The sequence below is a fragment of the Oncorhynchus keta genome, chromosome 35 (assembly GCF_023373465.1).
Source record: "Oncorhynchus keta strain PuntledgeMale-10-30-2019 chromosome 35, Oket_V2, whole genome shotgun sequence".
Taxonomy (NCBI): domain Eukaryota; kingdom Metazoa; phylum Chordata; class Actinopteri; order Salmoniformes; family Salmonidae; genus Oncorhynchus; species Oncorhynchus keta.
This window is the reverse complement of record NC_068455.1, coordinates 31,519,889-31,664,067: the sequence shown is the minus strand read 5'-3', so window position 1 is coordinate 31,664,067 and position 144,179 is coordinate 31,519,889. Positions and strand designations below refer to the sequence as shown.

Here is a 144,179-nt window from a genome sequence, read left to right as displayed (position 1 = left end):
GCGTAAAATAAATATATGTTTTGAGCAAAATTGTGTTTTTTTAGACACTGCTGCCAACTTCAAGGAGTAGGGTATTCAAGGAGTTGGTCTGATGGGAGTCCGTGATGTCATCGGCCTCCCCTCTTGCTTGAGGAGCAATAGAGAACAAAAAATTAAAAATTCTCTAAAATGATGTTGGAAGCGACTTAGGGTGGAGAAATGAAAATGCAATTCTCTGGCAACAGCTCTGGTGAACATTCCTTCAGTCATTATGCCAGCTGCATGCTCCTTCAAAACTTCAGATATCTGTGTCATTGCGTTGTGTGACAAAACTGCACACTCATGCTGTTTAATCAGCTTCTTGATATGCCACACCTGTCAGGTGTATGGATTACCTTGGCAAAGGAGAAATGCTCACTAACAGGGATGTAAACAAATTTGTGCACAACATTTGAGAGAAATAATCTTTTGTGCATATGAAACATTTCTTGGGATCTTTTATTTCAGGTCATGAAACATGGGACCAACATTTTACATGTTGCATACATTTTTTTGTTCAGTATATATAAAACAGAAAAATCACATTTTTGACTGCACTGGGCCTTTAAGTAAATCAGGTGTTAAATGAGGTGAAAAGGAGACTGGAGTGCCACTTTAACTACCCTCTGTGAAATGAAAAAGGCCAATGTGTTTTGGTTGCAGGAGGAAGGCCAAGGAAAACTGCTGACTTTTGGGAAGTGACAAGCGAGTGCCCGGGAGTGCCAGTGTTATGGGGCGGAATAGCCATCATACCCATCATTACATTATTTCATCCTCATATAGGTCTCAGCTGATCCCCTCTGATGAGGAAACCCACTTCTTATGTGACAGTCGTCTCCAGACTTCATTGAGTTTCCTCCGGAGAATCTCATTATAAGTCTTCCTCCTACAGCGTGCCAAGGACTTTTGCTCGATAAAATGGGGCGCAATTTTTTTTAAAGCCTCTTTAAGCCATGGAAAATCTCCTGTAAAATGGGAGAGTTATCAGACTTCTGTAGTTATCCTCCTCCCATCTACTACTGTTACCCGTAGAGCCTTTCTGACAGAGAGCAATGCATCTGGAACTTAATAACCAGGAGACACTATACAGTCTGGGTGTTCAGGGTTGTCCTGTCCCCCCTGACTAAAGAACACACTGTTCCTCCACTTAGAGAAAGACACTAAGTTTACACCTTTAGCATATATTTTCTATTATTTTTAATAAATCACAAGCAATCAAGTCCTAAAACATCATCTGAACACAATTACATTTTGTCATATAGACTTGTAAATTAGTTTCAATTCCCTAATATCATTAAAACCAACCAGATTAATTAGTCATTAACCATCTGCTTCAAATAAAGAATTGGTAAATGGGCTAGGCCTATTTCAGGCCTAACCTGAATCTCCATTCATGTTCCATTGTTGGCCAATGTCTGAGCTAAAACACATTTTCTGATGTCTCTTATTCACAGTGTCAAAGCTCAGGAGAATATATATGTATATAATAATATATAATATAATAATATATGCCATTTAGCAGACACTTTTATCCAAAGCGACTTACAGTCATGTGTGCATACATTCTACGTATGGGTGGTCCCGGGAATCGAACCCACTACCCTGGCGTTACAAGCGCCATGCTCTACCAACTGAGCTACAGAAGGGCCATAGAAGACCCAGATGCAGACCGTTACAAAGTAACAAACATTTATTACAAAAACAGGGGAGCAGGTAAACGACAGGTCAAGGGCAGGCAGAGGTCAGTAATCCAGAGCAGAGTCCGAAAGGTACAGAACAGCAGGCAGGCTCAGGGTCAGGGCAGGCAGAGGTCAGTAATCCAGGGAGGTGTGACAAGGCACAGAACAGCAGGCAGGCTCAGGGTCAGGGCAGGCAGAGGTCAGTAATCCAGGGAGGTGTGACAAGGCACAGAACGGCAGGCAGGGTCAGGGTCAGGGCAGGCAGAGGTCAGTAATCCAGGGAGGTGTGACAAGGCACAGAACAGCAGGCAGGATCAGGGTCAGGGCAGGCAGAGGTCAGTAATCCAGGGAGGTGTGACAAGGCACAGAACAGCAGGCAGGCTCAGGGTCAGGGCAGGCAGAGGTCAGTAATCCAGGGAGGTGTGACAAGGCACAGAACGGCAGGCAGGGTCAGGGTCAGGGCAGGCAGAGGTCAGTAATCCAGGGAGGTGTGACAAGGCACAGAACAGCAGGCAGGATCAGGGTCAGGGCAGGCAGAGGTCAGTAATCCAGGGAGGTGTGACAAGGCACAGAACAGCAGACAGGCTCAGGGTCAGGGCAGGCAGAGGTCGGTAATCCAGGGAGGTGTGACAAGGCACAGAACGGCAGGCAGGGTCAGGGCAGGCAGAACGGTCAAAACCGGGAAAACAGGAACTAGAGAAAAGACAGGCACAAGGGAAAACCGCTGGTAGGCTTGACGAAACGAAACAAACTGGCAACAGAAAAACTGAGAACACAGGTATAAATACACTGGGGATAATGGGGAAGATGGTTGACACCTGGAGGGGGGTGGAGACAAGCACAAGGATAGGTGAAACAGATCAGGGTGTGACACAGAGGTGTTCTTTAAGAAATATGTACAATATTAAGGTATTGTTCTTTTCACATTACCAACTTTAAAATGTCCATATTCATTCCGTATTTGATATTCCCCTATTCATTGCATAGTTGAACACCTCTCAACCAAACAGTGAACCAATCCAAATATGGTGTCCTTTGTCCAGGCTGTGTTTATATAGAAACCACAAGATGGAAAATAGAGAAGCCAGACAGACCTGGTCCGAGCAGGGTTGATTTCCAGAGGGCTCACAAACAGCTACTATGAAATAGGCTCACTGCCTCAGACATGACGTGTTGTATAGAGAACCCGGCCATAGAGAAGACTTCCAATCTCCTTTGACGAGCTGCCTTGGCGGACTAGAGGAATTTGATGGATGATCGTGAAATGACATAACGTTATATGATGTCTGTCAGGTCACAGGTTTATACTGTTTACACAGCACAGCCAGGAACTCAGTTTTGTGAGATCAAACAAAATACTGTAGAGGTTGTGGACAACTTCTGGGATTGATAGGGGAGCAGTTGTCACTAAGAGTTTGCTTTCGGTACATACAATGCCTTCGGAAGGTATTCAGACCCCTAGACTTTTTCCACATTTTGTTAGGTAACATCCTTATTCTAAAATGGATTAAATTGTTATTTTTTTCTCAACAGTCTACACACAATACCCCATAATGACAAGGCAAAAACAGGATTTTAGAAATGTTTGCAAAACTGAAATATCACATTTACATAAATATTCAGACCCTTTACTCAGTACTTTGTTGAAGCAACTTTGGCAGCGAGTACAGCCTCGAGTCTTCTTGGGTATGACGCTACAAGCTTGGCACACCTATATTTGGGGAGTATATCCCATTCTTCTCTGAAGATCCTCTCAAGCTCTGTCAGATTGGATGGGGAGCATTGCTCCACACCTATTTACAGGTCTCTCCAGAGATGCTTGATCGGGTTCAAGTCCGGGCTTCGGCTGGGCCACTCAAGGACATTTAGAGACTTGTCCCGAAGCTACTCCTGCGTTGTCTTGGCTGTGTGCTTAGGGTCGTTGTCCTATTGGAAGGTGAACATTCACCCAAGTCCGAAGTCCTGAGCGCTCTGGAGCAGGTTTTCATCAAGGATCTCTCTGTACTTTAACCTGTTCATCGTTCCCTCAATCCTGACTAGTCTCCCAGTTCCTGCCGCTGAACAACATCCCCACAGCATGATGCTGCCACCACCATGCTTCACCGTTGGGATGGTGCCAGGTTTCTTCCAGAAGTGATGCTTTGCATTCAGGCCAAAGACTTCAATCTTGGTTTCATCAGACCAGAGAATCTTGTTTCTCATGGACTGAGAGTTTTTAGGTGCCTTTTGGCAAACTCCAAGCGGGCTGTCATGTGCCTTTTACTAAGGAGTGGCTTCCGTCTTGCCAATTTACCATGAAGGCCTGATTGGCGGAGTACTGCGGAGATCGTTTTCCTTCTGGAAGGAACTCCCATTTCCACAGAGGAACTCTGGAGCTCTGTCAGAGCGACCATCGAGTTCTTGGTCACCTCCCTGACAAAGGCCCTTCTCCCTCGATTGCTCAGTTTGACCGGGCAGCCAGCTCTAGGAAGAGTCTGGGGTTCCAATCTTCTTCCATTTAAAGATGATTGAGCCCACTGTTTGCTTGGGCACTTTCAATGCTGCAAAAAAAGTTTTGGTACCCTTCCCCAGATCTGTACACAATCCTGTCTTGGAGCTTTATGGACAATTCCTTCGACCTCATGGCTTGGTTTTTGCTCTGACATGCACTGTCAACTGTGAGACCTTATATAGACAGGTGTGTTCCTTTCGAAATCATGTCCAATCAATTGAATTTACCACAGGTGGACTCCAAGTTGTAGAAACATCTCAAGGATGATAATGGAAACATGATGCACCTGAGCGCAATTTCGAGTCTCATAGCAAATGGTCTGAATACTTGTGTAAATACAGTATTTTTATTTTATATTTGTAATACATTTCCAAAAATGTCTAAAAACCTGTTTTCGCTTAGTCATTATTGCGTATTGTGTTTAGATTGATGAGGGGGGACAAATATGTCAATCCATTTTAGAATAAGGCTTTAATTAACGTAACAAAATGTGGGAAAATTAAAGGGGTCTGAATACTTTCTGAATGCACTGAATGCCTAAGGAACTTGTCCAAAGTGTTTGAAATACAACTCAGTGATCAGGCCAAGGACAAGTTATGGAGTTTATATGCACAGGACTTGTGGTTTACAACTATCGTTGTACTAAGTGATTTAGCAGAAGGAAGCTGGTTGTCTACAGTGCTAGTGGGAGAGAGATGTATGCCTCTAAAGTTTTCAATCACATGTTCAAATCAAAGTCTCCACAACTGTCCAACCAACTAAGTGGAATGGTTTTCTGCATTGCCATATTTTTTCTACATTTGACACTTTAGTCATTTAGCAGACACTTATAGTCGTGAGTAAATAGATTTTCATACTTTTTATTTTTCCCCCATGGGAATTGAACCCACAACCCTGGCGTTGCAAGCTCCATGCTCTACCGAGTGATTGCCATTCTGTGGTTTTCTCTGGGGGACTTAAGTGAAGAAATACCTGCAGTGATTTGTGACAAATGCTTGTACTCGTCTCGAGGGAGGATGTTCAGATTGGCCATGGTAGAAAAGTTGAAGAGTTCACTGGCTCCTATCATAACACGTAAGGCCCAGTACATCACTGGGGCCAAGCTTCCTTCCATCCAAGACCTATATACTAGGCGGTGTCAGAGGAAGGCCCAAAAAATTGTCAAAGACTCCAGTCATCTAAGTCATAGACTTCTCTCTCTGCTACTGCACGGCAAGTGGTACTGGAGCGCCAAGTCTAGGACCAAAAAGCTCCTTAACAGCTTCTACACCTAAGCTATAAGACTGCTGAACAATTAATCAAATGGCCATCCGGATGATTTACATTGCCCCCCTTCATTTTTACACTGCTGCTACTCGCTGTGTATTATCTATGCATAGTCACTTTACCCTTACCTACCTCGACTAGCCTGTACCCCTGTACATTGACTCGGTACCGGTACTGTCACGCCCTGACTTTAGAGAGCTTTTTATGTCTCTATTTTGGTTTGGTCAGGGTGTGATTTGGGTGGGCATTCTATGTTCTATTTTCTATGTTTTGTATTTCTTTGTTTTGGCCGGGTATGGTTCTCAATCAGGGACAGCTGTCATTTGTTGTCTCTGATTGGGAATCATACTTAGGTAGCCTTTTTCCCTTTGTTATTTGTGGGAAGTTAACTTTGTTTGTGGCACTTAGCCCTGTAAGCTTCACGGTTGTTTCTTTCATTTGTTGTTTTGTTGGCGACATTTTAAAATAAAATAAAAATATACACTCACCACGCTGCGTGGTGGACTACTTCCAACGACACCCGTGACAGGTACCCCCCTGTATATAGCCTCGTTATTGTTATTTTATTGTGTTACTCTTCATTTTATTATAAACTTTAGTTTATTTTGTAAACATTTTCTTAACTCTATTTCTTGAACTGCATTGTTGGTTAAGGGCTTGTAAAGTAAGCATCTACACCTGTTGTATTCGGCGCATGTGACAAATAACATTTCATTTGATTTGACATGATCTAGAAAAACCCATCTTCTTTGAAGAGCACTGTTAAAGTTTGCTAAACAGTGCTCAGATCTAAAGTGCCCACTGTCCACCCGCCTCAGTTGCTTACCCATCCAACTATGTGTTTGGAGCATCCTAAAGAGGACACGTGCTCTTCATATGTGCAGTCCTGTCCACACAGACGGTTAAAGATATGTGCACTGAAGCGAGCCAGGAGTACCGTACACAAGGTTTGTGTGTGAATGTATAGCCACTGCTGTGTTGTGCTTCTGATGGTGAAAAACAGATGACATTACCCCCAATAGAGAAAGAAAGGATGTCACGGGATTGTAAGTTAATGGAGCACATTCTTAGCGTTTGTGTAAATCAAGATGAATTGCCTGACACCAGGCAGGATACAACCCCATCCACTTTGCTAAAGCACAGCCCCCATACCACTAGATGGATAACAACAGTCCGTCAACTTATTACCTGAGACAAGGCTGAATATATCCCATGTACCCACCGCACAAGCCCGAGCGGCCGCAAGACCGGACAGGAAGATCAAGTCAGTGACTCAACCCATTCAAGTCGAGTATAGCGCAAAAAGCTTAGCACGACGTGCACACCCCTCCTGGGGGCGGCACGGAAGAGCACTAGTAGGCCAGTGACTCAGCCCCCGTAATAGGGTCTTTGTTTCTTGGGACCTAGAACTAGCATCTCTGTTTTGTCTGAGTTTAAAAGTAAAACATTTGTTGCCAGGCTTCCAGGGTAAGCAATTTTGGGGCTTCACCATGTTTCATCAAAATGTACATCTGTGTGTCGTCTGCATAGTAATGAAAGTTGATATTGTGTTTCCGAATGACATCCCCAAAAGGAATACTATATAATGAAAACAATAGAACAGGGCTCCGGGCAGCTGAGCGGAAATGGAGGAAAACTCGCCTCCCTGCGGACCTTGCATCCTTTCACTCCCTCCTCTCTACATTTTCCTCCTCTGTCTCTGCTGCTAAAGCCATTTTCTACCACTCTAAATTCCAAGCATCTGCCTCTAACCCTAGGAAGCTCTTTGCCACCTTCTCCTCCCTCCTGAATCCTCCTCCCCCTCCCCCCCCCTCCTCCCTCTCTGCAGATGACTTCGTCAACCATTTTGAAAAGAAGGTCGACGACATCCGATCCTCGTTTGCTAAGTCAAACGGCATGCCCAGTGAGATACCCCTTTCCCACTGATTCCCTCATGCATTCAACATCACTAGCTAAATTACTTAAATGTAAATGTAAATGTACTGCCTGGATCCTGTCCCAGGTCAAACTTAATCGAGGCCAGGGAACAAAGCGGTGGAATATTGATGTGATATTCTTTTAATCGCTCCTCAAGATAAACAAATGCCGGGAGTGGAGGGGGCAATCAGGACTTCATTCCCCCCATCACTCTGCTATCTCCTTTTGAGCGCACTCATTTCACCACTATCCCCCTTTAAGTGCACTCATTTTACCACTATTTCCCTTTAAAGGTCTTGCTCACATCGGCAACAGAGAGTGTGATCACACAGTCATATGGAACAGCTGGTGCTCTCATGCATGCTTTAGTGTTGCTTGCCTCGAAGTGAGCATAAATGGCATTTAGCTCGTCTGGTAGGCTCATGTCACTCGGGAGTTTGCGGCTGGGTTTGTCTTTGTAGTCAGTAATAGTTTGCCATGCCTGTAAGGGGTGCGTAACTGGTGGCAGGGAAGTCAGACGGAGGAGAGCAGAACTAGGTAATAGCCGGAGCAGTTTAATAGTAATATCAACGGCATAAGAAATACAAAATATGGGCACAATAACCCGATGCGCACCAGTCAAACAAATGTGAACAAGCACTTACAACAAACAATACCGCACAAAGACATGGGGGGAACAAGAGGGTTAAATACACTACACTTAATGAGGGAATGAAAAGCAGGTGTGTGGGAAAACAAGACAAAACAAATGGAAAATCAAATATGGATCGGCGATGGCTAGAAGACCAGCGACGTCGACCGCCGAACACCGCCCGAAGAAAGAAAGGCACCGACTTTGGCAACAATCAGGATCGTAGTGTTTCACTGCGATGGGGGAAGATCGGTCAGGAAATCGATCGACAGGTGCGACCATGACTCTGGGTAGGTGCCTAGGAGCCTAACACTGGGTGCACACCGAGCAGAAGGAAACAAACCCTCACGCCCTAAGCCAAAGTGGGCCACCAGTACTTCCCATTCAGACAGCGCACCGACCTACCGATGCCTGGATGACCAGAGGAGGGTGACGTGTGGGCCCGATAGATCAGCCGGTCACGGACAGCAGACGGAACGTACAGACGCCCAGCGGGACACTGGAGTGGAGCGGGCTCAGCACGCAACTCCTGCTCAATGTCCGCGTCCAGCTCCCACACTACAGGCGCCACCAGGCAGGAGGCCGGGAGTATGGGGGTGGGATCCATAGGCTGCTCCTCTGTGTCATAGCACTTACAACAAACAATACCGCGCAAAGACATGAGGGGAACAGAGGGTTAAATACACAACAAGACAAAACAAATGGAAAATTAATAGGCGATGGCTAGAAGACCGGTGACGTCGACCGCCGAACACCGTCCATTCTTTTAGTATTGTCTCCTAGGAAAACACATAAACACACTCTCACTCTCTCTCTCTCTCTCTCTCTCTCTCTCTCTCTCTCTCTCACTCTCTCTCTCTCACACACTCTCACTCACACACACACACACACACACACACACACACACACACACACACACACACACACACACACACACACACACACACACACACACACACACACACACACACACACACACGCACACGCACACAGGCACATGGCACAGGAAAGCAAACCAACAAAAGCCCTCTTAACAGTAACTATTCTCTAAGACAACACAGCTGGTGATGAAGCCACCTCTTTTCAGACAAAAACCCTCTTAACAGTAACTATTCTCTAAGACAACACAACTGGTGATGAAGCCACCTCTTTTCAGACAAACACCTTTTATTTCAGGATCAAGGATGTGTTTACTGATAGACTATAATGCTCTATGTTTACAGATGCACTCTGCAAGGTTATACTGTACTGTACACATGGTTATACCGTACATAAAATACACTGTCAAAAATATTTTCTGATTGCTTGACCAGCCTTTATAGATACATTCTTAACTTGACTAGCAATAATGGATAAATTCTTAAAGTTTTGATTTGACTAGCCATAATAGATACATTCTTAAAGTTTTGATTTGACTAGCCATGATAGATACATTCTTAAAGTTTTGATTTGACTAGCCATGATAGATACATTATTAAAGTTTTGATTTGACTAGCCATGATAGATACATTATTAAGGTTATCGTTTGACTAGCCATAATAGATACTGTACATTCCTAAGGTGAAAACTTGACTAGCCATAATAGATACATTATTAAGGTTATGACTTGGCTAGCCATTATAGATACTGTACATTCTTAAGGTTATGATTTGACTAGCCATAATAGATACATTCTTAAGGTCCTGTCTCAGCCTCCAGTATTTATGCTGCAGTAGTTTATGTGTCGGGGGGGGCTAGGGTCAGTCTGTTATATCTGGAGTATTTCTCCTGTCTTATCCGGTGTCCTGTGTGAATTTAATTACGCTCTCTCTTATTCTCTCTTTCTTTCTCTCTCTCAGAAGACCTGAGCCCTAGGACCATGCCTCAGGACTACCTGGCATGATGACTCCTTGCTGTCCCCAGTCCACCTGGCCGTGCTGCTGCTCCAGTTTCAACTGTTCTGCCTGCGGCTATGGAACCCTGACCTGTTCACCGGACGTGCTACCGGTCCCCAGACCTGCTGTTTTCAACTCTCTAGAGACAGCAGGAGTGGTAGAGATACTCTCAATGATCGGCTATGAAAAGCCAACTGACTCCTGAGGTGCTGACCTGAGGTGCTGACCTGTTGCACCCTCGACAACTACTGTGGTTATTATTATTTGACCATGCTGGTCATTTATGAACATTTGAACATCTTGGCCATGTTCTGTTATAATTTCCACCTGGCACAGACAGAAGAGGACTGGCCACCCCTCATAACCTGGTTCCTCTCTAGGTTTCTTCTTAGGTTTTGGCCTTTCTAGGGAGGTTTTCCTAGCCACCGTGCTTCTACACCTGCATTGCTTGCTGTTTGGGGTTTTCGGCTGGGTTTCTGTACAGCACTTTGAGATATCAGCTGATCAAAGAAGGGCTATATAAATACATTTGATTTGATTTGACTTGGCTAACCGTAATAGATACATTCTTAAGGTTATGTGCTAACATAAAGTATCCGGCAAAAACAAGCTGGTCTGAAAATGTTTCCCATAAAAGACTGTTCTTCTAACCTCAATTCCAGGTAACGTAAGTTATTTATAAACACATTTAATTTAGCTATTTACTTCCTGCTACAGCTGCTAGGGAAGGAGGCTTTGACATACCACTCGCTGACACAACTTGCCCTATCCATTTGTATTGTAATAAAGAACACATTGACTGTCTACATGTCTACATTCGTCAATAAGTGAAATGCTAGTTTTTTAATAATAGAAATAGACACAGTAAAATGTGCTATACAAAACTAATTTATGCTACATGAACACAGTGCATATTGACCATATACAAACACATTTCTCCTACTAATCGTGGATAAAATTCTCATGTTAATCATGTTCCTATTAAACAACCTGGAATTGAATCTACCCACTTCGCCAGACAGCAGGTCCCTTCAGTATAGAGGGATTTCCTAACGTGCTCCAAGTGGATTGAGAGAAAGGAAGAACAATTAAGTCCCAATTTAAGGCCTTATCTCTCTCTGTATCGATCTGTATGCAGTAATAAAGCCAGCACTAAATCAATGTCTACTCCATAGCACTATGCCACATGACTGTCTGTCTGTCTGTATAGGTGTAGTCTGTTGTACAGGCAGTCTGTTAGGCTACACAATAAGTATTCATTACCCAGTATTCATATCTCACAGTCTAGGCTGTACACATCTAGACTCCTCATATCCACAAGGAGACTTTTCCATGCTAGATCTGCTTACCTCAGTCAATAGAAAAATGCAGTGAGATGAGTATGCCAGAACATAATCACAAATCATTTGTAGACTGCAAATTGACCGCAAGAAGCCCAAATATATAGAATATTTGACTAAAACGTAACTATTTCAAACCTTGTTTGCATTTGTATACGATCACATACACTCAGTGTTAAAAACATTAGGAACACGTGCTCTTTCCATGACATAGACTTACCAGGTGAATCCAGGTCAAAGCTATGATCCCTTATATGTCACCTGCTAAATCCACTTCAATCAATCTAGATGAAGGGAAGGAGACAGGTTAAATAAGGATTTTGAAGCCTTGAGACAATTGAGACATGGATTGTGTATGTGTGACATTCAGAAGGGTGTATGGGTAAGACAAAATATTTTGGGGGTAGCCTAGTGGTTAGAGCGTTGGACTAGTAACCAGAAAGTTGCAAGTTCAAACCCCCGGGCTGACAAGGTACAAATCTGTCATTCTGCCCCTGAACAGGCAGTTAACCCACTGTTCCCAGGCCGTCATTGCAAATAAGAATGTGTTCTTAACTGACTTGCCTGGTTAAATAAAGGTTAAATAAAATAAATAAATAAAAAGTGCCTTTGAACGGGGTATGGTAGTAGGTGCCAGGCACACAGGTTTGAGTGTGCCAAAAATTGCAACGCTGCTGAGTTTTTCTCGCTCAATAGTTTCCCGTCTGTATCAAGAATGATCCACCACCCAAAGGACAACCATCCAGCCAGACACAACTGTGGAAAGCATTGGAGTCAACATGGGCCAGCATCTCTGTGGAATGCTTTCGACATTGTGTAATCCATGCCCCAACAAATTAATTCTGTTCTGAGGGCAAAATGGGGTGCAACTTAATATTAGGAAAGTGTTCTTAATGTTTTGTGCACAGTGTATATCCCAAATAAATATATATATATATAAAGATAAAATCAATGCAAGTTGGGAAAGCCTGGTATACAGCCTATTTACCAAGTCAGTTAGTTAGAGTTACAGGTTAGCATTTACCACATAATCTCAAACTGTACTGAGCATTGCAGTATAGTCTCTGTCAAGGTCATCTGTGAAAAGTATATAAAGCTACAGTATATAAAGCTGGTGTGATAGTATATGAAGCTTGTACTACAGTATATGAAGCTGGCACACCAGTATAAGAAGCTGGCAATACAGTATGTGAAGCTAGTACTAAAGTATATGAAGCTGGTTCAATAACATATTAAGCTGGCACTACAGTATATAAAGCTGGTTTGATAGTATATGAAGCTTGTACTACACTATATGAAGATGGCACACCAGTATAAGAAGCTGGCAATACAGTATATGCAGCTGGTACTACAGTATATGAAGGTGGCACTACAGTATGTGAAGCTGGTACTACATTATGTGAAGCTGGTACTACAATATATGATTCTGGCACTACAGTATGTCAAGCTGGTTCTACAGTATATGAAGCTGGTACTACAGTATGTGAAGCTGGTACTACAGTATATGATGCATGTACTACACTATATGAATCTGTCATTATATTATATGAAGCTGGCACTACGGTATGTGAGGCTTGTACTACAGTATATGACGTTCACACTAATGTATATCAAGCTGGCACTACAGTATGTGAAGGTTGTACTGCAGTATATCAAATCAAATCAAATGTTATTTGTCATACACATGGTTAGCAGATGTTAATGCAAGTGTAGCAAAATTCTTGTGCTTCTAGTTCCGGCAATGCAGTAATAACCAACGAGAAATCTAACATAACAATTTCACAACAGCTACCTTATACCCACAAGTGTAAAGGGATGAAGAATATGTACATAAAGATATATGAATGAGTGATGGTACAGAACGGCATAGGCAAGATGCAGTAGATGTTATTGAGTCTGGTATATACATATGAGATGTGAAATGTAGGGTATAAAAACATTATATTAATTAAGTGGCATTGTTTAAAGTGGCTAGTGATACATTTTTTATGTATGGCAGCAGCCACTCAATGTTAGTGGTGGCTGTTTAACAGTCTGATGGCCTTGAGATAGAAGCTGTTTTTCAGTCTCTCGGTCCCTGCTTTGATGCACCTGTACTGACCTCGCCTTCTGGATGATAGCGGGGTGAACAGGCAGTGGCTCGGGTGGTTGTTGTCCTTGATGATCTTTATGGTCTTCCTGTGACGGGTGGTGTAGGTGTCCTGGAGGGCAGGTAGTTTGCCCCGGTGATGCGTTGGAGAAGCGTCTGGAGAGCCTTACGGTTGTGGGCGGAGCAGCTGCCGTACCAGGCCGTGATACAGCCTGACAGGATGCTCTCGATTGTGCATCTGTAAAAGTTTGTGAGTGTTTTTGGTGACAAGTAGAATTTCTTCAGCCTCCTGAGGTTGAAGAGGCACTGCTGCGCCTTCTTCAACACGATGTCTGTGTGGGTGGACCAATTCAGTTTGTCCGTGATGTCTACGCCGAGGAACTTAAAACTTTCTACCCTCTCCACTACTGTCCTGTCGATGTGGATAGGGGGGTGCTCCCTCTGCTGTTTCCTGAAGTCCACGATCATCTCCTTTGTTTTGTTGACATTGAGTGTGAGGTTATTCTCCTGACACCACACTCCGAGGGCCCTCACCTCCTCCCTGTAGGCCATCTCATCGATGTTGGTAATCAAGCCTACCACTGTAGTGTCGTCTGCAAACTTGATGATTGAGTTGGAGGCGTGCATGGCCACGCAGTCGTGGGTGAACAGGGAGTACAGGAGAGGGCTCAGAACGCACCCTTGTGGGGCCTCAGTGTTGAGGATCAGCGGGGTGGAGATGTTGTTACCACCACCTGGGGGCAGCCCATCAGGAAGTCCGGGACCCAGTTGCACAGGGCGGGGTCGAGACCCAGGGTCTCGAGCTTGATGACGAGTTTGGAGGGTACTATGGTGTTAAATGCTGAGCTGTAGTCGATGAACAGCATTCTCACATAGGTATTCCTCTTGTCCAAATGGGTTAGGGCCGTATGCAGTGTGGTTGCGATTGCGTCGTCTGTAGACCTATTGGGGCGGTAAGCAAATTGGAGTGGGTCTAGGGTGTCAGGTAGGGTGGAGGTGATATGGTCCTTGACTAGTCTATAAAAAGCACTTCATGATGACGGAAGTGAGTCCTACACGGCGGTAGTCGTTTAGCTCAGTTACCTTAGCTTTCTTGGGAACAGGAACAATGGTGGCCCTCTTGAAGCATGTGGGGACAGCAGACTGGGATAACGATTGATTAAATATGTCCATAAACACACCGGCTGGGGATGCCGTCTGGGCCTGCAGCCTTGCGAGGGTTAACACGTTTAAATGTTTTACTCACATTGGCTGCAGTGAAGGAGAGTCTGCAGGATTTGGTAGCGGGCCATGTCAATGGCACGTCGTGTCCTCAAAGCGAGCAAAGAAGTTATTTAGTCTGTCTGGGAGCAAGACATTCTGGTCCGCGACGGGGCTGGTTTTCTTTTTGTAATCCGTGATTGACTGTAGACCCTGCCACATACCTCTTTTGTCTGAGCCGTTGAATTGCGACTATACTTTGTCTCTATACTGACGCTTAGCTTGTTTGATTGCCTTGCGGAGGGAATAGCTACACTGTTTGTATTTTGTTCATGTTTCCGGTCACCTTGGTTAAAAGCAATGGTTTGGGCTTTCAGTTTCGCGCGAATGCTGCCATCAATCCACGGTTTCTGGTTTGGGAATGTTTTAATCGTTGCTATGGGAACGACATCTTCAACGCAAGTTCTAAGGAACTCGCTCACCGAATCAGCGTATTCGTCAATGTTGTTGTCTGACGCAATACGAAACATATCCCAGTCCACGTGATGGAAGCAGTCTTGGAGTGTGGAATCAGATTGGTCGGACAAGCGTAGAACAGACCTCAGCGTGGGAGCTTCTTGTTTTAGTTTCTGTCTGTAGGCAGGGATCAGCAAAATGGAGTCGTGGTCAGCTTTTCCGAAAGGAGGGCGGGCAGGGCCTTATATGCGTTGCGGAAGTTAGAATAGCAGTGATCCAAGGTTTTGCCAGCCCTGGTTGCGCAATCGATATGCTGATACAATTTAGGGAGTCTTGTTTTCAGATTAGCCTTGTTAAAATCCCCAGCTACAATGAATGCAGCCTCAGGTGGCATATGAAGGTGGCACTACAGTATGTGAAGCTGGAACTATGGTATATCAAATCAAATCAAGCTTTATTTATACAGCAAATTTCAGACATGTACCACTGGAAAAATGTAATACTACAGTATGTGAAGCAGGCACTACAGTACTTGAATCTGGTACTCCAGTATATGACGCAATAGAGGCACTTTCTCCTTGCCTGAAGAGTATCGTTCCCTCCCTCTCTTGCTAGCGAGAGGAGATTACATTGGTTCTGCCGTGCTCCCCTGGTGATAGCTCCCCTGGTGACAGGGCCATTCACACGCTCTGCCGGAGCGCTCAACACTGGATCTGTGACGGTGCAGCCAGCCTACCATGAAGGACTTTGATCCTCTATTACTGACACAGCCTGGGATAGTTCCTCAAGTTACTGTTACTGTACTCTCCCAGTCCTCTCTATGGTGCTTTGCTCCCCTAGAATGACAGTACTCTTTAGAATGACAGTACAATGTAGAGTGACAATACTCTGTAGAATGGCAATACCCTATAGAATGACAGTACTCTGTAGAATGACAATACACTGTAGAATTACAGTACTCTGTAGAATGGCAATACCCTATAGAATGACAGAACACTGTAGAATGACAATACACTGTAGAATGACAATACACTGTAGAATGACAATACACTGTAGAATGACAATACACTGTAGAATGACAGTACTCTGTAGAATGACAATACACTGTGGAATGACAATACTCTGTAGAATGATAATACTCCGCAAGATGACTATTACTATTAAACCTAGTTGTAGAATTGTATCCCTTTTTCCCGTTACCGTTCTGTGACCCTAGGCAAGTGGTAAATAACACTCAACACAATCTCAAGTGAACTTTGTACTGTAGCAGCAGACTGTCCCTTTCTCTCTCTCTCTCTCTCCCGTTCTCTCTCTCTCTCTCTCTCTCTCTCTCTCTCTCGTTCTCTCTCTCTCTCTCTCCCTCTCCCTCCCCCTCTCCCTCTCTCTCTCTCTCTCTCTCTCTCTCTCTCTCTCTCTCTCTCTCTCTCTCTCTCCCTCTCTCTCCCTCTCTCTCTCTCTCTCTCTCTCTCTCTCTCTCTCTCTCTCTCTCTCTCTCTCCCCCCTCTCTCTTCACCTAGGTCAGTTTTAGATCATGCTGTATATCACTGGACACTCGTCCTACAGCGGCCTCACAGATGCCCACAGAACAGACTGGGCCAACCCTGAGTGGAGTCAAGCAGAGAGAAATTACATGGAAGCTTAAGCTCACTCATTTCACCACTATCTCCCTTTAAGTTCACTAATTTCACCACATTTCCTTCCCCTTTGGCTAATGCATCACTTTGTAAGATGTGCATAATTACCTTTATCTTTTCAAAGACTGTCACTGAAATATTTTCCCCCTCCAACCCCAAATAGACCTTGGCAGTCAACCTTGAGAGTTCATTTGGAGATAGGATCTGGACTTCACTGACCCTGCTCTCATCTGGACCATGGAACCGTGTCAAGCTGTCAAACCTCTGTCCATTTGACAAGGTATTGTTTATCAAATCTCTGACCTTTTCTTTTGTTAATCATCTGTGAACAAACGTGACTGTCTGTATCGATGAAATGAGGAAGTGAAACCTGCACTGCTGTTTGTTTGTTCTGTTTCTCTCTCTCCATCTCTGTAGCTTCCGGGTATTATCAAACATTTCAACCTCACTGTGGAATCCTGGGTGCTTATAATAATAATATATAATATATGCCATTTAGCAGACGCTTTTGTATCCAAAGCGACTTACAGTCATGTGTGCATACATTCTTTCACGTATGGGTGGTCCCGGGGATCGAACCCACTACCCTGGCGTTACAAGCGCCATGCTCTACCAACTGAGCTACAGAAGGACCGCTTATTCACAGTATCAGTCTCGCTCTGCAGGTATATATCCAACTAGCTTTAAGTCAACAGTGCCTTGATCTGCTTCCAGCACTACTTCCAAAGCTAAACTGTTTTACAGATGAGCAAGACAAAACTGCCTATTTTCTCAGTAGATATATTTTGTCCGTTGGAGCAGTGTCAGCATTTTCCACTGACAGCCAATCCTCAGAGGTCAAGTTCTTTTGTGTGTTTAGACGTCCCCCTCCAGCTGAATGGGTCAAGCCCCCTAAAGCCCATCAGGCCAACAGCATGATGCAGCTCTGGCAGATCAGTGTGCAGATGGTTAGTAGTCCAGCCATGGAATTTGCCTCGTCTCGCTCAACTGTCTTAATTTACGACATAATGCATGCACATTTAAAACTACTTAGAGCTTGATAATAAAAACTCTACGGATAAAGCAGCACCGGGTAGGTCTGCAAGGCACTACGAGCCAGACTGTCCTCTGTAAACCTGCCATAATACGTTCCCAGCACAATAAATAAATTGATAAAATGCCTCATTGTCACCAAGTAAAACAACTGCACTGCCAATACTTGAACACAACACAAGATCTTTTCACATTGTCTCTTGAAGAAGTACAACATGTATCTAACAATTGTAGAAACAACACAACAATGTATTGGTGGAAGATGAAAATAATATATTCCCTGCCATGCACTTCTCTTACAAAAAATAAAACATGTCAAATGTGTGGTTTCACATGTTAAAAACTTTCACACGTAAAAATTTGATTTGCAGTTTTACATGTGAAACTTTCTCATGTGAAAATCTTACGTTCACATGTGGAATTCAAAGTTCACATGTGAAAATCTCATTTGTAGTTTCATATGTAAGAAACATTCATATATGAAAATCTAACTTTCACATGTGGAATTGCAAGTTTAACATGTAGTGGTGAAATAGTGTTATTCTTCTCACATCTGAAAAGGTGGTGTTAACATGTGTACAGTTGTAGCAATGTTTCCACATATAGAATTGCAAATTCTGTAATGCCATTCTGTAACAAGGTCATTTAGCCTACCTGCGTATAATAATTAAAGTGTGTTAAAAATGATAATTTCTTATTTCCGATCTATCCATTCAGTGTTAAAAAATAAAACACAAGTCAAATTTACATTTTCACATGTGAAATAGCGGTTTTCACATGTTGAGTTTAAATTTCACATGTAAAACTATATTTCACATGCATTACATTTTGAGTTCTCATGTTAACACCACGTTGTCACATGTGAGGAGAATAATATGTTTTCACCTGATGTGAATTGCAGTTGAAAATCGAATATGCGGTTTCACATGTGAAGACCAAGTGAAAATCTCACTTTTATGAAAATCAATCACATGAATATCAATAACATGTGAAAATCAAATTAGCAGGCTCACGTGTAAGAAAACTCAAAATGTGAAAATCTCACTTTCACATGTGAAAGTGAAAAAGTTTCATATGTGAAAAACTTCCACATGTATTGTTCTTCACTTGTGAATTTGCAATTTGCAGTTTCACATGTAGGAAAATACCAACTTTGAAAATCTAACTTTCCATGTGAAACTTCTCATGTCTGTTTTTCCCACCTGAGATTTTTCATGTGAATTGTTCACATGTGAAACGTCACACTTACATGTATTTTTTATGTGAACTTTTCATGTGTTTTGTTCTGAGGTGTTAATTAACACGTGTCTGAAAAACACGTTTTTTCACGTTGTCACAAAAACTCTCTCTCCAGCGCTCAAGGTTGTCAGGCTGCTCATTATTACGCACACCTGTCACCATCGTTATGAGCCTCATGAGACTAACCTGGACTCAATCACCTGCCAGATTACCTTCCCTATATATATCACTCCCATTGGTTCTTTCCCAAGGCGTTATTGTTTCTGTTCCGTTGTTTCATGTCTGTACGCTACTCATGTTTCTTGTTTTGTTCTTTGTGTTATTTATTATTAAAGTCACTCCCTGAACTTGCTTCCAGACTCCCAACCTACACATTTTTTTTCACCTTTATTTAACCAGGTAGGCCAGTTGAGAACAAGTTCTCATTTACAACTGCGACCTGGCCAAGATAAAGCAAAGCAGTGCTACAAAAACACAGAGTTACAAATGGGAATAAACGTACAATCAATAACACAATAGAAACATCTATATACAGTGTGTGAAAATGTATTAAGATATGGAGGTAAGGCAATAAATAGGCCATAGTGGCGAAATAATTACAATTTAGCATTAGCACTGGAGTGATAGATGTGCAGATGATGATGTGCAAGTAGAGATACTGGGGTGCAAAAGAGCACAAAATAAATAACAATAGGAGGATGAGGTAGTTGGATGGGCTATTTACAGATGGGCTGTGTACAGGTGCAATGATCGGTAAGCTGCTCTGACAGCTGATGCTTAAAGTTAGTGAGGGAGATATAAGTCTCCAGCTTCAGTGATTTTTGCAATTCGTTCCAGTCGTTGGCAGTAGAGAACTGGAAGAAAAGGTGGCCAAAAGGGGAGTTGGCTTTTTTTATATGCCATTTAGCAGACGCTTTTATCCAAAGCGACTTACAGTCATGTGTGCATACATTCTACGTATGGGTGGTCCCGGGAAACGAATCCACTACCCTGGCGTTACAAGCGCCATGCTCTACCAACTGAGCTACAGAAGGACCACATCACCAGTGAAATGTACCTGCTGAAGCGCGTGCTATGGTGACCAGTGAGCTGAGATAAGGGGGGCTTTACCTATCAAAGACTTGGAGCCAGTGGGTTTGGCGACGAATATGAAGTGAGGGCCAGCCAACGAGAGCATACAGGTCGCAGTGGTGGGTAGTATTTAGGGCTTTGGTGACAAAACGGATGGCACTGTGATAGACTACATCCAATTTGCTGAGTAGAGTGTTGGAGTTTATTTTTAAAAGACATTGCCGAAGTCAAGGATCGGTAGGATAGTCAGTTTTACGAGGGTATTTTTAGTAGAATACGTGAAGGAGGCTTTGTTGCGAAATAGGAAGCCGATTCTAGATTTAATTTTGGATTGGAGATGCTTAATGTGAGTCTGGAAAGAGAGTTTGCAGTCTAACCAGACACCTAGGTATTTGTAGTTGTCCACATATTCCTAGTCAGAGCCATCCAGAGTAGTGATGCTAGTCGGGCAGGCGGGAGCGGGCAGCGATCGGTTGAAGAGCGTGCATTTAGTTTTACTAGCATTTACGAGCAGTTGGTGGCCACGGAAGGAGTGTTGTATGGCATTGAAGCTTATCTGCGGGTTTGTTAACACAGTGTCCAAAGAAGGCCAGATGTATACAGAATGGTGTTGTCTGCATAGAGGTGGATCAGAGAATCACCAGCAGCAAGCGCGACATCATTGATATTTACAAAGAAAAGAGTCAGCCATAGAATTGAACCCTGTGGCACCCCTATAGAGATTGCCAGACGTCCGGACAACAGGCCCTCCGATTTAACACACTGAACTCTGTCTGAGAAGTAGTTGTTGAACCAGGCGAGGCAATCATTTGAAAAATATGTGGTTGTTGAGTCTGCCGATAAGAATGTGGTGATTGTTGCAGCAGGGGGTGCGGAGCTGTTTGCCGGGGTAGAGGTAGCCAGATGGAAAGCATGGCTAGCCGTAGAAAAATGCTTATTAAAATGTTTATTATCGTAGATTTATCGATGGTGACAGTGTTTCCTAGCCTCAGTGCAGTGGGCAGCTGGGAGGAGGTGCTCTTATTCTCCATGGACTTCACAGTGTTCCAAAACCTTTTGGAATTATACATGATTTTTTTGGGTGTTTTTTTGTAAGGGTAATGTTGAGAAAATCCTCTCAGAGAGTGAGTCCATTTTCAATAACTATCCTTTCAACAGTGAGACCGTTGTGTCTGCATAGATTTAAAATGATGTACTGGAAGGGTTTCTTGAATGATTTATTGAGCCTAGCTGGTCTAAGACTCGACTCCCCACTGCATCTGCACTGCACAGCACAGCCATGAATACCTGCGCCAAATCACTTATGTGTAACAAAGCAGGAAATAGATAAGGATGAAAAGCCATTTATCTTGTGGACAGGGCAATTCATTTCCCTCAGTGTTTTGAAATTTCAGCAGACTTCTTCAAACTGCTTGTCTCTAGCCCTATGATGGACCGTAGTTCAGTTTTCTCTCTGTACCCCAATATCATTCATCGTTATGAGGATAAAACAACATTGAGAGAAACACAGGTAGGTAAGTATGTTATTTGGGTCCATAACAGGCAGTATCAGGTGTCCCTTATGCATACCTCAGATAAAAGCTTGCAGGTAATGAGAGTTAACTTAACTTTTGACCTGCAGCACTCACAAGTGGGTATACATGATCCTGAGTGATTTTACAGGGCAGATTATGATTTTTGTTACAGGTCACTGTTTATTCTTTTGACTCTGTTCCAGTGATTAACATTCAGGCAGGAGATGATTCTGCTGTCTTAGCTGTCATCCCAAAGTCCGGAATGTCCAGCACACAGGAAATTCCAGCTTGTAAAATTCAGCCCGTAGTATCTAAAAGCCAAAACCACCAGGACAAGGAGACAAAAAAAAATGGCTTAACCAAATTAAAAAAATATCCCCACATATAATATTCGAAAGTGTAATTTTATCATACAAAAATTTGACCACAAACCTAGAAAGATCTTTAAAAATATATTATGACATATGTCCATATTTTTAGAGTACATTTTACCCAAAAAGTATGTTTCTGATACTTGTGATTTTGCATTCCCTCCGTATATACTGGTTCTCACAACGGTTCTTGTTTATACTGTCTGCTTTTGGCACAGATAGCTCTGTTTATTTATCATGGCTTCTTAAAACCTGTTAGGGATGATGCAGAATGTAATCCCAGTGCAGGAACATCAATCAGCGGAAATTTCAGAGCGCCACCTATAGTTTTCGATAAAACTCAAACTTTCATTAAAACACACATGCAAGGTACTGAATTAAAGCTACACTCGTTGTGAATCTAGCCACCAAGTCAGATTTGTAAAATGCTTTTCGGCGAAAGCATGAGAAGCTATTATCTGATAGCATGCACCCCCCAAAATACCGGAACGTCACCTAGATTTTGCGGTAGCCGGCGCTACCCAAAACACAGAAATAAAATATAAAACATTCATTACCTTTGACAAGCTTCTTTGTTGGCAATCCTATATGTCCCATAAACATCACAATTGGGTCTTTTTCCCGATTAAATCCGTCATTGTATACCCAAAATGTCATTTCATGAAGGCCTGTCTGATCCAGGAAAATTCCGCTTTACAAGACGCAACGTCACTTTTTAAAATTACAAAAGTTGCCTATAAACTTTTATAAATCACTTCAAACTACTTTTCTAAACCAACTTTAGGTATAAATAAACGTTAATAATCTATCGAATTGATCACGGGGCGATCTGTATTCGATAGCAGCAAGTCTTGAAATCATACTCCATGTTTTCACTTTCATAACATCCTGCGGTGAGCCCCAAGAAAGGAAGTGCCTATACGTCATCTAACCAAGGATAAAGCAGCCAAAAAATGCCAGTACTGGCGACATCGTGTGGAAGCTGTAGGCATTGTAATGGGGGCCTCGTTTTTTGTCTGTCGCCTGCGACAATACATTGACTGGCGGATGAATATATTTTTTGTGTTTTTGGAGAACAGTTTTCCCTGGGATTTTTACTCCTAAACACGTTCTGTTATAGCCACAGACACAATTTAACCAGTTTTAGAGACTTCAGAGTGTTTTCTATACACACATACTTATCATATGCATATACTATATTCCTGGCATGAGTAGCAGGACGTTGAAATGTTGCGCGATTTTTTACAAAAAGCTGCGAAAATTCGCATCATCCCTAACAGGATTTATAGGCTTGTCTAGTTTGAACAAAATTCACAATTCAGATACATCCATCAACTACGATAGTGGTCAGTGAGAGGATAGACCAACATGTTAGAGTTAGGTGAAAGCAAGTATTGTGTGAGGGTTCATCCTAGCAGCTGAGCAGATTTTGAAGCGATTCATAACACAGATTAAGGATGTAAAGGACATTCATGAGTCTGCTGTGGCTGGTCTTGATGCTGCTGTACTACTGGCCTTCTGGATAGCTGAGATGCTGTCTGTCTGAAGTGGGATCAGTGGAGTGCTCTGTTTACCTCTTCATACACAGTTCAGTCTCTCTTAGGATCAATAAACTGTTTCTCATTGGTTACTCACTTCACACCTAGTTTTCTGTACAGCTACTGTAAACTTGTCAAAGGAAGGATCTCCTTCCCAGGATTGCCTTACTGTTCTACTGGAGTACCATCAGAGTGCCACCGTCCAGTTCAGAGGGATCTTCTTGAGAATGCTGTTTATTATGTTAACTACTCAATCATGTCAAAAGAGTTAACAAACCACATGTCCAATGTAAGCCATGTTTTGTTCAAATTGAGTGCAAATTTCACTGATATTCTGCTGCACATCGTCCTACTGTATATCCCCCCACACACACACACACACACACACACACACACACACACACACACACACACGCACGAATGTGCAGCTCTGTCTTTCCTTTGGTGTTGAAGTGTACAGTAGCAGCAAATATGATAGTGCCTGAGGAGAAGGGGGGGGGTTCTCATAAATCCTTCAGCTGGGGAGAGAGAGGGGAGTTAGAAAGGTCTATTAAATCAATCAAATTAATGTCTATAAAAACTCCTTTCCTTTAAAAACACACTGCTGTCACGACTCCTCTTTCTAGTTAGAAAAGTAGTTTCAAAGTCAGGTTTTTTAATATTATTGCACTTTTTAGACTAAAGGTGTATGGGTAATTAAAAGGCCATCTAAAATCACTGCTTTTTATATGTCGAATGAATGCATCGTTTTGGATGAAGGCGATGTCTGTAATTTCTTGATTGAAATAAACCAAGCAACCAAGCCAACCAATTCCTCTGACTGGAACATCAGGAGAAATCTGAGGATCCATGGCTAGACTTTTTTTTACACAAGTATGACAATTGGGTACTTTTTCCACCACTGATGAAAACAAGGTAAATGAACTGTGACATGCTATTTATCATGTTGGTTAATTTAGGAACTACAGAAATGTAACCACAAGGATACCATTTAGTTTAGACCCTTATTTACATAATTAAAGTAGCAATGCAAACCAGGCTGATTGAGACTATAGACAAAGCCTTTGGTGTTCCTGCAGACATCTCAAATAAACAGCCCTCTGATCTCTGGTGTAACTAGAACAACCAAAGCAGGATTGAGAGTTTTGGATTCTGTTTGGAGTTTTTCCAATATTTCAGATGCCAGCTCAATCTTTTGAAATGTTGAGCTCAGTTTACGTAGTCAGACCATCTAATCCACAAATGAGTGATATTATTTTCCCTTTCCAATGGCTCTTCCCCACTGTCATGACACAACAGTACTGTCTCTGTTTGTCCGCACTCCCCTTTACTGGATTACTAGGTCAAGGGTTTGCCTCTTGCCAATCATCGGGTCTCTCCCCATTGTCAGACTTGATTACATGTTCGTCTCGTTGATGAGGCATGCTTTTGGTTTGTATTTATCATTCTTAAGATGACAGAGGCAAGACTGTATGACACGGTTCTCGTAACACATTTACTCATCAGTTTGAAATCTTTAATGGTGCTGCCTGCTAATGGTAGGTTGATGGTAACATTTGGGGAATTGACCACAAGCACCATTAAAACAACAGAGCCTTTTAAAAATGTGGACCACATTTCTGTTATATGCACACCAATTTGAGTCTGTTAGCCATCTTGTTTGGATAAACGGGACATCCTTTGGCTATTCATCTTGTCTACTTGTCATCAGAGGGTGGTAGATTGTAAGCAGACCACCTCTTCCATCAATGGAGGTCACTAGGTTTGTATGTAAAATCCTTTAGTCTGGCTGGAGGACACCACATAACATTTTGAAATTCATAATGTACAATAATATATGACTTAAGTTATGAACAGTGACTGGTGTAATTAAGTATTTCAGTTAACATCTGGAAATGAGCTCGATATAATTTCTAGCAATCTATTCTAATGAGGGCTTGCTGAGCTATTCGGAACTCGATCTGAAAGATGTAAATTAATGTCACCTGAACTACTATACTATTTTGTGCTGTTAAAACAGAAAACAATGATTTAGGAACACACTGGATCCTGAAACCAACTCACGCAATAACGCATCTACCATTTTGTCTCCTTATATACAGATGCATTTCACAGACTGGAGCTCATCTGTTGGGATAGCAGATCAGTCAAAACTAAAACGTTACCAGTCATTTCTTCACCAGATTCAGCTTGTTTAGTCTTCAGTCCAGATTTCTTCAGGATTAGTAAAACATTAAAATGTTCTAAAATTAATAGGAATAGAAACTATTTCTTAGATGCTTTTATAGTTTTCATACCACTGTCAAGGAAACAGTGTCTGTTATTGTCATTAATGTTAACAATCCCCATACAAGAGGTCTGTACTTATGTCCAATTTCCTGCAGGCCCCCTTAGCCCCGTTCACAGCTTCTTTTTTGTCTCTCCATGTCTCTGGGCTCTGATGAGATCTGGATAACAGATATCCAAGCGAGGGGTTCGAGTAGATGCTGCTGTTCATTTCTGTGGCTCAGCAGGTTATGCACCCCTGTATTATGCCTCCCAATAGGAAAACCACCGGAAAGTGTCACAAGACTCAGCCATCAACAGAAATCTAGAAAACCAAAAACAGTCGGTGTGTTTCTCCACTTTCACTGACACAGCATATCTCAGAGGGCACATACCTGCTGCATGGGACCTCTAATGTAGATGCAGTACGCTGTGTGAGTGTGCAGCGAGCAGTAGCTAAACCTGTGGGACATGGAAATGAATAGGCGACCGACTCTCTCAATGGAACTGCTGTGGCATTCACCACTTCTGCTATCAGCAGATTACAAGATGTCCTTCCAGGGCCAAGACTCACAAGCCCAGCACAGAACCAGCTATCTATAAACAAACCAAGTGCAAAATATATGGCAAATAGAAATCAAAATTGGATGGGGTTCGGAGAAAGATGGGACAGGTTGAGTGGAGCTGAAAGGTGGGACTAAAAACAACAAAATAACTCATTTAAAATATGCTGTGTCCATAAAATGTATATAGGTTCAGAACTTTTGTGAAACAGCACAGTTAAAATATATGGCAAATAGAAATCAAACTGGATGGTCTTCAGAGATAGATGGGAGGGGTTGAAGGTAGCTGGTTGGGATTAAAGACAAACAAAAGATAACTATTGTAATCCGTGAAATGTATATAAACTCAGCAAAAAAAAGAAACGTCCTCTCACTGTCAACTGCGTTAACTTTCAGCAAACTTAACATGTGTAAATATTTGTATGAACTTAACAAGATTCAACAACTGAAACATAAACTGAACAAGTTCTATAGATATGTGACAGAAATTGAATAATGTGTCTCTGAACAAAGGGGGGGTCAAAATCAAAAGTAACAGTCAGTGTCTGGTGTGGCCATCATGGACTGCACCAGATTTGTCAGTTCTTGCTGTGAGATGTTACCCCACCCACCCTTCCACTAAGGCACCTGCAAGTTGCCGTACATTTCTGGAGGAAATGGCCCTAGCCCTAGCCCTCACCCTCCGATCCAACAGGTCCCAGACGTGCTCAATGGGATTGAGATCCGGGCTCTTCGCTGGCCATGGCAGAACACTGACATTTTTGTCTTTCAGGAAATCACGAACGAGCAGAACGAGCAGTATAGGTGGTGGCATTGTCATACTGGAGGGTCATGTGCCTGTAGGAAGGGTACCACATGAGGGAGGAGGATGTCTTCCCTTTAACGCACAGCGTTTAACGCATTGCCTGCAATAACAACAAGCTCAGTCAGATGATGCTGTAACACACCGCCGCAGACCATGACGGACCCTCCACCTCCAAATCGATCCCGCTCCAGAGTACAAACCTCGGTGTAACGCTCATTCCTTCGACAATAAATGTGAATCCAACCATCAGGCTAAACCGCAACTCGTCAGTGAAGAGCACTTTTTGCCAGTCCTGTCTGGTCCAGCGAAGGTGGGTTGGTGCCCATAGGCAATGTTATTGCCGGTGATGTCTGGTGAGGATCTGCCTTACAACAGGCCTACAAGCCCTCAGTCCAGCCTCTCTCAGCCTATTGCAGACAGTCTGAGCACTGATGGAGGGATTGTGTGTTCCTGGTGTAACTTGCTGTTGCCATCCTGTACCTGTCCCGCACATGTGATGTTCAGATGTACCGATCCTGTGCAGGTGTTGTTACATGTGGTCTGCCACTGCGAGGACGATCAGCTCTCTGTCCTGTCTCCCTGTAGCACTGTCTTAGGCTGGCCACATCTGCAGTCCTCATGCCTCCTTGCAGCATGCCTAAGGCACGTTCACGCAGATGAGCTTCCGGCACCGACAGAGATGGCGTTCCTAGGAAACTATGCACTATTTTGGCTTTTTATGTGTTATTTCTTACATTGTTACCCCAGGTAATCTTAGGTTTTATTACATACAGTCAGGAGGAACTATTGGATATAAGAGCAACGTCAACTCACCAACATTACGACCAGGAATACAACTTTCCCGAAGCGGATCCTCTGATTGGCCTACCACCCAGGACAATGGATCGGATCCCAGCCGGCAACCCAAAACAACGATGCCGTAGAAGAAGGGGCAGACGGAGCGGTCTTCTGGTCAGGCTCCGTAGACGGGCACATCGCGCATCGCTCCCGAGCATACTACTCGCCAATGTCCAGTCTCTTGACAACAAGGTAGACGAAATCCGAGAAAGGGTAGGATTCCAGAGAGACAGCCGAGACTGTAACGTTCTTTTTCTCACGGAAACATGGCTCACTCAAGACACGCTATCTGAGTCGGTACAGCCACCTGGTTTCTTCACGCATCGCGCTGACAGAAACAAGCATCTATCTGGTAAGAAGAAGGGCGGGGGTGTATGCCTTGTGATTAACGAGACGTGGTGTGATCATAACAACATACAGGAACTCAAGTCCTTTTGTTCACCTGACTTAGAATTCCTCACAATCAAATGCCGACCGCATTATCTACCAAGAGAATTCTCTTCGATCATAATCACAGTTGTGTATATTCCCGCCAAAGCAGACACATCCTGAAATAACTTCATTGGACTCTGGAAACCACATATCCTGAGGCTGCATTTACTGTAACAAGGCTAATCTGAAAACAAGGCTCCCCAAATTCTATCAGCATATCGATTGTGCTACCAGGGCTGGCAAAACCCTAGACCACTGTTATTCTAACTTCCGCGACGCATATAAGGCCCTCCCCCGCCCTCCCTTCGGAAAAGCTGACCACGGCGCCATTTTGTTGCTCCAAGCCTATAGACAGAAACTAAAACAGGAAGCTCCCACGCTCAGGTCTGTTCAACGCTGGTCCGACCAATCGGATTCCACGCTTCAAGATTGCTTCGATCACGTGGACTGGGATATGTTCCGCATTGCGGTGAACAACAACATTGACGAATATGCTGATTCGGTGTGCGAGTTTATTAACAAGTGCATTGGTGATGTCGTACCCACAGCATCTATTAAAACATTCCCCAACCAGAAACCGTGGATTGATGACAGCATTCAGGCAAAACTGGGCAAGGTGACCGGAAACATGACCGAATACAAACAGTGTAGCTATTCCCCCCGCAAGGGAATCAAACAAGCTAAGCGTCAGTACAGAGACAAAGTGGAGTCAAAATTCAACGGCTCAGACATGAGAGGTATGTGGCAGGGTCTACAGTCAATCATGGACTACAAAAGAAAAACCTGCCCCGTTGCGGATCACGATGCCTTGCTCCCAGACAGACTAAACAACTTTTTTGCTCGCTTTGAGGACAATACAGTGCCACTGACACGGCCCGCTACCAAAACCTGCAGGCTCTCCTTCACTATAGCCAACATGAGTAAAACATTTAAATGTGTTAGCCCTCGCAAGGCTGCAGGCCCAGACGGCATCCCCGGCTGCGTCCTCAGAGCATGCGCAGATGCTGCTGGCTGGTGTGTTTACAGACATATTCAATCAATCCTTATCCCAGTCTGCTCTCCCCACATGCTTCAAGAGGGCCACCATTGTTCCTGTTCCCAAGAAAGCTAAGGTAACTGAGCAAAACGACTACCGCGCTGTAGCACTCACTTCCATCATCATGAAGTGCTTTGAGAGAATAGTCAAGGACCATATTACCTCCACCCTACCTGACACCCTAGACCCACTCCAATTTGCTTACTGCCCCAATAGGTCCACAGAAGACGCAATCGACATCACACTGCACACTGCCCTAACCCATCTGGACAAGAGGAATACCTATGTAAGAATTCTGTTCATCGATTACAGCTCAGCATTTAACACCATAGTACCCTTCAAACTCGTCATTACGCTCGAGACCCCGGGTCTCGACCCCGCCCTGTGCAACTGGGTCCTGGACTTCCTGATGGGCTGCCCCCAGGTGGTGAGGGTAGGTAACAACATCTCCACCCCGCTGATCCTCAACACTGGGTCCCCACAAGGGTGCATTCTCAGCCCTCTCCTGTACTCTCTGTTCACCCACGACTGCGTGGCCATGCACGCCTCCAACTCAATCATCAAGTTTTCAGACGACACAACAGTGGTAGGCTTGATTAACAACAACAACGAGACGGTCTACAGGGAGGAGGTGAGGGCCCTTGGAGTGTGGTGTCAGGAAAATAACCTCACACTCAATGTCAACAAAACAAAGGAGATGATCGTGGACTTCAGGAAACCACAGAGGGAGCAGCCCCCTATCTACATTGACAGGACAGTTGTGGAGAGGGTGGAGAGTTTTAAGGCGTACACATCACGGACAAACTGAAATGGCCCACCCACACAGCAGCGCATTCTTCAACCTCAAGAGGCTGAAGAAATTTGGCTTGTCACCAAAAACACTCACAAACTTTTACAGGTGCACAATCGAGAGCATCCTGTCGGGCTGTATCACCGCCTGGAATGGCAGCTGCTCCGCCCATAAACGGAAGGCTCTATCACCCGAGCCACTGCCTGTTCACATCGCTTTCATCCAGAAGGCGAGGTCAGTACAGGTGCATCAAAGCGGGGACATAGAGATTGAACAAAAGCTTATATCTCAAGGCCATCAGACTGTTAAACAGCCATCACTAACATTGAGTGGCTGTTGGCAACATACTGACTCAACTCCAGCCACTTTAATAATGGAAAATTGATGTAATCAATTTATCACTAGCTACTTTATATTATATAATGTTTACTTACCCTACATTACTCATCTCATATGTATATACTGTACGCTATACCATCTACTGCATCTTGCTATCAAGATGTAATGTATCACTAGCCACTTTAAACTATGCCGCTTTATATGTTTTCATACCCTACATAACTCATCTCATATGTATATACTGTACTCTATACCATCTACTGCATCTTGCCTATGCCGTTCGGCCTTCACTTATCTATATATTTTTATGTACATGTTCGTATTCATTCCTTTACACGTGTGTGTATAAGGTAGTTGTTGTGAAATTGTTAGGTTATATTACTTGTTAGATATTACTGCATGGTCGGAACAAAAGCACAAGCATTTTGCTACACTTGCATTAACACCTGCTAACCATGTGTATGTGACAAATCAACTTGATTTGATTTGACCCTGGGCATCTTTCTTTTGGTGTTTTTCAGAGTCAGTAGAAAGGGCTCTATAGTGTCCTAAGTTTTCATAACTGTGACCTTAATTGCCTACCGTCTGTAAGCTTTTAGTGTCTTAACGACCGTTCCACAGGTGCATGTTCATTAATTGTTTATGGTTCATTGAACAAGCATGGGAAACAGTGTTTAAACCTTTTACAATGAAGATCTATGAAGTCATTTGGATTTTTATGAATTATCTTTGAAAGACACTGTCCTGAAAAAAGGGACGTTTCTTTCATGCTGAGTTTAGTATGTATAAGCTGGAAGTAAAACCCTATGTGATGTTGTCCATTAGTTTACTGCAATTAGGAGAGGGGTGGTAGGGTTAGGGGAAAACAATAAAGGAAAATGTACAGTACCAGTCAAATGTTTGGACACACCTCATTCAAGGGTTTGTAGATATTTACAAAAATAATATACTATGGGGGATAGGAAATTATACAGACCATTATATGCATGGAAACTTCAACCTATCTGCAATATTAAAGCTGATCTAGCCCCCTAATTTTTTATTTTTTTTTACAAATAAATACATGGGCACCAGTTACTGAACGGCACTGTCAGTTACTTTGCCCCCCTGATCACAGAGTTGGTTCAATCCCCACATTAGAGACTGATGGTGAACCTCACGTTACCTCCTGAGCAGTGTAATGGGGAATATCTCATGAATATGTGTCACGCCCTGACCTTGGAGATCCTTTAAATTCTCTATTTGGTTAGGTCAGGGTGTGACTAGTGTGGGCAATTTTCTATTTCTTTGTTGGCCTGGTATGGTTCCCATGCAGAGGCAGCTGTCTATCGTTGTCTCTGATTGGGGTTCATATTTAGGCAGCCTTTTCCCACCTGTTGTTTGTGGGATCTTGTTTTTGTGAAGCTGCCTGTGAGCAGCCCAGAACGTCACGTTTCGTTTTCTTCTGCATTGTTTTTGGTGAGTTGCATATTTATTAAACATGTGGAACTCTAAGTACGCTGCGCCTTGGTCCAGTCCAACGATTGTGACAGAAGATCCCACCACCCACGGACCAAGCAGCATGCCCAGGAGTGGAAGAAATCCTGGACATGGGACGAAATCATGGCAGGAGAGAGAAGCCTGCCATGGAAGCAGGCGGAGGCAGCGAAGGAGCAACAGCGACAACGCCGGGGTTCGCGGCCACAAAGACAGCCCAAAATATTTTTTGAGGGAGGCACACAGGGTGGTCGGCGGTGCCGAGGTGCGAACCAGAGACAACCTGGGAGGAGGTAGAGAGGTGGTCGGTCGACCCAGGGAGAGCGCCAGAGCCCGCCTGGGAGTCAATAGAACAGTGCGAGGATGGATACCGGAGAATGGAGTTGGCGAGGAGTATGCGGCAACACAGGCATTTGGAAGAGCGTGTCACCCATCCGGTGCAATCTGTGCCGGTCCCGTGCATCAGGCCTCCAGTGCGCCTCCCCAGTCCGGTACGTCCTGTGTCTCCTCCTCGTACACGGCCTGAAGTACGTGCCCCCAGTCCAGTATGTCCTGTGCCTGCTCCCCTGCACTCGCCCTGATGTACGCCTCCACAGCCCAGTACGTCCTGTGCTAGCTCCTCGCACTCACCCTGAAGTGCATGTCACCAGTTCGGTGCCACCTGTACCTGCCCCACGCATCAGGCCTCTAGTGCGCCTCACCAGTCCAGTACGTCCTGTGTCTGCTCCTCGCACTAGCCCTGAAGTGCGTGTCACCAGTCCGGTACCACCAGTTCCGGCCACACGCACCAGGCTTCCTGCGACGACCCCTAGTCCAGAGTCTCCTGCGAGGGTTCCCAGTCCAGAGCCTCCAATGAGGGTTCCCAGTCCAGAGCCTCCAGCGAGGGTTCGCAGTCCAGAGTCTCCAGCGAGGGTTCGCAGTCCAGAGCCTCCAGCGAGGGTTCGCAGTCCAGAGTCTCCGGCGAGTGTTCGCAGTCCAGGGCCTCCGGCAAGGGTTCGCAGTCCAGAGTCTCCTGCGAGGGTTCCCAGTCCAGAGCCTCCAGTGAGGGTTCCCAGTCCAGAGCCTCCAGCGAGGGTTCGCAGTCCAGAGTCTCCTGCGAGGGTTCCCAGTCCAGAGCCTCCAGTGAGGGTTCCCAGTCCAGAGCCTCCAGCGAGGGTTCGCAGTCCAGAGCCACCAGCAAGTGTTCGCAGTCCAGAGCCTCCAGCGAGGGTTCGCAGTCCAGGGCCTCCGGCGAGGGTTCGCAGTCCAGAGCCTTCGGCGACGGTTCCCAGAACCTCCGGCGACGGTCTGCAGTCCCGAGCCTCCGCTGACGGTCTGAAGCCCGGAAACACCAGCGATGGTTCGCCTCCAGTGATGATGATCCATGGCCCGGAGCCTCCAGTGATGATCCATGGCCTGGAGCCTCTAGAGACAATCTACGGTCCGGAGTCCCCGGCGACGATCTACGGTCCGGAGTCCCCGGCGACGATCTACGGTCCGGAGTGCCCAGCGATGATCTACAGTCCGGAGCTTCCGGCGACGATCTCTGCACCAGAGGCGCCACCGAAGTTGGCGGAACCACGAGTGGAGCGGGGACTGCATCCCGCACCGGAGCCGCCACCGAGGGTAGATGCCCACTCGGACCCTCCCCTATTGGTTCAGGTTTGCGTCCGGAGTCCGTACCTTCGGGGCGGGGTACTGTCACGCCCTGAACTTAGAGATCCTTTTAATTCTCTACTTGGTTAGGTCAGGGTGTGACTAGGGTGGGCAATCTATGTTTTCTATTTCTTTGTTGACCTGGTATGGTTCCCAATCAGAGGCAGCTGTCTATCGTTGTCTCTGATTGGGGATCATATTTAGGTAGCCTTTTCCCACCTGTTGTTTGTGGGATCTTGTTTTTGTGTAGCTGCCTGTGAGCAGCCCAGAACGTCACGTTTCATTTTCTTCTACATTGTTTTTGTTGAGTTGCATATTTATTAAACATGTGGAGTACACTGCGCCTTGGTCCATTCATTCCAATGATCGTGACAATAAGTGCTATAGCTGTTCAGGTATTCTATGGCACATTCTGTGTGCAATCAGTGTAGAGGAAAAAATCTAGAGAAAAAAGAGAAGGATAATGACCGTACAGTATTATTGATTGATTTACCAGCTTGTCTTCATCAGGGATGTTTGTGAAACTTGATGAAAGAGGTTTTGACCTTTGAAGACAACTGATTTGGAACATTAGTCATTTGTTGACATTCGATGGACTCCTTGTTTTTCTACTGCCCCGTATCATCTGCTAAAGAAATCCCACAGCAGATATATTGGTCCAAGAGGATGTACCACTGACCTGATTTCAGGAATAAAGCTTCCTGAACAAATTACTCCCCATCGACAGACAGTTACGGGCCCCATCACTGAGTAGGAAAATGTAATGTTGGCCCATATGATGATTTAATGATCTCATGATCTAGGTCAAGTAACTAAAAGAAACTGGATGGAAGTTAACAGAAATATTCTTTAGGTAGTTCTTTCTTCAACATTGGCTTGAAATACTTTTATGTAAAGGAGCAAGAGCTGTGTACTTTAGTATTATGAGCAAGTTGGGCTATAAGAGCACGTTGAGTTGTAGGAAAACTACAGTTGAGGATTACAACATTATGCCCAACATGAAAAGATAAGGCACATGCAACTGATCTAAAAACTATAGCAGATGTTTGTGTTTCTCTGCACTGTGACATTTTACTTTCTGTTTTTGGATTTAAGAAAAGAGACGAGGTACAAATGAATGAATTACCACCACATGGTCCAGGTTGACGTCAAGAAACTTCAAAGCAGATTCGACATAAACAAGACTCAAATCTCTAACGAGTGATAGTGTTTGACTACACATGATTTATGTCCATATTCGACACATCAGCCCCAGCTACCAACTGGAAAATGTTGCAAGAATGTGTCTGGTGACTGACTGTGTTGTAAATACGCCAGAGAAGTCGCAGACTTTGCTTTGACTGCTAGCATTTTGCTCTTGGCTCATTATAAAGCAACAAAATGAAGCATTGATTCATTTCTTTATTGGATATATTGCTGCTCTACTTTGGCAAACATGTACAACTTTAGTACAATCTCACACGTACCCCCAAACAGCAGTGTGAAGATACAGGAAACCTCCTTTGGAAAAGTACTGTACTGTACTGTGGGTGTTTCTCAAAATGCATACTACCACTCTCCGAGCACGCAAATTGGAGCACAGGAGGGTTGGAGTATGAGTCCAAATCAAAGTATGTGAAGAATGCATCAACACAAGCGTCAATGGAAAGGATGCACAGAAATATGGCACAATCAAGTAAAAAAGGATGCAAAATGTTTTGAAATCAATGGTGTCCAATATTTGAGCTGAAGCAAGAAAAAATGTTACCCATTCAATCTCATAAGTCACCTGACTACAATATTATATCTTGATACATTGATAAATACATACTGTGTTAATTTTGGCATGTTTTGGCTGTAATGTGCACACATCCCATAGTATGTCAATAGGGCTAACTAGCTAGCTACACACAAATAATTGACATCTACCTTGCATAACATCATTTTACGTCATTTTTGCCTGGTAAACTATCTCATTATCTTCAGTAGATTATTCCAATTTACATATAGCTAGCTGATTTAGTTATGAAGTAAAACATTTGATTTGTGAATATTTTGTTTAGTCTCTTTTGCCATTGTCCTGGCTGGAAGAAGGTTCTGTGAACGGGTAAGTCCATAGTAAGTCAATAGATCTAACTGGCTAGCTAGCCACAAATAATTAACATCTACCTTGATTTACATTAGTTTTAGGCATTTTTTCCCTGTTACCATAGCAGCTTAGATAGATTATTATGATTGACATATAGCTAGCTGATAATTATGAAGTAAGCATTTGCTTTGTGCATATCTTGTTTTGCCTCTATTGTTGCCTTTGTCCTGGCTGGAAGAAGGTTCAGTGAATGGGGAGGTGCAGATTGAGGTAATACACTAGGGGGAGTGCAAGTGCTTCTCAAATGTAATGTTTTCTGCATACTCCACACTCTCATCCTCACAAGAACGTACTCAAGAGAGCATCATCGGAGAATGCACTTGGAGCATGAGAGTGTGGAGCACGGTAGTATGCATATTGAGAAACACCCTGTGTGTGTGTGAGGGCACTGCAGTGGCACTATGGAGAGATCCCCCAGTTCTCCTCCCCTCATCTGAGAAAGCCTCTTAAGCCTTGGTCACACTGCCTTGGTCACACTCCGCCATTTCCTGGTTACTAAAATTCTAATAGTTAACCTAATTTCAGTTTATGTGACAAAATAAGCAAGCATAGTGTAGAGAATCATTGTACAATCTAAACCGCTGTGAAATATATTTTCCATAACACAAAAATATAGTATTTACAACTGTTTAAAGCTTGTGTACAAAAGCAAAAGTAAAAAATGCAAAAACCAAACTTAAGACTGGGAAGCATAGAAATAGCGAATAGTTTTTAATACGGACTGTCCAAACATCAAATTAGAAGTGACCAAATCAGATTTATTTGTGTGTTCAGACCGCAGTCCTTTGCTGACATGGCTACACTAGCTGTCATAGTAATGATGGGTGTGCATGCTGTGGTGTACTGTAGGCTGATTGGTGGTAGTGCTCCTGCTTCCTATCGCTCAGAGGTTATGTAGCAAACTAAAGTGACAACAATGCCTGCCATGGATGTTTCCCATTTCCTTTGAATGTTCAGAATCATAGTGTAATAACACTTTTAAAGCCTCAGAAGATATGATGATCCAACTTTCAAAACGAGTCATTTTTGGCTAGCCACAGCTCAAGATGTTGAGCGTTCTAGCACTTTCACTCATTTGTTTGTAAACAATTAAAGAAGTTGTTCACCTTTTTATTACTTAAAACTAGATGGTTACTCACCCTGAACATAGTGTATGGGAGAGGAGGGGGAAAAAGGTATTTTCTTTTAAAAACAGCCACTACAAAGTTCAGCTAACTTTATCAATCACAAGCTAACAATCAATGGAAGTGATTTTTACTTTATTTTTTATTGCCAAATCACATTTTAGTAACATTAAACCAAACTTACCGTTGATTTGAATAGATTTCAGATTATTTGGACATTATTTTTTTAACATGCTCTAATGCCCAAATCACTTCCATTGATTGTTAGCTTGTTGTGGCTAAGGTTAGCTGAAGTTTGTTGTGGATGTTCAAAGAAATCTGAACCATGGATTACAGTTTATCTTGCTCCATGGACTACTTTCAGGGTGAAGAACCATCTTACATCAAGTTGTAAAATAGTGAACTACTCCTTTAACAAGATAGGTAGCTAACACATATTCTTGTCAAATTGTCAACAGAGTAGCTAGCAAGCAACAAAATATACCAAATAACAGTCTAAAAACCACTTGAGGGCAAATCAGTCAGATTTGACCATTCAGACGCATTGCCAGGAATCAGATTTCTATCTGACTTCAAACCACTTATGAAGGTGGTTTGAAATGTGGCTTAAAATATCTGATTCCATGTGCTTTTTGGTCGTTCAAATCTGCAGGAAAAAGAACAGATTCTAATCGGATATGCAGAAAAATTGGATTTTAGTCACTTCAAACTGCCAATGTGAACAAAGCTTTAGTTTGTCGAGCGGAGCCCAGACTGCCTTAAGGCCCCAGGGTTCCGGTCTAGAAGCACGCTTTCCACTGTACCAAGAGGACAGTTTCGGAATTGCAGTTTAACTGAAGTCCGGCTCAGAAAGACAATTCCCATTCGGCCCCGTAGAGAAGTATAATGAGAAAATTCATAATAAAACACTTCATTCATCACCTTTTTGCACAAACATCCATTTAATTATTTAAATAATTGTTTTTGAGGCAGAATGTTTTTCATCACTCTCAGCCGAAGATATAAAAATGTTATATTCATCCATTGTCTGTCATGCTTCTGGATGATGTGATGACGTACTCGATACTCGCAGAGGGTCCCTGTGCGCACTGAGTGCTAGTGTGCAGGTGTAGACGTCCCAGTAAAACCGGATCTAGAAACATGGCTGCAACCACGAAACGGGGTCTGCGAACATGGGTAGATCACGTTGAAAACAACGGTCAGCCATCTTGGACGCAGTCTCCAGTTCTTTTATAGCTCAATGGAAAGCCTCACTCAACCGCTTTCCTGCTTGTTCCAATAAATCTAGCGTATGCCCCAGTAAATCTAATGGATAGGTATAAGTGTTCGACTGCAGGTTTGAGTTTCAAGTGTTATCCTTGGGATCCTCCACAAGATGTGATTCTTACTCCAAATATGGGAAACTATATACAGTATGTGCAGAACACATGGTGTATGTCTTGTTTACAGCCCTTGCAGCTTAGGAGTCTTAAGATTCTAATCGCTGCTAAATATGACCAAATACAGACAGACTATGCAGACCAAATATTTATTTAATCTTCCACACACACACACACACACGTGAATAATAGTCGTCATTCTTTTTGAATGGTGACTAAGAGCACATACTGTAATCTAACGTCCAATGTGGGAGAGAACAGGGAGTTATTCATCTAGACATGAGCACAAAGCAGGCACGTGTCACTAGATCTTGCAGATAACCTTCACTGTTGTTGTGGCCAACTGTCTGCATACCTACCTCCCATGTTTTGAAATGGTAAATTAGAGAAAAAAACATCTTACCTCGAATTTCAATGTTGACAAGAAAAGGTAGTAAATCACATTCAAGGGCTTTGCATGAAGGGACTAGACACAGAAATCAAGCCTAGTTTCTACGTTGGTCAACACCCCTAGACTGTAGCTGAGGAGGGTTTTCTGCCCCTGACTATCATAAAACAATGACATTCATAGTCCGCAAATGTGTTCAAACATTCAGTATGAATAACCAGTGATAAATAGTCATGCTGCTTGTGCTGAGATCCTAGTTAGGACCCATCTAATGAATATCTGCTTCTACTGGCCAATTCCCTGTAACAAATAATTGTAAATTATGCACAGTTAGTCTTGGAGACTTCCATGTCGACCTCTTTGAGCTTTGGCAGGAATCACTAGGGAGAGTCTGCATGTCCTTCAGTCTAATGCCAGGTCTCACTGAACTCTTAACTGGTGTATAAAGTATGACTATATTTTACACTAGAAAGGGAATTATTCTAGTAGAAACTTGAGATCGGGACATTACTGAAGGTGAATCAACAACATGTTGTTGGTTATAGATAACTAGTACGGAGAAAAAAAGAAGCTGAAAAAAATCAATTTAGACAGAATCATTGTCGAAATTAAAAAGAAATTAAAAATATGTAATACATACATGATCCAACATCAAAAATCAAGTCAATGAATTTATCCCCTTCTTTGATGTGCAGGGTTTCAGTGAAAGCAAATGTGGCTGTGGAGCTAACATCTGTAAAATACCTTAAAGGTATAATTCAGTTGTGTAATTCCTTCGTCTTTCTTATGAAAACACAGCGATATTTCGGAATGTGTTCAATTCATGGCTATTCCAGACGTCAGTGCTTAGTATCATGTTATTCTGAATGTGCTTCAGGACAGGTATTGCTTCATTGATCATGAGGTTAAGGTACATTTACTGTGACGAGACCAAAAATAAATTATTCAAAGCTGAGCCTGTCTTTAGTGTCCACTTAGGTAATCAAATCAAATCAAAGTATATTTGTCGCGTGCGCTGAATACAACAGGTGTAGGTAGACCTTACAGTGAAATGCTTACTTACAAGCCCTAACCAACAGTGCAATTATTAAGTAAAAAAATAGGTATTAGGTAAACAATAGATAAGTAAAGAAATTTAAAAAACAGTAAAAAGACATTGAAAATAACAGTAGCGAGGCTATATACAGGTAGTACTGGTACAGAGTCTATGTGCGGGGGCACCGGTTAGTCGGGCTAATAGAGGTAATATGTACATGAATGTATAGTTAAAGTGACTATGCATAGATGACAAACAGAGAGTAGCAGCAGCGTAAAAGAGAGGGTTGGTGGGTGGGGGGTGGCGGGACACAATGCAAATAGTCCGGGTAGCCAATGTGCGGTGGCACCGGATACTCAGGCTAATTGAGGTAATATGTACATGAGTGTATAGTTAAAGTGACTATGCATAGATGATAAACAGAGAGCAGCAGCAGTGTAAAAGAGGGGTTGACAGGAGGGGATGGGGAGGGGGGCGGGAGGCGGGAGGCGGGAGGCGGGAGGCGGGAGGCGGGAGGCGGGACACAATGCAAATAGTCCGGGTAGCCATTTGATTACCTGTTCAGGAGTCTTATGGCTTGGAGATAAAAGCTGTTGAGAAGCCTTTTGGTCCAAGACTTGGCGCTCCGTTACCGCTTGCCATGCGGTAGTAGAGAGTATAGTCTATGGCTGGGGTCTTTGACAATTTTTAGGGCCTTCCTCTGACATTGCCTGGTGTAGAGGTCCTGGTTGGCAGGCAGCTTAGCCCCAGCAATGTACTGGGCCGTATGCACTACCCTTGGCCGGAGGCCGAGCAGTTGCCCTACCAGACAGTGATGCAACCAGTGTTGCAGCTGTGGAACCTTTTGAGGATCTGAGGACCCTTGCCAAATATTTTCAGGCTCCTGAGGGGGAATATGTTTTGTCGTGCCCTCTTCACGACTGTCTTGGCATGTTTGGACCATTCTAGTTTGATGGTGATGTGGACACCAAGGAAGTTGAAGCTCTCAACCTGCTCCACTACAGCCCCGTCGATGAGAATGGGGGCATGCTTGGTCCTCCTTTTCCTGTAGTCCACAATCACCTCTTTTGCCTTGATTACGTTGAGGGATAGGTTGTTATTCTGTCACCAGCCGGCCAGATCTCTGCCCTCCTCCCTACAGGCTGTCTCGTCATTGTCAGTGATCAGGCCTACCACTGTTGTGTCGTCTGCAAATTGAATGATGGTGTTGGAGTCGTGCCTGGCCATGCAGTTGTGGGTGAACAGGGAGTACATGAGGGGACTGAGCACGCAACCCTGGGGAGCTCCAGTGTTGAGGATCAGCGTGGCAGATGTGTTGCTATCTACCCTCACCAATTTTGGGTGGCTCGTCAGGAGGTGTTTAATCCCAGGATCTTTAGCTTAGTGATGAGCTTTGAAGGCACTAGGGTGTTGAACGCTGAGCTGTAGTCAATGAATAGCATTCTCACGTAGGTGTTCCTTTTGGCCAGGTGGGAAAGGGCAGTGTGGAGTGCGATGGAGATTGCATCATCTGTGGATCTCTTTGAGCGGTATGCAGATTTGAGTGTGTCTAGGGTTTCTGGGATAATGGTGTTAACATGAGCCTTTTCCAGACTTTCAAAGCACTTCATGGGTGCGGACGTGAGTGCTACGAGTCTGTAGTCATTTAGGCAGGTGTTCTTGGGCACAGGGACTATCAATGCTTGAAACATGTTGGTATTATAACCTCAATCAGGGACATGTTGAAAATGACAGTGAAGATACCTGCCAGTTGGTTGGCAAATGCCCGGAGCACATGTCCTGGTAATCCGTCTGGCCCAGCGGCCTTCTGAATGTTGACCTGTTTAAAAGGTCTTACTCACGTCGGCTACGGAGAGAGTTATCACCCAGTCGTCCGGAACAGCTGATACTCTCATGCATGCCTCAGTGTCACTTGCCTCGAAGCCAGCATAGAAGTAATTTAGCTCGTCTGGTAGGCTCGTTTCACTGGGCAGCTCGCGGCTGTGCTTCCCTTTGTAGTCTTTAATAGTTTGTAGGCCATGCTACATCCGACGAGCTTCGGAGCCTGTGCAGTACGATTCAATTTTAGTCCTGTACTGGTGCTTTGCCTGTGTGATGGTTCGTCGCAGGGCATAGCAGGATTTCTTATAAGCTTCCGAGTCCCGCACCTTGAAGCGGCAGCTCTACCCTTTAGCTCAGTGAGAATGTTGCCTGTAATCCATGGCTTCTGGTTGGGGTATGTACGTATGGTCACTGTGGGGATTACGTCCTCGATGCACTTATTGATAAAGCCAGTAACTGATGTGGTGTACTCCTCAATGCCATCGGAAGAATCCCAGAACATATTCCAGTCTGTGCTAGCAAAACAGTCCTGTAGTTTAGCATCTGCTTCATCTGACCACTTTTTTTTATAGACTGAGTCACTGGTACTTCTGCTTTAATTTTTGCCTGAAAGCAGGAATCAGGAGGATAGAATTATGGTCAGATTTGCCAAATGGAGGGCGAGGGAGAGCTTTGTATGCGTCTCTGTGTAAGGAGTAAAGGTGATCTAGATTTTTTTCCCCTCTGGTTGCGCATTTATCATGCTGATAGAAAATAGGTAAAACTGATTTAAGTTTCCCTGCTACGAGGAGAGCCTCTTTTGAGTGAGCGGTTTCCTGTTTGCTTATTTCCTTATACAGCTGAGTGCGGTCTTAGTGCCAGCATCCGTCTGTGGTGGTAAATAAACAGCTACGAAACAAATAGATTAAATGTCTCTTGGCAAATAGTGTGGTCTACAGCTTATCATGAGATACTCTAAAGCAAAATCTAGAAACTTCCTTAGATTTCATGCACCAGCTGTTGTTTACAAATATAGATCCTTACGAGGCACCCCGCCCTGTGTCCTCTATACCTGTGTCTCTTTCTCTTGCCAATGACGGGGATTTCGGCCTTGTCGGGTGTCTGAAGTACATCCTGTGAGTCCTGCTTGTTGAAGATGTTTTTTTTGTCTAATCCGAGGTGAGTGATCACTGTCCTGATATCCAGAATCTATTTTTTGCCGTAAGATAAGGTGGCAGAAACATTATGTACAAAATAAGTTACAAATAACACAAAGAAACCACAAAGTAGCACAATTGGTTAGGCGCCCATAAAACTGCTGCCATTTCTTTCGGGGCCATCTGTTCATTTGGGTTCCATGTAGGATCCTTTCTACAGAGGGTTCTACCTGGAACCAAAAAGGGCTCTCCTATGGGGAACAGCCGAAGAACCCTTTTGGAACCCTTTTTTTCTAAGAGTGTACTACCTACCTATCTGCATGGAAACCATATAAACAGTAGGAGATGGACCCAAGTGTAAGCCACAGACTGAAACCAAACAGAAGCCCTATTTCGACGGGCGGTTACTTGCTGTTTATGACACCCAGTCAACATAATCATGAATCAAGATGAAGATAATCAAACCTTCTTCCTACATTTCTCTATTTTTTGGGGCTGGAGCATTATCTAAAGAGGCCTTACAAACCATAGTACCTCATGGATGCAGGGCTCATCTGCGAAGAGACAGTGGTTAAATTGTTACAAATGCTCTTGTGGCTGAATGGAAGCAAGTCCCCACAGCAATGTTCCAACATCTAGTGGAAAGCCTTCCCAGAAGAGTGGAGACGGCAAAGGGGGGACCAACTCCATATTAATGCCCATGATTTTGGAATGAGATGGTCGACAAGCAGGTGTCCACATACTTTTGGTCATAATGATGTGTATAGACAGTATGGACAGTATATAAATTGAAAAGGTGTGTACAGCAGTAGTTATATAGGATGACTCTATGTACATTCGGCAGCAGTCTCTAAGGTGCAGGGTAGAGTACCGGGTGGTAGGCGGGTAATAATAGTGACTAAGGTTCAGGTCAGGGTATTGGGCGAAGGCTGGCTAGTGGTGACTATTTAACAGTCTGATGGCCTGGAGACAGAAGCTGTTTTTCAGTCTCTAGGTCCCTGCTTTGATGCACCTGTATTGTCCCCGTCTTCTAGATGGAAGCGGGATGAACATGCTGTGGCTCGGGTGGCTGAGGTCCTTGATGATCTTCTTGGCCTTCCTGTAGATGTCCTGGAGGGCAGTGTGCACCCGGAGATTCGTTGGGCTGACCACACCCCCCTCTGGAGAGCTCTGCGGTTGCAGATGGTGCAATTGCTGTACCAGGCGGTGATACAGCCTAACAGGATGCTCTCAATGGTGCATCTATAGAAGTGTGTGAGGGTCTTAGATGGCAAGCCTTCTTCACCACACTGTGAAGGGACGATTTCAGGTCGTCAGTGATGTGCACGCCGAGGACCTTGAAGTATTTGACCCTCTCCCCGTTGATGTGAATGGGGGCATGCGCTCTCTGCAGTCCACGATCAGTTCCTTCGTTTTGTTGACATTGAGGGAGAGGTGTACTGTGTAGCTCAGTTGGTAGAGCATGGCTGCTTGCAATGCCAGGATTGTGGGTTTGATTCCCATGGGGACCAGAATGAAATTGTATGTAATCACTATTGTAAGTTTCTCTGGATAAGAGCATCCGCTAAATGATGTAGGCTTTCTTGTCGTTGTTGGTAATCAGGCCAACAATCAGTTGTTGGTAATCTAGCACTGTTGTGTCATCAGTAAACTTGATTATTGAGTTGTAGATGTGCATGACCACGCAGTCATGGGTGTACAGCAGGGGTGTGCAACTCCAGTCCTTAGGGGCCTGATTGGTGTCACACTTTTTCTCCATCCCTTGCAAACACAGCTGATTAATCAAATTGCATTCTAACCTGAAGATTATGATTAGGTGATTATTGGCGTCTGGTGTGTTAGCTGGGGCTGGGGCAAAACTCGGACACCAATCAGGCCCCAGAGGGCTGGAATTGCCCACCCCTGGTGTACAGGAAGGGGCTGAGCACACACCCCCTGTGGGGACCCCATGTTGAGAGTCAGTGTGGTGGAGGTGTTGTTGCCTACCTTCACCACCTGGTGTTGGCCCATCAGGAAGTCCAGGACCCAGTAGCACATGAAAGGGTTCAGACCCTGAGCTTGGATGGCACTATGGAGATATGCGTCATAAAACTATTCCAATTAGTTACTTCTCTATACAAATAATAATATCTGACGTGACACACTGAGAGCTCCCCACAAATAGGAAGGGAGGACAGTACGGCATGCTTTCACAGATTTTCGTGGTCGTTTTCATAGTCCAAAATGACAATAAATACTTACACAGAAGAAGGGGGTAGTTTGTTACTAGCCTTTTAAAAATTGATCAGTCATGTGCCACAAATCACGATAGTAAAACATGGACAGCAGATCTCACTTCCCAGAGTACCTCAGCTATGCAAGAGGGGGAACTCCTAAAGCCCACAATGAGGGATCCCCTCTGATACTCTGACTTATATCGCAAAGAACATATACTTCCTGTAAATCAGCGATGATCTTGTTCTGTTGTTAATAATTTGCACATTCTTGAAACCTGGGATAAAAGGGATTCCTGAGCAATCAATGTCCGAGGAATTCCCCTTGGTTTTTTCCAGTTGTTTCTAATCAGAGATAGCTTACCCTACTGAACTATCTGTGACTTGTGTATGGATGATACAGTACATGGCAACAGAGACTGCCTTGGCTACGTGATATGTATGGATGATGCATCGTAATGCAATTGACCGTTGCTTTTATTTTCCAAATGATTAATGTTTCCATTGCGTGGCTTTCATTTTACACTTTTCTCCTATTATGTGCCAGCGCACGGTGTGATATGATCAAGTGATTTGCAACAAGAGCTTTTGATCCAACAATCGAAAGCAGATGTTTTTACAGTGTGAGTAAATCATACACGTGGATGGTGATAACCCTACATTGTTTCATAACCCTACATTGTTAACTACACGAAGATGGTGATAACCCTACATTGTTTCATAACCCTACATTGTTAACTACACGAAGATGGTGATAGGCCTACATTGTTTCATAACCCTACATTGTTAACTACACATGGAAGGTGATAACCCTACATTGTTAACTACACGTGGATGGTGATAACCCTACATTGTTAACTGCACGTGGATGGTGATAAGCCTACATTGTTTCATAACCCTACATTGTTAACTACACGTGGATGGTGATAACCCTACATTGTTAACTACACGTGGATGGTGAAAACCCTACATTATTAACTACATGTGGATGGTGATAACCCTACATTGTTAACTACACGTGGATGGTGAAAACCCTACATTATTAACTACATGTGGATGGTGATAACCCTACATTGTTAACTACACGTGGATGGTGAAAACCCTACATTATTAACTACACGTGGAAGGTGATAACCCTACATTGTTTCATAAACCTACATTGTTAACTACATGTGGAAGGTGATAACCCTACATTGTTTCATAAACCTACATTGTTAACTACACGTGGATGGTGATAACCCTACATTGTTTCATAAACCTACATTGTTAACTACACGTGGATGGTGATAACCCTACATTGTTTCATAAACCTACATTGTTAACTACACGTGGAAGGTGATAACCCTACATTGTTAACTACACATGGAAGGTGATAACCCTACATTGTTAACTACACGTGGATGGTGATAACCCTACATTGTTAACTACACGTGGATGGTGATAACCCTACATTGTTAACTACACGTGGATGGTGATAACCCTACATTGTTTCATAACCCTACATTGTTAACTACGCGTGTATGGTCATAATAACATTATATTGTTCAGCTACGGAGATCAGTCATCATATTTTATTTATCCAAAGCCTAGTTCATAAGGTTTTTGTGGGGTGCAAAAAGTGCAGATAAAAGCATGACTGTAGTAAGACTCTGTGTTGTGTGCAGTACCTTTGGTTTCCAAACCCACAGACAGAACTAGCCCAATGCCTAAAGCAGTTAAAAGATCAACCCGTGAGCTGTCTGTGCCCTTTTCTTTCCCATCAGAGCCCTCTAGCCCTGTAAAGGGTCCAATAAAAAGCACTGGAAGTGTTTACACTCATACTGTAGGAGCATTGAGAGCCAGAGCTCCCTATGGACTCATATCCAGATCTGTTATGTGACTTTGTCAGAACTAGAACCTCTACATCAGCAGATTACTATGATGTCAGGGGGATGATGTATGCTGGCGCACTGTGGAGAGCTGTGGCCGACTGGATGTTAATGGGTGCTCAGTGTCTGGGGGGTGGCACAAGGGAGAGGTTTGACTTCAATCCGTTGCCATTATTCAAAGCAGTTTCGATGCATGGGTCTCAACATCATCCAGCGCCTGAGCAGCTAAAAACGCCCATACTATCAGAATGGACAAAAGCAGAGTAACCACAGCAAATAAAACTGGAAGTATATGTGGGAGGATGAAATGCCATTGTTGACCTTCGAATCGTTCTGCAAACCCTTACTGAAGAATTCACTTTCATTCAAATCAGTGTTGGCTAGTGGGAAAGTCAGGCTATACTGGTGTTCTGTACAGTGACAGGGCTGTCTGTTTGTGTGTGCATATTTGTTCACTGTGTGCAACACTCTACTAATGCACTCTTATCAACCACTCAATTATTATTCATGAACAGCTATGACCAGTCCCTCAGATTACATTAATGCCATATTATTAAATTACGATAGTTTGGCAATACTCTAAGGTACGGTACCCTGTCAATAAGATTTTAAATTATATAATATTGGTGGTACAGATGTGTTCACATACCGAAAAAGCAAACAAATACAATAAGATAATCCCTAAAGATGCTTGGTCTTTCACTAATAGAACTGAATGAACTGATGAAACAGTAGTTTGTACAATATCCACTGGATAGCAATGGAACAGGACAAGTTCCCCCAAAAAACATGATGTATGATTATAGTGAAAATAATTTTGCTTTGTACAAGTAATGATTACATATTTATGTGCTTTGTTTTTTTTTTGGAACAACTTAATTCCATATTCTGTAGTAAATACGATCATGGTATGTTCTTGTGTTTTCGCTATTACCCAAAAATGCCATTTTCACTAAGTTTGAAAGGACAATATCAGAACAATATCATGAGGCATCATATGAGTTACCTTTCCAATCATTTTCCTTCTAAACCTCATCAGTGTCTGTATGGGATTCTCAGAATCATTCTGTTCCACAGGTGCCAGTCAGTCAACTGCAGCTTTTCAACCACTGGCGAGAGTCTGAAGTAGTGAAATACAGATGGCATGTCCATGGCACTCAGACAATGTCATCGTTATCTACACGTGTGGTCGCCAGGAGGACTTCTAATGTAATGATGTGATGATACATCCTGTTGCTCTGCACATCGTAATGCTTTACGGTTCATTTACAAACGGCACACTGTGTTTCAGGGTGACTTTCAAAATACTTTTTTACATTCCTGAATGTAATGGACTGAGAGTTGAGGGGCTTTATTCCTCCATACATGTAGTACAGCACATGGCAAAACAAAGTGGCCTGAAAGGCAGCTGATCGTCCATTATCACCAACTCTGAGCCAATTAGCTAGAATGTTCTGGGCTTGCATCTTTGGCGCACAGGGAGCACTGCGGATGACTTGGCATCTGTCTATAAACAATGAATGAAGACAAGGCCTTTGAGAGAAGTGCATCCAACATATTCACACTATGACCTCACTTACAGGAATCGGACAGAGTCACTGCAACCAATGAATCATCTTCTTCCAAGCATGGATCCAGGAGGACTCCAAAGTTAACAATGCAAACCATGCTAACACACTGCATTGGAAGTGCTTTCGCTAAGTTACCTCCAAACATGTTGCCTATACTTGTATACATACTTTATACAAGTACAGTGCACATGGATACGCAATGATAACCTATATCCAGATCCGAACATGCTGTTTGCCAGGCTCTAAGGTAGTTTTATGGTGAAAAGATTGAATAGGCCATCATGACGTTATTTCATAGTACTTCATTTAGTTCAAGTCATGCTAGGCAGTTCCAACGCCATGGTAAAAGCCATACTTCCCTTGTTAGCATTTAGGGATGAAGTGTGGATTACCATCAATGATTTACGATGGCCGGCAGTTCAAGTTCATTTCAGGACATTGGCATGTTCTAGAGAACAAACAGTAGAACAAGAAAAACCTTTCGGCAAAGTCTGGCAACAAACTCCTTCATGTTCACTCGTAAAATATGGTTTGGTTCTTAGACTTCCATAGAAGAATCTGGCTGTTTGATGGAAAGGGGGCTAGAGACTTTTTTGCGCAAAACCTTAACTTAATCTCTCCAGCTAGAGCCATGTCAGGTGTCCCCCTGTAATTCTTCATTGTGGTCATCTGATGATGGTAACGTGCCATTCAAGGTTGCTTGATCCTCCTGTACATGATCTGCTTTGTGCTCTCACAAATGTAAGCACTGGCACTGCTGTCTTTTATTGATTTTTCAGGAGATAGTTTACTGAAGCATTTACTCAGTAGATAACATTTGAGCACTCATGCGATAGGCTACGCCATCAGAGAGACCCCAAATGTGCCTTAAGCTGAAATGTTAGCCAAAACAAATACATGCACTCCTTCACGGCAGACCTCTTTCCGTAAGGACTTGCTGCAGGACTTGCTGTTGCTGCAGTAAAAACGCATGGCTGCAGGGCACAAAGTGGGAAAGTGTCCAGTCTGGTGGTGGTGGTGAGTGCTAATGTATGTTTACTGTCTCATCATGAGTGTTTGTAGATTCCAGACCTCAAGGAACAGGGATGAATCTGCTAGTGTGCTAACGCTAGCCTGCTGGATCACGCTAAGTCTAATAGACCAATGACAGTTTATGGGGTCAAAGAGGTGGGAGTCCTGCAGCTGCAATATCTTATCACTCATCTGTATGGGGTCAGTATATGGGTAGTTAAGAGTGAAACATGGAGTACCAGACAAAAGTTTGGACACATTCAAGGATTTTTATTTATTTTCACTATTTTCTACATTGTAGAATAATAGTGAAGACATCAGCACAATTAAATAACACATATAGAATCATGTAGTAAGCAAAAAAGTGTTAAACAAATTGAAATATATTTTATATTTGAGGTTCTTCAAAGTAGCCACCCTTTGCCTTGATGACAGCTTTGCACACTCTTGTCATTCTCTCAACCAGCTTTATGAGGAATGCTTTTCCAACAGAATTGAAGTAGGTCCCACATATGCTGAGCACTTGTTGGCTGCTTTTCCTTCACTCTGCGGTCCAACTCATCCCAAACCATCTCAATTGGGTTGAGGTTAGGTGATTTGTGGAGGCCAGGTCATCTGATGCAGCAGTCGCCTGCACTCTCGGCTGCAATATCGAACAATGTGATAACCCAGAACTCCCAAAAACATTTTTTTTCTGCATGTATATCATAGTGTGGCCATCATTAAATGCATCAACATTATTTTCTCAAACTCTTTAGGGACTATTGTGATGAGTCCAAAGTTTTGTGATGAGTCCAAATTTGGAGTGAATCTGACTTTTAGTCCATGAGAAGATTGTATATGATTATTTTAGCGCTACTTAGTCAAACAAAAAATGAATTGTTCATAGTTTCCTTATTTTTTAAGATATCAATGCCATATCAACTGAGCACGGTTCATCATGGTAATGTCTTTGATGACCCTAAAACGTTTCAAGTTGACATGCCATTGTGAAGTGGATTTACAAAGGATTGAAATGGACATGTAGATTTTCTGATGTATCATTAACTTAGCCACTTCTTAAAGGGGAATATAAAATAATTTTCCAATCTCCAGCACCAGCCCAACATCAACATATGTGAAAATGGCATTTCTATGTTTTGTAGAAAAGAATATAGAGGAAGAAAAGTGTTTCCAATGACATCATTAATCAATTAGTAGACAATTAGTAGAGAATTAGTAGGCAATTAGTAGGCAATGCCTAATCATATTTAGCAAAAATCACACAATGCACACCGATGAAGACATTGGAAACACGTATCTTCCATCTTTTTTATTACAAAACCTAGTGGGGTGCTGGAGATGATGAACATGAATTTGAACATTTTAGAAATGTCCCTTTAACCAATCCCTTAGTGAAGTTGGTGTTATTTGGATCATGAGATGGTTCATGAGAAGCTTTCAAAGGTTTTCCAAAATGTCCAAGAAGGAGGAAAATCTTATGGGTCATTGAGGTAAATTTGTTCAGCACGGGGAAAGACACATACATAAAAAGTTTGAAGTCTAGATCAAATGGGGCGGCAGATTTGAGGGTTTAAGTGAGACTACTTATAACAGCGCCCCCTATAGGCCAATTAGTGCCATTGTTTTTGACCAATTTACTCTTGGCCGCAAGTTTCTGTGTGCAATATGTTTTATTGTTGTTGTTACCAATCTATGCTTTAGTTATTTGACATGGTAACTGAAGCATAGATTGGTAACGTAAGAAAAAACATGTTCAAATAATAATAATAATGACAATAGGTTTCACATTAAACGCTAATTAATATGTAGATTAAAACGAATGAACAATTTTGTAGGGGTTGACGCCTTTTTAAACCTAAAAATACACTACAAGTTTTAAATGTCCTGCATCGCAGGAAGGTTATCCTGAAACAGGGTGATCAAATTAAGATCCTCCATCAATAAGTGATATTGCATAGGCGGTAAGGTGCTGTGAGTCCCCTGCTGTTTGTCCAGAGTGTTTCTATCACTGTCATTGTCTCCTCCTAATCTGTGCTCCTCATCCACATCTGGAGGGAAGTTACTATTCCAAGAATTAGCTAACATTGATTTGGGCTAAAATGCATAATCTCCTGCCAAAAGTGAAATGTGGAACAAGTCTCAATCAGGAAGGGAGGAAACTGTCATTACAAAGCAGGGGTCTAGCGTCTGAGTTGACACCAAAAGAGAGGAGACAGATGCAGTGAAAGGGGCTTTAGAGATTTTAGGAATGACTCAGAGGCTACTGCACGTGATCTGTGGTTTTTGTACATAATGTCACTGCCATGACCTAACTATGACCAAAAACAGCTTCTGGACATTATAACAGCCATTGGTAACTTCGATTTGGACCAACATTTGCAGGTCTGGATGTTTTGCTTACTCCGGACGAGGCCTTAACCCCGGGACTCGAAAGAGGAAGCGGCGGTGAAAAGGTGCAGGCGAGCCGGCATCCTGATGAAAATACCAAGGCGAGCAAATAGACTCCCATTACACTCTGCTCTATTGGAGAACGTACAATCACTTTAGAACAAACTGGATGAGTTCTGTTCGAGACTATCCTATCATTGGGGCCTGAAAAACATATCCTATGTTTCTCAGAGTCATGGGTGAACAAGGACATGGACATACATCTCGCTGTTTTTTTATGCATCGACCAGATGGCAGACTTGGGTAAGATGATGGGAGGAGAGGTGTGTCTCTTCATTAACAACAGCTGGTGCACAATCTCAAATTTTAAGGAAGTCGCTAGTATTTTCTCACCTGAGTTAGAATACCTTGATAAAAAAATGCAGACCATAGTATTTACCAAGAGTGTTTTCATTTATATTTTTCGTGGCTGTCTACTTACCACCACACACCGATGCTAGCACTAACACTGCACTCAATGAGCTGTATAGGGGCATAAGCAAACAAGAAAATGCACATTCAGAGGCTGCATTTCTCGAGGCTGGTGATTTTAATGCAGGAAAACTAAAATCTGTTTACCACATTTTTACCAGCTTGTCACCTGTGCATCTAGAGGTGACAAAACTCTAGGTCACCTTTATTCTACACCCATGAACACATACAAGGCCCTCCCTCTCCCTCCCTTTGGCAAATCAGACCATTACTCTATCCTCCTGCGTCCTGCTTACAAGCAAAAACTAAAAAAAGGAAGTACCAGTGACACGCTCAATAAGGAAGTGGTCTAATGAAGCGGATGCTAAACCACTACAAAGGGTGGTGAGTACATCCCAGTGCATCACTCTATACCAGGCGGTGTCAGAGGAAGGACTAAAAAATTGGCAAAGACCTCAGCCACCCAAGCCATAGACTGTTCGCTCTGCTACCACACGGAAAGTGCTACCAGTGCACCAAGTCTAGAACTAACATAACCCTGAACAGTTTCTATCCAAAAGCCATAAGACTGCTAAACAAGGCTGCTAAATAGCTAATCAAATGGCTACCCAGACTACGTGCACTGACCTTTTTTTTACTAACACTGACACCCCAACACACACATACACACACACTACATACACCCACACACACATAACATGCGCACACACGCACTCACATTTCCACACTCACCACATATGCTGCTGCTACTACTCCACATTCGATGCTGCCACAGCTCAGTCTATTATCTATCCTGTTGCCTAGTCACTTTACTCCTACCTACAATTCCCTCCATAATTATTGGGACAGTAATTTCTTCTTCTTTTGCCTCTATACTTCAAAAGTTTGGATTTCAAATTTTACAATGACTGTGAGGTTCAAGTGCAGACTGTCAGCTTTCATTTGAGAGTATTTTAATCCATATCAGGTAAACCATTTAGAAATTACAGCACTTGTTGGACATAGTCCCCCCATTTTAGGGCAGCAGAAGTAATGGGACAAAGTCACTTATAGGTGCATTTGAAGTAGTAAAAAGTGTATTCATAGCACTGTCACGACTTCTGCCAAAGTCGGTTCCTCTTCTTGTTCGGGCAGTGTTCGGTGGTCGACGTCACCGGTCTTCTAGCCATCGCCGATCCATTTTTCATTTTCCATTTGTTTTGTCTTGTTTTCACACACACCTGGTTTTCATTCACTCATTATGTGTTGTGTATTTAATCCTCTGTTCCCCCCATGTCTTTGTGTGGTATTGTTTGTTTGTAAGTGCTTGTGCGTATGTTGACTGGTGCGTGTCGGGTTTTGTACCCAAGTTGTTATTTTCTTGGTGCTGTTGGTTTTGGTATTAAACTGCTCCGGCTATTTACCATGTTCTGCTCTCCTGCGTCTGACTTCCCTGCCACCAGTTACGCACCCCTTACAAGCATGCAATGATTATATCAAACTTGTGACCCTATACATATTTGTTGGGTGCATTTCTGTTGGTTTTGGTTGTTTCCGAATATTTTGTGCCCAATAGAAATTCTTTGTAAATCATGTATTGTGTCATTTTTAAGTCACTTTTATTGTAAGTAAGAATATAATATGTTTCTAAACACTTCTACATGGATGTGGATGCTACCATGATTATGGATAATCCAGAATGAATTGTGAATAAGGATGAGTGAGAAAGTTACAAATGCACAAATATCATACCCACCCCAAAATGGTAAGCTCCCCTGTTATTGTAATTGTGAGAGGATAGCATGTCTTGTGGGTATGACATTTGTGTGTCTATACTTTCTAACTCGTCATTATTCAAGATAGGGTCACAAGCTTGATGTAGTCATTGCGTGCTATGAATATGGAACCAAATACTTTTGCTGCCCTAAAATAGGGGGGGCTATTACAAAAAGTCCAGTAATTTCTAAATGGTTCATCCGATGTGGTTGAAAATACCCTCAAATTAAAGCTGACAGTCTGCACTTTAACCTCATAGTCATTGTTTGATTTAAAGTCTTTTGGAGTATAGAGCCAAAAGGAGAAATAAGTCTTCACTGTCCCAATAATTACAGAGGGCACTGTATACTGTCATGGAAAGAGCAGGTGTTCTTAATGTTTTGATACTCTGTGTATGTGTTAGTGAAAAGTCTGACCAACACAAAGGTGTAGCCTAAACTCACAACGGCTCTCAGTGGATGAACTGTGAATGGCAAGACGAATAGGCCAGCAATACACATCCTCTCAAAAAGCAGACATAGGCCTATTCATATACATTGATATGATTTATTTTCCATTATAGCTTATTAAAGTAAATGTTCCTCCATTTCGATATAATTCCCGCCATAACATATGGCCAAACAACTTCACCCACGTTTTTTAAAGGGGATCTACATGGTTTATTATGATCCAGTTTATTTGAAATGTATTAAAAAGCGACAATGAAAATAAAGAGAGAAGCATATTTCACAAATAAGGTAGGCTCCTTTTTTTTTTACAGGAAATGACGGGTTACCCCACTTGGCCCCTGTCCATCTATAAAATATTTATCCGCTGATGGAAATCGGCTCTGAAAGTATGTCTCGGATATTACGCTCAGCTTCTTGGGGTAATAAGCTCGTCCCCTTTTCCTTCTGTGCTCTGATTGGAGGAAGTGTTGTCTCAGGAATGTCTCGAAACTATTTAAATAGCACCTATGTCCACAGTGTTAGTAGAATAGTCTGAGCATCGGAATAAAGACAGAACGAACTTGAGAGTTTTTAGCGAACATTAAGATTTCTAAGACTATTTAACACATGGAATAAATTGGAGAATTCAAGAAGAAATAACGGGACAACGAAGCTCTGACAATCAAGGAGTTTCTTCAACTTATCCATCTGTGACTTATTTATTTTATTTTATTCAGGTCGGTAAAGCTTTTTGTTACGTTTTTTATAATTGGACTGTAATCTTTAGAAGTGTGTAAATGACAATACCTATTTAACTGTGTTTCTACCTTCTGGTTTAAACAGATTTCTGAGGTTTCAAGATGAAGCTGACAGGAGTCTTTCTCCTTTTGGTGCTTTGGAATTGTGAGGGCAGCAGGGTGGCAGGTGAGACTTTGTAAATGTTTAATTAAATATAGAAATATTAAAATCAACAATGGAGTTATTCTGTTAAAAGGTCTGGCAATAGTTTATCTGTGAACTTAAAGTTGCCCATAGACTCACTACAGTTTCTCCCTTCACAGAGAGTAGAGATGATAACAGTGTATACGACCTATTCGAGCTTGTGAAAGTGAACAAACGGCACCAAGGTGTTACCTTGGTAAAAGGCGCAGATCCTTACAGCCCAGCCTATAAGATCCTGAACGCAGACCTGATCCCCCCGGTTCCCGAGATCTCCTTCAGGGACCTCATTGATTCGATACAAGCTGAGAGGGGATTCCTTCTCCTGGTCAACTTCAAGCAGTTCAAAAAAACCAGGGGCAGTCTTTTGACTGTGGAGAGGGATGACGGATCAGGACCGTTATTCGAAATCATTTCTAATGGCAAGGCGCAAACTCTGGATGTGGTATACTCCACCGGGAACAAGCAACAGGTAGTGTCCATAGAAGATGCGGATCTAGCGACTGGACACTGGAAGAATATCACGCTGTTCATTCAGGAGGATCGTGCCCAGCTGTTCGTCGGGTGTGAAGAGATCAATATATCAGAAATGGACGTACCCATTCAAAAGGTCCTGACGCATGAGGTTGCCGACATTGCCCGTCTGAGGATCGGAAAAGGAGCTGTGAAAGATAGATTTATGGTAAATATGAATTAATTTATGAGTTCATAAATACATTGCAAATAATGTTGTAATTGTATACAAATAAATGTTACAGTTATAGCCTAGTCTGAGTAAGTCCAACCTTGTCCTGAAGCTATTGCGAGCAGCGCAGCGTTTGGTGCTCGAGGATAGTCACACTCACAGACATGTAGCCTAATGTTCGACATAAAACTTAAAATACGCCATTATGATCCTTTAGGAAATGTATTGAAAAGATGTAAATGTGTGGATATGGAATAACTCCAAATGCAATGTGTACGTCTGCAGGGAGTGCTTCAGAACGTGCGCTTCGTTTTTGGAACCACTTTGGAGGCGATTTTACGCAATAAGGGATGCCAAAGCTGTAAGTGTAAATTACAAAATATAAACGTTCTTTTGCATTTAAATGTTGGAATTACTATGTATGGTATATGTTATCCAATGCTTGTTAATTGTACAAATCTAAATGCATTCCATTAACAAATATAATTCATACTAACTCTATTGCTATGGTCATTAAAGCCAATTCACAGTGGGTGTTATTATGCTGTTTGTGGAAATGAATATGTCTGTTCTTCTCCAGCTGCAACTTTGACTGATGTCATGACACTGGACAATCCAGTAAATGGGTCCAGCCCAGCAATAAGGACTGATTACACTGGCCACAAAACCAAAGGTGAGACCAGACTTCACACTCCATGGACAAAGTCATTTGCTTAATACTGGTCTGTGTACAACTGTTAATGTGAAAGAGGTAGGTAACTAACGGATTGCTTTTCTCCTCTCCAGATATTCAGCAGGTCTGTGGTTTTTCCTGTGAGGATATCACCAGCATGTTCAAGGAGCTCAAGGGGCTTGGTGTGATTGTCAAGCAGCTGTCAAACGAGCTCAACAGAGTGGTAAGCATAGGAAGCAGCTTGGTCTGCACACTGTCCTCCTTTCTCCCTCCCTCTCTAGTCTATCTGTTCCCAGTTAAAACCTCTCCACTGCACAGCCACTTGTCCCTGGAATGGCATTCCCTGCCAGATCCCTAATGACTCCCATATGAGGACACAAATATGTTTGGCTGTCATTTAATTTGTATTTACTTCAGTTCAATTAAGCTACGTCTTAATCACAATGTTGGTAGGTGATTAATTTCTACTGGAACCTTGGCTATGTAAAAGTTTCCATCCTCGTGTCTGAAACCATGCTCCTCTCTCTACCTCCCCTCTGTGTGCAGAATAAGGAGAGCACTCTGCTCATGAACCAGATGAACATCCACAGTGGGGTCTGTCTTCACAACGGCATTGTGCACAAGGACAAAGATGAGTGGACTGTGGACGACTGCACAGAGTGTACCTGCCAGGTAGGTGTCATCACACTTGTTGGAATGCAGTTATCCAGTAATCCGGCCAGTAGTAAGCTGTGTGAAAACCAGGCAGTAGCTCCTAAACCCCTTCTGTAATAAGGTGCTAATGGACTCTTATGTTTATAGACTTAAGCAAAGCCCCTGTGTCCGTCTGCTATCCATCACCTCACCTCTAATAAGGTGTTAGAGAGAATGGCAATACAGCACTGTGTGTGTGTGTGTGTGTGTGTGTGTGGGGGGGGGGGTCTGCCCTCTCTTTCCCACCTACTCTCTCACTAAGGGTTGTCTATTTGGATAGGTATCAAGAATGTGTCTTTAATGAGGACATTTGCTCAGACCCTCTGTTCTGCCTTTCCATTGTCACTATCCTTCCACCCAGCACCTTGCTTGCCTGAACCCAGTGCAGGTGCACAGAACTGGGGTGGTAGCATAGCGGTGAACCCCCTGCCCTAGCCAGAGACCATCCCAATGTTCCCAAACATAGCAATTAATCCTGGCAAAGCAGCAAGCGCTTTTGCGTAATGCAAAGTTAATGATCCAGATTATTTTCCTTTGCTGTTGCCAAACAGTCTGCTCTGGAGACAAACCCATTACTAATCCCAGCAATCCTCTCTACAGAACTCTGCCACTGTGTGTCGCAAAATCTCTTGCCCCCTGATGCCCTGTGCCAATGCCACCGTGCCTGATGGAGAGTGCTGCCCACGTTGTGGAAACCGTGAGTATTATTCTTTGTAGTACTTTTTTGTGAGCTGGACATTGAACTAGAAGTTTAACTTTAAAAAAAAAAATATATATATATATATATATATATATATATATATATATATATACAGTACCAGTCAAAAGTTTGGACACACCTACTCATTCAAGGGTTTTTCGTTATGTTTACTATTTTCTACATTGTAGAATAATAAGTGAAGACATCAAAACTATGAAATAACAAATATGGAATCATATAGTAACCAAAAAAGTGTTAAACAAATCCAAATATATTTTAGATTCTTCAAAGTAGCCACCCTTTGCCTTGATGACAGCTTTGCACACTCTTGGCATTCTCTCAAGCAGCTTCATGAGGAATGTTTTTCCAACAGTCTTGAAGGAGTTCCCACATATGCTGAGCCCTTGGCGGCTGCTTTTCCTTCACTCTGCGGTCCATCTCATACCAAACCATCTCAATTGTGTTGAGGTCGGGTGATTGTAGAGGCCAGATCTGATGCAGCACAATACAACTCTCGTTGGCCAAATAGCCCTTACACAGCCTGGAGGTGTGTTTTGGGTCATTGTCCTGTTGAAAAGCAAATGATAGTGGGACTAAGTGCAAACCAGATGGGATGGCGTATTGCTGCAGTATGTTGTGGTAGCCATGCTGGTTAAGTGTGCCTTGAATTATAAATAAATCATGACAGTGTCACCAGCAAATCACACCTCCTCCTCCATGCTTCACGGTGGGAACCACACATGCAGAGATCATCCATTCACCTACTCTATGTCTCACAAAGACACGTTGATTGGAACCAAAAATCTCAAATTTGGACTCATCAGACCAAAGGACAAATTTCTACTGGTCTAATGTCCATTGCTCGTGTTTCTTGGCCCAAGCAAGTCTCTTCTTATTATTGTTATCCTTAAGTTGTGGTTTCTTTGCAGCTATTCGACCATGAAGGCCTGATTTACACAGTCTCCTCTGAACAGTTGATGTTGAGATGTGTCTGTTACTTGAACTCTGTGAAGCATTTATTTGGGATGCAATTTCTGAGGCTGGTAACTCAAATGAACTTATCCTCTGCAGCAGAGGTAACTCTGGGTCTTCCTTACCTGTGGCGGTCCTCATGACAGCCAGTTTCATCATAGATCTTGATGGTTTTTGCGACTGCACTTGAAGAAACTTTCAAAGTTCTTGAAATTTTTCGGATTGACTGACCTTCATTTCTTATTAAAGTAATGATGGACTGTCTTTTCTCTTTGCTTATTTGAGTTGTTCTTGACAGAATATGGACTTCATCTTTTACCAAATAGGGCTATCTTCTGCGTTCCAGGTTACTACCTCATGAAGCTGGTTGAGAGAATGCCAAGAGTGGGAAAAGCTGTTATCAGTGCAAAGGGTGGCTACTTTGAAGAATCTCAAATATTATTTATATATACAGCTGAGGTCGGAAGTTTACAAACATTTAGGCTGGAATCATTAAAACTAATTTTTCAACCACTCCACAAATTTCAAAACTATAGTTTTGGCAAGTCGTTTAGGACATCTACTGTGTGCATGATACAAGTAATCGTTCCAACAATTGTTTACGGACGGATTATTTCACGTATTATTCACTGTATCACAATTCCAGTGGGTCAGACGTTTACATACATTAAGTTGACTGTGCCTTTAACAGCTTGGAAAATTCCAGAAAATTATGTCATGGCTTTAGAAGCTTCTGATAGGCTAATTGACATCATTTGAGTGAATTGGAGGTGTACCTGTGGATGTATTTCAAGGCCTACCTGCAAACTCAGTGCCTCTTTGCCTGATATCATGGGAAAATCAAAAGAAATCAGCTAAGACCTCAGAAAAAAAATTGTAGACCTCCACAAATCTGGTTCATCCTTGGGAGCAATTTCCAAACGCCTGAAGGTACCACCTTCATCTGTACAAACAATAGTACGCAAGTACAAACACCATGGGACCATGCAGCTGTCATACCGCTCAGGAAGGAGACAGGTTCTGTCTCCTGGAGATGAACACACTTTGGTGTGAAAAATGCAAATCAATCCCAGAACAACAGCAAAGGACCTTATGAAGATGCTGGAGGAAACAGGTACGAAAGTATCTATTTCCACAGTAAAACGAGTCCTATATTGACATAACCTGAAAGTTGGCTCAGGAAGGAAGAAGCCTCTGCTCCAAAACCGGCATAAAAAAGCCCGACTACGGTTTGCAACTGCACATGGGGACAAAGATCGTACTTTTTGAAGAAATGTCCTTTGGTCTGATGAGACAAAAATAGAACGGTTTGGCCATAATGACTATCGTTATGTTTGGAGGAAAAAGGGGGAGGCTTGCAAGCCGAAGAACACCATCCCAACCGTGAAGCATGCGGGTTGCAGCATCATGTTGAGGGGGTGCTTTGCTGCAGTAGGGACTGGTGCACTTCACAAAATAGATTGCGTCATGAGTCAGTAAAATTATGTGGATATATTGAAGCAACATCTCAAGACATCAGTCAGGAAGTTAAAGCTTGGTCGCAAATGGGTCTTCTAAATGGACAATGACTCCAAGCATACTTCCAAAGTTGTGGACAACAAAGTCAAGGTATTGGAGTGGCCATCACAAAGCCCTGACCTCAAACCTATAGAAAATGTTTGGGCAGAACTGAAAAAGCATGTGCAAGCAAGGAGGCCTACAAACCTGACTCAGTTACACCAGCTCTGTCAGCAGGAATGGGCCAAAATTCACCCAACTTATTGTGGGAAGCTTGTGGAAGGCAAACCGAAACGTTTAACCCAAGTCAAACAATTGAAAGGCAATGCTACCAAATACTAATTCAGTGTATGTAAACTTCTGACCCACTGGGAATGTGATGAAAGAAATAAAAGCTGAAATAAATCATTCTCTCTAATATTATTCTGACATTTCACATTCTTAAAATAAAGTGTTGATCCTAACTGACCTAAAACAGGGAAACTTTACTTGGATTAAATGTCAGGAATTGTGAAAAACTGAGTTTAAATGTATTTGGCTAAGGTGTGTGTAAACTTCAGACTTCAACTGCATATCCCCCCCAATTTCGTGATATTTAATTGCGATGCAATTACGATCTTGTCTCATCGCTGCAACTCCCCAACGGGCTCGGGACAGGCGAAGTTCGAATCATGCATCCCCCGTAACATGACCCGCCTAACTGCACTTCTTAACACCAGCCCCCTTAAATCGGAAGCCAGCTGCACCAATGTGTAGGAGGAAACACAGACGACTGGAGTCAGCAGGCGCCCGGCTCACTACAAGGAGTCACTAGAGTGTGATGAGCCAAGTAAAGCCCCCCGGCAAAACCCTCCCCTAACCCGGACGACGCTGTGCCAATTGTGTGCCACCCTATGGGACTCCCGGTCACGACACTACAGACCCTGGGATAAAACTTGGGTCTGTAGTGACGCCATGCAGTGCCTTAGACCGCTCCGCCACTTAGGAGGCCCTAGAAGTTTCACTTTTTTGACAACCTGCCTATGAGGTGTATTTTTTCTTGCCAAATGTCTTCCATTTTACTTTTCATTAACTTTTCTCAGTCCTTCACATTCCCTGACCTTGGAATACCAAGTCTCAAATCTCCTGGGTTAAACTGATTCTAAAAAGGCACTGTTCTTCACAAGTCCTTTGCCCCCCTGGCTGAGCTCTGCTGTGGTAATAGCTCTCCCATTATCTCTCTGCCCCCAGCGAGTGACTATGCTGAGGATGGCTGGTCCCCCTGGTCTGAATGGACCCATTGTTCTGTGTCTTGTGGACGGGGTATCCAGCAGCGAGGTCGCTCCTGCGACCGCATCAACAGCAACTGCGAAGGCACTTCTGTGCAGACCCGCGACTGCTACCCTCAGGAATGTGACAAGCGCTGTGAGTAAACCTACTATTTGTACTCTACAGACTCTCTCAGTAACATCCTTCTCATATGTACTCTAATAGCACATTAATTAATAATTACATGTCTGTCCTCTACAGTTAAGCAGGATGGTGGTTGGAGCCACTGGTCTCCCTGGTCTTCCTGCTCTGTGACCTGTGGTGAGGGAGTCATCACCCGCATCCGCCTCTGCAACTCCCCCACTCCCCAGATGGGAGGCAGAGACTGTCAAGGACAGGGCCGAGAGACAGAGGTTTGCCAGGAATCACCTTGTCCAAGTAAGCAGAAGAGCAGCATCTAAACACATGCACATATATATCCATCTGTCTGGAGATACAGGTGTAACTCATCTCTCTCTCTCTTTCCTTTAGTTAACGGAGGCTGGGGACCCTGGTCTCTGTGGGACACCTGTTCTGTCACCTGTGGAGGTGGACTCCAGACTCGCCAGCGTCTCTGTAACAACCCTGCCCCCAAGTACAATGGGAAGGAATGTCAGGGTGACACCAAAACATCCCAATTGTGTGGCAAAGAGGACTGCCCTATTAGTAAGCATTTTTATCAATAGATTATGGTATTTGTTATGTTTTACCTAACAGTGTACAAATCCAATATTGTTCAGTATTTAAAATCAATATGCTTCTGTTTACAGATGGCTGTCTGTCCAACCCATGCTTTGCTGGAGCTAAGTGTACCAGCTTTGATGATGGTTCCTGGAAGTGTGGCTCATGCCCAGTGGGCTACACCGGAAACGGCATCAACTGCAAGGACATCGACGAGTGCAAGGAGGTCCCTGATGCATGCTTCACACTCAACGCAGTCCACCGCTGTGAGAACACTGAGCCAGGCTACAACTGCCTTGCCTGCCCCCCTCGCTACTCAGGACCACAGCCCTTCGGGAGGGGAGTGGAGCAGGCCACAGCCAAGAAACAGGTGAGACAGCAAAATACAAGAATGAGAGGATTCATTTTTATTCTGATGCTAGGAGCTCAGAAGCACATCTTAACCCTACATATCTCTCCCTTCCCCCTAGGTGTGCACACCCCGTAACCCCTGCCAAGACGGCACCCATGATTGCAACAAGAATGCTAACTGTATCTACCTGGGTCAGTTCAGCGACACCATGTTCCGCTGTGAGTGCAAACCTGGTTACGCTGGCAATGGCCACATCTGTGGAGATGACACCGACCTGGATGGATGGCCCAACAAAGACCTCCTGTGTGTGGAGAACGCCACCTACCACTGCAAGAAAGTAGGAAGGATCCCACTACACACAGTCTATTCCTAGCTTCTCCACTGTGTTATTGTGGTTATGGCTCTCTAACCAACCCTTTTGTTTTGCAGGACAACTGTCCAAACCTTCCCAATTCTGGGCAGGAGGACCATGACAAAGATGGGCTTGGTGACGCTTGCGATCACGATGATGACAATGATGGGATCCCTGATGATAGGGTGAGACATCAAAACATCCTCTCTCTCAGGACTTTGGTATCCACAGAGAAACTAAACATAGCAATCAGTAGGCATTTCTCTTCTAGGCTAGAGAAAGTAGAGGAGTCATGGAGAAATATGAGAAATAATATCATTTTGGGCTTGTGGCCAAAAGTCAAAACAGCATGGCCTTATGCCCATAATTCATAGTGTGCATACTGTAAATAGGCTAGGGAGAAATTATGTGGTAAGAAAACACTAGCTTTCTCAGAGTGAAATATCAGATTCCAGCACAATCACTCACACACTAGCTAGCTGTAAAGTCAGAGTTTTACCATTTCAAATACAATAGCCTCTCTAATACTGTATTTCCAAGGTACTAATGGTATTCTTTAACAAACATTTTAATAATAGGACAACTGCCCAATGGTCTACAACCCCGCTCAGTATGATGTGGACACAGATGACGTTGGTGATCGCTGTGATAACTGTGTGCATGAGAGCAACCCTGACCAAGTCGACACAGACAACAACGGAGAGGGAGATGCCTGTGCTATTGACATTGACGGTGATGGTAAGACATCATCATTACTCCAGCACCAGAAAATGACATTTCTCAGTGCTGTCAGTCATTGTCAAAGTCCTTATTAAAAGGTATCATAGACCAATGTAAGTGTGTGTTCACTTCACAGGTATTCTAAATGAGAGGGACAACTGCCCCTATGTCTACAATGTGGACCAGAGAGACACTGACGGGGATGGAGTGGGAGACCACTGCGACAACTGCCCTCTTGAGCACAACCCAGACCAGGTAACTGCAGCTTTCATCTTCTAATACATAAGAACCCAATCCTATCAAATATCTTCCCTAGAGGGATGTAGAACTTTCATAGGCCCCCCTGCCTTTTAGAACAGTAGCCACATATTGCATCAGTGGTGAGTTTTAATGAAAGACAGGAATGAGAAAGCTATGAGAAGAATTTGTACAATGCTCCTCCTCCCCTTATTCATTCCCCCTTTTTGAAGCGATATGAATGTGTGTGTGTGTGTAGTCTTGCCAAGGTGAAAGGACACAGGATTCTTGTTTGAAGAGGCCTTGCTAGAATACCTGAAGACAAGGGGGTACATTTAAGATGAGGGAAATAATAGTGTTTCTCATGTTAAGGGAGATGAGTGGTGAAATACATTCATCATGTCTGCGTGCATTGAAGTAGAGAGAAGTTTCTCTTATACAAGTGTGTAAGAATGTGCTTTTGTCAAGACTAAATGAATTGTGTTGTCCTCCAGATTGACTCTGACTCAGATCGTGTGGGAGACAAGTGCGACAACAACCAGGACATTGATGAGGACGGTCATCAGAACAACATGGACAACTGTCCCTATATCCCCAACGCCAACCAGGCCGACCACGACAAAGATGGCAAGGGTGACGCCTGCGACCACGATGACGACAACGACGGTATCCCTGACGACAAGGACAACTGCAGGCTGGCCTTTAACCCTGACCAGCTGGACTCTGATGGTGAGTCACTCTCCAGTAGCTCTATTCAACTGACCTATAGAACGATTCATCTAGAAAGATACAGTACTCGCTACTGAAGTGCAGTGTCACAGAGATTAACATAGGGTCAGCCTGTTGTCTCCATGACGGAGTGTCTAAGTGTTTTCCTCTGCCTCCTCCTATCAGGTGATGGCCGTGGAGATGTTTGCAAAGATGACTTTGACCAAGATAACATACTTGATATCTACGATGTGTGCCCTGAGAACTTTGCCATCAGCGAGACGGACTTCCGCAGGTTCCAGATGGTACCACTGGACCCCAAGGGCACCTCCCAGATAGACCCCAACTGGGTGGTCCGCCACCAGGGCAAAGAGCTGGTGCAGACTGTCAACTGTGACCCTGGCATCGCTGTTGGTATGTACTGCACCAATAATATAACAACTTTGGAACTAAGGAAAACAACTACAAAAATAACTACCATTTGTAGATCATGGGTCCATTGAGAAAAGTCCTAACCATCGCTCTTTGTTGTCTATAGGGTTCGATGAGTTTAACGCAGTGGACTTCAGTGGAACGTTCTTCATCAACACAGACAGGGATGATGACTACGCTGGCTTTGTGTTTGGCTACCAGTCCAGCTCCAGGTTCTATGTGGTGATGTGGAAGCAGATCACACAGACCTACTGGTCCCACACCCCGACCAGAGCTCAGGGCTACTCTGGAGTGTCCATCAAAGTAGTCAACTCCACCACAGGACCTGGGGAGCATCTGAGGAACGCCCTTTGGCACACCGGTGACACTGCTGGACAGGTACACTTAGCATGCCCTCCACATTGAGAGCACTGGCCATATCTAAAAGCAGTGAGAGAGAAAACCACTGGGTAAGAAACATTTTTCATGTATTTTTGTTATTCATCCTCTTAGGTACGTACTCTGTGGCATGACCCCAAGAACATTGGCTGGAAAGACTACACTGCCTACAGATGGCACCTGGTCCACAGGCCCAAGTCTGGACTCATTAGGTGAGCTCAGATTACTTTTAGCTCTGAATGTCCTCCGCCTTTACCAAGGCCACACAAACTCCTGCTTTCATGAGCTACTGATCTCATGTCATCTTCCCTCCTTTTAGAGTTGTGATGTATGAAGGCAAGAGAATCATGGCGGATTCTGGAAATATCTACGACAAGACTTATGCTGGTGGAAGACTAGGCATGTATGTCTTCTCTCAGGAGATGACATACTTCTCAGACCTCAAATACGAATGCAGAGGTAAGATGCTTTTTTATTCATGTTTTGGCAAACAAAAAACATACTTTGAGTCTGAATTTTTACAGGGATTTAACATATTTTTTTTCCTTCTCCTTTTCCTCCAGATTCTTAAATTAGACCAGAGAGAATCTCTTAGAAGAATGTATCTACCTGCTCAAATATACATGTAACGTATGACCTGGGACCTTATCTTTATTACTCTTTCCTTTGCGACGCGCACATTAGTGTAATGGAGAGCGAGTGTGCAGCATTGAGGCAGACCGACCTCAGGACATAGGCCAACTGACTGCCCTGTGATGACTAGACGCCTGCACTAACAGCAGGTTGAGCATAACATTGCTCAGGGAAGAAATCGGTCTCCCTCCGTCTCTGAAGTTTCTGTTTCTCTAGCTGTACTCAGACAGATATCTCTGCACTTCTCAACTAGTTGGTATCCCCTCTCTGGATGGAGGTCCAAAGGGAAGAGTATTTTCTTTATTTTTGAGCATTACTTCAGATCTGCTGTGGACCCAAAAGGACTTGAGTTGTTTCCAAATGAAGAAAGCAGTAGATGTTTTACAGGTGGGCCAGAGGTACCTGTTGAAGGAACTGTGGAGGCACCATGGACAGTACGGATTGACTGTTACCATCAAAGAGAGTGAATGCTACCCATGAAGAGCTTTGTGATAAAGGCACCTAAGCCAATTGTAGTCAATGCATTAACAATTTCAAAAATTCTAGATAACTTTAAATTCCCCCTGAGTCTAGAAATAGTTCTATTTTGTAACTAATTGGCTTTTAGTAGACCCTTGAAGTTCAGCTCAGTATGAAGTATGTCCTCAGGGTTTGACCAGGCTTGCCAAATGGTTTTTCAGGAAATAACTCTCGATGATATATGGAAGGAGCATAGAACCAGGACTTGCACCAAAAGCCAATATAGACTACTAGCGAACAACAACAACACCAGAATTCCAGGAATATATTTTTTGTTTTCTCTCATCTTAGTATAGACATAAGTGGAGGGACAAAAACCACATGGGTCAGTCTAACCTGCCTTAAAAGGACTATGGTTACTAAGGTTGTATATAACTTATTACATATTTTGTTTGTTACCATTTGAGAGTATTGACACATGATCCTAGAGTTAGGATATCTCTTGTCTTTTTTCATCTCTGTGTCTTATTTTCATAGAAACCTGTTCTAAATAATTGAAATCTTTCAACCGGGATAAATCCCTCTAAAAAGTCCTCTTATAACAGTGTTCAGTACTATCAGTATTATCACTCATTCCAGCCTTCCAAAATAGACTAATTAGGTGTCATTTAAATCTCATTGTTCTTTTGCACAGTATGTCTGACTTGTGTGCTTGAGAATGTGTGTACATCTCTGATGGTAAAAACAAAGGAAAACCTTTATGTACAAATATTACCTCATTTTTTTTTTTTATTGAAACCAACAAAACATGATAGTACCTTTTTAGCAGCAGAATTTGGTTGGCTTTTTTTGTGTATGCTGTCCTGTGCATTTGTAATGGATAAATTATTGTTAGGATTGCCTGTTCTGTGTTAAGAGGTTATTTCACATGTGTAGATAAATGCTATTTAAATAATTTATCAAGAAACGTGACCTGTGTTTCTGTTTGTATAAACTTGTTTGCACACTGACATGAGGATGTCTTTGAATATTGTTTTGTTTTGTATATTTCCTTTCTTTTTTTACTGTTAGTGATGCTTGTCTATAAACATTTTTACCATAGTTTTACTCCCCAAATGTTGTTTCTACTTCTGTCAGTTATTTTGTAATCTCAACCAAACAATAAATACACAAGGGGAAAAAACTGTTTGTTTGAGTGTCCTTTGCTTGCTTGTGGATACAGTATATTCTCAGTTTTAATAACTACAGTATTACAAAACATTACAGGGATAGATGCCATATTCTGTCAACTGCTGGAATCTATTACTTGATTCCTGGGAGCCCTCTGAGAAAGGGAGTATCCTTGAGAGTCAACAACACGATCATTTAAGATGAACTATGGCCCAGTTTTAGAACATTAACCACATTCAACGATCACAGGAGCAATGTTCCCTTTAAGATGCACATGGGCGCACAGCTCCCCTAGGACTACAACACAGAAGAAATATGAGCCCCTGCAGAGAAGCACGGGATCAAACTTCACTCAACTTGACAGTTTTCCCCTTTAGTTAACACTTTCAACGTTTCGCTCTACTGTGGGAATTGTGATCGAATCAACACAATTATTAGCCACTTTCAATGTAATATACTGAAACAAAACAAACTATGCAAGATTTAGTATGCAAAACTAACTGTGCAAGAGCTTTTCTTGTAGGCACAGCGCATTGGACTAAGATTTTATTGCATGGACAAGCAGTACTCTACACAGACCAGTGCACAATTACCAATCAGAGCTGAAGTAGGCCTATATGCAAATATAGGCCTACTTACACGAATGGTCCCCATTATGAGAGAGATTGCAGAGAGGGAGAAAGAGAGACACAGCTGCATGCGAGCTCTCACATTTTTCAACATGTTTTTGACATGTAGAGATACTCTGAATGATCAGATATGAAAAGCCAACTGACATTTACTCCTGAGGTGCTGACCTGTTGCACCCTCGACAGCCACTGTCATTATTATTATTTGACCCTGCTGGTTATCTATGAACATTTGAACATCTTGGCCATGTTCTGTTATAATCTCCACCCGGCACAGTCAGAAGAGGACTGGCCACCCCTCATAGCCTGGTTCCTCTCTAGGTTTCTTCCTAGGTTCTGGCCTTTCTAGGGAGTTTTTCCTAGCCAGGATTGGTTTCTGTACAACACTCTGTGACATCAGCTGATGTAAGAAGGGCTTTATAAATAAATTTGATTGATTGAAATTTGAGTTTTTACAAAAGGATAGATTTGGAGTCAGCAAGGACATATGCAGGATGCTACCCTCCACAGCATTGCCTTCGCTCCAGATAAAAACTACAACCTAATTTTGGCCAAAATTAAACAGATAGATTACTGTAACCAAGGTTACCTGCTTCCAAGCAATATGGAGGGTGCTCAAGCAAACAAACAGCAGAGACCTGAGGACACCATTCAACCTGGAACTGAGTGATTAGTGTTTGGTCTGATGCTATTTTGAAAGAAAAGAAGAAAAAATACAAATAAATAAATAAAGTACATTACAATGATAGATTTTATTTTATGGGGACTGAATGCTGAGTTAAGGCTGCCAGGCTTGCTAGGACAGACCAGATACAACTTCAATTAGCGCTGAGGTTTGAAGTGAAAGGTGTCGAGGCCTTTGGGCCCAACAAGTGGCAGGAGTCTTTGAAGCCTCCTCCTGTTGTTCAGAGACCATCCACTGGAATTTTCCACAAGAAATCTGCCTCCAGAAATAAAAGCTTCTCCCAAGTGGGTGTGGGTGTAACACCTAGTCCCGTTGCCTGCTGCACTGTTGCTTGGATTCCAGCTGGCGATCTGTTCACCATCTGCCCTGTCTCCCCCTGTCTGGTACAGGTACCCCCACCACACTCCCCCCCCTCAATCCCAAGCTTTCGCTCACTTCCAGCACACACACACTTTTTTGGTGAGTGACACTGAACTTACAATGGCTAGCCTCAAGTCGTTATATATATATATATATATATTATTTTCTTGCGCATTTTGCTATTTGCCTCATGACTCTTGCATAGTTTGTTGACTACAAACTTTTTTTACCCAACCGTGGGACAGACTGTTAGTTCCCACACTTGGGACTCTATCTATTTGATCTATTGGTTACACAGACTTTTGGCCTCCCATCCTATTGTAACCACCTCTCGCCGGCTTAGTATTCATGTTACCTGATGAAATGTCTGTACAATATTATCTTGTTGCCATCTGATGCACATTCAGATGTCATAAATCAGCACTGCAGAGTTCTCCCTGTACCTTGATTGTATTACTGTTGATGATATCTGGAAATGTGCATGTACACCCTGGACCATCTACAGTTGCTAGCCCCAATTCTGACTTGTGCTTTGATATCTGCTTCACTGATTTCTGCTCTCGTAAAAGCCTAGGTTTTCTGCACATTAACACTAGAAGCTTATTACCTAAAAAGGATCAATTGAAAGTGTGTGTTCACAGCTCGAATCTAGATGTGTTGGTCATTACTGAGACATGGTTAAGGAAGAGTGTTTTGAATACTGATGTTAACCTTTCTTGTTATAACCCTTTTGGGCAAGACAGATCTTCCAAAGGTGAAGGAGTGGCAATCTTTACCAAGGTTCACCTTCAGTGCTCAGTTCCCCCCCAAAAATAGATTTGCTGGTTTTAAGCATTAAACTTTCAAATAGCTCTTTGTTGACTGTTGCTGGGTGCTATCGTCCTCCATCAGCACAGGCCTGTATCCTACCTACCTTAAGCTCTCTCCTGGCCCCTTACACTTAGTCTGAATTTGTCCTGTTAGGTGACCTAAATTGGGACATGATTAAACACCTGACCAAGTCCTAAAGCAAGATTATTACCAATCCCACAAGGTATGACTCGACGCACCCAGAAAAGGTTACTCTCCTTGATGTCATCCTCACAAATAATCCTGATAGGTATCAGTTTGGTTTTTTCTGTAATGACCTTAGTGATAACTGTTTTACAGCTTGTGTTCGTAATGGCTGCTCAGTGAAATGACCTGTCCTGATTTGTCATAGACGCTTGCAAAAAACTTTAATGGTATAGATTGGTATAGAATCAGCTTGATCCTCTCTTTCGAAGACGCTTGGACCTTCTTTTTTAATATTTTCAGTGGTATTGTTAAATACGACCCATAAAGAAAACGATAATTAAAAACAGGTTCAGCCCCTGGTTCGACCAGAGTTTCTCCACCTCAAGAATTGCATTTGGCGAAAGGCTCGGCACATGCATACTCAAGCTGACTGGCTCTCGTTCAGGCAAATGAGAAATACGTGCACTCAGGGTATCCGGAAGGCCAAAGTTAGTTACTTTAAGGGGCAGTTCTCTCACAAGACGTTCTGGAAATGGTTAAAGACCTGGATAATAAACCCTCCTCATCACAGCTAACCATGTCCCTTCATGTTGATGATGTGGTTGCTACTGACAAGAAGCACATAGCTGAGCTCTTAAGTCATGATTCCTATTTGACTCAGTCATGCCTCCTTGCCTGTCCCACATTTCCTCATCTCCCACTCCTTCTGATGTGACTATCCCGATGCTTCTCCCTCTTTTCCCCTACCCTGCGACAAAGATTCTGCTTTTGCACCTCTCATGGTGTGCAAAAGGAGCTCATGAAACTTGACCCCCCGAAAAAACATCTGGGTCAAATATTTTAGACCCTTTCTTCTTTAAGGTTGCTGGCCCTATCATCGCCAAGCCTCTCTCTCCTTTCTGGGGAGGTTCCTATCGCTTGGAAGGCAGCCACGGTCCGTCCTTTATTTAAAGGTGAAGATCAAGCTGATCCTAACTGTTATAGACCTAGTTCTATTTTGCCCTGTATTAGTATTTATATTTTTATAGTATTTTCTCTGGTATGCAATCTGGTTTCCACTCAGGTTATGGATGTGTCACTGCAACCTTAAAAGGTCCTATATGATGTCACCATTGCCCTTGATTCTTAGCAATATTGTGCTGCTATTTTTATTGACTTGGCCAAAGGTTTTTATACAATAGACCACGTATTCCCAAACTAAGGTATGCAAGCCCCCAGGGGTACGCGCAATGCAATCAGGGGTACGCCAAATAAAAATGTGATTCACTTTTCTTTTTTTAAACAGAACATTCATATTTTCCAACGGGGCTATACATTTGGGTGAGTTTTTTTCCCGCCTGAGTAGCCTCGTTTCACTACCAAAAATAAAATTGAACCATCTAGTGTTCAGCGAAATAACAAAACAATGTCAAATACAGGTAGTCTAGTCAAACAATGAACATCCAATTAAATTAACCGTTACTTTCTCGCAGGAAACCTTCACTCTTACGCAGACATTTAGAAACGAAACATGACAATTTGAAAAATAAACCACGGGAGTTTTCTGAGCGAGAATAAAGATGACTTCCGAGTAGTAAGAAGTTATAGCTCATTTCGGGTCAACAATGGGGGAGTGGTTGCTTCCAACAAGAGCACAAAACGTGTGTATTTCTGTCCATCTTTGAAAGGCAAATCAGGTAAAGAGCTATTTTATGTCTTAGGGGAAGTGTTGTATTTTGAGACGGTCTTGAATAAGGTAAGTAGCCAATAGGCAGTGCATAGCATAATTGGTCTGATTCTCTGTAATAATGGTATGGGAATAATAATGCATTTATTTTGTAAAGTGGTTAATTGCATCAAACATAACATTTTAAGTCACCTCGTAAACAGGTTTATGTCAAGCCCTGGATGTATTTTCTTTTTTTTTTTAAAGTCTCATGGAATGTAGTCATTGAACACCACACATTAGCTGCTACTGTAGGCTGAATAATTTAACAGCTATTTCCATGTTAAAATGTTATGGGGTGTGCTTTGCTCCATTGTTTTTGATGGTAGGCCACTCTGGCAGGCCTATATTATGATCAAATAGCCACAGTAGCCTACTTGACCACTGCTAAAACTTAAAGCGGGTACAGCCTCAGTATTCACAGTAAATTCAGGGCGGAAGTTGCACAGAATGTTCACAACGTTCAAGTTGTGCAAAAAACAATAATTGAGTGAACATTGCTCAGGAGCCATAGGACTTCAACACCAAAGCCTTCTAAAGGATTGTGTTATGGGAATCTGTTCCACCATTAGAATACCATGACTAATGTAGAGCTATTACACAATATAACCCACGTAGCACTATGTCTATTTTTCTTGGAATTGCCCAGTGAATGAAACCTCAAATAGATTAGAGTCACACCTATCTGAGGCATTCCACATACCTACAGCCTTTGCTGTTAAGGCTTCTGTAGAAGAGACCCTGAGCTTGTACATTCTACTGTCTACAAATAGAATGTTGATTCAGTCATTTTACAGGGCACATCTCTGACAGTCAATGGCAACACTGCAAATTCAAGCCAAATCCAAATCCAGACAGCCCCAGCTTGCTACTGCTCCCTACCTCAGAGTTGACCTCATTGTTATGGAATGAAGGTAAGCAGACCATACCTAGAGGACATCATTGGCTCCTCAAATCACTCTGATTGAAGCGTATTATTCTGCCAATAACTGGAATAATGATTTGATAGATTGCAACATCTGTGTCCCGTCAGATACAGTTGAAGTCGGAATTTTACATAGCCCTTAGCCAAATACATTTAAACTCAGTTTTTCACAATTCCTGAAATTTAATCCTAGTAAAAATTCCCTGTCTTAGGTCAGTTAGGATCACCACTTTATTTTAAGAATGTGAAATGTCAGAGTAATAGTGGAGAGAATGATTTATTTGAGCTTTTATTTCTTTCATCACATTCCCAGTGGGTCAGAGGTTTACATACACTCAATTAGTATTTGGTAGCATGGCCTTTCAATTGTTTAACTTGGGTCAAACGTTTTGGGTAGCCTTCCACAAGCTTCCCACAACAAGTCCGGTGAATTTTGGCTCATTCCTCCTGACAGAGCGGGTGTAACTGAGTCAGGTTTAAAGGCCTCCTTGCTCGCACACGCTTTTTCAGTTCTGCCCACAAATGTTCTATTGCATTGAGGTCAGGGCTTTGTGATGGCCACTCCAATATCTTGACTTTGTTGTCCTTAAGCCATTTTGCCACAACTTTGGAAGTATGCTTGGGGTCATCGTCCATTTGGAAGACCCATTTGCGACCAAGCTTTAACTTCCTGACTGATGTCTTGAGATGTTGCTTCAATATATCCACGTAATTTTCCTGCCTCATGATGACCTGTATTTTGTGAAGTGCACCAGTCCCTCCTGCAGCAAAGCACACCCACAACCTGATGCTGCCACCCATGTGCTTCACGGTTGGGATGGTGTTCTTCGGCTTGCAAACATCCACCCTTTTCCTCCAAACATAATGTTCATTATGGCCAAACAGTTCTATTTTTGTTTCATCAGACCAAAGGACATTTTTCAAAAAAGCACGATTTTTGTCCCCTTGTGCAGTTGCAAACCGTAGTCTGGCGGTTTTGGAGCAGTGGATTTTTCCTTGCTGAGCTCGTTTCACTGTGGATATAGATACTTTTGTACCTGTTTCCATCTTCACAAGGTCCTTTGTTGTTGTTCTGCGATTGATTTGCACATTTCGCACCAAAATACGTTAATCTCTAGGAGACAGAATGACGGCTGCGTGGTCCCATGGTGTTTATACTTGCGTACTATTGTTTGTACAGATGAACGTGGTACCTTCAGGTGTTTGGAAATTGCTCCCAAGGATGAATCAGACATGTGGAGGTCTACAATTGTTTTTCTGAGGTCATGGCTGATTTCTTTAGATTTTCCCATGATGTCAATCAAAGAGGCACTGAGTTTGAAGGTAGGCCTTGAAATACATCCACAGGTACCCCTCCAATTCACTCAAATGATGTCAATTAGCCTATCAGAAGCTTCTAAAGCCATGACATTATTTTCTGGAATTTTCCAAGCGGTTTAAAGGCACAGTCAATTTAGTGTATGCAATCTTCTGACCCACTGGAATCGTGATTAAGTGAAATAATCTGTTTGTAAACAATTGTTGGTAAAATTACTTGTGTCATGCACAAAGTAGCTGTCCTAACCGACTTGCCAAAACTATAGTTTGTTAACAAGAAATCTGTAGAGTGGTTGAAAAACGAGTTTTAATGACTCCAACCTAAGTGAATGTAAATGCTCCGACCTCAACTGCATATATAGATTGACTAAGTGAATTGGAGTGAAACTGTTGTAGTGAAATCATTGGGCAGTTTGGTACATGGGGGTCTGTCTGTCCAACAGGCCCACACTCCCACTGCTCACAGCTAAATGGTTATGCATTTAGTACATTGTGCGGTCAAATAAATCTGTTGTTAAGTTTAAAGAGACCAGAAACGGTCTGTTCTCATCTACATTAGCAGGGTTAATACAATGGGCTCTCCTACTGTTCTGACTCCTCATTTGGACCTACAGGAAAGTGTAAATGAATGGAAATACTCAAGTACAATATACAGACCTAGGGGAGCAATCATTGTAAAAGGCACAATAGAGCGATTAAAAAATGAGTTACAGGTTTAAATGTTTCATAATGTATCACGCCATTTTGGGAATCTTAAGACATTGTATAAAGTCTTGACAAACATCAAAATACTTGTTTAATATGGTTCTCTACATTCTTATGATTATACACTACACAGTTTAACAAGACTCAGTGATTCATACAGTCATTGTGTGTTAGTTGGTGTGGGAGAGTCTGTCTGGAAGAAACCCATTTTGCTGCCCTTGTGGTGACATGACCACAGGCCTGGTTGTTAGCACCATATAACCATATACAGCGTATTAGGAAAGTATTCAGACCCTTTCCCCTTTTCCACATTTTGTTACGTTACAGCCTTATTCTTAAATTAATTAAAATGTTGTTGTTTTTCCCCTCGTCAATCTACACACAATAGCCCATAATCACAAACCGATAACATGTTTTTAGAAATTTTGGCAAATGTACAATAAAAAAAAACAGAAATATCTTATTAACGTAGATTTTCAGACCCTTTGCTATGAGACTCGAAATTGAGCACAGGTGCATCCTGTTTACATTGATCATCCTTGAGAAGTTTATACAACTTGGAGTCCAGCTGTGGTAAATTTAATTGATTGGATATGTCTATATAAGGTCCCACAGTTGACAGTGCAGGTGAGAGCAAAAAACAAGCCATGAGGTCGAAGGAATTGTCCGTAGAGCTCCGAGACAGGATTGTGTCGAGGCACAGATCTAGGGAATGGTACCAAAATAGTTCTGCTGCATTGAAGGTCCAAGAACACAGTGGCCTCCATCATTCTTAAATGGAAGATGTTTGGAGCCACCAAGACTCTTCCTAGAGCTGTCCGCCTGGTCAAACTGAGCAATCGGGGAGAAGGGCCTTGGTCAGGGAGGTGACCAAGAACCCGATGGTCACTCTGACTGAGCTCCAGAGTTCCTCTGTGGAGATGGAAGAACTTTCCATGAGGACAACCATCTCTGCAGCACTCCACCAATCAGGCCTTTATTGTAGAGCGGCCAGATGAAAGCCACGCCTCAGTAAAAGGCACATGCCATGATTGGAGTTTGCCAAGAGGCACCTAAACGACTCTCAGACCATGAGAAACAAGACACTCTGGTCTGATGATTGAACTCTTTGGCCTGAATGCCAAGCGTCACGTCTGGAGGAAACCTACGGTGAAGCATGGTGGTGGCAGCATCATGCTGTGGGGATGTTTTTCAGCGGCAGGGACTGAGAGACTAGTCAGGATCGAGGGAAAGATGAAAGGACCAAAGTACAGAGAGAACCCCGATGAAAACCTGCTCCACAGCACTCAGGACCTCAGACTGGGGCGAGGGTTCACCTTCCAACAGGACAACGACACTAAGCACACAGCCAAGACAACGCAGGAGAGGCTTCGGGACACGTCTCTGAATGCCCTTAGGTGGCCCAGCCAGAGCCTGGACTTGAACCCGAGCGAACATCTCTGGAAAGACCTGAAAATAGCTGTGAAGCAATGCTCCCCATCCAACCTGACAGAGCTTTAGAGGATCTGCAGAGAAGAATAGGATAAAATCCCCAAATACAGGTGTGCAAAGCTTGTAGCGTCATACCCGAGAAGTACTGAGTAAAGGGTCTGCATACTTATGTAAATGTGTTTATATATTTTTTTTATATACAGTGGGCTCCAAAATTACTGGCACCCTTGACTGGCAATGCACAAACAATGCTTAAAAAATACATAAACAATATAATTACAGAGATAAACTCAAAATACCAACATGTGAGAAAAACTGTACTTTATTAATGTTTCAATGGAACCAACCAAAATAATTTATTGATTTAATTAAAAATCAATGTCCTCCAAATCACGGTTTCACAATTAATGGCACCCTGAACGATTATTGTAAATACCATCTACCAAAATTAAACCACAAATTAAATTCCACTTATTTAAGTTTATCTAAGTCTTAAGGAACTATATTGAGCCATTACGTCACTTCCTGTTTTACTAGGGTATAAAAATGAGGTAACACACATGCAATATCCCACTGTCATCCAACACCATGAAGAAAACAAAAGAACTAGCAGTTGAAAAGAGACAGATGGTCATAGACCTTCATAAATCTGGTAATGGCTAAAAGAAGATCCACAAACGATTGAATATACCACTGAGCACTGACAGGGCAATTATTAGAACATTCAAAAGATATGGAACAGTTGAAAACCTCACGGGTAGAGGACGCAAATGCATTTTGCCCCCCAGGATAGGGAGGAGGATGGTGAGAGAAGCAACAAAATCCCCAAGAATCACTGTGAAAGAATTGCAGGTCTTGGTGGCGTCTTGGGGTCACCAGGTTTCAAAAAGCACCATGAGACGCCACCTTCAGAACCACAGGCTCTTTGGAAGGGTTGCCAGAAGAAAGCCCTTTCTGACCCCAAGACACAGACGCAAACGCTTGGAGTTTACCAAACGTCAGTTAAATTAGGACTGGAAGAAGGTGCTCTGGTCAGATGACACCAAAATTGAACGTTTTGGTCAGATACAACATCGGCATTTTTGGCGTCGAAACAGAGATGCATACAACGAGAGGCACCTCATACCCACGGTGAAATATGGAGGGGGGTCAGTGATGTTTTGGGGCTGTTTTAATTCCAGAGGTCCAGAGGCACTGGTTAAGATTGATGGCATAATGAATTCTACCAAGTATCAGGCAATTTTGGCTGACAATCTGGTTGCCTCTGCCAGAACCTGGCCGTAGGTGGACTTTCCAACAAGATAATGACCCAATGTGCTCCTTAACCTTGTCAAACATTACAGGAAAAGACTCGGTTATACTTGCCAGAGGTGGTTGCACTAAGTACTAAATGAGGAGTGCCAATAATTATAAAACCTTGATTTTGGTTAAATGTATTTTGTATTAAAAATGTAATGATTTTGGTTGGTTCCATTGAAACATTAATAATATACAGTATTTCTCATGTTGGTATTTTGAGATTATCTCTATAATTATATTGTTTATATTTGTTTAAGTATTGTTTGTGCATTGCCAGTAATTTTGGAGTCCACTGTACATACATTTACAAAAAAAATAAAAAAAATAAACCTGTTTATGCTTTGTCATTATGGGGTATTGTATGTAGATTGATGAGGCAAAACATGTATTTCATCCATTTTAGTATAAGGCTGTAATGTAATAAAATGTGGAAAAAGTCATGGGGTCTGAATACTTTCTGAATGCACAGTAAATATACACATTTCTACATTTGTCACACCCAACATATGTGTTAATACTCTATGGTGAACACATAGTGGTGGCTTTGTCCAACTGGCTAAAGCTGGTGGTGTATGCATCTCTAAGCAACTCTGACAGGATATAGTCAGAGAGACGGGGGGTGCTGTCCGGCAGGCTCTCCGTATCAGAGTTGTCCCTGGGTGATGTGTCCCTTTTCCCCAGACCATGTCCCCAGCTCTGTGATATCTCATACTCATCCAACAGAGTCATCAGCTGCTCCTCCAGTAGTATTGGTTTGTCAAACTAGAAAAAGAGAGGGCAAGAGAGAGAGAGACAGAGACAGTGACAAAGACAGAGAGACAAAATACTATACTGAACAAGAAACACTGAAGATGTCTAAGATCACTTCCCAGCAGTATTCTTACTGAAGTCATTGTTCAGTAGGCCGATGACTTGGTTCCGATAAGCTCCGATGAAAATGCTCTACCATTGATAGCAGTGGTATTTCATTTCATGATAAATGAACCTGCCACAGACGTCCCTGTGCTTGGTGGGACTGTGTCCCACAAAATATTTGGACAATCCAACTAAACACATTTCCAGTTGCCTAAAACACTTCTAGTTGGACGAGAGGTTGTTTTTCTACAGATAAGTAAGGGTCTTCGCAGAGACTTTTGGAAATGCAGGGAGTTCAAGGAGATAGCCAATGCACAGAAATGGATTACACAAATGACAGAAATCAAATGTCAACTGTTTGGTAACTTCTGTATTATGAAGGCTCTTTTTCTTAACTTAACAATGAGGATTCATTTTCAAAGTGTATGTAAACTTCTGACCCACTGGGAATGTGATGAAAGAAATAAAAACTGAAAGAAATCATTCTCTCTACTAATATTCACATTCTTAAAATAAAGTGGTGATCCTAACTGACCTAAGACAGGGAATTTTTACTAGGATTAAATGTCATGAATTGTGAAAAACTGAGTTTAAATGTATTTGGCTAAGGTGTAAGTAAACTTCCGACTGCAACTGTATAGCTTGTGAATTGTTCGCATTATTCAAGAGTGTGATATGGTTTGGCTGCATTATTCAATATGTAATATGTTTTGGAAGAAAAGTTTTTGTCATTGTTGAAATGTTTGTTCTTACTAGCAATTCGCTACTGGGATATTTACGTTCAATTTGAAGTGCGGACCAAATATTACACATTTCCAGCCACAACGATAGGTAAGGCAAGAATGTAATGCGAATTGAAAAGTATAATTCTCTTTCGCTACCCCGTTCCTTAAACTCTCCTTGATATCTCATAATGGGAACACGGCCTAATCGCTCATCAATGTCCCTTCTCTTTCCAGCCTTTGAAACTCACCAGCCCCTTATGACCCTGTTGCTTGCTAGATGTCTCTCCCTCAGCTTACCTGTGTATGTTGAAAGTCCTCTAAAATGTATTATAAACCAGGTGGTTAGAGCCCTGAATGTTCATTGGCTAAAAGCCGTGGTATATCAGACTTTATAAACTGGGTGTTTCGAGTCCTGAATGCTGATTGGCTGACAGCCGTGGTATATCGTATACCACAGGTATGACAAAACATGTATTTTTAATTACGTTGGTAACCAGTTGATAATAGCAATAAGGAACATCAGGGGTTTGTGGTATATAGCCAATATACCATGGCTAAGGGCTGTATCCAGGCACTCCGTGTTGTGTTGTGCTTAAGAACAGCCCTTAGATGTCGTATATTTGCCATATACCATACCTCCTCATGCCTTAATGCTTAAGTATATCACGGGTATGACAAAAAATGACTATTTACTGATCCAATTACGTTGGTAACCAGTTTATTATAGCAATAAGGCACCTCAGGGGTTTGTGGTAAATAGCTAACTACGCGTTGCGTCATGCATAAGAACAGCCCTTAGCTGTGGTATATTGGCCATGTACCACACCTCCTCAGGCCTTATTGCTTAAATGACACCCTTTAGGCCAGTGGTATTCAAACTTCTTCAGCCGAGACCCCATTTGTTTTTTCACTAGAAATTCTGTCCACCCCACATCTAATGACACAACCTTACAAATCGCCAAATTAATATTTTCACACCAACAAATAACCTTAAATTCCTTACATTTGAATCTCTCAAATAAAAATTAAGAGAACCAATAAATACATTTACTCAACAAAATATGATTCAAATTATCTTTCTCAAAACGTTTGTATTTTGTCCCATAAAATAATCTGTACTCTTCATGTTTTATTTTGCAACACCACTGCAATTCCCCCACGACCCCAACTTTGAATACTACTGCTTTAGGCCATTACAGGGTGGGCGGTGTTACTCATTTACGACCCCTGCAATTACCCGCACAGCATATCATCCTTTCCCTGCTGACAACGGCCAGAGGTGTAAACTCCACGGACACATTCCTGCTCTACCCCATGCATTAAGCACCCCATGCTGCTCTGCCGCTGGCCTGTGGACTTGACCTTCAACCCTAACATGGCCAAGGGGCCCTAAGGAAACCCCTGCACTGAGGGAAGAGGACGCATGGGGCATGTCCTTGGCTCTGGCTTAGGGCCTCTTGATGGTGTGTACAGAATGGTGATAACACTAACCACTAAGTAAAACATTACACACTTAACCTTTCTCTCAACCTGTATACACTATAATTTCTTGACTGGTGTGTTTGACTCATAAAAGATAAGGGCCATGAGGGAACGACAGTGACTAGAAATACATGTGCTGTCCTGTAAATGAGCCATTACTTCAACTTGAAACCACTGTCATTAAAACACATCGCCATCGGTCAATTACAGGTATGTCAGCATTTGAGTGCTCATGGATGAGGCAATAAAACACACTCCATGGTCAGCCTGCAGTAATGAGTACCTCTGGCTCTAGGCTTACCAATACCATGTGCGTTGGACATGGGAAGCACATGTGAGCTTCCCCTATGGAGAGAGAGAAGCCTTAATGGCTATAACAAAGTGCTCTGATCCGACGGAGTGGCTGACCCTAGATGCCCCTCTGCCGTGCGGGCCGGGGGTGTTGCTGGGTGACTGATGTATGTTCCCCTGTCCGTCACTGCCCAGTCTCTTTGCCAAGTCTGTACCCAGTCTGTCTCTGCCCAGTGTGTCTGTACCCAGTCTGTCTCTGCCCAGTCTGCTCTCCACAGCACCCACTCGTTAAGGCCTGTACTGCAGCCGGGGCTTCTGGAATGCCAGAGACCACATTCCAGCAAACAGAGAAAGTGCTGCGTTGACAGGAAAGTGAGGAACCCTATCCAAAAGAAATGAAAAGTGACTTGTTTCAATGAGGTGCTGTGTTTTGGGACTGTACTCTCTCACAGGGTTATCATTGAGTGGGGAATGAGGCCATCAGGCCTGTAATGCAGAGCAAAAGCGATCAAACGCTGGTTCCATTGGGGAAAGGAGAGCCTGGAGAATGCATGTCTTTGTGAGACAATCCGTTTGAACGCTCTGGGGAGTGAGCTGGGAAACATTTATTGCACAATATTATGTATGTTGACCAGACTGTTACAGCTGCAATGCGACTTTGTTGCCTTACAGAAAGCCCTGGTCGGTTTAAAACTTGTACTTAAAGCGGGCAAGACTAAATATATGTTGTTTTCTAATTTCTCACAAACATGTTTCAGATGAACTACATCTTTATTCATTAGATGGTTCTCCCATCAATCGGGTTCCCGCCTAGAAATATCTGGGCATTTGGATTGATGAAGACAATGTTTGAAAAACATATGGATAAGCTTGTTAAAAATCCAAGATTTGAAGGTGGCTTCTTTTTTTTAAATGATCTTGTCCCCTCTCCCTAAATAGCAGGAAGCAAATTTTACAGTCCACTTTCCTGCCAGTTCTTGACTATGGTGACACCATGTACCAGATTACAACAGCCACTACTCTTAAACCTTTCGATGGCGTCTACCATAGCACCTTTTGCTTTCTTACAGGTGACAGTTATAATAATTGCCACTACATCTTGTATCAAAAGGTTTGTATAACTCTTGAGTTCCTTCTGGTCTCGACCAATTTAGGTAAATCCCCCTTTAGTTTTAGTGCCCCCCATTGTTGGAATAACCTACAAAATTCCTTACATCATGATTCCCTGGTGTCACTAGAGCAGTTTAGGACTCTGGTGTTGAATGAACTCAGTGAGGATTGTAGATGTTTTGATTGATTGTAATGGTTTCTTTGCTGACATTTTGTTGAGGTTGTGCCTTGTGGTTATTTGTACTCTTCTTGTTCTTTTTTGTAATGCAGATGTTTCTTCCTGTTTGTAAAAAAAATAAAAAATAACTCAGGGCCCCACTGGGAATAAGACCCTGGTATCAATTGGGCTACCCTGAATAAATAAAAGTTAATAATACATGTTTGCTTTTGACCAACTCTGAGCCAGTCAGGAAGTTGGCAGTTGCGGACCAGTTGTGGTCAGCTTCCTCACAGCGATACAACCTCCACACGGACATGTGAAATATAAGGCAGAGGTGCCAGATTCCTTGATCTCATTTCTGACTGAAGCTGCCTATGGCACAATGAACACAAAGCATGAATTACAACTTTCTGATCAATTTGTAAGTAACACTATGGAAAGGAAATGGCCAAATTCTGATAGTGTATGGGCTATAAAGACATCAACTACAAAGAACAAAAATACTTCTACATAAATGTGATGCTGCCGAGGATCAACTATATTCTAGAGAAGGGAAGACTTGGAGGTCTGAAGGATTAGAACGAGACACGGTGTATAGATCCAGGCCACATGCCTGGCGGTTGTTACAGAATCCTAATGAGGCTGGGCCAGACAGAGAGACGGACATCTCTCCATGTTCCCCACTCTGGTTGCACCACATGCACACCAGACAGACCCATATGGTTAATTTCAGACAGTCAAATATTCTAAACCTTTCAGAATTCATATAACAAAATCCATATAACACCAGCTGAACCATGGCCATGCATATATTACACTTGCAGGGTAAATTAGGGAAGTGGTAAGTTTGTTTATTGTCGAATTTGAATTGCGGGTAAGAGGAGACCCTGGATTCAGATGATTAGTGACTGCCTCTCCTAATGATATAGGCATTATAATATATATTTCTATCTCATTAAACATTGTCACAGTGAAATACCACCCGCAACTCTTTTTCTCACACTATAAAAGAAAGTGAAAGACATATCAAAGCTCTACCTTTCAAGGCCACTTGATACACTGTAAAATCAGTCATCCCCATGTACTTGTATTGTATAGCATTGTAACTCTAAGACAAACAGGACAAATATAAGCACCCATCAATGTGTCATCCGCCATCCAGGTAAGTCAAATTCTTCCTTTCGTTCAAGTTTTTCAAACAAACAACGTCAGCTGTCAACAGATCATAGCTTCCCCTTCACACATGTGGCCCACTAGAGTTGCATCTATCAACATCCTCAAATTCTCCAGCCACCCCTTACCTCCAACCTCACCTAGCCCAGGCCTGCCCACCCAATCCCAGCCTGGACTACATCACCTCGGAGGGCTCACTGTTGAGATCCTGTACACGCAGGGTTCGGTGCTAGCTTCTCACATTGTGGACTGCTCAAGTTACAAGCACAGGCTTCAGTCACAAACCTCCACTTTTTACTTCAGCCAAAGTAACCTGTGGTCAATTCTACTCTAATAAAGGGATGTGTGACTCGCTCAAATTAAATTAGGACAAATACTTTAGTTAATAAGTTCCCTCCCATATAATTATATGGTCACTCCCACTAAGGCCAACTTAGCCTGGGGATAAAGTTAGGTCTGGGATATCCGAGCAGATAGCGTTGGGCCAGTAAATGGTTTGAATCAAATCAACAAAAAAATTGTCACATGCGCCGAATACAACAGTGAAATACTTACTTTACAAGCCCTTAACCAACAATGCAGTTTTATGAAAATACCTACAAATTTAAAAAATACAAATAATAAAGTAAGAGATGAAGAGCAGCAGTAAATAATGTGTCGAAGTGCGGGGCACCGGTGTCGAGGTAATTGAAGTAACTATGTACATGAGGATAGGGTTATTAAAGTGGCTATGCATAGACAATAACAGAGAGTAGCAGCAGTGTGCGTGTGTGTGTGCGTGTGGGGGGTCTGTGGAAGGCATTTGAATCGCCAAATGAACTAGGTGAAAAAAATCTGTTGATGTGCCCTGGAGCAAGGCACTTAACCCTACTTGCTCCTCCTGTAAGTCCAACAGATAAGATACAACAGGGAGCCAGCCCCCTTCTGGTCTTCATCAGTAGAGGGCTGCTGAGGCATGGCTCGTTTAGTGAGATTATGACAGTTGCACTTTGACAAGACTCGGGTAAATATCAAATCAAATTTGATTGGTCACATACACATGGTTAGCAGATGTTATTGCGAGTGTAGTGAAATGCTTCAAGTGGGTTTACACCTACAGGTATACATAATGACCAGAAGGACTGTAGAACTATAGAACTGTAGTATTTTGGGTGTGAATACAAGGGTGAGTAAGCCTTATTCACACTCCGGCAGGAGAGTCTTTATGGAAATATGTTTAATTTCTGCTAAATGGTAAAGTGCTCCATTGAATCTTTCATTAGATGTCTCGCCCAGTGGTAGGCAGTGGCCACTTGGCCAGAGCCCAAAACAAACCCACTCTGAGTAAGTCAGAATTAGATTCAGGGAGAATCCTCCCCTCCTACATTTTAATAATTTAGCAAACACTCCTATCCAGAGCAACTTACAGGAGCAATTAGGGTTAAGTGCCTTGCTCAAGGGCACATCAACAGAATTATATATATTTTCTGGACCCTGTCTTGCAAAGATAATTCGTAAAAATCACAATAACTTCACAGATCTTCATTGTAAAGGATTTAAAACACTGTTTCCCATGCTTGTTCAATAAACCATAAACAATTAATGAACATGCACCTGTGGAACGATCGTTAAGACACAAACAACTTAGGCAATTAAGGTCACAGTTATGAAGACTTAGGACACTAAAGAGGCCTTTCTACTGACTCTGAAAAAGGGTCCCTGCTCATCTACGTGAATGCTCCTTAGGCATGCTGCAAGGATGCATGAGGACTGCAGATGTGGCCAGGACAATAAATTGCGCCTAACGCCTAAGACAGCGCTGCAGGGAGACAGGACGGACAGGTGATCGTCCTCACAGTGGCAGACCATGTGTAACAACACCTGCACAGGATCGGTACATCTGAACATCACACCTGCGGGACAGGTACAGGATGGTAACAACAACTGCCCGAGTTACAACAGGAAAGCACAATCCCTCCATCAGTGTTCAGACTGTCCGCAATAGGCTGATTTTTTTTTTTTTTACTTTTATTTTACTAGGCAAGTCAGTTAAGAACACATTCTTATTTTCAATGACGGCCTCGGAACAGTGGGTTAACTGCCTGTTCAGGGGCAGAACAACAGATTTGTACCTTGTCAGCTCGGGGATTCAAACTTGCAACCTTTAGGTTACTAGTCCAAAGCTCTAACCACTAGGCTACCCTGCCACCCCAGTATATTGATAGAGGCTGGACTGAGGGCTTGTTGGCCTGTTGTAAAGGCAGGTCCTCACCAGACATCACCGGCAACAACGTCGCCTATGGGCACAAACCCACCGTCGCTAGACCAGACAGGACTGGCAAAAAGTGCTCTTCACTGACTGATGCTTGCCTGATGCTTGGATTCACGTTTATCGTTGAAGGAATGAGCATTACACCGAGTCCTGTACTCTGGAGAGTGATCGATTTGGAGGTGGAGGGTCCGTCATGGTCTGGGGTGGGGTGTCACAGCATCATCGGACTGAGCTTGTTGTCATTGCAGGCAATCTCAACACTGTGCGATAAAGGGAAGACATCCTCCTCCCTCATGTGGTACCCTTCCTGCAGGCTCAACCTGGCATGACCCTCCATCATGATGTCAGTGTTCTGCCATGGCCAGTGAAGAGCCTGGCTCTCAATCCCATTGAGCACGTCTGGGACCTGTTGGATCGGAGGGTGAGGGCTAGGGCCATTCCCCCCAGAAATGTCCGGGAACTTGCAGGTACCTTGGTGGAAGACTGGGGTAACATCTCACAGCAAGAACTGGCAAATCTGGTGCAGTCCATGAGGAGGAGATGCACTGCATTACTTAATGCAGCTGGTGGCCACACCAGATACTGAATGTTACTTTTGATTTTGACCCCCCCTTTCTTAAGGGACACATTATTCCATTTCTGTTAGTCACATGTCTGTGGAGCTTGTTCAGTTTGTGTCTCAGTTGTTGAATCTTTTTATGTTCATACAAATATTTACACATGTTAAGTTTGCTGAAAATAATAATAATAATAATAATAATATATGCCATTTAGAAGACGCTTTTATCCAAAGCGACTTACAGTCATGTGTGCATACATTCTACGTATGGGTGGTCCCGGGAATCCAACCCACTACCCTGGCGTTACAAGCGCCATGCTCTACCAACTGAGCTACAGAAGGACCATAAATAAATGCAGTTGACGTTTCTTTTGTTGCTGAGTTTATATATATACACATATAATCATGTTTTATACTCATCCAGGGTGTGTAGCAGTGCAGTGTGCAGCAGCACCCGTCATTCACATTCCTGTGCTTTCCTCCCCACAGACACAGAAAAACAGGCCTTTCTGGAAAGCTTGACCGCTCTTATGTGGAAAACTGTTATGAAACTACCAGATTGTCAGAACAAAGAGCCCATATACTACACCACCTGAATACTGAGCATAACAGGTCTCTGACAGCAGAGCCAGCCTTCCACCCACGATGTGTCAGAGCCATAGCCTCTAGCTACTCCCTTCCCTCATACCTCCACCTGCCCAGAGCAAACACATTCCACATACGACAGGCTTATTTTCTAATCAGCACAGTCTGAGCCTGTACTAGTCTGTCAACAACTACTGTGTGAAAAATATATCAACTACAACAATACTTCACAGAGATCTAACATCTAATATTTTTTGTCAAAAGTGTAAGTGTGTGTATAAACATGGCCTTTGGATTGTCATTTATAAAATCTGAGACAATGGCTAATGACAGTATTAATGATGTATTAGTGATAAAATGAGGAGTGCCCCATTGGATGTATCCTGTCTTACTGTAAATTCTGTGATTGTGCTTCCTCATACTGTTGATATTGGGACAGAGCCAGAAGAGGGTGTGGGAATAACATTTTAGCTTGCCCTGTTGCAGACAGCTGAAGAGCAGGGTTATCACGTCTCAACAAGAATACTTTTTATATTTTTGTTACTGAGAAACTCAGAAGGGGGTCATCACACAATGGACCAAATAGATGTTCATAATAAATGAATGAGACGATATTTAAAGGTTCATGTATATCAACATGATACAGAGGCATTCCAGCAAGATTGGGAACAGTAGGTGGGAGAAATTAAAGACTTCGATGAGAGAGGAGTTGGGGGGTCAGGAGAATTTGGAACAGGGAAGCTTCACTGACGCCAATAAAGCAATCCTCAGATCTGATTCCAGAGAAATGTAGGGAGCAAGAATATGAAATATACAAGTAAATGCCAAAATAATGGAAACACTTGAGTAAATGAGCAATACAAAGTATATTGAAAGCAGGTGCATCCACACAGGTGTGGTTCCTGAGTTGAATCAGCAATTAACATCCTATCATCCTTAGGGTTATCTGTATAATAAGATGGCAATGCCCCATCCACAGGGCATGAGTAGTTATTAAATAGTTTTATGAGCATAAAAACGATGTAAACCATATGCCTGTCTCAGTCATCAGATCTCAACCCAATTTAACACTTATGGGAGTAAGAATAGTATTTCTTGCATCCATCCAAAAAAGTTCTAGACACTTGTAGAATTTATGCCAATGTGCATGATGTTCTGGCCCAACACCCCATTAAGAAACTTTTTGTTGGCGTTTCCTTTATTTTGGCAGTTACCTATACATAGATAGCACTGTATTGGAGTAAAATGGGTGAATGTGTTTTTCCATGATCCATACAGATAAGACTGAATCACTTAAAATTCTGTCAACCACAATGAAATCCATCAAATGTGATGGGACACAGGTCGTCTCTGGTCATTAATCTGTGAGTTACATCAACAATTTAGTTCACCAAAGCTTTTAAGATTTTCCTCCTCTCCAAAAAGTGCAGCATTCCAGAGACTCAAGACTAAACAATATGAGAGAGCATACCTCTTTTCCTACCTCTACAAAGTCTTGGGAGAGAAGCCACTGCTACTGCTCCAGGTAGTTATAAGCTATTTATTTAGGATCTATTGATCTGGAAGGGAGATATTTTCCAGTTCATTGCAGCATACACAGAATTATGTTTTTGATTTATCCCAGTTTTTACAGGGTCCCTAGTACCCTAGATTAAGCTTGTGTTGCCTCTCTTTACAGGCTTGTTCCTGGCACATTAACCAGGGCAATAACTTTGCAGAATGGATGGCAAAATAAAGACCTAAGGACAGACACAATTGGCTGGTACCAAAAGAGCTGTAACCAGGCTGCAGGAACATCAACATGAAGCAATCAGCTGAGTTTGGACCAAGCAAACTCACCATGTCGATGCTGTGAACCTAGTCTCCCTATACGATTGTTTCCATTTCTGACCAATACAATCAAACTCTAGAACCATACTCTTACAACACCTAAATGAGTGGGTTCTGATTAGTTTAGGGGTAAATCTACATGTAGAACACATACATCTAGTATGAGAACAGAATCATGTTGTTTAGGTGGTGGTTTTCATAATGATAGTATCCTCCAGATGATTTGGCCTTAATTAGCTAACATAAAATCCTATTTGTTCTGCACAAATGAGGCTAAAACAGACTTTTTTCTTATAATATAATTTAGAGTGTGGTTAACTTAGAGGCCCACTGTAGTCAAAAAGTGATTTTCCTGTGTTATATATACAGTACCAGTCATTCCAGGGTTTTCTGTATTTTTACTATGTTCTACGTTGTAGAATAATAGTGAAGACATTACAACTATGAAACAACATATATAGAATCATGTAGTAACCCAAAAAGTGCTAAATCAAAATATATTTTATATTTGAGATTCTTCAAAGTAGTCACCCTTTGCCTTGATGACAGCTTTGCACACTCTTGGCATTCTCTCAACCAGCTTCATGAGGTGGAATGCTCACCTGGAATGCTTTTCCAACAGTCTTGAAGGAGTTTCCACATATGCTGAGCACTTCTTTGGTGCTTTCCCTTCACTCTGCGGTCCAACTCATCCCAAACCATCTCAATTGGGTTGAGATTGGATGATTGTGGAGGCCGGGTCATCTGATGCAGCAGTGCATCACTCTCCTTCTTGGTCAAATAGTCCTTACACAACCTGGGGTGTGTTTTGGGTCATTGTCCTGTTGAAAAACAAATAACAGTCCCACTAAACGCAAACCAGATGGGATGCTGTGGTAGCCATGCTGGTTAAGTGTGTCTTGAATTATAAATAAATCACAGACTGTGTCACCAGCAAAGCACCCCCACACCATCACAGCTCCTCCTCCATGCTTCATGGTGGGAACCACACATGTGGAGGTCATCCGTTCACCTACTCTGCATCTCACAAAGACACAACTTGTTGGAAGCAAAAATCTCAAATTTGGACTCATCAGACCAAAGGACAGATTTCCACCGGTCTAATGTCCATTGCTCGTGTTTTTTGGCCCAAGCAAGTCTCTTCTTCTAATTGGTGTCCTTTAGTAATGGTTTCTTTGTAGCAATTCGACCATGAAGGCCTGATTCACGTAGTCTCCTCTGAACAGTTGATGTTGAGATGTGTCTGTTACTTGAACTTTGAAGTATTTATTTGGGCTGCAATCTGAGGTGCAGTTAACTCTAATGAACTTATCCTCTGCAGCAGAGGTAACTCTGGGTCTTCCTTTCCTGTGGCGGTCCTCATGAGAGACAGTTTCATCATAGCACTTGATGGTTTTTGCGACTGCACTTGAAATGTTCCGTATTGAAATATTCCGCATTGCACTGAAATTTTCCGTATTGACCTTCATGTCTTAAAGTAATGATGGACTGTCGTTTCTCTTTGTTTATTTGAGCTGTTCTTGCCAAAGTGCAAAGCTGTCATCAAGGCAAAGGATGACTACTTTGAAGAATCTCAGATATAAAATATATTTTTATTTGTTTAACACTTTGTTGGTTATTACATGATTCTATATGTGTTATTTCCTAGTTGCCCTTTGGTATGAAGCTATTTTTTACAATTTTAATTGAAAACAATCACAGCAAGGTACTTAATTGTTACCCCAGAAATGATTTGATATTGAGATAAAAATGGCTGCTTTGGACCTTTAATTTTTTTGCATAATAGTGTCTACTGATGCTTTAATTAAGCATGGATAAGTTGAGTTGTGGTTCACCATGGCAAAGTGTACAACCAGTTGGTAAAGTGGTAGCCCTAAATGAGATCAAGGCAGATTTCTCAGAAAGTAACACCTACAAAAAAACATCCATACTACCAAATGGGAATTAGGCAGGTACCCCAGAAGGCCATATTGTGTGGGGTTGTAAAGAGCTGCCACATCGACGGCTGATGCCCTCTTTTGCTACACAATAAATTAAAGTCACAAATGTCAGTGGATGGAGGAAACAAATCCATCACCCTTTGTTGCAGGTACATTCCTGTGTTCATGTGTTTTCCCCAGAAACCAGAATTTTTGCCAGTTGTGATTGTAACTCTACAGAGTCCCAGAACGAGGCCATGCTCAATTGTTTCCAGGGGACATTGGGGGAATAGAATTTGAGGGAAGAATTGCAGTGAGCCATTAAACACTAAAAAGGAACCTTGGGCACAGACAATCAATGGAATTAACGAGTTCCCAAATGAAGAGTAAAATGTGTTCAGAATGTATAAATAAGGCCATTAAAGAAATAAAAAGTGATAGAGCATTAAAAATAAAGTCATTGGATTTACAGGTAACTGACAAAATAAAGGAAACACCAACATAAAGGGTCTTAATAGGGTGTTGGGCACCACAAGCCTCCAGGACAGCTTCAATGCACCTTGGAATAGATTCTACAAGTGTCTGGAACTCTATTGGAGGGCTGCGACACCATTATTCCACAAACAATTCCATAATTTAGTGTTTTGTTGATGGTGGTGGAAACCGCTTTCTCAGGCGGCGCTCCAGAATCTCACATAAGCGTTCAATTGGTTTGAAATCTGGTGACTGACACAGCCTTTAAACCTCATATGCTCCTTTGAGACCCCTCTTTAATAGTCACTGAGATCTCTTCTAGCCATGGTAGCCAAAATATTGGGAAACTGGGCATTTTTATACATGACCCTAAGCATGATGGGATGTTTTAATTGCTCACGAGCCACACCTGTGTGGTATCCCTCATTGGCTCAAGTGTTTCCTTTATTTTGGCAGCTACCTATAATTCTAGGCACAGTGCAATAAAATAATGACTTGCTTAATGTAATGCATAATCTGAGGTTAATTGCCCAATGCCCTGTGACATTTTTGCCAGCAGTGATAAGGCTCTTTTCAATTCCCCTACAAACTATATGAATTGTGTCAGTGCGTGTGCATGCATATCTGTGCATGTGGAATTCCCACTGTGGAGTCAATGGTCCACTGATCATGTGTGTATTAGTGATTGTATATAAATGTGCGTGTGTGTGTGTGTGTGTGTGTGTGTGCACACTGTGCTGTGCGTGTGTGGCTGCTTTGAACTCACAATCATTTCTTGGCCCTGGCCCAGCAGCTCTAGCTGCAGCTGGATCTCTTGGAGACGCCTCTCCTGCCCTCTCTTCTCCCTTATATCCTGCAGGACCTTCTCTCCTGGCAACCTGTCCCAGCCAGCCTCCAGATCCTGACAGACACACAACAGACAGTAATGTTCTCATGGGGAACACACCACTAATCATCACACATGTAGAAGGAGACATTCACTTGACCATAAAAGCAGAGGGGACTTCCATAAGGCAGAGTTGAAACTGTCACAGAAGAAACAGCCATCAAAAGACTTCTACTTAAACCAATAACTAACTACATTGTATAAAAATGGCATCATCCTAAAGTCTAATTAGTCTGTCTGTAGAACTTCACTGTAATGATGCTCTGTCATCAATACAATACAATGCTATGAATCCCAATGGCAGATTTCTGTACTATGTTTTAGATTTAGGAGACATAGGAGAGTTGAAATCAAACCGTCGTAAGAGCTGAGGAAACTGAATAACCCCATTCCACTTCTCATGGGGTCCAATATAAATCTCATATTTATGGCATGGACTTGTAAGCTGGGGACACAGACTGCAGTATGCTACATCCAAAGCAAATGTTGAAAATGGGTCAGGAGGAAATGGATGAATCATGCCTGGAGGACTATCCAGAGCTGATGAATGAGAAGGCCTCGAGAACTTGTCATGACCATGGGATCTGTTTCATGGGTAGACCATAGGTCTAGGTAGGTCTTGGCTACAGAGGAGAGAAACTCTGAGCAGGCATCATCATGAGGTCTAGACTCCATAGAGACACAGATATCTACCCCAGAAATCCATAGATCACATATGTTTATGTTTACATTACGGTGCTTCCTTGTAAATTAAAATTAAGGTGATTCACAGCAATGGGTTGTACCAAATATTTCAGAAAATACACTTGTACCTAGGTTCCAAAGGGCGTCCTGGAGAGCCCTTTCTTTCCTGCTTTGAGTGACCAATAGATGACCTGTAGTAAGGTCACAATCCAACCCCTAAAATAAATGAGTGCACATTTAAGACCTAACTAAGTAAAATAATGGTTGGTTCTAAGAGGATGTAGCCAACCACAGGATTCTTTTTGTGTGTATAAACAGTGATATGTGGTTAACGTCTCCATATCCTCTGGTCAGCTTGACATGCAGCACTATTTATGATCTAATAATGTCAAATTGATGGAAATATGATGAAAAATAGACATTTTGAGTGAGATTTGCTCATTGTGACATTGTAGGTTATGGGAGAGGCCTGTTCTTTGCAACAAAACAAAAAAAGTTAATAATTGTTATGACACATTTATGATTTCATATACAAGTTGAGTTCAGAGTTGAGAGCTCAGTAACAACGCATTACACTCATTTTGTACATTTATGTCTGATATAAGACCTCATAACAACTTCCATAAGTAGTAAATTTAACAGAATAAGTGTCAATCACAATTCTATTGATATCCACGTTTCTGTCCACGAAATCATCAAGCACTGTGAGATTATTCGATCAGATTAGATTTTAACAAAGAAAGGCCCTCTTTTAACACATGGCATGTAGAGTGTGTGTGGCTTCACCTATACATGCCCTGTAGTTTCCCTGTGCCTGAGGGAAACGATGACAACCTCCATGTGATGTCTCTTTTAAGTGGTTGTTATTAGAGCCCTTCAGACTCACTCACAACGGACTACCACTGTGGGATCAGGTTGCTCTCGTGCACTTGAGTGAGAAACACGCCGACCCAACAAGGCAAAATACAAATTAAAGTCTAGTTTTACTACCTTATTCACACCACTAACTACATGTTTCTAAAAAATGTTTTCTCAAAAATCGTTGGGAAAGACAGACCATTAATTTGGAAAAGACGGCTTATTCTGCCCTACTTTCAAGAAATCACAACCATCGTCAGAAGACGAGACATACATTTAGGCTTGAAATAGCATTGACTTTTTAACACTTATAATAGCCACATAGGCTACATGGGTATCCTGTGGGATTTCTATTGAATGTACTGTAATTAAGGTTAGAGCTATCAATATATACACTATGGAGTCCACAGCAGTGCACATATTTTATCCATTCAACAGCATTTCTACACAGTGGAAAGACAACTTAGCGTGTGTCTGATTAAGATATGCCTAACCTGAGCAAGAGATTCCATCTCTCATTTATTACGTGTTTATATGATTAAGTCAAATTAAATCATTTGAATGATCAGTTTGACTATTTTCAGTTGCAACATAACTCACTGTAGCCCTGTACACTTGTACCCTCATAAGGGTTGAATGGCAGATTTGGGCACTGATAAGCGCCTAAATTGGAATACAGTGGCTGTACAGTAACATGCTATACATGACGTCAGAGCTCAGGCACTACGCTCCACAGCGCTCTATGGGTTTTGACTGTCAGCCGTTCAGAACTTGAGCAAAGCCAGCAACAATAAGTTGCCCCCATCCCTCCCACTAATTGGACAACTTTTGCAAATGTTTTGTTGTCTGAGTGAGGGAAATGCTGTAAATAAGAGGACTCGATGTATTTTGAAAGATGCGACGTTGAGTATTATAATAAATACCGCTTTGATGTCCTGCAAGCAAGCCAAACAACCGTGAGTCCAAATGTGCATATCATAAAACTCATGCCATATACAGTGTCAATGTTTCTGACCACTATGTTTGATGTACAGTTAATAGATGACATGGCATCATACCCTGGGTTGTTCTGAACAGAATGAGCCTGTTTGTCTATTGTGAATGCACGCACCTGAATCATGACTACTTTCTATGCGCAACAAAATAACGATATGTTTCTCTGAATTGACTTTTGAAAGCCTAACACTGTAAGATCATATTTTATAACCTAGCTAGTTTTGTTGGCAATAGAACAAGCTTTCAAATGATGCCCAACGGACCCAGATTTCGATTTTAAAATGAGCAATTTTTGAATTGCTTAAACTACAATAATTGTGTGATGGCGGGGAGGCAGGGTTGTGCTCCAAACCAAACAAATGTGCTTGCTCTCGTTCCTAAATGGCACAGCTAGGAGATAAAAAAAAAACCACCTTATAGTTCAGAGCCATTCAACTATATTCTTACAGGGGCCAGATATGAAAAAGGTTATTTATAGGAGGGCAGACATTTTCTACATGGGATTACTATTCCCAAAACCGGTATAAAAAAAACATTCAAACACCATTATAATCTTATGAAGCACTTTTATTAAAATTAAATGTTGCTAAAAGTTCATATTAAGTGCGTTCAGATGAGCTTAATTCAGTGCATCAAATTGTTTAAATAATGGAACACATTTGTAACACAGTTTATCTACATCACATTCATTTGAAACTTTCCTGTCCTTTTAAGATACAGTTGAAGTCGGAAGTTTACATACACCTTAGCCAAATACATTTGAACTCAGTTTTACACAATTCCTTATTCACATTTAATCCTAGTAAAAATTCCCTGTTTTAGGTAAATTAGGATCACCACTTTATTTTAAGAATGTGAAATGTCAGAATAATAGTGGAGAGTGTCACGTTCTGACCTTTATTTCCTTTGTTTTGTCGTTATTTAGTATGGTCAGGGCGTGAGTTGGGGTGGGCAGTCTATGTTTGTTTTCTATTTCTATTTCTATGTTTCGGCCTAGTATGGTTCTCAATCAGAGGCAGGTGTCATTAGTTGTCTCTGATTGAGAATCATACTTAGGTAGCCTGGGTTTGTTTGTGGGTGCTTGTTTCCGTGTCTGTGTTTTTCACCACACGGTACTATTTTTGGTTTCGGTTATTCACGTTACGTTTATTGTTTTTGTATTTTAGTGTTCAGTTTGTCTTTAAAATTAAACATAATGAAAACTTACTACGCCGCATCTTGGTCCTCCGATCCTTCTCGCTTCTCCTCTTCAGACGAGGAGGAGGAAAACTATTACAGAGAGAATGATTTATTTCAGCTTTTATTTCTTTCATCACATTCCCAGTGGGTCAGACGTTTACATACACTCAATTAGCATTTGGTAGCATTGCCTTTAAATTGTTTAACTTGGGTCAAACATTTTGGGTAGCCTTCCACAAGCTTCCCACAATAAGTTGGGTGAATTTTGGCCCATTCCTCCTGACAGAGCTGGTGTAACTGAGTCAGGTTTAAAGGCCTCCTTTTTCAGTTCTAACCACACATTTTCTATAGGATTGAGGTCAGGGCTTTGTGATGGCCACTCCAATACCTTGACTTTGTTGTCTTTAAGCCATTTTGCCACAACTTTGGAAGTATGCTCGGGGTCATTGTCCATTTAGAAGACCCATTTGTGACCAAGCCTTAACTTCCTGACTGACGTCTTGATATGTTGTTTCAATATATCCACAATTTTCCCGCCTCATGATGCCATCTATTTTGTGAAGTGCACAAGTCCCTCCAGCAGCAAAGCATCCCCACAACAGCATCCCCACATCCGCGTGTGCCACGGTTGGAAGGGTGTTCTTCGGCTTGCAAGCATCCCCCTTTTTCCTCCAAACATAACGATGGTCATTATGGCCAAACAATTATATTTTTGCTTCATCAGACCAGAGGACATTTCTCCAAAAAGTACGATCTTTGTCCCCATGTGCAGTTGCAAACGGTTTTGGAGAAGAGGCTTCTTCCTTGCTGAGCGGCCTTTCAGGTTGTGTCGATATAGGACTATTTTTACTGAGGATATAGATACTTTTGTACATGTTTCCTCCAGCATCTTCACAAGGTTCTTTGCTGTTGTTCTGGGATTGATTTGCACTTTTCATACCAAAGTACGTTCATCTCTAAGAGACAGAACGCGTCTCCTTTCTGAGCAGTATGATGGCTGCGTGGTCCCATGTGTTTATATTTGCGTACTACTGTTTGTACAGATGAACGTGGTACCTTCAGGCGTTTGGAAATTGCTCCCAAGGATGAACCAGATTTGTGGAGGTCTACAATTTTTTTCTTCTGATTTCTTTTGATTTTCCCATGATGTCAAGCAAAGAGACACTGAGTTTGAAGGTAGGCCTTGAAATACATCCACAGGTTCACCTCCAATTGACTCAAATGATGTCAATCAGAAGCTTCTAAAGTCATGACATCATTAACTGGAATATTCCAAGCTGTTTAAAGGCACAGTCAACATAGTGTATGTAAACTTCTGACCCACTGGAATTGTGATACAGTAAATTAAAAGTGAAATAATCTGTCTGTAAACAATTGTTGGACAAATGACTTGTGTCATGCATAAAGTAGATGTCCTATCCGACTTTCCAAAACTATAGTTTGTTAACAAGAAATTTGTAGAGTGGTTGAAAAACTAGTTTTAATGACTCCAACCTAAGTGTATGTAAAGTTCCGACTTCAACTGTACACATCTTCATCTTTTGTTTTTATTTACAAATATGAAACCTATTTTGCATGGAATGTCTCAGTTAACCAAGCAGCATCACATTATTTTCTACAGTGCCTTCAGAAAATATTCACACCCTCTTGACCTTTTCCACATTTTGTTATGTTAAAGCCTAAATTTAAAATGGATTAAATTTACATTTTTGGTCACTGACCTACACACAATACCCCATAATGTCAAAGTGGAATTATGTATATAATTTTAAAAAGTTAACTATTCAACCGCTTTGTTATGGCAAGCTTAAATACATTCAATAACTTCTTTAGGCTAGGGTCCTTTTAACTCAATTTCTGCCTGACTGATGTGCCCAAAGTAAACTGCCTATTACTCAGGCCCAGAAGCCAGGATATGCATATAATTGGTACCATTGGATAGAAAACACTTTGAAGTTTGTAGAAATGTTAAAAATAATGTATGAGACTATAACACAATGGATATGGTAGGAGAAAATCCAAAAGAAAAACCAACCGGAATTGTTTTTTTTTTGTGTTCCCATGCTCTTACAATGGAAAGTATAGGCACATATCAAAATCCAGCTCCCAGATTCCAATTCCTATGGTTTCCATTAGATGTCAACAGTCTGTTCAAGGTTTCAGGCTTGTTACTTCGAAAACGAGGAAGAATTATGAGTTTTAGTCCTGGGACTAAAGTTGGAAATCAGTCTGTGCAAGCATGATGAAGAGGACGCACACCTGCTAATATCTCTTTCCAATTGAAAATACTTATTTCCGTATGAAATATTATAGTTTAATTACATTTTAGGGTACCTGAGGATTGAATAGAAATGTATTTTGACTTGTCTTAATAAAGTTTAGCGGTAGATTGTTGGATTCCTTTCTCTGCATGCTGAACGAGTGGATTACTCAAACAGATGGCGCCAACTAAACAGACCTTTTGGGATATAAAGGATTTTTATAAAGGATTATATCTAACAAAGCGACACTACACGCTGTAGCTGGAACCATTTGGAATGCAAATCAGAGGAAGATTTTCAAAAAGTAAGTGAATATTTAATCGCTATTTGTGAATTTATGAAACCTGTGCTGGTTGAAGAATATTTTGATGTCCTCAAACAATCGCATTTCATGCTTTCGCTGTAAAGCCTATTGTAAATTGGACAATGCAGTTAGATTAACAAGATTTTAAGCTTTTAACCGATATAAGACACTTGTATGTACCTAAATGTTTAATATCCATAATTTGATTATTTATTTGAATTGCACGTCCTCCAATTTCACCGGAAGTTGTCAACAGGTGTCCTTCTGGCGGGACGCCTAGCCCTAAGTTAACAAATCACATAATACAATGTATGGACTCACTCTGTGTGCAATAATAGTGTTTGTGATTTTTGAATGACTACCTCATCTCTCTACCCCAATTATCTGTAAGGTCCCTCAGTCGAGCAGTTAATTTCAAACACAGATTCAACAACAAAGACCAGGGAGGTTTTCCAATGCCTCCCTAAGAAGGGCACCTATTGGTAGATGGGTTAAAATAAAAAAGACATTGAATATCCCTTTGAGCATGGTGAAGTTATTAATTACACTTTGTATGGTGTATCAATACACCCAGTCACTACAAAGAGACAGGTTGTCACGTCCTGACCTTAGTTCCTTTTTTATGTCTCTGTTTTAGTTTGGTCAGGGTGTGAGTTGGGGTGGGCACTTTATGTTTTTGTTCTAGGTCTTGTATTTCTGTGTTTGACCTGGTATGGTTCCCAATCAGAGGCAGCTGTCGATCGTTATCTCTGATTGAGAACCATACTTAGGTAGCCTGTTTTCCCACTATGATTTGTGGGTAGTTATTTTCTGTTTAGTGTTTTCTGCACCTTACAGGACTGATTCGTTTTTTTTTCGTTTATTCACGTTGTTATTTTGTATTTCAGTGTTCAGTAAATAAAACATCATGAACACGTACCACGCTGCGCTTTGGTCCACACCTTCTTCATACAACGACCGTTACACAGGTGTCCTTCCTAACTCAGGTGCCGGTGAGAAAGGAAACCGCTCAGGGATTTCACCATAAGGCCAATGATGGCTTAGAAACAGTTCGAGTTTAATGGCTGTGGATAAGATCCAACTGAGGATGGATCAACAATATTGGTGTTACTCCACAATACTAACCTAACTGAGTGAAAAGGAAGCCTGTACAGAATAAAATATATATTTAAAATCCATCCTGCTTGCAACAAGTCACTGGAGTAATGGCACCGGAGGGGATGGCTGTAGTTTTACGGGCTCCGAACCGACTGCAATATTTTTTCTCCTATTGTTTGTAACTTATTTGTACACAATGTTGCTGCTACCATATCTTACAACCGAAAATATCTTCTGGATATCAGAACAGTGATTACTCACCTCAAACTGGACAAAGATTTTTTACTTAATGAGTCTGGCGCGAAGGATATACTGCTTCTCGAGACCAGGCTCTACCATCCGTTCTATTGGCGAACGTGCAATCATTGGAAAATACACTTGATGATCTCTGTTCGAGACTATCCTACCAACTGGAGATTAAAAACTGTAATATCTTATGTTTAAACGAATCGTGGCTAAATGACGACATGGATAATATACAGTTGTCTGGGTTTTCCGTGCATCGGCAGAACAGAACAGCTACGTCTGGTAAGACGAGAGGTAGGTGGGTGTGTGCTTCTATTTGTCAATAACAGCTGGTGCGAAATGTCGAATATTAAAGAAGTCTTGAGGTATCACTCGCCTGAGGTAGAGTACCTCATGATAATCTGTAGAATACACTATCTACCAAGAGAGTTTTCATCTACATTATTCGAAGCCATCCATTTACCACCACAAACCGATGCTGGCACTAAGACTGCACTCAACGAGCTGTACAAGGCCACAAGCAAACAAGAAAATGCTCATCTAGAAGCGGCGAACCTAGTGGCCGGGGACTTTAATGCAGGCAAACTTAAATCCGTTTTATCCATTTCTACCAGCATTTCACATGTGCAACCAGAGAAAAAAACCTCCAGACCACCTTTGCTCCACACACAGAGATGCATATAAAGCTCTCCCTCGCCCTCCATTTGGCAAATCTGACCATAATTCTTTCCTCCTGATTCCTGCTTTCTAGCGAAAACTAAACCAGGAAGTACCCGTAACTCGCTCAATACGAAAGTGGTCAGATGACGCGGATGGTATGCTACAAGACTGTTTTGCTAGCACAGACTGAATATGTTCCGGGATTCAACCAATGGCATTGAGGAGTATAACCCCTCAGTCGCCAGCTTCATCAATAAGTGCATTGATGACATCGTCCCCACAGTTACTGTGTGTACATATCCCAACCAGAAGCCATGGATTGCAGGCAACATCCGCACCGAGCTAAAGGCTAGAGCTGCTGCTTTCAAGGAGCGGGACACTAATCCGGACGCTTACAAGAAATGTCGCTATACCTCAGACGAACCATCAAACAGGCAAAGCCTCAATACAGGACTAAGATTGAATCCTACTAAACCGGCTCTAAAGCTCATCAGATGTGGCAAGGCTTGCAAACTATTATGGTCTACAAAGGGAAACCCAGCCTAGAGCTACCCAGTGAAGCAAGCCTACCAGATGAGCTAAATGGCTTTTTTGCTCGCTTCGAGACAAGCATGCATGAGAGCACCAGCTGTTCCAGATGACTGTGTGATCACACTCTCTGTAGCCGATGTGAGCAAGACCTTTAAACAGGTCAACATTCACAAGGCCGCGGGGCCAGAAGGATTACCAGGCCGTGTACTCAGATCATGCGCGGACCAACTGGCAAGTGTCTTCACTGACATTTTCAACCTCTCCCTGACCGAGTCTGCAGTACCTACATGTTTCAAGCAGACCACCATAGTCACTGTGCCCAAGGAAGCGAAGGTAACCTGCCTAAATGACTACCGCCCCGTAGCACTCACTTCAGTAGCCTTGAAGTGCTTTGAAAGGCTGGTCATGACTCACATCAACACCATCATCCCGGAAACCTTAGACCGACTCCAACAGATCCACAGATGACAGAATCTCAATCGCACTCCACACTGCCTTTTCCCACCTGGACAAAAGGAACACCTATGTGAAAATGCTGTTCATTCACTACAGCTCAGTGTTCAATACCATAGTGCCCACAAAGCTCATCACTAAGCTAAGGACCCTGGGACTAAAGAACTCCTTCTGCAACTGGATGCTGGTCTTCCTGACAGGCCGCCCCCAGGTGGTAAGGGTAGGCAACAACACATCTGCCACGCTGATCCTCAACACTGGGGCCCCATAGGGGTGTGTGCTTAGTCCCCTCCTGTACTCCCTGTTCACCCACGACTGTGTGGCGAAGCATGACTCCAACACCATAATTCACTTTGCTGTCGACACAACAGTGGTAGGCCTAGTCACCGACAACGATGAGACAGCCTATAAGGATGTCAGAGACCTGGCAGTGTAGTGCCAAGTCTCCTTGGTGTCCACATCACCAACAAACTATCATGGTCCAAACACACCAAGACAGTCGTGAAGAGGGCATGACAACACCTTTTCCCCCTCAGGAGACTGAAAAGATTTGGCATGGGTCACCAGATCCTCGAAGTTCTACTGCTGCACCATCGAGAGCATCCTGACCGGTTGCATCAACGCCTGGTATAGCAACTGCTCGGCCTCCGACCTCATGGCACTACAGAGGGTAGTGCGTACGGCCCAGTACATCACTGTATTACATTTTCAATAAATATGCCAAAATGTTTTTAAAAAATGAAAAAAAATCCCCTGAGGAAAAATATATTCAATCAATTTTGAATTTAACAATAACTAACTATTTAATTAATTTTTTTAAACATAGAAACCTTTTATGCATGGCATATTGTTAAAAGTTCATTTTAAATTCTTTAAGATTAGCTTAATTCAGTGCATCAAGTTGTTTAAATAATGGAACACATTTGTACTTATAACACAGTTGATCTGCATCACATTAATACATTTTTATTAAATGTCTGTTTTACATATGTAACTTTTTTCAAAAATGTATCTCAGTTGACCAGCATGATATTCTGTTCTATATCATGTAGTTCTTTTCTCTGACAATATTATTATTTTTTACATTGAAAACAGGCATATCTCAGTTGACTAGCTTTTGCGGAGAAGTCTCTCTTCCCCACATCAGTAAAGAACGGGTCCCTATAACAAATGCTCCCCGCCCCCCTCAGTGGGGACACAAACACATAAAATCTTGTTGGAAAGTTAGCTTTCAGTTACCTAAAAACTCTGACATCATGGGAGTCATCTGTACTGATGATGACAATATAGTTGCGAAGTGTATAGAAATTGAGCGTTTTGTTTGGTCTCAAGGAGAAAAGAGCACATTTATTTTAAAAGAAGTCCATTTTCAATCATGTCAACAACTGTTTTATCCCTCCCCTGTTGTCCCAAATTAAGTCCACTGAATTGATTGAAGATGTCACTAAAAAACACACATCTGATACGAACTCCTCATCATGCATTTTCCTAGATATGGGTTTTCTTTCTTGTGGTGGCAATCAAGGGGAAAAGCAACTATCTCTTCCATAAACTCATATAGACTGCCCTCGAGAGAGTTATTACCCTTGCTTTGCCACCGAACATCATTATGTTAAATTATGTTCTGCGATGAAAGAGCCAATAGGCAGGCAGACCAACCCTGTTCCCCTCTTAGCAGATTTGATTGGCTGTAAAGGAGATGTTGGGTGATATTGATTGACAGCACTTACTGGGCGGGACTACAAGAAAATATATTCTCCCATTGGAGAATATTGAAAGAGGGCTCCTTTTCGGCACTAAACATCAGAATTTTTGTAGGGATTGTTAGGCTGATAAAAAAAATTATGTTCTGAATTGATCAAAGGCCATTCTAAATTATAAGTTGAATAGCCCTGTTATAGTTGAAGTCATAAAAGCACATTGACATTACTTAGGAAGTGTGCACCAGTGGAGAAAAATAAAAAGTTTCAGAAAAATAAAAGGTGAAATGTTAAAGTTATCCTTTTAAATATATTCATTTCACCAAATACTTGATTAAAACACACTGTTTTTCAATAAAGGTATACAGTAGCCTCAGCAGCAATTTGTAGGGTAGCACCATGGTATAGCCAGAGGGCAGCTAACCTCTGAGAACATTGACTTCAATACAAAACCGAGGAGACTCGTCAGTCCAGACCACCTGCTGGCATTTTTCTGCACCCCAGTTCCTGTGTTTTCGTGCATAGTTGAGTCGCTTGGCCTAGTTTCCACGTCGGAGGTATGGCTTTTTGGCCGCAAGTCTTCCATGAAGGCCACTTCTGACCAGACTTCTCCAGACAGTAGATGGGTGCACCAGGGTCCCACTGTTTTCTGCCAATTCTGAGCTGATGGCACTGCTGGATATCTTCCGATTGCAAAGGGAAGTAAGCATGATGTGTCTTTCATCTGCTGCAATAAGTTTCTTTGGCCGACCATTGCGTCTACGGTCCTCAACGTTACCCGTTTCTTTGTGCTTCTTCAAAAGCTTGGACAGCACATCTGGAAACCCCTGTCTGCCTTGAAATGTCTGCCTGGGAGAGACCTTGCTGATGCAGTATACCTTGTGTCTCAGTATTGTCATGGTGTATGACTTTTTTTTTAAAGTAAACTGTCTTCAGTAACCTCACCTTGTTAGCTGAGTTTGGCTGTTCCTCACCACATTTTTATTCCTCCTGCACAGCTCTTTCTGTTTCAGTTAATGATTGTGTTCCAACCTACATATTGAATTGATGATCATTAGCACTGGTTTGGCATAATTGTTTAATCATACACCTGACTATATGCCTACAAAATCCTTGACTTTGTGCAAATGCATCTACAAGAAATGATGCTGTTTCGGTGGCATTCTTACTTAACAGCATTTTTTCACACCTGCCTAAAACATTTGCACAGTACTGTGTACTGTGTATACACACACAGTATTTTTTTTACATTCACTTACTTAGCTAGCAAATGCAGCTAACTAGTTTAGCCTACTCAAACACCAGGTTCAAACAGAGAGGAATGCCATGTTAGCTAACTGGCTATGGCTATCCAACACGGGAACTCTTCCAAGTCAAGGTAAGCTTTCGGTTTTATTAATTTATTGCCACCAGGGCCCGCCGGTGTAAGTGGGAAACTGATTACTGATCTGCATGATTGTAGCGGGTTTACTAACGTGTTAGTTATAGTAGTTATGTTGAGTATGACATCAGTATGGTGACAACAATGTAGGCTGTGTGTATCAGTTAGCGGTTTTGGTATGAAGGTTTTCCTTGGAAAGTTTTTTTTTCACCTGGTCACAGACAGCTGTTATATTGTGCACTGAAGTCCACATATTAAGGCAATAGATGAGAGGAGGAGAGAGTGTCAATGCGAGAAAGAGTTATATACACAACGAGCAAAGTGATCATGCTGTTTATACAGTTAATTTGGGAAAGAATTCAGACCCCTTCCATTTTTCCACATGTTGTTATGTTACAGCCTTATTCTAAAACTAATTAAATAAAACAAATCCTCATCAATTTCATACAATACCCCACAATGACAAAGCGAAAACAGGTTAAGAAATGTTTGCAAATGTATAAAAAAGCGAAAAACAGAAATATCTTACTTGCATCAGTATTCAGACTCTTTGCTATGAGACTCGAAATTGAGCTCAGGTGCATCCTGTTTCCATTGATCATCCTTGAGATGTTTTTACACCTGTGATAAATTCAATTGATTGGACAGGATTTGGAAAGGCACACACCTGTATATATATATATATATATATATATATATATAAAGGTCCCACAGTTGACAGTGCATGGCAGAGCAAAAACCAAGCCGTGAGGTTGAAGGAATTGCCCGTAGAGCTCCGAGATAGGATTGTGTTGAGGCACAGATCTGGGGAAGAATACCAAAACATTTCTGCAGCATTGAAGATCCCCAAGAACACTGTGGCCTCCATCATTCTTAAATTGAAGAAGTTTGGAACCACCAAGACTCATCCTAGAGTTGTCTGCCCAGCCAAACTGAGCAATTGGTGGAGAAGGGCCTCGATGAGGGAGGTGACCAAGAATCCAATGGTCCCTCTGACAGAGCTCCAGAGTTCCTCTGTAAAGATGAGAGAACCTTCCAGAATGACAACTATCTCTGCAGCACTCTACCAATCAGGCCTTGATGGAAGAGTGACCAGATGGAAGCCACTCCTCAGTAAAAGGCACATGAGAGCCGGCTTGGAGTTTGCCAAAAGGCCCCTAAAAGGACTGTCAGACCGTAAGAAACAAGATTCACCTAGTCTGATGAATCCAAGATAGAACTCTTTGGCCTGAATGTCAAGCGTCATGTCTGGAGGAAACCTGGCACCATCCCTACGGTGAAGCATGGTGGTGGTAGCATCATGATGTGGGGATGTACAGAGAGATCCTTGATGAAAACCTGCTCCAGAGCACTCAGGACCTCAGACTGGGGTGACGGTTCACCTTCCAACAAGATAAAGACCCTAAGCACACAACCAAGACAATGCAGAAGTGGCTTCGGGACAAGTCTCTGAATGTCCTTGAGTGGCCCAGCCACAGCCAAGACTTGTGCAGCAAAGCTCCCCATCCAACCTGACAGAGCTTGAGAGAATCTGCAGAGAAAAATGGGAGAAACTCTCCAAATACAAGACTGCCAAGCTTGTAGCGTCATACCCAAGAAGACGTCAGGCTGTAATCGCTGCCAAAAGGTACTTCAACAAAGTACTGAGTAAAGTGTCTGAATACTTATGTAAATGTGATATTTTCATATATAGTTTTTTGGAAAAAAATTCTAAAAACCTGTTTTTGCTTTGTCATTATGGGATATTCTGTGTAGATAGATGAAAGAAAAAAAAAGGAAAAATTATTCCATTTTAGAATAAGGGGTGTATTCCGATTTTGTTGAAAAACGTTTCTTAAACGGAAGAAAACGGGACGGGGAAAAACATACCTGAATTTGTCCAATAGAAACTCGTTTGCAACTGTTGGACTAATGATTACCACCTAGATCAGCTAGATGCAGGCAAAAGTGTGCAAGGCAGTATTGAATATGTCACTGTCAGTCACCTTGATTACTCAAATTTCTTTCGAACTGTGCACCTACATTGTAAACTTTAATTTGGAGGCTAGGTTGTAGCAACCTCACGATGGGGTATAGGGAAAATTCTAGTATCATGGTATCATGTAGTAGTCTAAATCTATTGATGTTACATTAAGCTGGCTAAATGGAATATGAATAACAGTCATCCAAAATGCTGCAACAGAAATAAGGCCAGGCTCGTAAAAAAAATAAAATCGTCCTCCCTCATCTTAAACGGCACCGACCGCCACTGGTGCGCACAGTTTGATTTTATTTGATTATGATCTCTTATAGTCCTCATTTGGACTAATCTTCCAAGAGTCCTTAAACATTAAAATACAATTTATAATATGATCACATTTTCACATAACACACTGTTACAAACAGACATAACTCACTAACATATTGTCATGACTTCCGCAGAATTTGGCTCCCCTGCCTGTTCGGGCGGTGCTCGGCGGTCGTCATCACCGTCCTACGAGCCACTACCGATCCCTTTTTCGTTTGTCTGTTGGTTTTGTCTTATTAGTTTCACCTGTGTGTATTTTAGTTTAATTAGCGTCCTTATATATAGTAGGTTGTCCCGCCCTTGTTTTGTGCGGGATTGTTTTTTTTGTTACTCTGTCGTATGGTGGTTTTCGTATGAGTATTCTCCGGACTATTTGGTCCTGTGTTTGGGCTGGTCAAATGTATGCGCCCTGTATGTTGGCGTGACCGTTTTGTGCGCTGGAGAATAAATTGACGATCTACTGAACCCTGCTCTCTGCGCCTGATTCCACCCACCACTCCTAGTATCCCGTGACACATATTGACCAGATAAATACTCTAACAGTCTGAAAAGATAGATTGATTACTTCATCTAGCATAGTCCCGCACAACCTTCAAATGTATTATATTTAAATGGTTCTAAAGTATTGTTTGAATTTATATATCGAAAGATTTCTGCTTTTTCAGATAAATTATGCAATTTCTTTATTGCTCTAATCTAAATGTTATTTAGCATATTTATCTTTTCTGTCTGGATAACACAGATGGTGGACAATATATTCCTAGTATTTACTGAATGTCTGTCTCTTACCAACTGAATACTGCTGTGAATAGAGTTTGGCCGTCTAAAATGGTGTACATTGTTTATTTTTTTATTTTACCTTTATTTAACCAGGTAGCCTAGTTGAGAACAAGTTCTCATTTGCAACTGCGACCTAGCCAAGATAAAGCAAAGCAGTTCGACACATACAACAACACAGCGTTACACATGGAATTGTCACGCCCTGGTCGAGGTATTTTGTGTTTATCTTCATTTATTTGGTCAGGCCAGGGTGTGGCATGGGGTTTTTGTATGTGGTGCGTTGGTATTGGGATTGTAGCTTAGTGGGGTGTTCTAGTTAAGTCTATGGCTGTCTGAAGTGGTTCTCAATCAGAGGCAGGTGTTTATCGTTGTCTCTGATTGGGAACCATATTTAGGCAGCCATATTCTTTGTGTGTTTCGTGGGTGATTGTCCTTAGTGTCCTTGTTCCTGTCTCTGTGTTAGTTTACACAAGTATAGGCTGTTTCGGTTTTCGTTACGTTCATTACGTTCTTTGTTTTGTAGTGGTTGTAATTGATTTGTGTTTTACGTTTGTTTATTAAACATGGATCGCAATATACACGCTGCATTTTGGTCCGACTCTCCTTCACCACAAGAGAACCGTTACAGGAATAAACAAAGATACAGTCAATAATACAGTAGAAAAAGTCTATATACAGCATATGCAAATGAGGTAGGATAAGAGAGGTAAGGTAATAAATAGGCTATGGTGGAAAATGAATTACAATACAGCAAATAAACACTGGAATGGTAGGATGTGCAGAAGATGAATGTGCAAGTTGAGATACTGGGGTGCAAAGGAACAAGATAAACAAATAAATACAGTATGGGGATGAGGTATATTGGGTAGGCTATTTACAGATGAGCTATGTACAGGTGCAGTGATCTGTGAGCTGCTCTGTTAGCTGGTGCTTAAAGCAAGTGAGGGAGGTAAGAGTCTCCAGCTTCAGATATTTTTGGAGTTTGTTCCAATCATTGGCAGCAGAGAACTGGAAGGAGAGGCGGCCAAAGGAAGAATTGGCTTTGGGGGTGACCAGTGAGATATACCTGCTGGAGCGCTTGCTATGGGTGGATGTTGCTATGGTGACCAGTGAGCTGAGATAAGGCGGGGATTTACCAAGCAGAGACTTGTAGATGACCTGGAGCCAGTGGGTTTGGAGACGAGAATGAAGCGAGGGCTTTGGTGACAAAACGGATGGCACTGTGATAGACTGCATCCAATTTGTTGAGTAAAGTGTTGGAGGCTATTTTGTAAATTACATCGCCGAAGTTGAGGATCGGCAGGATGGTCAGTTTTATGAAGGTATGTTTGGCAGCATGAGTGAAGGATGCTTTGTTGCGAAATAGGAAGCCAATTCTGGACTTAATTTTGGATTGGAGATGTTTAATGTGAGTCTGGAAGGACAGTTTAAAGTCTAACCAGACACCGAGGTATTTGTAGTTGTCCACATATTCTAAGTCAGAACCGTCCAGATTAGTGATATTGGACGGGAGGGCAGGTGCGGGCAGCGATCGGTTGAAGAGCATGCATTTAGGTTTACTTGCATTTAAGAGCGGTTGGAGGACACGGAAGGAGAGTTGTATGGCATTGAAGCTCATCTGGAGGTTAGTTAACACAGTGTCCAACGAAGGGCCAGAGGTATACAGAATGGTGTCGACTGCGTAGAGGTGGGTCAAAGAACCACCAGCAGTGAGAGCGACATCATTGATGTATACAGAGAAGAGAGTCGGCCCGAGAATTGAACCCTGTGGCACCCCCATAGAGACTGCCAGAGGTCCGGACAACAGGCCCTCCGATTTGACATACTGAACTCTATCGGAGAAGTATTTGGTGAACCAAGCAAGGCAATCATTTGAGAAACCAAGAATGTTGAGTCTGCCAATAAGAATGTTGTGATTGACAAAGTTGAAAGCCTTAGCCAGGTCGATGAATACGGCTGCACAGTATTGTCTCTTATCGATGGCGGTTATGATTTCGTTTAGGACCTTGAGTGTGGCTGAGCTGCACCCATGACCAGCTCTGAATCCAGATTGCATAGTGGAGAAGGTACGGTGAGATTCGAAATGGTCGGTAATCTGTTTGTTAACTTGGCTTTCAAAGACCTTAGAAAGGCAGGGTAGAATAGATATGTCTGTAGCAGTTTGGGTCTAGAGTGTCTCCCCCTTTGAAGAGGGGTATGACCGCGGCAGCTTTCCAATCTATGGGAATCTCAGACGATACGAAAGAGAGGTTGAGAGAGTAATAGGGGATGAAATAATTTCGGTGGATAATTTTAGAAAGAGAGGGTCCAGATTGTCAAGCCCGGCTGATTTATAGGGGTCCAGATTTTGCAGCACTTTCAGGAGAAGTAGGGGAGGTTTGGGCGAGTTGCTGTGGGGAGCGCAGGGCTATTGATCGGGGTAGGCGTAGCCAGGTGGAAAGCATTGTCAGCCGTAATTCTCAATTATTGTGGATATTTATTTTTATTTATTTTACCTTTATTTAACCAGGCAAGTCAGTTAAGAACAAATTCTTATTTTCAATGACGGCCTGGGAACAGTGGGTTAACTGCCTGTTCAGGGGCAGAACGACAGATTTGTACCTTGTCAGCTCGGGGTTTGAACTCGCAACCTTCCGGTTACTAGTCCAACGCTCTAACCACTAGGCTACCCTGCCGTGACAGTGTTTCCTAGCCTCAGTGCAGTGGGCAGCTGGGAGGAGGTGCTCTTACTCTCCATGAACTTTACAGGGTCCCGGAACTTTTTTGAGATTGTACTACAGGATGCAAATTTCCGTTTGAAAAAGCTAGCCTTAGGAAAGCTAACTGCCTGTGTATATTGGTTCCTAACGTACCTGAAAAGTTGCATATCACGGGGGATATTCGATGCTAATGCAGAACGCCACAGGATGTTTTTGTGCTGGTCAAGGGCAGACAGGTCTGGAGTGAACCAATGGCTATAGCTATTCCTTGTTCAAAATTTTTTTTAATGGAGCATGCTTATTTAAGATGGTAAGGAAGGTACTTTCAACGAATAACCAGGCATCCTCTACTGACGGGATGAGGTCAATGTCATTCCAGGATACCCCGGCCAGGTCGATAAGAAAGGCCTGTTTGCTGAAGTGTTTTGGGGAGCGTTTGACAGTGATGAGGGGTGGTTGTTTGACCGCAGACCCATTACGGATGCACGCAATGAGGCAGTGATCGCTGAGATCTTGGTTGAAAACAGCAGAGGTGTATTTCGAGGGCGAGTTAGATGATATCTCTGAGGGTGCCCGTGTTTACGGATTTGGGGTTGTACTTGGTAGGTTCATAGATCATTTGTGTGAGATCAAGGGCATCAAGCTTAGATTGTAGGATGGCCAAGGTGTTAAGCATGTCCCAGTTTAGCTCACCTAGCAGCACGAGCTCTGAAGATAGACGGGGGCAATCAATTCACATATGGTGTCCAGGGCACAGCTGGGGGCAGAGGGTGGTCTATAGCAAATCAAATCAAATTTTATTTGTCACATACACATGGTTAGCAGATGTTAATGCGAGTGTAGCGAAATGCTTGTGCTTCTAGTTCCGACAATGCAGTAATAACCAACAAGTAATCTAGCTAACAATTCCAAAACTACTACCTTATAGACACAAGTGTAAGGGGATAAAGAATATGTACATAACTATATATGAATGAGTGATGGTACAGAGCGGCATAGGCAAGATACAGTAGATGGTATTGAGTACAGTATATACGTATACATATGAGATTAATAATGTAGGGTATGTAAACATTATATTAGGTAGCATTGTTTAAAGTGGCTAGTGATATATTTTACATCATTTCCCATCAATTCCCATTATTAAAGTGGCTGGAGTTGAGTCAGTGTGTTGGCAGCAGCCACTCAATGTTAGTGGTGGCTATTTAACAGTCTGATGGCCTTGAGATAGAAGCTGTTTTTCAGTCTCTCGGTCCCAGCTTTGATGCACCTGTACTGACCTCGCCTTCTGGATGATAGCGGGGTGAACAGGCAGTGGCTCGGGTCGTTGTTGTCCTTGATGATCTTTATGGCCGTCCTGTGACATCAGGTGGTGTAGGTGTCCTGGAGGGCAGGTAGTTTGCCCCCGGTGATGCGTTGTGTAGACCTCACTACCCTCTGGAGATCCTTACGGTTGTGGGCGGAGCAGTTGCCGTACCAGGCGGTGATACAGCCTGACAGAATGCTCTCGATTGTGCATCTGTAGAAGTTTGTGAGTGCTTTTGGTGACAAGCCAAATTTCTTCAGCCTCCTGAGGTTGAAGAGGCGCTGCTGCGCCTTCTTCACGATGCTGTCTGTGTGGGTGGACCAATTCAGTTTGTCTGTGATGTGTACACGAGGAACTTAAAACTTACTACCCTCTCCACTACTGTTCCATCGATGTGGATAGGGGGGTGTTCCCTTTGCTGTTTCCTGAAGTCCACAATCATCTCCTTAGTTTGTTGACATTGAGTGTGAGGTTATTCTCCTGACACCACACTCCGAGGGCCCTCACCTCCTCCCTGTAGGCCGTCTCGTCGTTGTTGGTAATCAAGCCTACCACTGTTGTGTCGTCCGCAAACTTGATGATTAAGTTGGAGGCGTGCGTGGCCACGCAGTCGTGGGTGAACAGGGAGTACAGGAGAGGGCTCAGAACGCACCCTTGTGGGGCCCCAGTGTTGAGGATCAGTGGGGTGGAGATGTTGTTGCCTACACTCACCACCTGGGGGCGGCCCGTCAGGAAGTCCAGTACCCAGTTGCACAGGGCGGGGTCGAGACCCAGGGTCTCGAGCTTGATGACTTGCTTGGAGGGCACTATGGTGTTAAATGCCGAGCTGTAGTCGATGAACAGCATTCTCACATAGGTATTCCTCTTGTCCAGATGGGTTAGGGCAGTGTGCAGTGTGGTTGAGATTGCATCGTCTGTGGACCTATTTGGGCGGTAAGCAAATTGGAGTGGGTCTAGGGTGTCAGGTAGGGTGGAGGTGATATGGTCCTTGACTTGTCTCTCAAAGCACTTCATGATGACGGAAGTGAGTGCTACGGGGCGGTAGTCGTTTAGCTCAGTTACCTTAGCTTTCTTGGGAACAGGAACAATGGTGGCCCTCTTGAAGCATGTGGAAACAACAGACTGGGATAGGGATTGATTGAATATGTCTGTAAACACACCAGCCAGCTGGTCTGCGCATGCTCTGATGGCGCGGCTGGGAATGCCGTCTGGGCCTGAAGCCCTGTGAGGGTTAACACGTTTAAATGTTTTCCTCACGTCGGCTGCAATGAAGGAGAGTCCGCATGTTTTGGTTGCGGGCCGTGTCAGTGGCACTGTATTGTCCTCAAAGCGGGCAAAAAAGTTATTTAGTCTGCCTGGGAGCAAGACATCCTGGTCCGTGACGGGGCTGGTTTTCTTTTTGTAATCCGTGATTGACTGTAGACCCTGCCACATACCTCTTGTTTCTGAGCCGTTGAATTGAGATTCTACTTTGTCTCTATTCTTCCGAAGAGGAGAGGCGAAACGGATCAGAGGACCAATACGCGGCGTGGTAATTGTCCATGGTTCTTTTTAATACGTTAAGGTACACATGAACAACTGACTACAAAAAACAAGAAATGTGAAAACTCAAAACAGTCCTATCTGGTGCAAAGACAGAGACAGAGACAGTGCCATCGATGTGTCTGCTTGGGGGGGAATATATACGGCTGTGATTATAATCAAAGAGAATTCCCTTGGTATCCCTCGACATTTGATTGTGAGGAATTCTAAATCAGGTGAACAGAAGGACTTGAGTTCCTGTATGTTGTTGTGACCACACCACGTCTCGTTGACCATGAAGAATACGCCCCCGCCCCTCTTCTTACCAGAAAGATGTTTGTTTCTGTCGGCGCGATACGTGGAGAAACCAGCTGGCTGCAGCGACTCCGATAGTGTCTCTCCAGTGAGCCATGTTTCCATGAAGCAAAGAACGTTACAGTCTCTGATGTCCCTCTGGAATGCTACCCTTGCTCGGAAATGGTGAGAGACTTGTTTCTGGAAAGGTGAATTTTTAGAAGTAGAAGCTCGAATCGTTTTGGTACAGACCTGGATAGTAAGACAGAACTCTGCAGGCCATCTCTGCAGTAGATTGGAACACCGCCCCCTTTCACAGTTCTATCTTGGCAGAAAATGTTATAGTTAGGAATGGAAATTTCAGGGGTTTTGGTGGTCTTCCTAAGCCAGGATTCAGACACGGCTAAGACATCCGGGATGGCAGAATGTGGTCAAGCAGTGAATAAAGCAAACTTAGGGAGTAGGCTTCTAATGTTAACATGCGCGAAACCAAGGCTTTTACGGTTACAAAAGTCAACAAATGAGAGCACCTGGGGAGTAGGAGTGTAGCTAGGCACTGCAGGTCCTGGATTAACCACTACATCACCAGAGGAACAGAGGAGAAGTAGGATAAGGGTACGGCTAAAGACTATAAGAACTGGCCGTCTAGCACGTTTGGAACAGACAGTAAAGGGAACAGGTTTCTGGGCACGGTAGCATAGATTCAAGGCATAATGTACTGACAAAGGTATGGTAGGAAGAGAGTACATTGGAGGTAAACCTAGGCATTGAGAGAGAGATATAGTCTCTAGAGACGTTTAAACCAGGTGATGTCATTGCATATGCGGGAGGTGGAACAACATGGTTGGTTAAGGCATATTGAGCAGGGCTAGAGGCTCTACAGTGAAATAAGACAGTAATTACTAACCAGGACAGTAATGGACAAGACATATTGATATTAGGGAGAGGCATGCGTAGCCAAATGATCATATGGGTCCAGTGAGTGGTTGAGCTGGCTGGGGACATAGCGATTCTGACAGTTAGCCAGGGATAGCAAGCTAGCAGTTAGCAGGCCGGGGCTAGCAAGCCAGCATAAGGGCCTTAGATGTACGCCGCGATGGGGGAGAGTCTGTTTTTGCCTCCTCATGCGGTGATGTCGATAGACCAGTCGTGGAATTAGTAGGGTTCCAAGTAGCAGAGGTCCAATTGGCAAAATGGGTATAGTGGTCCAAGAAACTGGCCGATGCTATAGCTAGCTAGCAGGCCGCGGTTAGCAGAATGGGCCTTCAGTGGACGTTGCGTCTGAGGGGCCTGTTGGGATTCTCGGGCAGGTTATGTCGGTATTCCAGTCATGACGGATCGGCGGGGTTCCGTGCCCCGTACCGGCAGTAGAAGGGGTCCGGATATTGTAGCCGAGGAGTGGGCTTCAGGAGTAGCCCAGGAGTCCTAGACGGGAGATGGGTCTAGCATGGGCTAACTCCAGGCTAGTTGGTGCTTGCTCTGGGACGGAAACGTTATCCAGGAGTTGTCAACCCAGGTTGCGGTTAGCTCGCTGCCACGATCCATATGAAAAGGTTCAGAGTTTGCGGTAGGAATCCGGGGATATGGAGAGAAAAATAGGTCCGGTATGATCTGGTTTGAAACACGTTGTACAAACTGGCGAGAGTTTTCCAAGCTAAAGGCTGATAGCTAGTAGCTAGTTAGCTATCTAGCTTCAGTTGAGGTATTCCAGTTCGGAGGTAAATAGAAATACGTTGGGAAAGAAAACAGATCCACACCACATTGGGTGAGGTGGGTTGCAGGAGAGTATTTTGAAGTTGGGGTTTAGGAAAAATATTACAAGGAATGCGAAGAAAAATATATAATAAAAATATATACATGGGACGAGACAAGACAAAGACATCTGTCTGCTACGCCATCTTGGAATAGAATGTTGTAAGCATGTTTTTGTCAATTATGTTGTTGATTGATGACCAACCAAGATCATTGAGCATGACTACACAGAAGAACCATATCTCCACCTTAAAACAATCCTTGCTGCTTTGTTCTGTTCAATCTGCAGCCTCCTAATTTCCCTTGCTGATGCATTTACCCAGACCACAGAACAGTAGTTTACCTGACTCCCAATTAATGCTTGGGTTGTTTGCTTAAGAATCTTTCCTGGTAAATATTTAGCTATCCTTCTGACAATGCATGCAGTTTAAATTATTTTACATTGATGAGTTATTTGAGACGACCATGATAAGTAGTTATCTAACTGCACCCCTAGTTTGGTTTCTGCCACTTCCTCAATTTGTACTCCCCCCATACTTAATTGTATCCCATGCTGTGTTGGCATTTCCCTGGTGGAACAGACCAACTTAACCATGGTTTTCTTGGTGTTCAAAACAAGTTTGTTCCGGCAAATCCCTGATATTTCCCAGATCTACTTGTAGAGCTTGCTGTACATGTTGAACCAATTGTCTTGCTGTATAAATTGTAGTATCATCTGCAAATATAGCAGCTTGAGTTTCAGATAAGGCACAAGGAAGGTTGTTGGTATATATTAAGTAAATAAGTGGCCCTTGGGTGCTGCCCTGTGGTATTCCACAGTTTAAAGCACGAGGGGAAGAAAACAACCCATTGATATAGGTGGACTGTTTCCTGTCAGTTAGATATGACTGTACCCAAATCAATGCTGCCACTTTAAACCCATAATGTTATAATTTTGTCAAAATGATTTCATGATCCACAAAATCAAATGCTGCACTAAAATTTAAAAATAGTACTCCACAAACCTCCACAAACCTGCCATTATCCATAGTCATGTCAACCAATGCAGTGGTGGTGGGATGTTTTTTTAGAGTAAAATAGCATGTTTTTTTGCTCATAATATGATCAATCAATTGGACAATAGCTTGTTTGGAAGAATGAGTGTTTATGCATATAAGCCCCAAAAAAACACATTAAAATTATGCTTACACCATTATACAATATATAGCCTGCCGCATATTACACATTGGCAGAAAAACGTTAAAAAAACTGATTTAAGATGTCTTTGGTAGATAGTTGGTCTAGCCCAGGTATTCCAAAACTAGGGTACCCCTGGCCGTCGGGGGTACGGCAAATTAAAATGTGATTCACATGTATATTTTTTATAAAAAATAAATATATATGAAAAATAAATGTTTTTCACATTGTTTTCAAACAGTACATTTATATTTTGCAACGGGGCTATACATTTGGGCAAGGTTTTTTCTCGCCTGAGTAGCCTCGTTTCACTAACAAAAATAAAATTGAACCATCTAGTGTTCAGCGAAATAACAAAACAATGTCAAATACAGGTAGTCTAGTCAAACAATGAACATCCAATTAAATTAACCGTTACTTTCTCGCAGGAAACCTTCACTCTTGCGCAGACATTTAGAAACGAAACATGACAATTTGAAAAATAAGCCACGGGAGATGTTTGAGCGAGAATAAAGACGACTTTTGAGTAGTAAGACATACAGTATATAAACTATACAGATACCATTAATAAGAAGGGTCTAGAAGCATCTTATATGGTGAGTGGCAAATACAGGCAAGCCTATTGTGGAGGTCTTAATTCTTCCAGGCCAAAAAAGGCCAAAATAACGAGACAGACAATGCCTTCATCAAACAACACTGTTTCCCGACGCATCAATGACATGGCAGGAGATGTTTTGAAACAATTACTGCTTTGCATACAAGCCAATGAATTATATGCGTTACAGCTGGATGAGTCAACAGACGTGGAGTGCCTGGCACAGCTCCTGGTACAGTTGAAGTCGGAAATTTACATACACCTTAGCCAAATACATTTGAACTCAGTTTTTCACAATTCCTGACATTTAATCCTAGTAAGAATTCCCTGTCTTAGGTCAGATAGGATCACCACTTTATTTTATGAATGTGAAATGTCAGAATAATAGTAGAGATAATTATTTATTCCAGCTTTTATTTCTTTCATCACATTCCCAGTTTACATACACTCAAGTAGTATTTGGTAGCATTCCCTTTAAATTGTTTAACTTCAAACGTTTCGGGTAGCTTTCCACAAGCTTCCCACAATAAGTTGGGTGAATTTTGGTCCATTCCTCCAGACAGAGCTGGTGTAACTGAGTCAGGATTGTAGGACTCCTTGCTCACAAACTCTTTTTCAGTTCTGCCCACACATTTTCTATGGGATTGAGGTCAGGGCTTTGTGATGGCCACTCCAATACCTTGACTTTGTTGTCCTTAACTTCTTGGATATAGGGGGCGCTATTTTAATTTTTGATTGAAAAACGTTCCCGTTTTAAACAAGATATTTTGTCACGAAAAGATGCTCGACTATGCATATAATTGACAGCTTTGGAAAGAAAACACTCTGACGTTTCCAAAACTGCAAATATATTGTCTGTGAGTGCCACAGAACTGATGTTACAGGCGAAACCCAGATAAAAATCCAATCAGGAAGTGCAGCATTTTTTGAAACCGCCTCATGCCAATGACTCCTTATATGGCTGTGAATGGGCCACGAATGAGTGTAGGCTTTCTGTCGCTTCCCCAAGGTGTCGACAGCATTGTGACGTATTTGTAGCCATATCATTGGAAGATTGACCATAAGAGACTACATCTACCAGGTGGTTGCTTGGTGTCCTCCGTTGCAATTATTGCGTAATCTCCAGCTGCAGTATTTTTCCGTTTGCTTCTGATGAGAAACCAACTGTCACGACTGATATATTATCAAATAGATATGTGAAAAACACCTTGATGATTGATTCTAAACAACGTTTGCCATGTTTCTGTCGATATTATGGAGCAGTTCGGCATTGTAGTGACTGCATTTTTTGGTCTTTTTCTTAGCCAAACGTGATGAACAAAACGGAGCTATTTCGCCAACACAAATAATATTTTTGGAAAAAATGAACATTTGCTATCTAACTGAGAGTCTCGTAAATGATTTTATTTGAATGCTTTTCTTGTTTTTGTGAAAATGTTGCCTGCTGAATGCTAGGCTTAATGCTATGCTAGGCTATCAATACTCTTACACAAATGCTTGTGTAGCTTTGGTTGAACGGCATACTTTGAAAATCTGAGATGACAGTGTTGTTAACAAAAGGCTAGGCTTGTGTTTCAATATATTTATTTCATTTAATTTGCGATTTTCATGAATAGGAAACGTTGCGTTATGGTATTGCGCTTGAGGCTATGATTATGCTCCCGGATACGGGATTGCTCGTCGCTAGAGGTTAAGCCATTTTGCCACAACTTTGGAAGTATTCTTGGGGTCATTGTCCATTTGGAAGACCCATTTGTGACCAAGCTTTAACTTCCTGACTGATGTATTGAGATGTTGCTTCAATATATCCACTTCATTTTCCTACCTCATGATGCCATCTATTTTGTGAAGTGTACCAGTCACTCCTGCAGAAAAGCACCCCCACAACATGATGCTGCCACCCCCGTCCTTCACGGTTGGGTTGGTGTTCTTCGGCTTGCAAGCCTCCCCCGTTTTCCTCCAAACATAACGATGGTCATTATGGCCAAACAATTATATTTTTGTTTCATCAGACCAGAGGACATTTCTCCAAAAAGTACGATCTTTGTCCCCATGTGCAGTTGCAAACCATAGTCTGGCTTTCTTATGGCGGTTTCGGACCAGTGGCTTCTTCCTTGCTGAGCGGCCTTTCAGGTAATGACGATATAGGACTAATTTTACTGTGGATATCGATACTTCTGTACCTGTTTCCTCCAGCATCTTCACAAGGTCCTTTGCTGTTGTTATGGGATTGATTTGCTATTTTCGCACGAAAGTACGCTTATCTCTAGGAGACAGAACACGTCTCCTTCCTGAGCGGTACGACAGATGTGTGGTCCCATGGTGTTTATACTTGCGTACAGATGAACGTGGTACCTTCAGGCATTTGGAAATTGCTCCCAAAGACAAACCAGACTTACATCCACAGGTACACCCCCAATTGACTCAAATTGTGTCAATTAGCCTATCAGAAGCTTCTAAAGCCATGACTTCATTTTCTGGAATTTTCCAAGCTGTTTAAAGGCACAGTCAATTTAGTGTATGTAAACAGTAAATTCAGTAAATTATAAGTGAAATAATCTGTCTGTAAACAATTGTTGGACAAATGACTTGTGTCATGCACAAAGTAGATGTGCTAACTGACTTGCCAAAACTATAGTTGGTTAACAAGACATTTTTGGAGTGGTTGAAAAACAGTTTAATATAACTCCAACATAAGTGTATGTAAACTTCCGATTTTAACTGTATATGTCCGTTATGTTTATGGGGGGGTCAATTAAGGAAGACATCCTTTTCTGCAAACCACTGGAAACCAGGACAACATGTGAGGATATTTTTTAAGTACTGGACAGCTTTGTGACATCAAATGGACTTTGGTGGTCAAGATGTGTTGGTGTCTGTACTGATGGCGCAAAAGCCATGACAGGGATACATAGTGGAGTGGTAACGCGCGTGCAAGCAGTTGCTCCCGACGCCACATGGGTACACTGCAGCGTCCACCGAGAGGCCCTTGCTGCCAAGGGAATGCTTGACAGCTTGAAAGACGTTTTGGACACTACAGTGAAAATGGTTAACTTTGTGAAAGCAAGGCCCCTGAACTCTCGTGTATTTTCTACATTGTGCAATGATATGGTCAACGACCATGTAACGCTTTTACAACATACGCACGAAAGTACGCTTTAACCACTGGTTATCAAGTGGCAAAGTATTGACATGTTTTTTAAATTGAGAGACTAGCTTAAAGTTTTCTGTACGGACAATTTTCACTTGTCTGACTGCTTGCATCATGACAAGTTTCTCACACGACTGGCCAATGTGGGTGATGTTTTTTCACACCTGAATGATCTGAATCTAGATTTACAGAGACTCTGCAACTATATTCAATGTGCGGGACAAATTTGAGGCTATGATTAAGAAGTTGGAGCTCTTCTCTGTCTGCATTAACAAGGACAACACACAGGTCTTTCCATCATTGTATGATTTTTTGAATTCAAGCTCACTAACAATGTCAAATGTGATATAGCGAAGCACCTGGGTTATCTGGGTGCGCAATTACGCAGGTACTTTCCCGAAACGGATGACACAAACAACTGTATTCGTTATCCCTTTCATGCCCTACCTCCAGTCCACTTATATCTGAACGAAAGAGCCTCATCGAAATTGCAACAAGCAGTTCTGTGAAAATGGAATTTAATCAGAAGCCATTGCCAGATTTCTGGATTGGGCTGTATTCAGAGTTTTGCGCTGTTAAGACACTGATGCTCTTTGCAACCACGTACCTATGTGAGAGTGGATTCTCGGTCCTCACTAGCATGAAAACTAAATACAGGCACAGACTGTGTGTGGAAAATGATTTAAGACTGAGACTCTCCCCAATACAACCCAACATTGCAGAGTTGTGTGCATCCTTTCGAGTACATTCTTCTCATTAACCTGTGGTTAACAATTTTTGATGAACAAATGTTTCATATGTAAGATGGCTAAATAAAGAGCAACATTATTGATTATTATTATATTATTATTTGTGCCCTGGTCCTATAAGAGCTCTTTGTCACTTCCCATGAGCCGGGTTGTGACAAACACTCATTCTTATGTTTAATAAATGTGAGTTTATCGTATAGTGTGTGTGTGTGGCAGGCTTACAATGGTGGCAAAAAACAACATTTGAGAGTGTGCTGACCCTGGTGCTAGAGGGGGTACGAAGCTGGAGGTTGAATGTTTGAAGGGGTGCGAGACTATAAAATGTTTGGGAACCACTGGTCTAGCCTATACTCTAAAATTAAACAAATTTGAGTAATCACCTTCGAGTGTGGACTGTATTATTATGCATACTGCTTCACGCCAAAATGTATATCCACGAGTCTGGGAGAGAACGTAGAGCCCTAGGCAATGCTGTTGGTTCATTGACTGTGCAGGGCGACTTCCAGTTAGCCCACAAGTATAGTGAATTTGTATTTGATTTTCAATAGTCTAGTAATAAGGACTTTTTTCAATTTTCATAACTAAATTGGGTGACACATTTCCTTTAGCTATACAGAATATCTCACCATTCCATTTCTTCCTCGCTCTTCTTTATTACTTTCTCAAGTGCGCAGAGGGGCTGTCACCAGTTTAGTGAAATATGTTCAGCTGCGAAAATTTGTTCCTATCCATGTTCCCGAACAGATTTCACTTGGTTTCCCAAATGAAGTACTGGGTAGCTGCAGGAAAAGGGTTGGAGAGCCCATGGCATACAGAGTTTGTGTAGCGAGCGCATTTTCGTCAGTGGTTGATGCATGGAGTGAAATAAGTTGTTATATTTATTTCTCAGCAGCTCATATGAAGCACAAGCTCCACTATAAAACCGAAGTAGCCTACCCGGCATCATCCAAAAACATATCGGCGGCAAAGCTCTCGGCCTATTTGAATGCATACAGATGCCATGTCTTTTCATTCACAACTGAAGTTGCCAAATAGGTCCTATATGCTAGATTTAGAGTTATTTCAAATGATAACTTTTACACTCAACAGAGCCACTTCATATGTGCACTCACTCCAGAACAGGAAAAATATCCTTAAATTATATTATTCTTTCTTTAAAATCATATAATATACAATAATGGCACAGGACTTATAAGTATATCTTGTCAGATAAATGAAACAGCCTACAGCCTATGGCATGTAGCATAGCCAGATAACATAGGGTAGGTTAGGCCAACTCATTTTCTGTTCTTCTGAAACACATTTTCTTCATATCATGTTTCTCTAGCCCTGACTTAAATAAATCATGGATATTAAATTACGCATGGAGGCCTGGAGATGCTAAAGGTGTTTCAATTCATTAACGGTCAATTACAATGAGACCGGCAGACCTTTTCATGTCAATAATCTGCCGACAAAATTTCATGACTGCCACAGCCCTACTCAAGACAAAATTAAAATACACTCAATCAATCAGAATGGTACGAGTTAAGATAACTCCTGGAATCATATCAGAGGTGTGGACATTTATCATATGTTTTAGGTCCTGTACCTGAACAAGTGACATGTCGTTGTGCTAATGTTTTATTCGTGAAGAACAGCCACTGAGACTGATACTGAGTAGTGCCTGCAAGAGTCCAATGTGGTTCCCATCTGTCCTGCTGCTTGCCAAGATAGATCAACAGTTGGATCCCTATTGATACAGACACCACTTCATAGCCCTCCCACTGCAACAAGACAACTAATTAGGTCCCATTTGCACTTACTATCTATCAGCATGTGTATTCTCATAGGAGCCATATATTTATTCTGACAGTTGATACATGGCAGCAGCTTGAAAGCATATTGATGCTAGATTTATTCTTGACTACAGGAGTCCAGATTCAGGTAAGAATAACAAGAGCCACCGAAACTGCACCATTCCCTTGTCAACAGACTGAAGAGGAGCCAAACAGGGCCTGTGTTTTCTGAACATAGTAGAAAATAAGATAAACAAAGACATGGCCTGCTGCCCAATAACCAACAATGCAGCAATAATGCAGCAAGGACCACAGTGGCACAGGAACTAGTCTGTGACTCATTCAGAGCGGTTGTTTCTTAGAAAAGCATGCTCCCCTCTCAGGCTGGGCTACAGCGGAGCTTCATATTTGGGCTGTGCCACGTGGACTCTGGCTATCTGCCAAGGCCTTTCCACATGCCTCGCCAAGAGCTCTGCGCTGCGAGAGCTCTGGGGTCTGCCGTGCCGTGCGGAAGCACTGGCTAAGGTCCTCTCAGTCAGACTGACGCTTTGCCTAGCCATGACCCTTAATCCTTCTCCCCGCCTCGCAGACAGAGGTGTGAAATGCAGATGTAGCCTCTCAGCACCACCTGCACAGTGATGCCTAGACATAGAGGTCAATCCAACAGCAACAACCCCTTAACCCCACACTACTCAACCGACAAAGACATTCACTGCAGCCCACACAGATCTCTCTCAGTATCCCACTACTTACTAGAGACCTGATTGACAAAGAAAAACATATACACTTAATCTTTAAAAAAAAAAAAGAGGACAATGTTGGATCATGTACTGAGTGAACAAGAATATAAATGCAACATGCAACAATTTCAAAGATCTGACCTAGTTACAGTTCATATAAGGAAATCAGTCAATTGATATGCATTCGTTACGCCCTAATCTATGGATTTCACATGACTGGGCAAGGGCCCACCCACTTGGGAGCCAGGACAAGCCAATCAGAATGAGTTTTTCCCCACAAAAGGGCTTTATTACAAACATAAATACTCCTCAGCACCCCCTCAAATGATCACGCAAGTGAAGAAGCTGGATGTGGAGGTCCTGGGCTGGCGTGGTTACACGTGGTCTGCGGTTGTGAGACCGGTTGGACATACTGCCAAATTCTCTAAAACGACGTTGGAGGCAGCTTATGGTAGAGAAATGAACATTATATTATCTGGCAAAAGCTCTGGTGGACATTACTGCAGTGAGCATGACAATTGCATGCTCCATAAAAATTTGAGACACCTGTGGTATTGTGTTGTGTGACAAAACTTCACATTTTAGAGTGGCCTTTTATTGTGCCCAGCACAAGGTGCACCTGTGTAATGATCATGCTGTTTAATCAGCTTCTTGATATGCTATACCTGTCAGGTGGATGGATTATCATTGCAAATTATATTTTTGTGCATATGGAACATTTCTGGGATCTTCTATTTCAGCTCATGAAACCAACACTTTACATGTTGCGTTTATATTTTTTTTCAGTATATATTTACATCTTTCAAATGTCCTAGTTACAATATTAGCTTGTGTCGAAGTTGACCTTTTCCTTCCCTCACACAAGAGTTCAGCTTTTACAACATAACAACAGCATGCTGGATCATCAGCAGATGACATTCTGATTGCGGGACATTCCTGAGGTATTAGAAGATGTACTCGTGGGTCATCTGGACTTTATAGTTCCTTCCTGGGGAACTGAGGGTGGTCTGGAGCAATCAAAACCTCATGGCTTATCTAGTACCAAAAAAGAACATGGAATACAATATTGCACAAATATTATGTCTTATGTCTCACAACAGGCATGCAATACAATTGAACCATATGTAAAGCTTGGAGGAAATTATAGTGTGTAATCTTTTTGAAGTCTTGCATGGGTAAAATTTCTCGGCGAAGGAGGACCTATACTAACATCAGTTGTAATCTATTGCCTCTGTGTTTATGCTGTTCAACACATCACAACCCAACACTTCAGCTAAAGCATAGGGAGACATTGTAGACTACTAACCAATGGCATCCCCCCTTTAGACCCTTCAACAATATGAAGTAGAGATAACTTTAGCCAAAGAATGACGCACATGAATACGTTGAGAAACTTATAAGGCACCTCGGGGGTTTGTGGTATATTGCCAATAAGGCTGTTCTCACTTCTTACACAGGACGCAACGAGTGTATGGATACAGCCCTTAGCCGTGGTATATTGGCCATATACCACCAATCCCTGAGGTGCCTTATTGCTATTATAAACTGGTTACCAATGTAATTATAGCAGTAAAAATACATGTTTTGTCAGCCAATCAGCATTCAGGGATTAAGAACAGCCCTTGGCAGTGGTATATTGGCCATATACCGCACCCCGTTGGGCCTCATTGCTTAATTATACAATGACGTTTATTAAAGGACACAGATTGCTGAACAAGGAGCAGTGCCAGTAGTTAATATATAGCTGGCCAGGACCATACATTCAGACAAGTAGTGACTGCAGGAAAATGTGTTCATTTCCTGTCCTACTGCTGAACGACTGGCTATATCTATAATATCATTACAACTGTATCAGGCAAGGCAAGTTACTAGGGAATTGATTCCCTGCTTTAGGCTATTAGAAGGCATATTTTAAATAGCTTGCAGTGCCTTTGTTTCTTAAATCCATGTATCATTGTATCACTAGTATAGGCCCAGGCCTATATCTATCTCATGAGTCTAACATCGGAATAAAAAAGAAAACAAAGCAAGTTAACCAAATAAATAAACACCCGTGTTCCTGTGGATAACACCAATGGGAAACTTGTTTATAAAGAGTCTATAAACCTGTTTCATGTGAATTACAGGCTAGGGAAGGGAAGGGTGTGGAGTACAGTCTCTTTACCCAGGCAAGATGTAACGTCGTTCTTCGTTTGTAGAAAGAGAGTCGGACCGAAATGCAGTGTGGTGGTTACTCATGACTTTAATGAAAAAAGTGACACATGAAATAACTATACAAATACAAAAACAACAAACGGAACGTGAAACCTAATTACAGCCTATCTGGTGAAACTACACAGAGACAGGAACAATCACTCACGAAATACACAGTGAAACCCAGGCTACCTAAATACGGTTCCCCATCAGAGACAACAAGAATCACCTGACTCTGATTGAGAACCGCCTCAGGCAGCCACGCCTATACTAGACACACCCCTAATCATCCACAATCCCAATGCCTACAAAAACCCCAATACGACAATACAATAAACCCATGTCACACCCTGGCCTGAACAAATAATTAAAGAAAACACAAAAATACTAAGACCAAGGCAAGACAAGAAACATTAAAGTGCCACCAGATGACATCTCACTGCTCCCAAGGCCAAGCTCTCTTTACCATCCTGTTTTATACTTTATCCTCAAATTAAGGTTGATACCAAACCGCCTTGTCATCTCTTGCCTTGGTCGTGCTAGTCTAAATGGCTTGGTGCTCAACTGTGTCAGATTGGTTTAACAATGTGCAATGTACTACAAGTTGGACTTTAAAACTAAAGCAGATGCCCAGAAACAGAACATACCTTTTGTATTGTTGCCTTCGGCAGAGTTTTTAATATATCAAGGAGGACATTTTCTTCTAATATTAAGGCAAAGAATTCTACTCCAATCTTCCTATTGGCAAAGGATTAGAGGAAGTGATATTGTTCTGTTGAAATCTACACCGGACCCATTTTGTCATATCAACATCACAGTGGGTCTTGGGAAAGAAAAACAAACAGAAGTGTTCAAAACGTGGAACAAAACACCTCCTCATACAACGTTCTTGGTCATTCTAGGACTAGGGAATATTTGTGATTGCTTGAGAGATGACACCATCTGTAAAGTCTCGGCGCAATTTGTTAGTCCTGTCGCGATGGCATGGCAAGACGGGCTAGTACACATTGCCAAAGCTGCTAAGGAGTTTTAAGATATCAAATAAGCTGAGTTTGCAAAGTATAGGCCTATAGTCAACACTCTGCTCATGTGGTGGTCAGCAGGGCGTTTTCTGTGTTGGTCTCTGACTCACCATTCAGTGCAGTGAAACCATAGGTTTCTTCAAAACCCACAAAGTGACCTCATAGCCTTATAGCAGAAATAACCTGCCAGCACACAACAATAGCAATGCTGGAGTTACGAGGCAAACGTTAACAAGGCCTTGATATTCTTGGGAGAAAGATCAGGTGCAATCGCAACAGTCACTAAGGAAATTGTTCCATAGTCAAATCCCACTGCATCTGCTGCCATGGTGACCACCCCTTTTGACCACTACATTCTCTACCAGCCCCCTCTTGCAGGAATAACATGTGTTATACAGATATGTAAAAGCTGCACCACTCAACAGCTGATGCTGATAACTGAGTCCCCACCTCTAGATTTAACATGTGGGTGGTACACACATTCCCACACAAACACACTGTAAGGGGCTGGTGCATATACAGTGGTGATAGGCAGCCATGTCCACAACTTCTTAGTACCACATCCTATTTGCAACAAGGTAAGGTTAACTATATGTTTATAACACAGGTATGAGATTGATATGAAACATGGCCACTTCCTAGAATAAAAGGCAAAACATGGAAGGGGAACGAGTTCAGGGCCTCTCTTATGTAAGCCTTCCAGCTGAGACAGGAGACACCCCTGCCGTGAAAGGGCCTATTGACGGATGCTTCTTAGAATCTGGTTCATGAGCTATTTAACCAAATGGATTTTCAGGAATCCATGCATCTTTCATTTAAATCAGTACAATATCCACCAAGGCCTGCATGCCAGTGTTTTACATTAGAGTGGAGGTATGTATAAAAGAGAACTTCAAAATCAAACGTCAGCGTCAAGTAACTCAACTTGGGCTAGGTCCACCACTAAACCAAAGGCTACATGTCTGACTACAAACCAGGATGTAGACAAGACCACACCCTAACTAAGATATGCGTGAGTGGTAGAAGGTCTCAGTAACTAAAAAAGGCATTTAAAATGTATTTTCTGCCTTGGTCTGAGACACGGGACTCCAAAATAGTAAAAAATATCACTGCGGTATGATGAGATTAAGAATACGATTAAGGAGACACTATTTCATCTACATGTAGTATGCTGCAACTGTATGCCCTGATGCCTCTAAATGAAAGGGATAAGGTTGTGCCATGTGTGGGGCTGGCACTTCTCTATGTTGAGCAGCCCTGTCATTAAGCTCTGGGCATGATGGGGTGTTAACTCTTAAACAGTTGCCTCTTCCATGTCAAATGTAAAAGATCATCGATCTGAAATGAGATTGTTCCAACAGCAATCTGTTAGTTGAAGGTTAACATGTGTTTTTCAAAAAGACACACTCTGTTTCATTTTGTATAGTGTGAGTAAGGAAGACCTTTCCAATAAATCACTTTTTCCGATAACTTGGCGGTGTGTGTACGGCACGTAAGCAGGTTACTACAGTGCATCCAAACGGTTTCAATTAGGTGTCAGACTCGTGCAAGCTACTGCCGAGAAGAAAGGCAACCACAAAACAAAAGCATATAATTTTACGACCACCCTTGGATTTACCGCCACTGAGGCAGAATGAAGGGCTGGTGTATATAGTGATTTAGAGAGCTTGGGACTATAACATTCTATCTGCCAAAAGATGATTCTCAGATAATTGGCTTTAAAGTTCCAAACCCTCATTAGTTTGAATGGTGTCAACAATTTTTATATTGTTTTCTTTTGAACTTAACAACATTAATTGGGGTATTCAGAGTACTATATAGGTAGAGAACATTGAACAGAACATGTCCATAGCAAAAATTGGACAAAAATGCAGACAGAACATGGTCTTGATTTATTGACACTTGTTACGGTTTTCTTCTGGTGAAAGAGAGGAGGACCAAAATGCAGCGTGGTTATGTTTATACATCTTTAATAAAAGATGAAAAAATGAACAATATACAAAACAAGAACTGTGAAAAACCGAAACAGTCCTAACTGGTGCAACAAACACAAAGACAGGAAACAATCACCCACAAGAGACCTAAAGAATATGGCTGCCTAAATATGGTTCCCAATCAGAAACAACGATAAACACCTGCCTCTGATTGAGAACCACTCTAGGCAACCATAGACTTTCCTAGACAACTCTACTAAACACAACACCATAAATCTAATAAACCCCTAGACAAGACAAGACACATAAATCACCCATGTCACACCCTGGCCTGACCAAAATAATAAAGAAAACACAAAATACTAAGACCAGGGCGTGACAACACTGTAGTCCAGCTTTAATGCGCATGCCATAACTGTGACCATAGCTTCAAGTCCCTGCCCCCTCAGACATGGCAATCAAACTGCTAAAAACTATTTTATGGGCACAGCCGCTTGCAACATCGCACTGGATATATTATTTTTACCTTTCGAAATCAAACTTTGTATGGTCCCTTCAGTGTCACATTCTGTAACTAATATTCAAATCAAATCAAATTTTATTTGTCACATACACATGGTTAGCAGATGTTAATGCTAGTGTAGCGAAATGCTTGTGCTTCTAGTTCCGACAATGCAGTAATAACCAACAATTAATCTAACTAACAATTCCTAAACTACTGTCTTATACACAGTGTAAGGGGATAAAGAATATGTACATAAGGATATATGAATGAGTGATGGTACAGAGCAGCATAGGCAAGATACAGTAGATGGTATCGAGTACAGTATATACATATAAGATGAGTATGTAAACATTCTTTGAATGTTTGAAAAGATCTAGGCCTCTGGTGGGAGCCTGAGAAAAAGTCAAACCGGACAGGCAGAGATTCATCTACTCCTCTCCAGCACAATAAATACTCAGGACATTACGAAATACAACGTGAACTTGACATTGAAAAGCTGGGATTCCATGGCCATTCTTTTTCCAAGCTGTGATCCAATCAGTGACAGAATTAAATGATACCCTAGATGCTCAAAATTCTTATCCTAAAACATTTGATGACTTCAAAAACATCTTCCCCAGGAACACGGCCTCAACAGAAGACACTGATGAGGATGCCATCTGGCCTTGTGAATTTAGCAATAAGGTTCTGAGATAATTCTGAGTGAGCTCATGTCTGGGAGAAGTCACTAAAGTGAGGACAAAAGATAATCTGGTGCCAATACAATGAACTTAAATGTCCTCAAAAATGGTCTTTACCGAAGAGGTATCAATACTGATTATGACTATTGTTGTCTTTTATTATGTTGATTCCTCTTCTGCAAAGACCCAGTAAACGAGGAGAGCCACAGGAGTCATGCCTTACCAAGTCTTATCTAGGCTCCTCAACAAGCTCAGTCTCATCTACCTAACCTGAAGAAAAAGTACATATTCTGCTTTCCTAATGTAGAAGCTGAATGAATTCCCCTTATTATTCTGCCATTGAAATTAAAATCTAAGATAAATGATATATTCAGTGATGAAATGGTAAACAGTTGAGAGTTGACTTTCAAGTAGCACATAGGTTTTTTTAATGAGCAGATAAATGACCATGCCACTCCAGAACAGTACGTTCAAACAGCACACAAGGAGATGTTGGAATCCTCATGTGAATCAGTGGACACAATGTTCCTCTTCCATTGTGGTAGTTCTATGAAGGGAAATCGTTCCCATCATCCTTTGCCTCAAACCCAGATTTCTTTAGATTTGCATATACTTTGCTGTACTGCATTAGCATGGGTAAGAGCCAGATAGATTTGCGCATGCAACATATGAAAAGTGAATGAATATTTATTGGGCAATTCTCAAGCTCAGTCTAGCAGTAACTTAAAAGTAGCCTACAATTTGCTGATGTTGTTTTTTTGTTGTTGTTTTTTGCAATTTACAAGGGGTAAACTATGTTACATTTAGCATGGGTGTTGGGGAAATATGACTCAACATGAGAGTACTAAAGTTAGGGTGCAAACTAACAACACAATCACAAATTTTCCCATTTTATGAAAGTGGGTCTGCCTGAGGTTCAATGAACAAAGCTTTTACAAGAGTCTGTAGTTGATGTCCCACTGTGTTGACCATGTTATGAATCTTAATGACCTTGGCTCTTTGCAAGTAGAGATGGTGTTCTGAGTAGTTAATGGCACCTTTGTGAACCCAGACCTATTAGGCAGTAGACATTTGGGCTGTACAGTACATACCTGGGCCTGGGGCAGACTGTGGTCAGGGTAGGGGCTTCGCACAGACAGGAAGTCTTCAACAGGAAGGAGAAGCTGCAGTCTGGAGTCAATGTGAATTAGTTGGTCTCGTTCTGTTGGTTCGGGGGTGTAACCCTCACCCGCTTGCACTGGAGCGGCCCACATGTCTCCCTAGGAAGAAGACAACATATAGGCTGTAGTATATGACAAGCGGCCCCTCCCTCCAAGTAGCAAGAGCACAAAAATGTCCCCCAAATAACAGAAAAAGAAAAAGGTTGAGCCCAAAAAACAGACTCCCAACTGAGAATTCTGTCAGAAATACTTGGCAAACCCTATATCTTCAAAACTGAACCGAAGCCATGTCCAAGTTAAATCTACCCTCCGGTTATTATTCAAATATAAAATTGGACTATTTGACCTCCCATCCAAACTACTGTCACAAATTACACACTCTTTACGAAAGGTACTCTAAATACAACTCTTTCTTGCACCCGGAATTCACTTTTGGAGAGAAGGCACTGCGTTCATCCACCTCTGGCCTGCTCGCCTCCCTACCACTGAGGAAGTACAGTTTCCGCTCAGCCCAGTCAAAACTGTTCGCTGCTCTGGCTCCCCAATGGTGGAACACACTCCCTCACGACGCCAGGACAGCGGAGTCAATCACCACCTTCCGGAGACACCTGAAACCCCACCTCTTTAAGGAATACCTAGGATAGGATAAAGTAATCCTTCTCACCCCCCTTAAAAGATTTAGATGCACTATTGTAAAGTGGCTGTTCCACTGGATGTCATAAGGTGAATGCACCAATTTGTAAGTCGCTCTGGATAAGAGCGTCTGCTAAATGACTTAAATGTAAATGTAAAGACAGACTACTGGTCACTGCTCCATGGGTCTTGCCAAGAACTCTCCAAAATAACAAATATTTAACAATTGCCTCTGCCTCACAATGAGTGACTGTCTCGTAAGGCTTACATTATATCATATGAAACAGCAGGTGGATGGTGAGCTCATTTTGGGCCCAGTAATGAGCTAAGACTTGTCCAGCAGCCCTACTGCTAAGCTCAGAGATCTCAGTAGCGGCTCCACAGAGAGAGCCAAACCCTTTTACGCTATGATCTCAGTGCATGAAGATGAGTGAACAGGAGAATATTTTATCAACAAACAGAGCCATAAAGCTTCCACTACCAACTAGCACAAACCAAAGACTTCAAAATGACCCATCTGAATAACATTAGAACCCATTAGTTATATGCCCAGTTACAGTTGTTATTTTGTGGGAGATTACTTTGTGATAAAAAGATGCAGTAATATAGTCGACCAATCGAATGTGAATACAGTAGAATGATAGAATGTGAATGTAAAAAGAGGACCGTCTAATTTCTAGGAGCACAAATTGACACATTAACAGACAAATCAGTCAGCTACTGGATGTGCAGCACAACAGGTCCTGGACACATTATTCATTTATTTATATTGTTGAGGCATAGAGAATGACGCACAGAGTTGTTCTTCAACACCCTGTATCAAAAGGCCTATGTACTGTATTACTGAACCTATGATCTGTAAGATTAATTTAAGGAAAGACTACAGCCAAATTTGAGGAACATTGTGTCCTGTCCTACACTGAAAACACAGTGGGACCTGAGGTACACCTAAGCGATTCACTTTCGAAAGAGAGAAGTATTCCTGTGTTTATGGAAAGGCAGCCTTTCAAAGAGCACGCAGTGTGATGCCATGTTTACCACCCCAGGTTTCTAGTACAATATGCAGTTGAGGATCGTACTAGTAATGGAGGCAAGGCCATCATGAAAGTGTTTCAGGAGGAGAGACACAGGCGCAGCGCTATGGCCTGTAACTGATTATGAGTCCTACTTGGCCCTGCCAAGTTCCCTGTCTGGGTGCACTTGCCCGCATGGTCACTGTGGATTCCTGACTATCAACATGAAATACGTGCTCCCTATTCAACAGCCATTCATAACAGCACGCCACGCAATAACAGGAAGTCCAATTCTAACCAATAAAAGACCCCAGCATCTATATGTATGCTCCTCTCGGTTTGATATCCGCCACGTAATTACAGCAGTATTGTTCTAAAAAGTAAAGGAAACCATCATAAATACAGCAGCCAGACTTCAAAACGTTGGCAAGATGTTCCAGAGATGCATGGCAGTCCGGGTCAGACTAAATGGTACCGTATGTGAGAGAAGTGCTAGTCTAGGTCCTCTCATCAGACGGGCAAGGTTCATCATAACTGACCTCAAAATTCAGGCTTCGCATCCACAGCTGCCAGCTAAGCCATTAGGGGACAATTGCACCTACAAAATCAACCATTTGAAGTTTACAGGGTGTGGGTCAGTGGGTGGCTGCAGAAACAGAAAACTGTCTGCTCCAGGTGGCAAACACTCTCACAAATTATATTAAACATAGGAATACAGGCGGCTATTCAAATGCACCTGGCACTGCATAAGTACAGATTTTCTGCACATACCAATAAACCATCATCCTAAATAAGATTGCTGTCTAATATTCAGAAGATGTGGCAATCCCTGTGACCTTTGCATGGCACATGACATCTGGTAAATAACGACTATGGGGAGTCAAAATCAGCTACCGTTGCTGCCAAGTAGTCATTGTTTCAAAACGTGCATATGGGCAATTCAACAGTAACAGAGTCATGCAGAGACTCAGATATTTCACCTTTGGCTTGTTTAACTTTGCAACCATTGTGCTTAGATTGACATACATTTTAAAGTGAAAATTCTGAGTCTCAGCATCACTCTGTTACCGTGGATTTGCCCAAATCTAAACTACACTACCGTTCAAAGGTTTGGGGTCACTTAGAAATGTCCTTGTTTTTGAAAAAAAAACGTTGTTTTTGCCCATTAAAATAACATCAAATTGATCAGAAATACAGTGTAGACATTGTTAATGTTGTAAATGACTATTGTAGCTGGAAACGGCAGATTTTTTAATGGAATATCTACATAGGCGTACAGAGGTCCATTGTCAGCAACCATCACTCCTGTGTTACAATGGCACGTTGTGTTAGCTAATCCCAGTTTATCACTTTAAAAGTAATTGATCATTAGTAAACGATTTTGCAATTATGTTAGCACAGCTGAAAACTGTTGTTCTGATTAAAGAAGCAATAAAACTGGCCTTCTTTAGACTAGTTGAGTATCTGGAGCATCAGCATTTGTGGGTTCGATTACAGGCTCAAAATGGCCAGAAACAAAGGACTTTCTTCTGAAACTCGTCAGTCTATTCCATGAAGGCTAATCCATGCGAGAAATTGCCAAGAAACTGAAGATCTCGTACAATGCTGTGTACTACTCCAAGCACAGAACAGCACAAACTGGCCCTAACCAGAATAGAAAAAGGAGTGGGAGGCCCCGGTGCACAACTGAGCAAGATGACAAGTACATTTGAGTGTCTTGTTTGAGAAACAGAAGCCTCACAAGTCCTCAACTGGCAGCTACCCAGCTAAACATAGTACCCGCAAAACAACAGTCTCAACGTCAACAGTGAGAGGCGACTCCGGGATGCTGGCCTTCTAGGCAGAGTTCCTCTGACCAGTGTCTGTGTTCTTTTGCCCATCTTAATCTTTTCTTTTTATTGGCCAGTCTGAGATATTGCTTTTTCTTTGCAACTCTGCCTAGAAGGCCAGAATCCAGGAGACGCCTCTTCACTGTTGATGTTGAGAGATGTTTTGCGGGTACTATTTCATGAAGCTGCCAGTAATCAACTTGGATTAGCGAACACAACATGCCATTGGAACACAGGAGTGATGGTTGCTGATAATGGGCCTCTGTACACCTATGTTGATATTCCATAAAATATTCCAGCTGCAATAGTCATTTACAACATTAACAATGTCTACACTGTATTTCTGATAAATATTTCGTTATTTTAATGGACATTGTTTTTGTGCTTTTCTTTCAAAAACAAGGACATTTCTAAGTGACCCCAAACGTTTGAACGGTAGTGTATATTACAACATATGCTGTAATTGTAAAGTAGGTCAGCGTTTAGGCCAGTTTAGTTAGGCCACTTCGATTTGATTAGCAAATTACTTCAAAACAGTAGATCATTTAAACAGTTTCTCTGTGTACTCATGAGTAATGGCCATATCAACAACCATAAAAGCTGTGTGAGTAACACAGTGCTTGAAAGACGTTGCTCAATACATGACAAACTATTCACACCATGATAACGAGTGATTACTGGCTACTACTACCCTAAACATAATAAGTGAAATGTTTGTGTGTAGACCAAGTGCTGTACGAGAGAGACAAATGGTACAGTCGAGATGAACTCTGTTTGCCACATTTAGACACTTGAAAACATGAGTCCTCCTACACCACATGCTCACCATCAGGGCTGTATTTTGGCCTACCTCACAGCCTGCCTTCCCAGCATTGTCCCCTTCCTCCATGTCTCTGAGGAGCTCCTCGAGACGATACTTCTCCTCCTGTGTCATCTGCACTGGGCCTCCAGCACCACTCGCCAACTGTCATGTTTGTAGTGACAACAATCATTCATCAGATCAGATTGTAGTTACTTTCAAATCAGGCCCCTGAGTCTTTGAGTTGAAGAACTATATTAATTTCCCATTGAAATAAAATAACATGAGTAATGTCAGACTCCAAAGTCATGCACTTTGCCCAACATGAACTTTGACATACCTCAATATTTTTCTTCACAAAGTCTTGTTTATTTTTGCCCCTGGGAACCCCACTCTGGCTGCCTTCTGACTCGTCTGCCCTCTCTTCGTGACACACTTCAGCCAAGTCTGCTGCTGTGGTGTTGAGGTCCTTTTCACCTGTGTGGGAGTCAGTGGCGGTTAGTACATGTGGCGATTGGTACAGGAGTGGCGATTGGTACAGGAGGATGTTTTTTTTTTTTCATGAGCTTGGCCTTATTTCTATTACAGCATATTGGATGACTGTCATTCATATTCCATTCACCCAGTTCAATGTAACATTGATAGGCTACTACATGAATGATACTCAAATGTTCCATATACCCATCATGAGGTTGCTACAACCTAGCCTATGAATGAATGTTTACAATGTAGATGCACACAGGTCGAGAGAACATTTTGCCTGCATCTAGCTGATCTAGGGTGGACAAATTCAAGTATGTTTATCCCCGTTTCGTTCCATTTGCTTCCGTTTTAGAAACTTTTTTTTTAACAGAATCGGCGGAATGAATAGACCCCTGAGCACACGTAAACACAGTTCACTTTCATAGCAGCCAGGTTGTATTCCTTCTCGCATCTATGAGCTCTCCTCCTCTCACCTTTTCCCTTCGCTGGCAGACTTCAATACACATCAGCTGTATATGGCCAGGCGAAAAAAACAATCCAAGCCAAGACACGAAAATTGAGCTCAGATGCATCCTGTTTCAATTGATCATCCTTGAGATGTTTCTACAACTTGATTGGAGTCCACCTGGGGAAAATTCAATTGATTGGACAGGATTTGGAAAGGGACACACCTGTGTGTGTATATATATATATATATATATAAGGTCCCACAGTTGACAGTGCATGTTAGAGCAAAAACCAAGCCATGAGGTCGAAGGAATTGTTCATAGAGCTCCGAGACCTGATTGTGTCGAGGCACAGATCTGGGTAAGGGTACCAAAACATTTCTGCAACATTGAAGGTCCCCAAGAACACAGTGGCCTCCATCATTCTTTAATGGAAAAAGTTTTAAACCACCAGAAATCTTCCTAGAGCAGGCTGCCTGGCCAAACTGAGAAATCAGGGGAGAAGGGCCTTGGTCAGGGCAGTGAGCAAGAACCCGATGGACACTCTGACAGAGCTCCAGAGTTCCTCTGTGGAGATGGGAGAACCTTCCAGAAGGACAACTATCTCTGCAGCATTCCACCAATCAGGCCTTTATGGTAGAGTGGCCAGACAGTTCATGCATTTTTGGATTCCAGCAGGTAAACATGTAAACTTAGGAGTTTAAGAACCATTAGAAGGCTCTGTCTAATATCATCCTGAGACACTTTGGAGAGACATTGTCAACAATCTAAGGAAGTATTCCAAATGACCATGTATCAATTAAAGTTTCTGGATCACTGAAACATCAATTAATGTTTCTGGACCACTGAAATACATGCAATTGAAAAGGGCCCACTCCACAATGTTCATGGCTCTCAAACTATGACTGAGTGACATGTCATCCAGCAAACAGCAAATTCAAAAGATGGGAAAAGTTGTTCATGGATAGTTTGGAGGGAAAGATGTAGCCTATGCGGTGTTTTCAGGAATGAAAGCACCAAGAAAACTGAATACACAGTGAAACCACAAAATAGTTGCATTGTTTCCTAGAGTTATACTGCCATCTAGCGTAGAATAATAAAACTACATTGCAATATAGTCCTAACGTTGTTACTTTTTAATTTTTTAATTTTTAATTTCACCTTTATTTAACCAGATAGGCTAATTGAGAACAAGTTCTCATTTGCAACTGCGACCTAGCCAAGATAAAGCATAGCATTTCAACACATACAACAACAGAGTTATACATGGAATAAACAAAACATAGTCAATAATTCAGTAGAACAAAAGAAAAACAAAAGTCTATATACAGTGAGTGGAAATGAGGTAAGATAAGGGAGTTAAGGCAATAAATAGGCCATGGTGGTGAAGTAATTACAATATAGCAATTAAACACTGGAATTTTAGATGTGCAGAAGATGAATGTGCAAGTTGAGATACTGGGGTGCAAAAAGGAGCAAGATAAATACATAAATACTGTATGGGGATGAGGTAGGTAGATAGATGGGCTATGTACAGGTGCAGTGATCTGTGAGCAGCTCTGACAGCTGGTGCTTAAAGCTAGTGAGGAAGATATGAGTCTCCAGCTTCAAAGATTTTTGCAGTTTGTTCCAGTCATTGGCAGCAGAGAACTGGAAGGAAAGACGACCAAAGGAGGAATTGGCTTTGGGGGTGACCAGTGAGATATACCTGCTGGAGCGCGTGCTACGAGTGGGTGCTGCTATGGTGACCAGTGAGCTGAGATAAGGCGGTGCTTTACCTAGCAGAGTAGAGTAGCTATATTCAACCAGTAGTAGAGTGTTGGAGGCTATTTTATAGATGACATCACCGAAGTCGAGGATCGGTAGGATGGTCAGTTTTACGAGGGAATGTTTGGCAGCATGAGTTACAGGACTAGTTACAGTGTACATTGGCCTACATACAGATATATGAGCAACTTTATGATGTAAAATGTATAATTGTGTTCCAGCATATTTAAACAAACTCACTTTCCTCCACTTGTCTGTTGTGTCTTTCATACTCTTTGTCAGGCACTTGAGTCCCAAACACAGGAGCAAAGTCCAATTCTTCACTGGATCCGTGAGCTATGGAAAATGAAAATGGATTATTACACTTAGCCTGTATATTAATAGTAAATTACCATATTCAAATTCTGAGACTGAATCTAAATAACGTTATCAATTTGCTGTGACATATCCCATACAAAACAAAGCTGATCAAAAATGCTGATAAACAAAACAAAACGTGATTTATACTGTATATTTTGGAATAGTAATTTGGCATGAGTACGTTGTCCTCAAAGCTCCAGTTAAGGTGCATTGTAAACAGTATTCACACTGATCTGCGTTCTGGAATTACTGTTTAATATTTCACTTACTACTGGAAGGAGCCAGGGACAAAAACATCCTTGTATTTTCTGCTTCATCTGCCCATTCTGAAGATCTGTTGGGCTTTATCTGCTGCACAGAAATAGGTAGGAAACATCCTTTAACATATAGACATTCTTAAAATGTCATTTAATGTGTGTATTCTGCGTATCCCTGTGCTTACCAATAGTTCCTGCCATAGTTTCTGATGGAGCTCCTTTCCTTTTCTCTTGACCTCTTTTTCATTTGAGATCCTTGAAGCCAAGATTTTGTCAAGTATTTTCATTTTCTTGATGGCCTTCTGGAGTTCTGGATCTTCGTTCTCCTCATCAGATACATCTCCAATGGAGTGATCTGGAAATCCATTCAAAGAAATGCATGCATACAAATATGTTCATCCATTTTCTTTTCACTATTCTACTTCCTAAAATGTCATAGTGATATGTACTTATGCCTACCTTTCTCAGGAAGACTTTCATCTGGAGACCTGAGGTTTTCATGTGAGCTGCTGTGATCCTAGGAAAGTAATTGTAACATCTATTCAAACCACAGGTTCTAGGCCCATTGATGGGGAAATTCAAGAGGCAATCATGTTTACAGTTAAAAACACTATAGTTATTTTAACATTAACATTCCGTCTTAAGGGCTTTCCAGACAAGAAGCGGAGGCATAGTTTCCCATGAATTTCGCTTTTGCACTTTCAACATTGCAGGCGGCTTTAAAGGCGAGTCGAAACTGACTAATCTACAAATCACCTTGCATCATAAATAACTACTCAATATTATTTAAATCTTTCTTGGGCACACCCTTGGTGACGCAAATCAGAAAAGCCTACCAATTATGGATATACTGTACCTTCGGAGGTGGGAAAAGTGTTGCCAAACAGGCACGGATCAAGAAATAACCAGCAATATGTTACAATAAGAAGCCTTACTAGAGGCAGATATATATACAGTACCAGTCAAACGTTTGGACACACCTACTCATTCAAGGGTTTTTCTTTGTTTTTACTATATTTCTACATTGTAGAATAATGGTGAAGGCATCAAAACTATGAAATAACACACATGGAACCATGTAGTAAGCAAAAAGTGCTAAACAAATCAAAATATGTCATATTTGAGTTTCTTCAAAGTAGCCACCCTTTGCCTTGATGACAGCTTTGCTCACTCTTGGCATTCTCTCAACTTTTGAATGGTAGTATATTTAAAGCAACGTTTAGGATAAAGGTTAGGGTTGACTTGCCTTGTAAGGACTGGGTAACAGTAAAAGACAAGTTAAAGAGAACACACCAAGATGCTCTTACTATTTCTGTATTGTTCAGAAAGTTATCAAAGTTTACATAGAGTTAGTTTACCGCCTTCTGCTACCATTCATTTTCTACTGGTTGAATATAGGCTACACTGCTCAACCCTTGCCTAATAATAAGAGCAGCAGGTAGCCTAGCGGTTAAGAGCATTGGGCCAGTAACTGAAAGGTCGCTGATACGAATCCCTGAGCAGGGATTGTGTCCTTGAGCAAGGCACTTATAACCCTAATTGCTCCTGAATGTTGCTCTGGATAAGAGCATTGACTAAAATGTAATAAATCAGACTGTGATACCAATTATTGGTATACAGTCTGAAACAGAGCACTGCAAAAACTTGGAAAGTGTCACGTTCGATGTATGGAGGAGACCAAGGCGCAGCGTGAGATGAATAAATCTTCTTTAATAAGACGAAGAACAAAGGGTTAGGTTAGGGTTAGAGGTTAAACAAGCGTGAAGCTATATATGATAAGTGCAGACACAGGCAACTAACACATAGACAAAAACCCTGTAACGTCGTTCTTCGTTTGTCGAAAGAGAATCGGACCGAAATGCAGCGTGATTGTTACTCATGTTCTTTAATGAATGAAATGACGATACATGAAAATAACATAATATACAAAATACAAAACAACAAACGGAACGTGAAACCTATTACAGCCTATCTGGTGAACACTACACAGAGACAGGAACAATCACCCACGAAATACAAAGCGAAACCAGGCTACCTAAATACGGTTCCCAATCAGAGACAACAAGAATCACCTGACTCTGATTGAGAACCGCCTCAGGCAGCCAAGCCTATACAACACCCCTAATCAGCCGCAATCCCAAATACTACAAACCCCAATACGAAAATACAATAACATAAACCCATGTCACACCCTGGCCTGACCAAATATATAACGAAAACACAAAATACAATGACCAAGGCGTGACAAAATAACCCAAGGAATATGGCTGCCTAAATATGGTTCCCAATCAGACGAACAAACAACGATAAACAGCTGCCTCTAATTGGGAACCAATCTAGGCAACCATAGACATATAAAACCTAGACTAGTGAAAACCCATAGACTTACAAAAACCCATAGACAATACAAAAACACATATATCACCCTTGTCACACCCTGACCTAACCAAAATAATAAAGAAAAGAAAAAGCAAACTCAGGTCAGTTTGAACCTCCCAAAGGTGCGGACTCCCGGCCGCAACCCTAAGCCTATATGGGAGGGTCTGGGTTGGCATAACTCAGCGGTGGCGGTTTTGGTGAGGGCGTGACAGAAAGTTTCCTTACAAGCCAGAATGTTGAATTAAATTACATTTGAACTAATGTCGTTCCCAGACACTTCCACCCAAATGTCTGGTGGACCAACGCATCAAGCTTGGCCTTTGTTTGCCAAAACAGAAAGACCTGGACAAATTGGCTTTGGCTTAATCATCTCCCACAACACGCCTCGCAGCTAGCTGTGTGATTCACAAAAATGTTATGATTCAAATAATTTACTCAGTAGGTCACTTCCATAGACTTCTATGGTCACAGGCTTATATGCGCAATAGCCTGGGGATGAGGTTACATTTGAACTTACTCTATCGGTTGTCTGTGTGCGGTTGGTCCTTCAGTGGGTCAACATTTTTGCCAAAATATCCATAGGAAAGTATTATTTAAAGTACTGCTGTTTAAATTTCTGTCACATGCGCAAAACCATGGAAAACAGCTGCAAGACTTCAGTTAATATGCATGAATTACATGCGTGTCTTAGGTCTCGAGCAAACAAATATTCACCACACAGCGAGACTTGTGTGTTGAAGTCGGTTTAATAATTCTTTCCTGTGGATATTTTGTCTACCCAGACCCAAAAGCCATCATCAAAGCCTCCAAACACAGTACAAAAGTGTAAGAAACTCCACCACACCAAATTATTCTAAGGTCCTCAAATGGTTTTTGAACAAACATGCACAGCAATCACACAACACAGCCTCTACATGGGACTTTCAGGTACAAAGCTCCAACCTGGACAGTTAGCTAACAGAACCAAATATGGTGGTGCTTTTATACAATGAGTATACAAAACATTAAGAATGCCTGCTATTTCCATGACATAGGCTGACCAGGTGAATCCAGGTGAAAGCTACAGTGTGATGCCTTATTGATGTCACTTGTTACATCGACTTAAAATCAGTGTAGCTGAAGGGGAGGAGATGGCTTGAAAATCATTCTTTAACCTTTGAGACATGAATTATGTATGTGTGTCATTCAGAGGGTGAATGGGCAAGACAAAAACTTTAAGTGCCTTTGAACCGGGTATGGTAGTAGGTTTGTGTCAAGAACTGCAATGATGCTGGGTTTTTCACCACAACAGTTTCCTGTGTGTATCAAGAATCGCCCACCACCCAAAGGAAATTGTGAAACATTAACCAGATACTATCAGGTTCAAACTGTGTTCCCTTCTTGACACATTATTCCAAATGTGCTGTCTTGACTTGACCCTTTACTTCTTGAGGAGCATATGTCAGGTCATCTTGTTCTACAAGCACAAAGTGTGCATGCAAGCACATTACCTGCTTATTGTTGGGGGCATCATCGCTAAGAACCACCAGGGACGTCGGGCTGGGATGAAAAACTCTCCCGACTTCAGGCAGTGACACAGTTGATACACGGCTACCCGGGCGAGAACGCTCGTTGGATGCCGGGCGGGAGATATCATCTAAACTGCCTCTCGTAATATCCATGGGTGCTCTGGTAACGTTAACGTAACCCAATATTAGAATAGAGCATTTTGCAATAAGTATATAGGTAAATAAATCAAATGTTCTATTGTATTTTTCGTTAAATTATAAATATAGCCTAGATACCTGATAGCTGTGTAGGCAGGGGTGGTGATGTTTTTTTCTTTCCGACTGGTAACTAAGGACGCAAAAGACCCGGATGTGGTAACTACAAACTTTGAATAAAAGGCATATATATATATGTATTATTAGCATCACGGTTGGTGCAATCTGGAATCCTTGGGAAATTGACATTTAAAATGGTAGGGTTAGGTTATGGTTATAGTTAGGGTATATGGGTTTAGAGTAGGGACGTCCCAAGGATCACAGATTGCGCTAACATTAGCTTCACAGAAGAACCCCGTAGAAGCATCTATCCACATGACTTCCCGTTTTCAGATTTTGCCTTCAAAATACAAGTCCGAGGTAAAACGCTATGTGTATGATACGATATCAATCTTTTTGGCAGCTTCGCATAGTGCGTAATATAACAATGTGGTTAAAAAAGTATAACCAAATCAGGGAAATGTTTACGAGCATTTCTACTTCATATAAGATAAAGAATATAAGAAGTGCTCCCTGAGTGGCGCAGCGGTCTTAGGTGTCTCTACAGTCCCTGGTTCAAATCCAGACCGTATCACATCCGGCCGTGTTTGGGAGTCCCATAGGGCAGTGCACAATTGGCCCAGCGTCATCCAGGTTTAGCTAGGGTAGGCCATCATTTTAATTAAGAATGTGTTCTTTACTAACTTGCCTAGTTACATTATATATATATATTTTAAAATAAGGTGTAGCACATTGAGAAACGGAAACTTAAGTAAGTAAGCTTAAGTAAATGAAGGTTAGGTACATTAGCCTACTGACAAAAAATATACAATTAAGAAATAAGAAATGATTCTGATTGTATAATTATTCTTAATTTACAGATGTAATGTTTAAGAAAAGTCTTTATTTTTGTTATGTTGCACAAACAAATTTCACTGTACAGGAAAAACGATTGATTGTGTATCCATAAAACCAGGGTCCAGTCTACTCATGAGACTTTTATTGGTCACATACACATATTTAGCAGACGATATTGCGGGTGTAGCGAAATTCTTGTGTTCCTAGCTTCAACAGTGCAGTAGTATCAAACAATTCACAACAATACACACTAATCTAAATGTAAAAGAATGGAATTAAGAAGTATATCAATATTAGGATGCGCAATGTCTGACTGACATTGACTAAAATACAGTAGAGTACAGTATATGAAATGAGTAAAACAGTATGTAAACATTATTACAGTGACTAGTGTTCCATTAAAAGTGACCAGTCATTCCATGTCTATGCAGATAGGGCAGCAGCCTCAAAGGTGCCGGGTTGAGTAAGCAGGTGATAGCCGGCTAGTGATGGCTATTTAATAGTCTGATGGCCTTGAGATAGAAGTTGTTTTTCAGTCTCTCGGTCCCAGCTTTGATGCACCTGTACTGACCTCGCCTTCTGGATGAGAGCGGGGTGAACAGGCCGTGGCTCAGGTGGTTGATGTCCTTGATGATCTTTTTGGCCTTCCTGTGACATCGGGTCATGTAGGTGTCCTGGAAGGCAGGCAGTCTGCCCCCAGTGATGCGTTGGACAGACCGCACCACCCTCTGGAGAGCCCTGCGGTTGCGGACGGTGCAGTTA

At 42.3% G+C, this 144,179-nt stretch overlaps 2 protein-coding genes across 3 annotated transcripts; one reads left to right on the top strand and one right to left on the bottom strand.

Moving 5' to 3' along the window:
- The first annotated feature begins 54,786 nt into the window (after positions 1-54,786).
- Positions 54,787-67,757, top strand: LOC118368340 (thrombospondin-1-like). Its single transcript, XM_052496890.1, has 22 exons — positions 54,787-54,995; positions 55,102-55,182; positions 55,320-55,879; positions 56,168-56,243; positions 56,463-56,555; positions 56,669-56,778; positions 57,102-57,227; positions 57,849-57,945; positions 61,648-61,821; positions 61,927-62,103; positions 62,197-62,370; positions 62,475-62,755; positions 62,856-63,074; positions 63,167-63,274; positions 63,668-63,827; positions 63,946-64,064; positions 64,541-64,775; positions 64,941-65,168; positions 65,293-65,564; positions 65,679-65,776; positions 65,884-66,023; positions 66,128-67,757. Exons 2-22 carry the CDS (start codon positions 55,119-55,121, stop codon positions 66,133-66,135), a joined length of 3,519 nt encoding a protein of 1,172 aa, XP_052352850.1. The 5' UTR covers positions 54,787-54,995; positions 55,102-55,118; the 3' UTR covers positions 66,136-67,757.
- A 4,524-nt stretch (positions 67,758-72,281) lies between these two features.
- fsip1 (fibrous sheath interacting protein 1) lies at positions 72,282-142,850 on the bottom strand. 2 transcript variants are annotated; one of them, XM_035752367.2, is made up of 11 exons: positions 142,602-142,850; positions 142,308-142,485; positions 138,898-138,955; positions 138,624-138,793; positions 138,451-138,532; positions 138,062-138,157; positions 135,466-135,602; positions 135,177-135,290; positions 130,783-130,950; positions 92,059-92,193; positions 72,282-78,640 (listed from the first exon to the last, which is right to left on the bottom strand). In XM_035752367.2, the coding sequence occupies exons 2-11, from the start codon at positions 142,476-142,478 to the stop codon at positions 78,398-78,400; spliced, it is 1,374 nt and encodes a 457-aa protein (XP_035608260.1). In that variant the 5' UTR covers positions 142,479-142,485; positions 142,602-142,850; the 3' UTR covers positions 72,282-78,397. The 2 variants fall into 2 exon arrangements, with proteins under 2 accessions (XP_035608260.1, XP_035608261.1); XM_035752368.2 differs by having other exon boundaries at positions 138,451-138,529.
- Positions 142,851-144,179: the final 1,329 nt, after the last annotated feature.

What these genes read in the sequence shown, in the direction of transcription:
- LOC118368340 (XM_052496890.1), top strand. Translation starts at nt 55,119, where the DNA reads ATGAAGCTGACAGGAGTCTTTCTCCTTTTGGTGCTTTGGAATTGTGAG. An exon ending in CAAACGAGCTCAACAGAGTG is followed by an intron (nt 56,779 to 57,101) that starts GTAAGCATAGGA and finishes CTCTGTGTGCAG; the next exon opens with AATAAGGAGAGCACTCTGCT. An exon ending in CCACCTACCACTGCAAGAAA is followed by an intron (nt 63,075 to 63,166) that starts GTAGGAAGGATC and finishes TTTGTTTTGCAG; the next exon opens with GACAACTGTCCAAACCTTCC.
- fsip1 (XM_035752367.2), bottom strand. Translation starts at nt 142,478, where the DNA reads ATGGATATTACGAGAGGCAGTTTAGATGATATCTCCCGCCCGGCATCC. An exon ending in CAACAGACAAGTGGAGGAAA is followed by an intron (nt 135,603 to 138,061) that starts GTGAGTTTGTTT and finishes ACTCCCACACAG; the next exon opens with GTGAAAAGGACCTCAACACC. An exon ending in CTGGGAAGGCAGGCTGTGAG is followed by an intron (nt 130,951 to 135,176) that starts GTAGGCCAAAAT and finishes TCTTCTTCCTAG; the next exon opens with GGAGACATGTGGGCCGCTCC.